This window comes from Carcharodon carcharias, chromosome 20 (assembly GCF_017639515.1).
Source record: "Carcharodon carcharias isolate sCarCar2 chromosome 20, sCarCar2.pri, whole genome shotgun sequence".
Lineage (NCBI taxonomy): Eukaryota > Metazoa > Chordata > Chondrichthyes > Lamniformes > Lamnidae > Carcharodon > Carcharodon carcharias.
This window is the reverse complement of record NC_054486.1, coordinates 41,997,496-42,141,674: the sequence shown is the minus strand read 5'-3', so window position 1 is coordinate 42,141,674 and position 144,179 is coordinate 41,997,496. Positions and strand designations below refer to the sequence as shown.

At 42.9% G+C, this 144,179-nt stretch overlaps 1 protein-coding gene across 2 annotated transcripts; it reads right to left on the bottom strand.

Moving 5' to 3' along the window:
- Window positions 1–62,305: 62,305 nt before the first annotated feature.
- On the bottom strand, window positions 62,306–143,236 carry arhgap5 (Rho GTPase activating protein 5). Of its 2 annotated transcripts, XM_041214422.1 has the most exons (8): window positions 143,139–143,236; window positions 142,809–142,964; window positions 137,457–141,358; window positions 136,501–136,636; window positions 106,080–106,157; window positions 90,117–90,248; window positions 75,192–75,297; window positions 62,306–64,359 (listed from the first exon to the last, which is right to left on the bottom strand). In XM_041214422.1, the coding sequence occupies exons 3-8, from the start codon at window positions 141,180–141,182 to the stop codon at window positions 64,044–64,046; spliced, it is 4,494 nt and encodes a 1,497-aa protein (XP_041070356.1). In that variant the 5' UTR covers window positions 141,183–141,358; window positions 142,809–142,964; window positions 143,139–143,236; the 3' UTR covers window positions 62,306–64,043. The 2 variants fall into 2 exon arrangements, with proteins under 2 accessions (XP_041070356.1, XP_041070355.1); XM_041214421.1 differs by having other exon boundaries at window positions 142,809–143,217.
- Window positions 143,237–144,179: the final 943 nt, after the last annotated feature.

Below are 144,179 nucleotides of genomic sequence, written 5' to 3'. Positions count from 1 at the left end.
CAGGTCTGCGCATGGCTCCCACAACGCCTTCAATCTCAGTAGGTCTCAGATCCCTAACGTCTTTCAGGGTCCTGAGAGGCTGCAGGGCTGCCGGGTGAGGGACAAGGGCAACCTGCAGAGGATATGGTTGATGACACTTGTGCAGTGGCCTCATAGAGCAGCAGAGGAAAGGTGGAGCGAGGCTCATGTTGCAACTCCCACCTTGGTGGATCAAACCATCGGAATGTTGAAAATGAGGTTCTGGTGCCTGGACTGGTCTGGTCAACCCCTGCAATATAGTCCACAGTGGGTGTCACGCATTGTCATCACCTGCTGCACCCTTCACAACCTGACGCTACAATGAGGAGATGAACTGGCTGAGGAGAAAATGGAGGAGCTGCACATCTCCTCTGTTGACCTGGATGTCGATGAGAATAAGAGTGAGGAGATCCTCGAAGACGAGGATGACGGCGATGAGGCCATCACACTGGCCAGACAAGGCAAGCATGCACAGGGGGGCCCTCACAACTGCTAGATTCATGGAGAATGATGACATCATTTAGTGAGGAGACGCCATAGATCCTCACATAGCTTATGTGAATGTCTGACTCCTGCCTGGCTGATGGCACCTCACTTGCGCTCTATGAACAGGGTCATATCATGGAGATGCAGCGGGGAAACTTTAACATCTCTTGATCCTATGGCATCCTTCATGAGCTGAACCTTTCAGGACCGCACTGTTACTGCACAAAGATGCTGATGAGATGGGGGCCCAGCTGCATCTCAGAGGTGTTGGGAGCACACAGGGAAAATGAGGGAAATCTGTGCAGCTGGCCCAGGAAGTCCTGGCAGAAATGATAAGCCCCATCAAGGTGCAGGCATGACAGAAGTGACCAGTGACAATGAAGGGAAGTGCTAGGACCAAGACACCTGCCTTTATCTTGTGCAGGAACCAAGGTTTCACATCTGAGTGACATGAACACTGCTTATCAGAACAAGGAGCCATAGACAAGGAGACATTCTTGGGAGTTTATTAACAAAATGAACATTATGTACAAGTGATTAACACCCATGCTCAGGCTTTGCAACTTGAAATGGATTTGTACTCGAAAGAGTTACATCTTCTTAACGCTTGGCCTAAATAGCCAAGTGGTTATGGTACTGGGCTTGTAACCCCAAGATCAAGAGTTCTCGTGGAGGCAATTGTGGATTCAGTTGGTTCCCTGATACTGAGGAGAGAAGGTGTGTGGTGTTGGTGTTGCTGCTCCTCAGTGTTTCAACTGTTTCTGCTGCTGCCTTTGGGGTTGCTTCTGCTGTGTGCTGCTGCTGCCCCTGCACTTGAGGGTGTTTGCTCCTGCTGCTGCTCCTGCACTCGAGGGTGTTTACTGCTGCTGCTGCTGCCAATGCACTCGAGGGTGTTTGCTGCTGCTGCTCCTGCACTCGAGGGTGTTTGCTGCTGCTGCTGCTCCTGCACTCGAGGGTGTTTGCTGCTGCTGCTGCTGCTGCTCCTGCACTTGAGGGTGTTTGCTGCTGCTGCTCCTGGACTCGAGGGTGTTTGCTGCTGCTGCTGCTGGACCTGCACTCGAGGGTGTTTGCTGCTGCTGCTGCTGCTCCTGCACTCGAGGGTGGTTGCTGCTGCTGGACCTGCACTCGAGGGTGTTTGCTGCTGCTGCTGCTCCTGGACTCGAGGGTGTTTGTTGCTGCTGCTGCTGGACCTGCACTCGAGGGTGTTTGCTGCTGCTGGACCTGCACTCGAGGGTGTTTGCTGCTGCTGCTGCTCCTGGACTCGAGGGTGTTTGCTGCTGCTGCTGCTGGACCTGCACTCGAGGGTGTTTGCTGCTGCTGCTGCTGGACCTGCACTCGAGGATGTTTGCTGCTGCTGCAGCTGCTGGACCTGCACTCGAGGGTGTTTGCTGCAGCTGCTGCTGGACCTGCCCCTGTGGAGCAAAAGGAGAGAGAGGGAGAGAAGAAGAACAGCTTCTGTTGCTACAGGACAGGAAGGCCAGGACTGTGTCTAAAAACAACATCCTAGGTGGGTGTCCAACATTATTGTTTGTGTAAGGTGGGGGCAATAAAGGACTGTGTTTTGTAGGGGGAGGAAAGAAGACTGCAGGAAGGTTTGGGGAAGGAAGAGAGGGGGGTGTGTGGTTAAAACCACCTTTCTGCCACCCCGCCCCCCCCCCTGTCCCCCCCAGCCCTTTCCCATTAAGGCCAGCGGTGGCTGGTGAAGACATCGCCTCCCCCTGCAAAAAGATCATCAGGCCCCCACCCAACGTCCACCTTTCACTGGAGACACCCACCTGGACTCTTCCCTTTTCCCTCCTGTGCCTCCCTGTCCTTCACTCCTCTCCCTCCTCTCCTCTCCTGTACAAAAGGGGCAGGTTATTACTACCTCTCTCCCTAGGGAGGAACATTGTATATTTAAAAAAGTATATATATATATATATTAAAAAATATATATAATTTTCAAAAAAAATGGCCAATCCTTCCCAGGGTGGGCGTGATTCTGGACCTAAGGCCAGTTCAACATCTCCTGTGGCTGGGCCCTCGAGGGCTAATGTGGAGGCGGCTTTGTCACCGGTGGCAGGGCCTACAAAAAAGACCTATGCGGGGGTGGTTGCTTCTGCAGCTCCTGCTGCTCCCGCTGCCCTGTCGCCTTTCCGTCTCCTCACCAAGGCCCTCGGGGTAAAATGCTACGCTCACCCTGAGATGACTATTGAGGCCTGCGTAAAGGCTATGGCTGGGGTTGTCGGCCACTCAGCCATTGTCGCGGCCTCAAAGATGTATGGGAGGGCAATCTTTTTCTTGAGGTCCGAGCGGGCGGTGTAACTCACCCTGCAGAAGGGGCTCACAGTGGACGGGACTTTTCTGGCGGTGGACCCCCTTGAGGCCACCGCCCAGAAGATTGTTATTTCAAATGTCCTGCCATTTATACCATGTGAGCTCTTCCTCCCCCACCTTAATGGGCTGGGGGAGGTCAGGTCAGGGGTTGCGCCAGTCCCGCTCGGCCTCAAAGACTCGGCCCTCCGCCACGTGTACACCTTCCGGCGCCAAGTTTTCGTCCGCTTGGCCCGGGAGGAGTGCCTGGAGGGGGCCTTCTCAGTTAATTTTGAGGGGACCGCCTATCGGGTCTTCTGGACTGCGGAGAGCTTGCGGTGCCATGCCTGTAAGGAGGTGGGGCACGTAAGAAAGAACTGCCCCACCTCCAAGGCCACGAGCCCCACCCAAGCGGCCGCGGCTGGCACCGCCCCTCCTCCCCCCGCCAGCACTCCAACTCCCTCCCCGCAAGGGGAAGCGACCCCGGCAGCAGCTGCCATCTCGGCTGCCGGTGAGGCGGGGGGAGAACCCCCGCGCCGTAAGAAGGCGCTGAGGAAGGCCCGAAATTTGGAGGCGGCCTGTGAAACGCCCCAAACACCTGGAAAAAGCGGCTCGGGGGAAAAAACATCATCCGGCCCCGGCGTTGTGTCCGCGTGTGCTCCCGGGTCTGTAGGCGCTAAGGCGCCAAGAGCTGGGCCCGGCGTCGTCCCTGCGCATGCTCCCGGGGCCGGCGGGGAAAAGGCGTGGGACCCCGAGCCGGGGAAACAAACATTGAAAACCCAGAGGGTGGAGTGTCCGGGAGGGCTAGACAAGGAGGAGGGACCCTCGGAAATGGAGGTCGCCCCAGCCACCAGCCTGACCCGGAAGAGACGTCACGCTTCGGAGGAGGAAGTTGGCGACGCCCAAACTGAAGAAGTTGGGCGTGTGCCTTCCCCTGAAGAGGTGGTGGCGTCTCCACCCAGTAAAACCTCGCCCTGCCCTCTGGGGGAACCCGAAACCCCTACCCCTACCACTGTTCCCCCTACCAATCTGCTGCAGTCCCCTGAACAGGGCCCCTCGGGGGTCTCTGAGGGCACCTCCCTTGTGGTGGTGTCTGACTCCAGGGCACTTAATACCCCCGAGGTACCTTCTGGCTCGTTGGGGGACTGCAGATTTGAAATTTTTAAAAATGTTAATGGGTCATTGGGTGGCGGCGAAAAGGAGGGCCTTCCCGCTCCCTCCCAAACCTTGACACCGAGCGTCCTATGTTTAGGTCAGGAGCTTGACCTGAGCTCCCCGGATGACCCGGTGCCGGGAGGAGAGCGGGCATCAGAACTGCCGCTGCCCTCTGGCCCAAAAAGTTTAGAGGAGACCAGAGAGGACTCCTCTGGCCTTGATCCTGGGGGTGAGATCGAGGTACAGATAGAGCCAGCTGGCAGCTCTGAATCAGCCCCCGTACTCAATGCGGGGGAGGGGTCGGAAGCTGGAGGCGACGACCTGGAGGAGGACGGGGTGTCGGTGGTGAGCGTTGGGGATTACGCGGAGTCGCTCTCAAGCGAGGCGGTGGATCCCCGGTGCCCTCCACAGACTCCCCCCTCATCCCCCCAAGGGAACTCCGGGACTTTTTGTCGGGGCACCGCGGTCGCCGAGACAGGGTTCAGTTGGCCTTGGACCGGTGGCATTCGTTTCCGCTGGTGTTCTGGTCCACTCGCGAGGCTCTCAAGTCTCCCGAGTTGGATAGGAACGCGCGGCGGAGGGTCCAAACGTTTCTCGCTGGGCTCCTGAAGGAGAGGAAGGACTAAAAAATCCTCTTCTTCTTTTTAATGACTTAAGGTGAAGGTTTGATGTACCTTTGACAATGAAGACGACTATAGCCAGCCTCAACATCCACGGCAGCAGGGGCGCACAGCACAGGTTCCAGAACTTCTCGGTCCTCAGGGACGGGAAGTATGCATTGTGCTTCCTGCAAGAAACCCATACCGTTCCGGGAGACGAAGCCACGTGGCTCCTGGAGTGGCGAGGGGGGGTCTACATGAGTCACTTAGCCTCCAATTCGGGCAGGGTGGCTATCTTGTTGGCCCCGCATTTTCAGCCGGAGATCTTGGGGGTCCAGGAGCCGGTGCCAGGCCGGTTGCTGCACCTGACTGTGCGTCTGGTGGAGAAAGTGCTTCACTTTGTGAATGTGTACGCTCCCCTGGGCACGCAGCAGCAAGCGAGCTTCTTTGAAGAAGTGTCCACTCATCTCGGCTCCATCGACGCTGGCGAGTGCATCGTCCTCGGGGGGGATTTCAATTGCACCCTCGGGGTCCGGGACCATCACGGTACCCCGCACTGCACGTGAGGTGTGAGTAAGTTGCGGGACCTGGTCAGGTCCTTCGACTTAGTGGACGTCTGGAGAAATCTCCATCCTGACTCCAGCGTGTTCACCTTTGTGTCACCTGGAGTCGGAGCGTCCAGACTCGACCGCCTTTACGTTTCAAAGGCGTACGTGTCCTGCGTTCTATACAGCAGGTTCCGTGCACGGACCACCGTCTGGTGTGGGCGGAGCTCACTTCGTTCTGCGCTCGGACGGGGAACGCGCACTGGCATTTTAATAACCTGTTGTTGGAAGACCAGTGGTTCCTGGACTCGTTCCGTCGCTTCTGGGCCGGCTGGAGAAGGAAGCGGGGAGGCTTCCCCTCCTTGAGGCTATGGTGGGACGTGGGCAAGACTCACGTCCGAGTTTTCTGTCAAGAGTACGCGAAGGGGTCGACAAAGAGACGCAAATCCAGGGTCGAGGAGTTGGAGAAGGAGGTGCTCGACCTGGAGGCACGTCTCCGTCAGCCCGACGCGGACCCGGCCCTGCGGTCGGTGTACGATGAGAAGAAGGGCGCGCTGCGGGACCTGCAACTGGTCGGGTCTCGGGGCGCGTTCGTGAGGTCGCGGATCTGTTTCCTTAAGGAGATGGACTGCGGCTCCCCCTTCTTCTACTCGCTGGAAAAAAGGCACGGGGTCCGTAAGCAGCTCTTTACGCTGCTGGCTGACGACGGATCCCTTGTCTCAGACCCGGAGGGCATCAGGGCCATCGCCCGAGATTACTACACTGCCCTGTTCTCTCCGGATCCGTCCAGTGAGGAAGCTTGCAGAGTTCTGTGGGAGGACCTGCCGCAGGTCGACCCGGAGTGCGCCGGAAAGCTCGACTCCCCTATAAGTCTGGGAGAGCTGACCGGCGCACTCGACGGTCTTTCTAGGGGCAAAACCCCGGGACTAGACGGGCTGACCGTGGAGTTCTTCAGGGCGTTCTGGGACGTCTTGGGGAGCCACTTCGCGGGGGTCCTGGGAGAGAGCATTGCTACCGGGGAGATGCCCCTCTCGTGGCGCAGGACCGTGATTGCCCTGCTGCCGAAGGGGGATCTCCGCCTTCTTAAAAACTGGCGCCCGGTCTCCCTCCTCAGCACGGACTACAAAATCTTTGCCCGAGCCATGTCTTCTCGGCTTGGCACCGTGCTGGACCACATGATCCACCCTGACCAGTCCTACATCGTCCCGGACCGAACTATTTATGATAACATCCATCTGGTCCGGGACATCATCCACCATTCCCAGAGGGCTGGTCTGTCGAGCGCCTTCCTGTCCATCAGGAGAAGGGGTTCGACAGAGTGGATCATGAATACTTACTCGGAACTCTGCGAGCGTTCGGGTTCGGGACGCATTTTGTCGCCCGGATCCGACTTCTGTACACTGCCGCGGAGTGTCTAGTGAAAGTTAACGGGTCCCTGACGGCGCACTTTAGCTTTGGGAGAGGGGTACGACAGGGCTGCCCCGTCTGGCCAGTTGTATTCTATTTGCGTGGAGCCTTTCCTGCGCCTCTTGCGGAGGAGGTTGTCGGGATTGGTTCTGCACGGGCCGGGCATCGGGGTGGTCCTTTCAGCTTACGCCGATGACGTGCTCCTTATGTTTAGTTACTCGGCTGACCTGCGGAGGATGCGCGAGTGCCAGGAGGTCTACTCTGCCGCTTCTTCTGCCAGGATCAACTGGGATAAATGTTCTGGACTCCTGGTCGGTCAGTGGCAAATGGATCCCCTACCCGAGGAGCTCAGGCCTTTCACCTGGAGCAGGAGCAGCCTCCTCTACCTGGGGGTCCATCTCTGCCCCGCTGAGGAATCCTGGCCGGCAAACTGGCAGGAACTGGAGATGAAAGTCACCGCTCGCCTGTGGCGCTGGACAGGACTGCTCCGAGTGCTATCTTACCAGGGTCGAGTTCTGGTCATAAACCAGCTGATTGCCGCCATGTTGTGGTATCGACTGGTTACTTTGACCCCTCCCCCGGACTTTGGCACAAGAATCCAAAAATTGTTAGTCCACTTCTTCTGGGACAAAAGATTGCACTGGGTCGCTGCTGAGGTTCTGAGTCTCCCGATTAGGGAGGGTGGTCAGGCGCTAGTGTGCCTATGCACACAGGTGGCGACTTTCCGCCTTCAGACCCTGCAGCGATACCTCTACGTCGTGCCTCCTCCTAGATGGTGTGCCCTGACAATGTATTTCTTCCGTCAGGTGCACAGCCTGAATTATGACGTGCAGCTCCTGTTTATAGAACAGATGGGCCTCGGTGGCTCCATGCAGGCGTTGCCCGTCTTTTACCAGGACCTGATCAAAGTCTGGAAAGTGGTCACCTCGCGACGCAGCTCTCCCCCGTCAGGAGTAGCGGCTATCGTCAGAGAGCCGCTGCTCAGGAATCCGCCCCTCCGTCCTTTTCAGTGGTTGGCGGAGAGGAGGGCTGTGGCCGCAGGGGTGACCAGGATCGGGGACGTGCTGGGTGGCGGAGGACTGGGCTGGATGCTCCCGCAGGAGTTGGCGCGTCGCGCGTCTGTGAGTGTCCAGGTTGCAGCCGATGCCATCCAAGACCTGAGAACGGTCGTGCTCGGACCCGACGTTATTTTGGGTCTTGAGGTGGCCCAGGTGCGCGGTGGTCTTCCGTCTGAACGTTTCCCTGTTCAGAAAGAATTCCACATTGGCCCCAAGCCCCGAACCCTCCCTCGGGTGTTGGTGCCCCGCAATATGAGCCGCCTCGGTGACATGCCCTCTGTGCCTTTTGGCATGGCAAAGAGGGGCTTTTTGTACAGACTGCTGCTGCACACCTTCCATTTTCTCGTCCTTGTCCGTCGCCCAGACACGCCCTGGCGTGCCTTGTTGCCGTCCGGCGGCGGAGGCCCCCGATGGTAGGCCCTCTACGGAGGTGTCGTCCCCCTTTCTATCGGGGACCTGGGTTGGAGGGTGTTGCAAGCAGCAATCCCTTATAAGAGGATACATAGGTTCACGGACTCTCAGGACATGTGCCCTTTTTGCGGTCTTCTGGAGTCCGTGGACCATGTATACATAGGGTGTTGTAGGCTGCACTCCCTTTTTAGTTATTTGAAAAACCTTTCATTGATGTTTTGTTTGCACTTCAGCCCCACGCTCCTGATCTATGGTCACCCGGTGCGGAAAGGGGTCGGGAAGGAGGAGGACCTCCTCGTGAACCTGGGCCTGGCCAAGTTGGCCATTAACAGGTCCAGGCAGCGGGCGATCAACGGGGAAGCCCCGCCTGATTGTTTGTCCCTCTTCCTCGGCTACGTTCGCTGCCGGATGTGCCTGGAGAGGGAGCACGCGGTGTCTGCTGACACGCTCGAGGCCTTCCGTGCTCGGTGGGCACCACGGGGACTGGGGTGTTTTGTTGACCCCTTTAATCACATTTTGATTTAAAGTTTGTAAGGTTCCTTTAAATTTTGTCCTTGGTTTTACAGCTGACCTGAATTAGGGGCTGTGCCTGATTTATCCCAATTTTGTTAATTGTTTAATTGTTTTGACTCAAAGAGTTACATCATCTTAATTTTCTTCTGTCAGGTGCACGGCCTGAACTATGAAGTGCAGCACCTGTTTATAGAGCAGATGGGCCTCGGTGGCTCCTTGCAGGCATTGCCCGTCTTTTACCAGGACCTGATCAAAGTCTGGAACATGGTCGCCTCACGACGCAGCTCTCCCCCGTCCTTTTCAATGGTTGGCGGAGAGGAGGGCTGGGGCTGCAGGGGTGACCAGAATCGGGGATGTGCTGGGTGGCGGAGGACTGGGCTGGATGCTCCCGCAGGAGTTGGCGCGTCGCGCTTCTGTGAGTGTCCAGGTCGCAGCCGATGCCATCCAAGACCTGAGAACGGTCGTGCTCGGACCCGATGTTATTTTGGGTCTTGAGGTGGCCCTGGTGCGCGGTGGTCTTCCGTCTGAATGTTCCCCTGTTCGGACAGAATTCCACATTGGCCCCAAGCCCCGAACCCTCCTTCGGTTGCTGGTGCCCTGCAATATGAGCCGCCTCGGGGACATGCCCTCTGAGCCATTTGGCCCGGCACGGAGGAGCTTTTTATACGGACTGCTACTGCACACTTTCCATTTTCTTGCCCTTGTCCGCCGCCCGGACACGCCTTGGCGTGCCTTGTTGATGTCCGGCGGCGGAGGACCCGATGGGAGGCCCTCTACGGAGGTGTCCTCCCCCTTTCCATCGGGGACCTGGGTTGGAGGGTGTTGCATGCAGCAGTCCCCTATAATCGTAGAATGTATAGGTTCACGGACTCCCAGGACACATGCCATTTTTGCGGTCTTGTGGAGTCGGTGGACCATGCATATATAGGGTGTGGTAGGCTGCACTCACTTTTTAGTTATTTGAGAAACCTTTTATTGATGTTTTGTTTGCACTTCAGCCCCACGCTCCTGATCTATGGACACCCGGTGCGGAGGGGGGTCGGGAAGGAGGAGGACCTCCTCGTGAACCTGCTCCTGGGCCTGGCCAAGTTGGCTATTAACAGGTCCAGGCAGCGGGCGATCGATGGGGGAGTCCCGCCCGATTGTTTGTCCCTCTTCCGCAGCTACTTTCGCTCCCTGGAGAGGGAGCACATGGTGTCTGCTGGCACTCTCGAGGCCTTCCGTGCTCGGTGGGCACCGCGGGTACTGGAGTGTTTTATCGACCCCTTTAATCACATTTTGGTTTGAAGTTTGTAAGTTTCCTTTAAACTTTGTTCTTGGTTTTACAGCTGACCTGAATTAGGGGCTGTGCCTGATTTATCCCAATTTTGTTAATTTGGTTTAATTGGTTTTAACTCGAAAGAGTTACATCTTCGAAACCTTCCTAACCCTGCCGCCACGTGTTGGTGCTTTCCCTACATCCACAGCAGAATGGGGGCAGCATGCTGACTGCCATGCCCTGTTTGTGATGACCTTGATGGGCATTTCTGGAAGTTTGAGACCTGGAGGGCCCCGGCCTGCTTTCGGGTTCCTGCTGTGTGGCAACAGCACCCTCCTTGGTCTGTGGAGCTTGATTTGCGGGGGTCACAGGAAGATGGGTTTTCGATGGGATAGACTCTCCTGGAGTCACCTGGGTGGATGGTCCTGGGTTGTGCACCTGCTAATCTCCTCCTTATGGGCGCCCAAGATCTCCTGGCTGACTCCTTGAGGAGAAGGGGAAACTGAAATGAGATTGAGCTGCTCTGCACCCCTCTTGTGTTGACACGTTGAGGGAAGTGGTGGCATAGTGATATTGTCATTGGACTGGTAATCCAGAGAGTCAGGGTAATGCTCTGGGGACCCAAGTTCATATCCCACCATGGCAGATGGCGGAATTTGAATTCAATAAATCTGGAATTAATGATGACCATGAAACCATTGTCAGTTGTTGTAAAAACCCATCTGGTTTACTAATGTCCTTTAAGGAAGGAAATCTGCTGTCCTTACCTGGTCTGACCTACATGTGACTCCAGACCAACAGCAATATGGTTGACTCTTAAATGGCTTTTGAACATGGGCAATTAGGGACAGGAAATAAATGTTGGCCTAGCCAGTGATGCCGACACCCATGAATGAATAATAAAAAGCTGTTGGAGTCCAACTATGGTGTTAGTGATGGGGTTCAGCTTGCGCAGCAGTGCAGGACCTATGTCTTGGACCAAGGTCTCCACGGCAGCCAGCAACCTGCCAATGTTGACTTTGGTGCATTGGTATGCTGCTGCTATCACCTCAGACTGAAAGTGGGCAAACTCCTCCATTGTGCCTTACAATCTGAGGAATTCCCGAGCTTGTCTTTGCAGCTCCAGCATCTGAGGTATGATCAAGTCCAGAGGCTCATCATATGACTTGGCCTCAGCAGATTCCTGGTCTCCAGCAGTCCTCCAGGTGCCGGAAGCCTGTAAAGTCCCTGCTGCCTCCTGCTATGGATCAGACAGCGCAATGTGCTCACCAGATTGTAATCCTGAGGCTAGTCTAAAGCTAGGTCCCACCGAAGTGTGTGCCACTGCACTGATGGAGGGTGTGGGTGAGCACTGTGATGGGCCTTCAATGAGGGTTTCAGTGATTCCTCTTCTGAGGTGTCTTCAGGGCTTGAGTCGAGAACTTGGCTTGTGGACTCCCTTGGCTGTTTCCCTGATGTGCCTGCAAAATCAAGGTGATAATTAGAGCATAGCAGTGGCCTGTGAAAAAATACACATCACTCACAGGATGGCTGTCTAATGGAAGTTTTATTGCTGGATCCTCAATTGGTTGAGCACCACTGACCTCAACGTCAGCACAGGAATGATACAGATCTGCTACAGCCAGCTAGCTGTATTTTCAAAGTTCATGAGGACCTTGATTTCAGGCATTCCTCCACCAGTCTGCGACTTCTCCCCCTTGTTGTGTACCAGCTTATCCTGCATGAATGCGGATGGTGAGCATGTAAACAGGACTCCTGCCAAGCCAGATGATAAGTATGCCTGGCATGTGTGGGTGGTGAGTGGTACCATGGATGGGATGAGGACAATGGAGGTGTGTGTGAGAGTGAATGGTGATTTCCCTTGAACTGGCAGTGAGTGTGATCCCTGTAAATGTGTGATGGGTTTGTAAGTGTGAGAGTTGAGTGATGAGAAGAGTGACTTACGCTGACAGAATGGAGGAGATCATTCATCCTTTTTTGACACTGGGTGGCTGCCATCTTTTGCAGGCCATTGGCGCTGACCACCACTGCCACCACCTCCCATGCTGGATTTGTCACTTTGTTTTTCTGGGGCCACTTTACCCAGAGTGGGATAGAGGACATCGTTGCGGGCCTCCACTGCATCCAATAGGCACTTTGGCAGCCATGACTTTGCAACAACTTTCCTATCCCTTGAACAGTGCTAGCTCTTTGCAGGGGTGACCTTTAAATACAGTGCCCAGTTTAATGAAGGCCTGATGTGATGGTGGTATGCGCAAATGAGAGACCAGCAACCTGGCATGTTTCACGGGAATGCATGATTAATGAGGGGGGATTGGGATGACAGTGCGTGAAAAGCCATCATTGTGGCCAGTGGGTAAAGCATCCTTCTTCCTGCCTGCTATTGCACTTGGTGCAAATCTGGGATGATTCCGCCCAGAGGTAAAGGCTCTATATCTGAATGTGCACAGCATTCATAACAAAATGGACAAATTGTTAGCACAGATAGAAATAAATATGTATGACCAGATAGAACATACGAGCATAAGAAATAGGAGCAGAAGTAGGCCGTTAGGCCCCTTGAGCCTGCTCTGCCATTCAATAAGATCATAGCTGATCTGACTGGGGCCTCAACTCCACATTTCACCTATCCCCAATAATCTTTGACTCCCTTGTTAGTCAAGAACCTATCCACCTCTGCCTTAAAATATCCATTGACCATGCCTCCATTGCTTTCTGGGAAAGAGTGCCAAAGACTAATCACCCTCTGAGAGAAAAAAATTCCCTCATCTCCATCTTAAATGGGAGACCCCTTATTTTTAAACTGTGTCCCCTGGTTTTAGTCTCTGCCACAGGGGAACCATCCTCTCAGCATACACTCTGTCAAGTCCCCTCAGTATCTTATATGCTTTGATAAGATCACCTCTCATTCTTGTAAACTCCAAGGGGTACAAGTCCTGACTGTCCAACCTTTCCTCATAAGATCACTCCCTTGCACACCCTCATGCCAGGTGTCAGTCGAATGAACTTCTCTGAACTGTTTCTAATGCAATTATATCCTTTCTTAAATCAGGAAACAAAAATTGTACCCAGTGTTCCAGATGTGGTCTCACCAACACCCTCTACAACTGTAGCAAAACAACCCTACTTTTATATTCCATTCCCCTTGCAATAAACAACATTTCCCTTTCACAAAACCATGTTGACCAGTCTGATTGCATTGAGATTTTTTAAGTGCCCTGCTACAATCACCTTTCTTGAATGGAGAAGTCACATTCACTATTTTGCAATCTGATGGGACCTTTCCAGAATCTAAGGAATTTTGGTAAATTAAAACCAATGTATCGATTATCTCAGCAGCCAATTCTTTTAAGACCATGAGATGAAGTCCATCAGGACCTGGGAACTTGTCATCTTTTAGTTCTAATAATTTTTAAAAATTCATTCACGGGATGCGGGCGTTGCTGCCCATCCCTAATTACCCTGGAGAAGGTGGTGGTAAGCTGCCTTCTGGGACTGATGCAATCCATGTGGTGTAGTCACACCCACAGTACTGTTTTGGGGGGAGTTCCAAGGTTTTGACCCAGTGACAGTGAAGGAACAGCGATATAGTTCAAAGTCAGGATGGTGAGTGGCTTGGAGGGAAACTTCCAGGTGGTGGTGTTCCTATCTATTTGCTAGCTTTGTCCTTCTAGATGGTAGTGATCATGGGTTTGGAAGGTGGCATCTAAGGAGCCTTAGTGGTTCCTGCGGTGCATCTTGCAGATGATGCACGCTGCTATCATAGTGTGTCGGTGGTGAAGGGAGTGAATGTTTGTGGATGGGGTGCCAGTCAAATGGGCTGTTTTGTCCTGGGTATTGTCAAGCCTCTTGAGTGTTGGAGCTGCACTCATCCAGGCAAGTGGGGAGTATTCCATCACACTCTTTACTTGTGCCTTGTAGATGGTAGACAGACTTTTGTGAGTCAGGGGGTGAGTTACTTGTCGTCGGTTCCGAGCCTCTGAATGGCTCTTGTAGCCACAGTATTTATGTGGCTGGTCCAGTTCAGCTTCTGGCCAATGGTAACCCCCAGGATGTTGATGGTGGGGGATTCAGCAATGGTAATGCCGTTCAATGTCAAGGGACAAGAGTTAGATTCTCTTTTGTTGGGTATAGTCATTGCCTGACACTTGTGGGGCGCGAATGTTACTTGCTATTTGTCAGTCCAAGCCTGGATATTGTCCAGGGCTTGCTGCATTTGGACATGGTCTACCTCAGTATCTGGGGAGTCATGAACGGTGCTGAACATTGTGCAATCATCAGCGAACATCCCCACTTCTGACCTCATGATGGAAGGAAAGTCATTGATGAAGCAGCTGAAGATAGTTGGGCCGAGGATTCTACCCTGAGGAACTCCTGCAGTGATGTCCTGGAACTGCAATGATTGACTCCAACAACCACAACCATCTTCCTTTGTGCTAGGTATGACTCCAATTGGTGGAGAGTTTCCCCCGATTCTCTTTGACTCCAGTTTTTCGAGGACTCACTGATGCCACACTCAGTCAAATGTTGCCTTGATGTCAAGGGCAGTCACTCTCACCTCACCTCTGGAGTTCAGCTCGCTTGTCCATGTTTGAACCAAGGCTGTAATGAGGTCAGGAGCTGAGTCACCTTGGCAGAACCCAAACTGAGCATCAGTGAGCAGATTATTGCTAAGCAAATGCCGCTTTAAAGCACTGTTGATGACCCCCTCCATCACTTTATCGATGATCGAGAGTATACTGATGGAGTGGTAATTGGCCAGATTGGATTGTCCTGCTTTTTATGTACAGGACATGCCTGGACATTTTTCCACATTCCTGGGTAAATGCCAGTGTTATAGCTGTGCTGGAACAGCCTGCAAGTTCTGGAGCACAAGTCTTCAGTACTACTGGCAGAATATTGGCCTGGCCCACAGCTCTTGCAGTATCTAGTGCCTTCAGCCATTTCTTGATATCACATGGAGTGAATTGCATTGGCTGAAGACTGGCATCTGTGATGCTGGGGTCCTCCAGAGGAGTACCCTTCCTCAGTGCCCTTTCCCTGGTCATTGCAATTCTTTTAAGTTCCTCCCTCCCTTTCACCTCCTGATTCAGACTTAGTTCTGGGATGTCATTTGTACCTTCTACAGTGAAGACACAAAATATTTGTTCAGTTAATCCACCATTTTCTTATTTTCCATTATTAATTCCCCAGACTCGCACTCCAGTGGAACAACACTCACTTTACTTGTTCTTCCTTTTTAAATACCTTTAGAGTCTCTTAATATCTGTTTTTATAATTCTAGCTAGCTTTCCCTCCTACTCTAATTTCTCCCTCTTTAATCTTAGTCGTTCCTTGCTGTTTTTTATATTCTGTCCAATCATCTGACCTACCACTAATCTTTGCTGATTAATATGCTTTTTCTTTCAATTTGGTACTATCTTTCACTTCCTTAGTTAGCCACAGATGGTACATCCTTCTGTCCATCTTTCTTTCTCGCTGTAATTTATGTTTCCTGAGTATTCTGAAATATCTCCTTAAATATCTACCACTGCATCTCTACTGAACTATCCCTTTACTAATTTCCTAGTTCACATTAGCCAGCTCTGTCTTCATGCCCTCATAATTGCCTTATTTAAGTTTAAAACACTAATCTTAGATCCCCTTCTCTCTCCCTAAAACTGAATGTGAAATTCAATCATATTCTGATCACTGCTACCTAGGGGTGCTTTCACCATGAGGTCATTAATCCCGTCTCATTGCAAATTACCAGATCTAGTATAGCCTGCTCTCTGGGTGGCTCTAGAACATGCTAATCTAAGAAACTGTCTAAAAAACACTATGAACTCATCATCCAGGCTACCTTTTCCAACTTGATTTGCCCAATCTATATGTAGATTAAAATCACCCATGATTATCACTGTGCCTCTCTCACAAACCCACATTATTTCTTCCAGTACATTCCGTCCTACAGGGGGCCTATAAATCACTCCCACAAATTACTTCTTACCTGTACTATTTCGCATCTCTACCAAAACTGATTCTACATTTTGACCTCCAGAGCTAAAATCATCTCTCTCTCTATTGTACCAATGCCTTCGTTGATTAAGAGAGCTACCCCACTACCTTTTCCTAGCTTCCTGCCCTTCCTAAATGTCATGTACCCCAGAATATTCAGATCCCAGTCTTTATCATACTGCAGCCATGTCTTTGTAATGGCTATCAAATCATACATATTTATTTCTATTTGTGCCGTCAATTCATCTGTTTTGTTAGGAATGCTATGTGCATTCAGATATAAAGCCTTTAGTTCTTTCTTTTTACTATTTTTGTAACCTCTAGCCTTATCTGATTGATTTGTACTCTCTGCCCCCTCCTGCCACACTCTGATCATCACTTCCCTTATTCGTACCTTGCTCTCTTGCCTTGACTTCGCTATGTAATTTATCACATCTTCCCAAATGTATTTAAAAAGGAAAAGCAAGTAAAGTAAGTGTTGTTCCAATAGAGAGCGAGGGAATTAATAATGGAAAATAAGGAAATGGTGAATTAACTGAACAGATATTTGTGTCTGTCTTCACTGTAGAGGATACAAATAACATCCCATAAATAATAGCTCCACTATTTAGTTTAAATCTTCTCTACTGCTGTAGTTATATGACTCACAAGAACACGCATCTCATCACAGTTCAGATCAAGACCATCACAACGGAACAGCTCCCACTTTCCCCAATACTGGTGCCATTGACACATGAATCAAAACCCGTTTCTCCCACAACGATCTTTGAGCCACAGATTTAACTCCCTAATCTGATTTAGCCTACATAACTTTGCTCGTAGCTCAGGTATTAATCCAGAGATTATTACCTTTGATATTCTGCTTTTTAATTTAGATCCTAGCCTCTCATGCTCCCGCAGCAAAACCGCTTTCCTAGTTCTACCTACGTCATTGATACCTACATGGACCACGGCCATTAGATGCTCCCCCTCTCACTGCAAGTTGTTACAGAGAAATAGTTGCAAGGTGACCAAGACTAGGGCTTTAATATTGAAGGACATTTGATGTTTCAGAAAGAAAATAAGCTAGGAAAAGATAGTGGGGTAGCTCTGTTATTTAAGGATGACATTAGTACAGAAGTGAGAGATGAACTTAGCTTGAAAGAACAAGATGTAGAATTAGTTTGGGTAGAGATAAGCAATAGGAAGAATAAAAGATGACTTGAGGGAATAGTTTATAGCCCCCCTAAAAGTAGTTACACTGTAGGGCAGAAAATACAGGAAGAAATAAATGGGGTTTGTAAGAAAGATACTGCAATAAACATGAGTGACTTTAACCTACATGTAGATTGGCAAATGTAGCCTGGAAAGTGAATTCATAGAGTACATTTGAGGCAAATTCTTAGAGCAGCACGTTCTAGTGCCAAACAGGAAGCAGGCTATTCTAGACCTGGTAATGAGCAATGAGACTGGATTAATCAATAACCTCATTGTAAAGAAGCCTTGAGGCGAAAGTAATCATTGCATTATAGAATTTCACATTCAGCTTGAGGGTAAGAAGTGCATATCTAAGACTTGTGTTTTAAACCTAAATAAAGATAAATAAGGGCATGAAGGCAGAATTCTCTAAAGTGAACTGAAAAACTAGGTTAACAGGTAAGACAGTGGTGATGCAATGGCAGACTTTTAAGGAGATTTATAATAACTCTCCACAAAGATTTACCCCAGTGAGAAAGAAAGACTCTTTAGAAGGATGAATGATTCATGGCTTAAAAAAGTATGTTAAGGATAGAATCAAATTTAAAGAAACACTCTACAATCCTGCGAAGATTACTGCAGGTCAGAAAATTGGACAGATTTTAAGAACCAGGAAAGACTGAATAAAAAAATAAAGAGGGAGAAATTAGAGTATGAGAAAAATCCAGCTAGTAATTTAAAAACAGATAGTAAGAGTTTCTACAAGCATTTAAAAAGGAAAAGAGTAACTAAAACGAGTATTGGTCCTCTAGAGAGTCAGCCTGGGGAATTAATAATGGAAAACAAGGAAATGATGGAAGTGTTGAACAGGCATTTTGTGCCTGTCTTCACTGCAGAAGACTTAGAAAACTTCCCAAAGATGCTTGAAAATCAACAAGTGAAAGGGAAGGATGATCTTAAAACAATCACCCAGGGAAAAGGTACTGGGAAAATTATTGGACCTAAGGGCTGACAAGTCACCAGGACCTGATGGTCTGCAACCTAGGATCTTAAAATAAGTGGCTGCAGAGATGGTAGAATCATTGAGCGGGAGGCCACTCTCCAAATTTTCCCGTCTGGCCTGCAATGATGACCATTGCTGGCGAGACTGGAGAATCTCGGCTATTCTTTATAACCTTCCAAAATTCCTTAGATCCTGGAAGTGTCTCAGTGGATTGGAAAATTGCAAATGTTTCACCTTTATTCAGGAAAGTTGGGAGACAGAAATTAGGAAACTATAGGTCAGTTAGCATAACATCTGCTGGTGGGAAAATGGTAGAATCATTATTAAGGAGGTTATAACAGGATACTTAGAAAATCATAATGGAATCAGGCAAACTCAACATGTTTGTGTGAAAGGGAACTTGTGTTTAACTAATTTATTAGAGTTCTTTGAGGAAATAATAAACAACGAGGATAAAGGGGAACCTGTAGGTGTGGTGTACTTGGATTTCCAAAAGACATTTGATAAGGTGCCACATCAAAGGTCACTATACAAAATAAGAGATCATGGTGTCGGGAGTAACATTAGCATGGATAAAGAATTAGTTAGCTTACAAGAAGCAGAAAATAGGGATAAATGGTTTTTTTGGGTTGGCAAGCTATAACTAGTGGAGTGCCACAGTGCTGAGGCCTCAACTGCTTACAATTTATATCAATGGCTTGTATGAAGGGACCAAATAAATGGCAGCTAAATTTGCCAATGACACCAAGGTAGATGGGGAAGTAAGCTGCTAAAGACGAGGTAAAGGGCGGGACTTTTCAAACCTGCCTGTTGCCTAGATCACTCGATCCCACCGAAAGTCAAGGGACTTTTGGCTGAGCTGCCGTATCCCACTTGGCGGGCCCCACCACGGCAGAGCTAGAAAATCCCACCCAAAGAATTCTACAAAGAGATATAGATAGGTTAAGTGAGTGGGCAAAAAATTGGTGGATCGAGTGGGAAAATGTGAACTTGTCCACGCTGGCAGGAACAATAGTAATTCAAAATAAATGGCACTGATGATTGGGATAAAGGGGTGATTCAACCCTAAACAAAGAAGATCAGTGTAATTACAAACAAAGGCTATACATTGGTTGAAAGTAAATAAAATGGAAGATGAGGATAAAGTAAATGTTTCACTATGATGGGGCCAGATGTGGTTTTTAAACCGCGTTGTCCACAAGACAGCAATATTATGGGCTATTCTGAAATCAGTGAGATTCTGGATTCATGTTATGGCATGACTAACAAAATTGCATTCTGTGAAAGGAAGCAGTTGCCAGTGAGACTGCTGCAGATTATCTTTTCAAATCAAAGAAATTCTTTTGTCACTGTAGTATGGTGTGAACTTAGAAATCGACCTTAGAGACATGTTTTCTAGGTGGCCTAAAGAACAATAAAATCCAGGCCAACTTTTGAGCAAAGGCATTAAGCTGACATGAAAGGAGGCCTGTGATGAGGTCACAGCCATGGAAATGGGAGAAAAAGATAGGTGCAAATTCCAAAAGAGTTCTTTTCCTGAGCTGGCAGGGAGGTCCACTGAATTTCAGTGAGATGCAGTCAACAAATTTCACAGTCTCAGAGTCAGAAAGTTAGATGTTACAATGGTAGCCACCAATCATTTAAATGCCCCCATTTCCAGTCACAGTACTATGCCTGTGGGAAAGTCAGTCTTATCCAGATGGCATGCAGGAGTATGGGAAACACTTCAAGTCATGATAAAGCTCCAGATTCCAGCCATGCATCAGGTCGAAGTTATGTTAGATCTAAAGCTAGTTCAGGAGTTTGGAAATCCTCGAATACATATATGATAGATGTGAAAACAGAAGTTAATGCTATCGAGCAGAAAGATCAAGAGTTTTACTCAGTTGGAGAGCAAGAAAAACATTACGTAGAAGATAAGACGAGTAAAGCTGAAGATAAAATTGCAGGACCCAAAGTAGAGTGTTATGAAAACTATACTTTGCCTTGTTAAGCTTGGAGATTGTGAACTTCAATGCCTGATGGGCTTTGGAACTTCTGCGCATGTGCAGTCCGCAGGGAGCAGGCTGCACATGTGCAGATTGGCACTTTTATGTTCTTTGGGGCCCAGTGCGCTTATGTCTAGAATAACAGCATGAAAGCCTGGGTCAGGTGACTGGGAGCAGAGTGCCATAGCCAGCAAGTGTCCCAGGCAGGAGACAAGGGAGAGGGGACGGGCAGAGGTCCCAAAAGGAAGCCTCTGGTAAGGGACAAAGACAGTGGACAGAAACAGGTCCTAGTTAAGTTAAGAAAAAAAGAAAGGAGCAGAGAAACAGGCTCCAAATAAAGAAAGGGCTGCAGGAAGCAGACTTTAAGTGAAGTGGGCTTGAGAGAAGCCCTGGTAATCGAAGAGGGCTCAGAAGAAGCCCTGAAGATCCAAGAAGATAGCCGAAGTTTGGTGACTCTGTGCCACGGGCAATTGGGGCAAAGGTATCTCTTTGAAGCAGTAGTGTTCTGCTTGGTGTGAGTTGATGCTTGAGTGAATACTCAAGAATGCAGGGGAACAGAATCTCAGAGGACAATTGAAACCCAGTGAGGTGGGCTGCTGTTGAAGCCATCCGAGTTGGAGCAACTTCAGAAGAGAATTCCAAGGCGAGATCTTCAAAAGTGAAGATTGGAATCCCTCATGAGAGAGATCAAATTTCAGTAAGATTGTTTGATTCACAGTGTTATTGAGGTCTGGATGGGTTGTTGAGAAATCCGTGGAATCTATTTTGGTTGTAACTGTCGGTTATTGTGCAGTGCAGTGTGTTTGATCACAGTTTGCTTGTTAATTCACATGTACCTCATATTAACCCTGCTTGTTAGAGTATAAGATAGATAATGTAAATTGTTTTATCTTTCTGACCTTGTATAGTAAAGTTTATATTTGTTTGTTCAAAACCCATGGAATCTGGTGGCTTTATTCACTGGGCAGGTGTCTTAAATTTCAAACTTTGTCTTCTTTAAACAAAAAGCTATTGATCTCGAACCAGATCGTATTAACAACTTGGGGGACTGGCCTAACAAGGGGTGAAAGTCAGAGATTCACTATTTACTCAAGTTTAATACAGATGCAGCTGTATCTGTTATCTTGGAAAGAAAAATCAAGGATTTGAAGTTACCTTCCCTTATGCAAATTGGTCTGAATCTAACTAGTTATTCCATTAATAGATTCCAGTGTCAGGTGAAGTTAGTGTTGAGAGGTACACCCTATTACTTGCCATTAGGAGGAGGGAACAAAGTCTCCCTGACGGGAAGAAATTGGCTTATGAAAACATGGTTAAACTGGCCTGAGTTATTTACAGCAGGGATCAGTAAGAGTATGTCTGACATTGAGAAAGTGTTAAGAAAGGAGCAAAGAGGACCAAATGATAAAATTAGTCATCACAAGGCCCAAATCAAGAAAAAGGACAATGCACAGCTCACATTTTGCAAGGCTAGACCAATGCCTTAGGCGCAGTTAGAAGCAAAGAGATGGCAAGTTTAGAAAGAATATGGTTAAGCACAAGCGAACCATGGGAACAAGTACATTAATTTTTTGATCTTTTTGAAGTGGTGCTTTGTTTTGGTCAATAGCAATAGCAAGTGGATAAATGTTGAGTCTGTGCCCAGTACTACATGTGACAAAACTACTGAGGTTTTGAGAAATTGATTTGCAATTTATGGGTTGGCAGAGGTCTTGGTGTCAGATAATGGTCCATGTCAGAAGGGTTTGAAATATTTCTGAGTAAGAATGGAATCAAACTTACTCTAATAACACCATATCACCCAGCATCAAATGGTGCTACTGATAGAATACTTCTTTGCAGAAGTATTTGCTTGGTGACAAACTAGGCAGTAATCTCCATGTTTCACTTAGTCACAGCCTAGACAATTTTCTCATCTCTTACAGAATAGTCTACACAGTCTACAATACAAATGATTGTTTAAGTACCATCCTAGGACAAGGTTTTGGTTGCTTAAACCTGACATCAGTAGCAAATTAAGAGACAAGCAAGACAAATGAAAATGAGTCATGCTATATGTTGCATGAAACTTGAGGATTCAGTGCTGGTCATAAGGTCATGGTGAAAAACTACTGAGCTGATAAGGGTAAGTGTGTGATTGGAGTTATATTAAGGACATGGTGCATTCAAATGTCTAGTGAAGTTTGGAGAGAGACTCTGCTAATGTCAAGTAGATCATTTGCTTGAAAGAAGAAATCTGACAAGGGGAGAGCATGAGAAACCTCCTATAGTCCAAAATACCTCTTCAGCCCTAAGTGAAAGTCAGAAAGAAAGTGAAAGTCAAAAAGAAACTGAAAGTTTACCAGTAGAGTAAAATGAGTCACACCTTCACTTGTTGGTTGGCATTGTGACATTGATTTATTAATCCTAATCAAAGTTTAGGTTTGACACAGTCAGAGATGTTGAGAAAGCAGAGTGAAGCTAATGGAACTGGAAGAAGATACCTAGACAAAAAGGGAAAGAAGATAGGTTAATTGAAAGTGTGTAGAAAGGCAGAAGAAATATGTTATTTTTTTCATTGTTTCTTATCAATTGATGATATTTTGTTAAACACATATTTGTGTTAAGGAAAAACAATTTTCTTACATGTAAATTAGTCTGACGTTATCAGTCACATATGTTTCAGTTGTGATTACAGTAAAAACAAATATGCAATCTAGCCTGTTAAATTTCAGTATTTTTCATATTGGTCTAGTCATATTGTATCAGGGAAATTATGTACATGTACCATTTTACATTTTAAAATATAAATACTTTTTCAAGTGGGTAGTGTAGAATATTGCAAATCTGAGCATTTTGTTATATTGCCCTTCCTGCTGCCCTTCCTATTGGGAAAATTGTTCAATAATGGCTGCCAGCTGTGAGTCCATATGTTAATCTTATCTCAGTGCAACACACAACATTGGAAATGCACAATAATTGTCTGTGGGGAGGCATGGAAAAAACAGACAAGGTGTTGATCATTCCCCAGTGACATGGTGAAGCATGGTCAGTAGTTCCCTTAGTACCCTATGACTTGGAAATGCTGAAGCCAGAATCCCAAAAAGATATCTTTCAGTAGTGGAAAAACATAGGGAAGCGTTCTCTGCCCACAAACATGATTGTGGAAAGTTAACTGGGATGGAGGTTAGGATAGGCAGAGATCCCATGTCCGAACGCATTGGAATATAATTTTCCTAAAGAAACAGAAAGATATTTAGTAACTTCACTTGGCGAGCCTCTGGCCACGTATGTGAATTCATTCATTTGACCAGTAAAAAAGCTGGACTGCTCCTGGTGAATGCTTATTGAGGAATGGGTATTAAATTAAAACATCCCAGCATGTCCTCCTACTGTGACTGCAATGGTAAGTTTAAATACAACATTCCAGATGTGTGACAGTATTCACTACCTTGGATATCTCAAACAGGTTTTGGTTGGTTTTCTTCTTTTCAGACGATCAGTATAAGTTTCCCTTTACCTTTAAGGGGCAACAATATACATTAACCTATCTTCCACAAGGATTCCACAGCAGCCCCACGATTTTCCATCAGAGTATGGTAGAATGCCTGGCTGAGTGTTATCAGAGACTCGTTAATACTGCAAATTACTGGCCCATCTCCAACCTCTCTTCCTGTGTGCCAGTTTGTCATGCATGAATAGAGATGGAGAGAGTATGCCTGCCAGGCCAGATGATAAGTATACCTGCTATGTGTGGGTGGTGAATGGTCCCATGGATGGGATGAGGACAATGACGGTGAGTGTGAGAAAGTGAATTGTGATGTCCCTTGAACTGGCAGTGAGTGAGATCCCTCTGGATTTGTGATGGGTTTGTGATTGTGTGAATTAAGAGTAATGAGAAAAGTGACTTACCCTGGCGGAATGGAAGAGATCATTCACCCTCTTACGACACTGGGTGGCTATCCTCTTTTGAACGGCGTTTACAATGACCACTGCTAGCACTGCCTCCCAAGCTTGGTTGGTCACGCCGCTGCCCATCCTGTGGCCAGAGCTGGGATAGAGGACATCCTGGCGGGCCTCCACGACATCCAAGAGGCACTCCAGCGACGTGTCACTAAACCTGGGGGCTGCAGTCTCCTTGCCTTTCGTGGACAGCTTCCCTGCAGCAGTCGCAGTCTGGAAGCACTGAGATGTGTGCATGTGGCTGGACTTTAAATATGGTGCCAATAGCGATGAAGCGACGGGGTGATGGTACTGCAGCCGAATGAGAGCCTGCCCGCCACGGAAATGGTGCGTTTCCTGGGAATGCATAAATAATGTGGAAGGTTTGGGACGATGCTGCGTGAAAACCCTTGATCATGGCCAACAGGTAATACATCATTTACCCACCTGCTCCCACACACAGTGCAAATCTGGGATGATTCCGCCCCACATTTCGAATATTGCGTGCAATTTTGGTCCCCTTATTTAGGGAAGGATGTAAATGCATTGGAGGCGGTTCAGAGGAGGTTTACTAGATTGATACCTGGAATGAGCAGATTGTCTAATGAGGAAAGGTTAGTCAGATTGGGCTTGTTTCCATTGGAGTTTAGAAGAGTGAGGGGTGACTTCATTAAAGTATATAAAATCCTGAATGGTATTGCCATGGGGGGACATAGAAAGGATGTTTCCTCTTGTGGGTGAGTCCAGAACTAGGTGGCACTGTTTTAAAATTAGGGGTCACCCTTTTAGGACAGAGATGAGGAGAAATTTTTTCTCTCAGTGTTGTGTGACTTTGGAAATCTCTGCCTCTGAAGCCAGTGGAGGCAGGTCACTGAATATTTTTAAGGCAGAGGTAGATAGTTTCTTGTTAGGCAAGGGAATCAAAGGTTATTGGGGGTAGATGGGAATGTGGAATTCAAAACACACACAGATCAGCCATGATCTTATTGGTGGAGCAGGCTCAAGGGGCCAAATGGCCTACTTCTGCTCCTATTTAATTCCTCATTTGAGCAATAAACACTCTCTCCACCTTTCGTCAAAGAAAACAGAATTTGTGGCAATGGGAAGCAAATGGCTGTTTTATTATGGGCCATAAAATCTGAGCTCCACCATTCTTGTGCCTACACTGACCCATGATCCCCAGTCTTGGGCAAACACCCAACCTCGCCCCCAGTGTCAGGCCGACAACCAAATCCCTCCCCCAGATCTGGGCATATAACCCAAACCCTCCCACTCCTCCCTCCTAGGCCTACTCGCTACTGCACTTCGGACCACACCCCAATCACCACTGAACCAGCAACATCACCCCCACCCCTTCGATGAAGTTGGGGGCAGAGTCAGAGTCTGATTCTTTCCCCCCTACCGACTGAGTTGGACTCCTCCCTCCCTTGATGAAGTCAGATTCTTTCCTCACTCTGCCCCCCGAGTTCCCCAATCCCAGCAGTAACCTGTTTCTGCCACCGTTGCTGGTCCCATGTTGGTTCCTCGACCATTGAAAAGCTGTACCCGGCAATCCACTGTCACTTCCTCTTCCGACTGCTTACGGCTGGCTTACCTGTGTGGGTGTGTAGGAAGAAAATTGCTCTGGGGGGTGGGGGATTTAGAAAATCACTCTGGGAGGGGGTGGAGGGAAGAAAATTGCTCCGGAGTGTTGGGGTGGAAGTAAATCGCTGTGGGGTGGGTGTGAGGGGAGAAAACTGCTGCAGTACTGGTGGAATGACTGGGGGGGGGGGTGGGGGGCGCAGATGCTGCAATCTGCGGGGTGGGGGCTGGTGGGAGCAGGGAGGAGGGAGTTGGTACATCTGATTGGCCGGGTTGTACAGCCCAGAGAAATTACAAAATTCCCGGAGGCAAAATGCAATCATAATGAATAATAATGGAATAAAAAATATCAAATTCCATGATTGAGATCATGAAATAATCTGTTTGTTGTTTTTGTGATATGGAATATTACAAATATATTAGTTCGCATAAATCCCAATTTTATTCTCAAGGCTGTGTTAAAATATGTATACATTGCAACACATGTGAACCTCCATTAAAAATGTCGCTTTTGTAATCCTTGCAATTGTCCTGCACCAAAAAAAATATAAAATGGGACAATGAACATGTACCTCAAATGGATTTTCATTAAGAGAGCAGCTAATGCATCCAATCACAAGAAGAGAGAGTATAAAATAAAATTTAGGCAGTGCAAGAGTGGGGAGGGTGGAGACTGGGGATGAAAGCTGGTCATGAATACGTTAAATGACCACCTGAAATTGTGTTCTGAAAATTTGCCCAACTTTTTCTTTAAATCCTTTCACTTCCACTATAATAATCAATATAGTGATTTGTGCATTGATCCTATGTTAAGCAATCTACAGGCTGCATGCATAAAATGCATCAGCTGGGACTTAGAAAAATCCGCTGAAACATCAATTTTGGCATGATCACCAAAACTTAGTTTTTCCTTACGAACAAGATCCTTGATCGCTTTGATATCAGTTGAATGACTTCTATGCACCTAAATGATGCTAGATGCTTATGAATTAAGTTGTTTGAACTTTGCGTAATTTCATTTCATGTCAGTTAATCGCCAATGATGTCATTTGATTGCTATTGGATGTCAAATGATGACTAAAAGATCGTTTCGGAATGCTGCTCACCTCAAATGTTGAATGCAGAGTTATGTCCAAATTTTACGGGAGGGAAATTTATCCTCTTTGTTGATGGAATTTCTGACAACTGAAAGAAGAAAACCCTTCCGTTTTGGAGCCAATGGACCAGCCTTTAAGTATGTCTAGTGCAATGACAACTTGGTCCCATAAACAGTGAACTATTTTAATTAAAACTTTTGGAAAAAAATTTAACAACATTCTGTAGATTCTTAAAATCCCAAAAGCTATGTGAATTTTAAAAAATGCTTTGATTTGCCATTCCAAGAATCCACATATTTGAAGTGCAATTTAGTTAATAAAAAGGCAGTACTTCTCACACCTTCTATCACTGTGGTGAGGATATCGCTCCATTAAATTATTTACATAGACTATAAATTAATTGTACTCCCACCGTTTTTGCATGAAACTGCATTTATTGCTTCTCTAATCTCTAAGTTTCCCTTAATGCTAATTATCTAAATCCAAGGAGGCATTCATTTAAATAGTTATTTGGTAGTACAGGACTTGAGTATTGCTGAAAAAAAGAGATGATTTTTGTCAAAGCTTTTCGTCTTGCACTCATCAGTACAATTTGCTAGAAAATGCCAATATCAGGGAAACAAGAAATTTTTATTGTATGAGAAGAGATTGGTTGGCAAGTGGACTCTGATTGGTAGAGGCGTTGTCATGGAGAATACTCCATCAAAGACATGTTCCTCATGGAACCCATGGAATGATACCTAACCTCCTATGCCTTGCATATTTCTGATATGTGGATGATATGCTTGCTATATTTAAATTTGCAGCTGCATGTAATAATTTCATTGCATGTCTTAATGGGCTCCACCCTGTGCTCAAATTCATCTTTGAAATTGAGCAGCCAAATTAACTCCCTTTTCTTGACATGCTAGTTGAGAAATCTGACAGGGGGTTCTGGACCACGGTCTCCTTTTCAGCAATACTTGAGACTTTCATTAATAACAAAATATCCTTTTCTTGTAGTCACTGAATCACTGCATTTTACAAGTTCACACAATGGAATTGACACTAAAAATAAGATCACTTTTTTGCAGTAAAATAAATCAGAGATATTAAATATCCTTTAGTCTTTTTACTGAAACTGGACCAACTTCCAAAAGACAAATTGATTCTGTCATTTGACAACCACCTCACCATAAAATCATTGAATATTTCAAATTATTTCATACACATTGGCAAACGCAATGAACATATAACTGATTGGCTGATACCTCCCTACATCAATTCCTGGCTCTGAACTACAGTAGAGTTGTGGATTATCTAAAAGACACTCAACACAAAGTCGACGAGATAGATTCAGCAGCAGTTTTTTATTTAGTACAAGTGTGCACACATGGGAAATGCTCTTTCAGAATGCAACTTGAAGTTTCTGTTGGTTATAGATGTCATCTTTGGGATAACTCATTAGCTCACAATGTTCTTAACTTGTATGTCTGATTGTTATATCCTTCATTACAAATGAGCTTACAACATAAACGGGGAATGACCTGTTCATCACGCCTATAGTTCCGGAGGGATTTGTAAAACATTCACGAAATGAATTGATCTTTAGCACAGCTGATGTTCACAGTTCATTCCAAACCATAAACTTTGCTTATCTATCCTGATATTTTGTTGCTGTGCCTAGCCATCTGCATATCTTGATCTTGAGGGCAAGCTATCAGTTTATTACAGTATAACTCATAGACTATTCATCAACTTCCTGGCCTGGCCAGAAAGCCATATTCATTCAAGTTTTTTTTTCACTGCAAACACTTTTAAAACTTGTATCTGCAACTTAGCCAAACTTGAGTAATCCCATGATGCATCCTGATATGTCTCTTCAGTTCCTCCTTTTGGTCCTTGGCTACAAACCCCCAAGATAGCCATTTAACGCTAAACTATCCCCATCACTGCTGCCCAGGCAGGTGGTTAGATTCACACGGTCATACTTTCTAAACTACATCTAGTATACTTTGTTTCTCCCCAAGCTTGTGCAGTGCTTTATTTCCTACTTTAGCAATGGCTTGATTCTGGCATCACCACCACATTCGATCATAAGTCTGATAGCAAATAGCAGTTGTACCACCACCAGCATATGAGATTCTGATCCAAGGATGAATGCCTACCCTAATACCCGAGTCCCAAATCGCCTGCCACCACGCTTCATCCTCCAGTTCGGTTTTCACATCCTTTTCCAGTTGCTTGACTTCCTATTGGATCCTGTGCTGTTTCATTCTGCAACTCTAGTAGATGTTCCGGCAGCTTCGGATTTGCTTCCCCTCAGGAAGCATGTAACTCAGTAATTTCCTCCTTTATATCGTGGGCTATATTCACCCCATCTTTTCGAGGAGGCTGGATATGGGTTATTGCCGAATGTCCGATTGTTGTTGGAGCCCGGGGTGGAAGCAGAAACTTGAGTTGATCACTGGGCAGTGGATGTTATCGTAATTGGTATGGAGGCTCGTTGGTGGTCACGCAGTATTCCCCTTCTTCATGGTATGCCACCTGCGTTGGTTTATGGCAGACCCTAGAAATTTCAAGGGTACAGTTCAGTGTGGTGTTAAAACTGCTTGTAGCCCTTGTCCCCATCCCTACAGGATGTGGGCAGACAACATTATTCCCTACTCCCAACCAGCAACATTCCTGCAAAGAGGGCTGTCCTCTGGGTTGCATATTTGGTTACAAAGTAGTACTTTAACTAATTGCCATTTCTTATGATCTCGATATTTCCTACCTCAGAGAGGGTTTTGGATCTGCCTTCCTGTAAATTAGGTATGGCCAGGACTATTCCTACTCATTGCACATGTGTTGACTGTCAGGTACACTCACATCAGTCCTCTCAGGGTGCATAATTTCCACCTTTTGGTGCCAAGGTCTGTAAGATGTCATCTGTGATACAGTCTGGCACATTGTGCCAAAGTTCGCCCACCAACCATGTGCCAGGGATGCTGACACCTGATTAATGGTGTGGTCATGGTTATGGGAGGATCCCTCGGGCATACCCTCCACCTGCCATGTTCCTTCCAAAACTCCCTCGTACCACTCCCGGGACACATGCCCCATCCCTTTAGGTTGGTGCTCAGGAAATCTGAGGTGGTGCTGTCAGTTATTACACTTGGTACACAAATAATATCAAAACGTTTATCCCCAACACTTGATGCATCATCAGGGAGGATCAGGCATGTCTCTTTTTCTTTGTCCCCTTCACTCAGGAGATTCCAAGGGTACTTCTCATGGTGCAGTTATTCCACTCCCAAGTGTCCAGGGATACATCTTAGGCATACCCATTTGTTAACAGTAATATTTAAGTGCTCCTGATCCCAACTGGCATTGCGCAATCTCTTGTAGAACAGGCCTGGCTGGGTCCCTTGGTCAACTGTCTTGGTTCCTTCTATGATGAGGCTGATCATGGTTATCAAACGTTTCAGCAATATCTCGGTCTTCATGTCCCTGTGAAGAGAGAGCATAACAGACACTGGTCATCACCTGCTAGTCCTTATTATTCTTTGCGCTTCCATACTTCTTAATCTTTGTCTGGTGTTTCCACCAGCCTCTCCCTTTCATTCCTACACATGTACGTGTATCACTGGTCATCAGGTCCTTGCCAGCGGGCTGCTAAGCCTGGTTTTGCGGGCGGGGCCTCACCATCACTTGATCCCCTACTTCTGGCAATCTTTCCTTTTCTCCTCCATATCCTTGATAATTTGCTGGTCCCTAACCATGACAGGAATCTCAGGTCATGCATTTTTTAAAAATTCATTCACAGGGTGTGGGCTTCGCTGGCTGGGCCAGCATTTATTACCCATCCCTAGTTGCCCTTGAGAAGTGGTGATGAGCTACCTTCTTGAACTGCTGCAGTCCATGTGGTGTAGGTACACCCACAGAGCTGTGAGGAAGGGAGTTCCAGAATTTTGACCCAGCGATGGGGAGATGATGGCACAGTGGATTGTTGCTGGACGAGTAATCCAGAGACCCAGGGACCCAGGTTTGTAACCTGCTATGGCAATAAAAATCTGAAATTAAGTCTAATGATGATCATGGAACCATTGTCAATTGCTGTAAAAACCCATTTGGTTCACTAATGTCCTTTAGGGAAGGAAATCTGTTGCCCTTGCCTGGTCTGGCCGACACGTAGCTCCAGACTAACAGCAATGTGGTTGACTCTTAAATAGCCTCTGAAGTGGTGCAGCAAGCCAATCAGTTGTAACAAACTGCTACAAAGTCATAAGCAATTGCTTACACAACTCGTGAATGAATCAAAAACAAAAATAGCTGGAAAAACTCAACAGGTTTGACAGCATCTTTTATCTTTTTTCTTTGATGAATCGTTTAACCCTTCCCTGAGCTGGTCCTTTGTCGTCATTGCCTGTACAAGTGCCCTCGGGAAGCGTCATGGCTCATCCTATCATTAGTTCAAATAGGGCTAGTCTGGTCGCTCGGTTAGGAGTCACCCGCAGTCTCATCAGGATACTGGGTAGCAGATCAGCCCAAACCTTGCCGCTTTCATCAATGGCCTTGGAGACTGATGCTTTGAGGGTCCTATTCATTCTTCCATACCCTACTCTGCGGGTGGAATGGTATGGTATATGGAACCTTTGCTTAACTCCCAACAGCCTGTTTAATTATTTTACCTGCAAAATGTGTTCCCTGATCTGCGTCTATCTGCAGGAGTATTCCCCATTGGGATATAATTTCTTCAGTGAAAGTTCTCGCTACAGTATTAGTGGAACAATCTCTTGCCACAAATGCTTTGACCCATTGGGTGAACTGGCCTATTACAACTAAACATTTGTCTTGCCTCGGCTGGGGCCACGATGGTTCAGTAAAGTCTATCTGGATGTGTTCCCAAGGACCCTTGGGTCTGCGCTGATGGCCATTTTGATTTTTACACCTTTACCACCATTAAACTGGGTGCAGGTGATGCATTGTTGACAATGTTTTGCTACATCCCTGCTCATTCCCAGCCACTGTCAACACTGCTGCAGACACCAAGCATGGTGTTCATCCCAGAATGTTGGTTTCCTTGATGGATCTTGAGCAGCTTTCTGTCTCATACATTCTGGGCTCACTATTTGCTCATCCTTCGTACAGATTCTATACTCATCTTTACTCACTCCCCTTCTTTCCCACTCTTCCTTTTCCATTTTGGGCATCTCGTCATGTATTTTCTGCATATCTATCTCCTCTGGGTCAGTAGTGCAGGCTGCTACTGGCTCCAGGGTCCCTGCTTCAGCTGCTCGCTTTGCTGCCTCATCTGCCCAGCGATTCCCCTTCGGGATAGGGTCCTGATCTTTCTGATGTGCCTTAATTTTTATCACAGCAGCTTGTCAAGGTAATTGTGCCATTTCTACCAATACTTCTACTACTTTATCATGCTGTATGTGTCCCCACTTGATGTCACATACACTCGTCTACTTCAAGCAGTCATGTAGTCATGGATGAAGCCGAAAGTGTACCTGCTGTTGGTATAGATATTTGCAGTGTGGTCTTTGGCTAGCTTGAGGGCTTCAGTGAGGGCTGTAAGTTCAGCAACCTGTGCAGAGAAGTCTCCTAGGAGACTTCTCTTTGCAACAATGTCACCCTCACTGCTTGCTACTGCCCACACTGTCCTAGGGTTCACATATGTTGGTGATCCATCCACAAACAGGGTGCAGTCTGCATCTTCCAGGGACTCCTCGCGGTTCCTGCTGGGGTCCTCTGAGGCAATAGTTTCCTTGTACTCATGTGTCTCCCCTATGTCCATAATACCTTCCTTGGGATTGGGACCCATATCTCTAACTGTCTGTACTGACTTATTTCTTGGCAGCAATACAGCTTCCCATGTAGCTCTCCTGCTGACTGAGACTGTCTTTAATGTACCAGTGTTTAACAGTTCCACTAACATATGTCTGGTATGTAAGCTGATCTTCCCAGTCATCACTACGGTTTCGCTAATCTTTATAGACTAGATAGCACAACTGATTGTGGCTATGCAACAGGGAATTCCAGTGTCAACAGGGGATTACTTTGTGAAGATTTTATTTTAAATCTTTGGTGCTTGCGAAAAGCAGCCTGCTTTAACAATGACTTGACATGAATGCAATTTGAATTTTAGCATCTCCTCTTAACTCATGTCTTGAAAAGTTCAAATTGGATTCCTGCCAAACTTCAAAAGTTCAGGTTTATCCTTATATTTTGGGAACAAACTTTATTAAATTCTTTTTCTCAGCAAGAAACTCACAGTATTTTAAATCAATGTCATTTGTTTCTAAAAGCTTTAGCAACACCTATCATGGAAACCAACATTCTGGGAGGAACGCCATTCTTGGGTGTCAGCAGCGGTGCATTTCCTTTGAGCATATTCATAGGCAGCTTTGCCTTATGTCACACCTACGACTGACCAATTGGACCTGGCATTTTCCAATCCTTCCTTGACCAGCCTCTTGAATCGGTTGTATCTACCTACTCAGGATAAACCCTGGGTGTTCATCCACCTCTCATTAGTAACTAACTTATTCATATGTAGCCAAATCTGGCGGGGCACTTCAGGTCTCACTAGGACTTGTGTGTTCTTGGGGTGGAGTGAGTGGATGTCAATTATTTCCTCCAGTTTGTTCCAGAAATCAGTATTTGCATGGTTTTGTCTTGGAGTAAGTAGGTCCCTAGTCAGCATTTGTCTCTCGGCTGGGGTAAAAATGATATACAGCATGGATTTACGAAAGGGAAGTCATGCTTGACAAATTTACTGGAATTTTTTGAAGATGTAACTAGTAGAGTTGATGAGGGAGAGCAAGTGGATGGGGTTTATTTGGACTTTCAGAAGGCTTTTGACAAAGTCCCACATAAGAGATTGGTGTGTAAAATTAAAGCACATGAGGTTGGTGGTTATGTATTGAGATGGATAGAAAACTGGTTCACAGACAGGAAACAAAGAGTAGGAATAAACGCGTCTTTTTCCGAATGGCAGGCAGTAACTAGTGGGGTACCGCAGGGATCGGTGCTGGGACTCCAATTATTCACAATATATATTAATGACTTAGATGCGGGAACTAAATGTAATATCTCCAGATTTGTAAATGACACAAAGCTGGGTGGGAGGGTGAGCTGTGAGGAGGATGCAGAGATGCTTCAGTGTAATTTGAACAAGCTGAGTGAGTGGGCAAATGCATGGCAGTTTCAGTATAATGTGGATAAATGTGAGGTTATCCACTTTGGTAGCAAAAACAGGAAGGCAGATTATTATCTGAATGGCTATAAATTGAGAGAGGGGAATGTGCAACGAGACCTGGGTGTCCTTGTACAGTCACTGAAGGTAAGCATGCAGGTGCAGCAGGTGGTAAAGAAGGCAAATGGTATGTTGACCTTCATAGCCAGAGGATTCGAGTACAGGAACAGAGATGTCTTGCTGCAATTGTACAGGGCCTTGGTGAGACCATACCTGGAAAATTGTGTGTAGATTTGGTCACCTTATCTGAGGAAGGATGTTCCTGCTATTGAGGGAGTGCAGCAAAGGTTTGCCAGACTGATTCCTGGGATGGTGGCACTGACATATGAGGAGAGTTTGAGTCAGTTAGGATTATATTCGCTGGAATTCAGAAGAATGAGGGGGGATCTCATAGAAACCTATAAAATTCTAACAGGACTAGACAGGGTAGATGCAGGAAGGATGTTCCCGATGGTGGGGAGTCCAGAACCAGGGATCACAGTCTGAGGATACGGGGTAGATCATTTAGAAGTGAGACGAGGAGAAATTTCTTCACCCAGAGAATGGTCAGCCTGTGGAATTCGCTACCACAGAAAGTAATTGAGGCAAAAACATTGTGTGTTTTCAAGAATGAGTAAGATATGGCTCTTGGAGTGAAAGGGATCAAAGGATATGGGGAGAAAGCGGGAGCAGGCTAGTGAGTTGAATGATCAGCCATGATCATAATGAATGGTGGAGCAGGATCGAAGGACAGAATGGCCTACTCCTGCTCCTATTTTCTGTGTTTCTATGTTTACTGTCATTTAGCTGTACCCCTGACCATCCCGCCATTGTTCGTATACAATGGGGGTCATGGCTACTGGCCCTTTTGTCTCTGTATCAGGTGGCGCTGAGGGAGCCATGGCATTATATTCCAGTGACTGCTCCCAGTCCCAGTCATCATCCTGGCAGTCACATTCTGTGGCCACTTTTCTCAGTCCTCCCCAGTCAATATCACCTGTAATGTCTGGGAATGTAAGTCTCGGTCCTGGTGCCTGTATCACAGTTATTTTATTTTGTTTTTTCTCAATCTGATTTTTTTTGCGTGTTTCCTGAGTCCTAAGTAGCTACTGATAATGATAATCATACCTTTCTCTTCCTTATCCTTGTTCTAAGCACCCCACCACCCCTTCAGTTTAGCCGGGGATGGGGGTGTGGTTTCCTCAGGATCCCATCCTTTCTTTCTCATTTTCTCTATTAGTTTCTTATTTTTATGTTAATAATTTAGTTATTGACCATTCTGGACCCCACTCATTCTCATCTAGTCCGGACATTTTATACAGTACCTTGCCTCTGGACTGCACTTCAGCGGCTCTGAATTGCCTGTCTCCTGGTGCGGCTGTACCTGGCCTGTCACCTAGGGATGGTTCTGACCTATCAACTGGTAGCTCACAGCTAATAATACCTTGTCTCTGGCCTGCATTCCAGTGGTTCTGACCTGCCTGTCTCCTGGTGCGTCTCTACCTGGTCTGTCACCTAAGGATGGTTCTGACCTGCCTACTGGCGGATTGTGACTAACTGCGTAGCTCCTGTTTCCTCACCTTCAGCCAACTCTCAGGTTCAGGTCTCTGTGAACCTTGTCACACAATCGCTGGGTTTACACCCTGAGGATGGGTGGTAAAATAAAAGTACTCACCCACCTGGTGCATCCAACCAGTTAGTTCCTCAGCTGCTGGTGGAGACCTTGCTCGTATTGCCAATTGTTGTGGAGTATCTAAAAGATACTCAACATAGAGTCGATTGTAGATAGTTTCAGCAGCAGTTCTTTATTTAGTACAAGTGTGCACATTTGTGAAATGCTCTTTCAGAATGCTTTAAAAGGCAATTCGATGTTCATGTTCTTTATATATATACCATCTTTTGGATAACTCATCATTAACTCACAATGTTCTTATCTTGTATGTCTAATTGTTACATCCTTAATTACAAAGGAATTTACAACATAAACAAGGAATGACCTGTGCATCACCTCTGCAATTCTGGAGGAATTTGTAAAACAATCACGAAATGACCTGACCTTTAGCACAAACGATGCTCACAGTTCATGCCAAAACATAAACTTTGCTTATCTATCCTGATGTTTTGCTGCTGTGCCTAGTCATTTGCATATCTTGACCCTGAGGACAAGCAATCAGTTTATTACAGTATAACTCATAGACCATTCATCAACTTCTTGGCCTGGCCAGAAAGTCATATTCATTCAATTTTTTTTCACTGCAAACACTTTTAAAACTTACATCTGCAATTTGCCAAGCCTGGGTAATCCCATGATGCATCCTGATATGCCCCTTCACAGGTAACAAACAAATCAGCTTTCAATAGAGGGTTCTGAAAAAGAGTCATATTGGACTCAAAACATTATCTCTGTTTCTCTCTCCACAGATGCTGCCAGACTATTGCATTTTTACAGTACTTTTTATTTTAAATCATCTTTCAATTTTAATTCAATCTTTATTCTGTACGGACTAATGTAGGGTTTGCCTAGGTCTGTTCTCCTCTATTAGTAATATTAAACTGAAACTGACTGAAATTAAGAGAATAAAAATTGCTATGAAGTCAGCTTGAAGAAATCTCCCTTTGTGCTAGGATGAATTCCTGATTCCCATTGACTCCCGTTTTACTAGTAGTCCTTGATACAACACTCAATCAAATGCTGCCTGGATGTCAAGGGCAGTCACTCTCACCTCACCTCATGAGCTTAGCTCTTTTGTCCATGTTTAGCCTAAGGTTTCAATGAGGTCAGGAGCAGAATGACCCTGGCGGAACCCAAACTCAGCATCAGTGAGCAGGTTATTGCTGAGTAAGTGCCCCTTGATAGCACTGTCAAAGACCTCTTCCATCACTTTGCTGATGATTGAGAGCAGACTGGTAAATGCCTGGGTTGGATTTGTTTTGCTTCTTTTGTGGACAGGACATACCTAGGCAATTTTCCACGTTGCCACATAGATGCCAGTGTTGTAGCTGTACTGGAACAGCTTGGCTAAGGGCGCTGCTTGTTCTGGATCACAGGTCTTCAGTAATATTGTTGGAATGTTGTCAAGGCCATAGTTTTTGCAGTATCTCTTGCCTCCAGCCATTTCTTGATATCACGTGGAGTGAATTAGTTTGGCTGAAGACTGGCATCTGTGATGCTAGGAACCCCAGGAGGAGGCCAAGGTGGATCATCCACTTGGCACTTTTGGCTAAAGATTGTTGCAAATGCTGCAGCCTTGTCTTTTGCACTGATGTGCTGGGCTCCCCCATCACTGAGGATGGGGATATTTGTGGAGCTTCCGCCTGCTGTTAGTCATTTAATTGTCCACCACCATTCAGAACTGGATGTGGCACCACTGCAGAGCTTAGATCTAATCCATTGGTTGTGGAATCGCTTAGCTCTGTCTACTGCTTACTGATTTTGCTGTTTAGCACGCAAGTTGCGTGTGTTGTATCTTCACCAGGTTTAGGTATGCCTGGTACTGCTCCTGGCATGCTCTCCTGCGCTCTTCATTGAACCAGGGTTGATCTCGTGGCTTGGTGGCAATGATAGAGTAGGGGATATGCCAGGCTATGACGTTACTTATTGTGATTGTGTACAATTCTGCTGCTGATGATGGCTACAGTGCCTCATGGATGCTGAGTTTGAGTTGTCCACAGAGCATGGGCTGTAAAGACACACAAAAGTGATGCCCATTCACGCCCTATTTTATCAATGACCAGTTCTCCACAGCATGAATCAGCCAACTTTTGAGTGATTTGCTACAGCCAGTTCTTAATGAGTATTCTGCATACATAGTGAAGGATTCTATCACCATCGCAAAGACTATGGGCGGAATAGTCAAGGCACAACACCACTAACTCTCACATACACCCTCAAATCTCCATCAGGCTAATATCCTCTCAAGCTCACGTCTTCATCCCGCCATGGCCCCGCTCATCACACAAATGTTCCATGCATTGCAATGTGTCCTGCTCACACTCTCTCCAACTGTTTTCATGCAAGAGAAGCTAGCTCAAAGCAGCAGGGGGAGGTCCCAGGCCAGGGTGGAGTGGCCCACATTAGGCCCCTCCCTCACTTTGAGGAGCATGCCATCATGCTGACTGGTGAGTACATGGACTGTGCCTGTGGCGATGCTGAGGTTGGTGGCAAGCACCCAAGTGAGGATCCATCTTCCCCCTCTTGACACAACTGTGAGTGCTTTCTCTCCTGCTTTTGACTCTGCTGACATGCACTAATTATTTCTACTTTGGTTCACAGGGAGCTCTGCCAAGCAACCGACATCCTCAGTCAACCAGTCCCTCAGCTCCATCCAGGTCCTCACCTCCAGCCAAGAGGACACCACCTCCATTGAGGAGCTGGAACTCAGCAGCCTGGCAGATCCATCACAGCGCTTACCCACACACTCCACCAGCGCAGAGACACACACCTTGGTAGGACCAGCAGGCCAAAGCAAGCTTCAAAACTTCGGCTTTCCAAAGGATGCATGCCGAAGTCGTCATGGGCAACAGGGCCAACCATTGCACAGGCTGTCTCCACCCCTGCTGTAGATGTCAGGGCTGCACCTAGAAGTGTTAGGCCTAGAAAAATTAAGAAATTCTAATCACAAGTGGTTGCATGGGTGAACACATTTTGTCACTTAATAATCTGACAATATATTCACATGCACTGAACAATATGTAATTGGTGTCTATCAGCTTCATTGACAAACTTTGCGTGTCCTCCCACTGCATCCACCCCGACTAGCAGTTCAGCTGCATACAGCCAGCCCATGATTGATTCTGGAGGGAGAAGTGTGTGTGTGCGGCAGGGCCTTTTGAAGCCCTGTGCAAGCAGTCTCCCGTGCACACAGATTCTTTCTCCGTCAAACTCATCTCAATGTCCTGAGCATTTTCAGTACTGCCTGCTGGGATTCTCTTTCAGTTGTCCATCTGAGCTGACCTGAATCTCCGCCCACCCATTGATCACACACTCATGCAGCACCTGTTTCCACCCAACATGAGGTTCCTCTCACTTTCGGTTTTAGAAGCAAGGTGCTAGCAAAATTTGTCTTCAGCTCCCCTGCCCTTTCCCCTCCCCAAGGCACACATATCCTTTCCCCTATCACTGTCGACCCCCCAGGCATCACCTTTCACCTCCCCACCATCACCTACCAGCCACAGCCCTTTTCTTTCAGGGATGTCCAGGTGAAAGTGCACGTTCCCTACCTTCCTGGAATCCCACCCACATCCACATTGACCTCCCCGACCTCCTCCTTCCCACCTCCAAAGTCCGTGTCTGCTTCCAAGTTCCCACCGACCACCCTCGCCATCCCTTCTACCGTTACCATCGCACCCTCACCCTCCCACCATATCATCTCACTCTGCTCTCTCTCATTCTCAGCATTCCATCCTACCACACCCAACCTCATTTCACTCTCCAAGAGGCAGTCATTGATCCCACAGACCCCTCCCTTGTACATTCACCTGGACATCCCCTCACCTTACTCCTTCCTCTACCCTTACTGCTTCCTCCACCCTTACTTCTTCCTCCCCCCGGATTCCTTCCTCACCCCAGACTGCCTCCTTCCCTGTAGACTCCTTCCCCCCCTGTAGACTCCTTCCCCCCTCCATGCTCCTTCCCCCCCTGGGCTCCTTCCACCCTGAGACTCCTTTGCCGCTGTGGACTCCTTCCCCTCTCCAGACACCCACCTCCCCTTGGACTCCTTCCCCCTTCCAAACTCCTTCCTCCCCCAGAAGTCATGTCCCCCTCCGAACTCCTTCCTCCACTCATCATCTTTGTCCCCTCCAACATCCTTCCACCCCGAAATCCTTCCCTTACACCTTCCACCCCCGATACCTACCTCCTCAGTTGCTGTATTCACTCCCATTACACCCTTCTCCCCATATACACACCCTCCCAACCTCACCTCCCTGACACCCTTGTTCCCCCCTCCCAACCTCATCCCTCAACACTATCATTCCCCCTCCCAAATTCGACCCCCCAACATCATCAATCCTCCACTCCCAATCTCACCCTGCTGACACCATTGTTTTCCCTACTCCCAGCCTCACCCCCACGCACCTCCCCCCACCCCCCAACACACTTTCCTCTCTGAATCAAACCTAGAAATTCCTCTCCCACCCCTCTCCAGGGTCCTATTGTTGTAGGGCTCCCAGCATCTTCTGTTACTCAGTTGTCTGTGATGTTAACAAGGCCCTGATGGTAAGTCCTGGCTTTTGCATGTCACACTTGTCAGGGCATTCTGTACCGGTGTGTTTTCCCGCCGACATGGACGGTAAATTTGACTTGAGGCGATGATTCCAGTGAGCTGGGCTTATAATGATATGCAGATGTATTAAAATGAAGTTCCCAACATGAGGCGTTGGGAAATGCCGCCCAGCATTGACAGGCGGACAATTGCAAACATGCTTCACGACGTCATGAAAACAATTTTTGGCCTTCCTGCCATATTGTCCACTCAAGCTTGCCATAACGCCTGACACCACGAGACACAGAAAATTCTGCCCTATGTGCGACCTACAGGTTGATAGCAACACATGATCACCAGACATTGTACTAAAGCAAGTATCAACGTTTGCACACTGTTGCTATATAACAGCAAAATAGTTGAGCAGCCATTTTCTGAATCTGTATTCAATGAATTTACGAACTTAGAAACTTGCACAGTTGTGTTCAGTTTTAATGACACCATGTATGCCCAAATAGTCATGAGTGTGATGGAATTCTCTTTCGCTTGCCTGGATGAGTGCAGCTCCATCAATAGTCAAGAAGCTCATTGCCATCCAGGACAAAGCAGCCCGCTTGATTGGCACCCCGTTCACCACATTCAACTACACTCCTTCCACCCCCAAAGCACAGTGGCAGCAGCGTACAAGAAACTCACCAAGGCTTCTTCGACAGCAGCTTCCAAACAGCTAGGAGGACAAGGACAGTAGATGCATGGGAACATCACCACCTGCAAGTCCCCCTCCAAGCCACACAACATCCTGATTTGGAACTATACCACTGTACCTTCACTGTCACTGGATCAAAATCCTGGAACTCCCTTCCTAACAGCACTGTGGGTGTACCTACTCCACATAGACTCTAGCTGTTTAAGAAGGCAGCTTACCACCTGTTATGATCCCAGCTGAGGCTACCCCTGGACAAGCCCAGTCCCAGGGTGGAACCCAATTTGATAGATCCTAACTTTTATTTGTTTGTTTAGATATGTGGAGAGTGGCCACTGAACAGTTCACAGGAGTCAGCTAATTAACTTTTAACAAAAGAATAGAACATTTATTCAACAAGAAAAAATGGACTTTATTACAATACTCCCTCATCCACAACTATACCTTTACAGATATACACAGATTTGTAAGAATAACAAGTTACAAAAGCAATCTTATCCTTTAATGTCCACAATAAATACACAGTCTATGTAAAGCAATAAGTGGCCTGTGGCAGACATGCCACACTCTGGAACTAAGTGACAAATGCCACCTCAACCAGGCGCTATGGATCTCTCATCAACTCCCCCCAGACACTTGTCACAGTATGAACCTGTCTCATTGAACTCCATCTTTCACACAAGAGTTTCCAAGCTCCACTCTCCAAGGCCTTGCCTTGTAATCTTCTCCCAAACCGACACCTTCAGATGCCTTCTGCAAGGGTTCACCTCCCGGGTTTCAAACTCTCCTTCCGATGTTCCTCTCCCCTGGGCCTTGGAAGGCATTCAAGCTGTCTTCCAAGCATTCTCTTTCACCAACACAGCTATCAACAGTACACCACTGTTTCACATGCCCATAGCAAAAAGTTACAGACCTTCAGCCATCTCTTTGGACTTTCTTGCCTCTTGCAAACTGTGCTCACTTTAAATCTGCTTTCTGCAGCTTTTGTACCTTTAAATTTGAAGCTTGGAGCCTTTCTCTCTGCCCCTCACTCTTAACTTCACTTAATAGGACCTTTCCCAGGTTCCTGTCCTTTCTTGGACTAGAAGATCTTCTTAGGACTTTCCCCCTCTTCTATTCCCCTGGATTTTGGTGTTTTCCTTAGCTTGGGACTGCCTATACAGCTCTTCTAGGCTGTTCCTGCCTGGCAGATGTCTTCCAAAGCTGCTGAACTCTAACAGCTCCAAAACAAACTGATGTTTCTCTTCTATGTGTGTGTGTGTGTGTCTGTGGGAGGGACCTGCCTCTCTTGCTAGGCAACAGTCCAATTTTTCTACCCTTGTTTGTTTACCTTCTCCTTAGGAGTCATGAAACTTCTCATTAGAAATGCAAGCACCTTTTTAAAGTGAAATCAAAATTCCATTTGACCTTTCTTAACACAGATAAAGAAATACAAATCAAACTTAAACGTTAAAGCTAAAACTCATCCCTAACACCTACAAATACCAATATAACCTACTTAAACTATCTATATTTCCTAACACCACCGCCTTCTCAAGGGCAAGTGGGAATGGGCAACAAAAATGCTGGCCTAGGCAGAAACACCCACATCCTGTGAATGAATAAAAAAAAGATTGTGCAGCTAGAGACCCCTCTAGGTCCAGTGCTCATTAACATTTTTGTCAGTTTAGATGAGAAACATGATTTCGATGGAACGAGCCCTAACTTTCTACACCTTGCATATTTCTAAAATGTAGATGTTCACTATCTTTGATTCGACAGCTGCATGTAAGGATTTTCTTGCACAACTTAATACGTTCCATTTCATGCTCAAATTAACTTTCGAGATGGGGCAGTCTAAAGCGCTCCCTTTCCTCGACATGCCTGTTGAGAAATCTGTGAAAGGGTTCTCCACTACTGTCTGCTGCAAGCCTACTTTCACTGGTCAATAAGCAAGTTGGGATTCATATAGCTATAATAAGGTTGACTTTATCGGCAATCTTTCAAAAAGTACTCTAGCCATTTGCTCACCTTGTAAGCTTGATGCAAAAATAGGGCGCATCAAAGCTATCCTAAATCATTGTAAGCTGTGTATTGCGTAAACTCTCCAATGGGCCAATGGCTGCCATTTTCAGACCTGAAAAGTGGCTGGTCTACCTCAAATTACCCTGGAAAGCAAAGTCTCTCAAAAATTTGAAGAACAAGTTAAGCAAGCCATTTCATGCTGTTACAATGCAATTGCTATGTGAGTGGTATTTTCCACTAACAGCCTAGCACGCAATTAAACAACGTTGTGTATGAATTTCAGTGCTGGTGCGATGTCAGGTATGTAGGCTGTACGTCCCAACAATGTGCTGACCAAATCAAATAACATGTTCCTCCAGCTACTTGTAATAGCCATAGCCAAACAGCCCACACTCAAAAAACCCAAAACAAAATATCTGCTGCTAGATGTGATTCCATGAATGGGTAGCACTTGCTGAAGAATCCTAAGTGTGCTAATAACTAGACTAACAACAAATTAAAGATAATCAGTTGGCTTAGAAGCTACATACATTCATACGCAGGGACCCATTCTCTGCAAGTGAAAGGAATACATTCCAGCCTTGCGCCTTAATTGAATTCCAGGGAGTTTGGGAGCCTTTAGTTCCCCGTTGCTTTCTCCATTGCAATGCCTTGGCCAATCAGAGTCGGCTTGCCAACCAATCAGCATGTTTTTCTTCTGTAGTACACATTTCTGGCATTGTTTGAAATTTGGCAATCTTGTATTTGTCCTGATGAGTATGAGACAAAAAGCTTCAGCAATATGTCTCTCCTTTCAGCAATATTCAAGCTCTGTGCTATCAAGTGACTGTTTGATCATAACTTTAATCCCTTTCATACTACCTCTGAAACCTTTCATGATCAGTATCAGAGCACTGTAAGCATTTGATTGGCAGAGATTTCCAAGTGCTCCTTAAATATAGACAATTTTCTCCTGTATCCAATTTAACAAGGCAGGTCCTTGTGCCAGTTTAGCTTGTTACTGTTAGTCTTGCAAGTTGTCAAGATGAAAAAAAATTAAACAAGTCAGATTTATTTCCATGCTCATATTGTGCTACTTCCTTTCCAGATGGTCCTTAAACTTCAGGATCATAGAAAGTATGAACCAGGCAAGAGCAAACTAGACCTTTCCTTGGCATAACATTTATACAATCACAGAATTGATCCTGAGTTAACTGTCAATTAATATTTGTAGTCTTTTTTATCCATTACATTTGATGAATATAATTGAATGTGTAGCACAAAGTTTCAAAATTTTCAGATGTCATGAAATTTGGAATTATTATGAACTGTAAGTAGGGCACTGATAGACTTCAAGAGGACATGGGCAAGAGTGGAATGGGCATACATTTGGCAGATGAAATTTAATGAATAGAAGTGTGAAGTGCCACATTGAGGAGGAAGAATGAGGAAAGGCAATATAAAAAAGGACACAATTCTAAAGGGGTGCAGTAGCAGAGGAATCTGGGATATTTGTGCACAAATCATTGAAGGTGGCAGGCAGGTCGAGAAAGTGGTCAATGAGATCCTGGGCCTTATAATTAGAAGCATAGAGTACACAAGCAAGAAAGCTATGATAAACTTTTATAAAATACTGCTAGAGCCTCAACAGGACAATTGTGTCCAATTCTGGGCACCAGACTTTAGGAAAGATGTGAAGATATTAAGAGAAGGTGCAGAAAAGATTTCCAGGATGACAGACTTAAGTTATGAGGATAGTTTCGAGAAACTGGGGCTGTTCTTCTAAGAGAAGAGAAGAGTAGAGAAAAATTGAGAGGAGATTTGATAGAGGTATTCAAAATCATGAGAGGCCGGGACAGAATAGATATGAAGAAACTGTTTGCTTTGGCAGAGGATCTGAGAACCAGGGCAAGCTGGTACATGGTGAATGGCAAAAGAACCAAAGGTGACATGAGGAAAATCTTTCTTACTCAGCAGGTGGTTAGGATCTAGGATGCACTGCCTGAAAATGTGATGGAGGCAGATTCAGTTGTGGGTTTCAAAAGAGAAATAATTTGCAAGGTTAAGGGGAAAACTGTGAGGAAGCGGGTTGAGCTGAGTTGCTCTTGCAGGGAGCTGACACTTGTGGTGAGTCGCCTTCCTGAACAGCTGCAGTCCATGTGGTGCAGGAACACCCACAGTGCTGTTCGGGAGTTCCAGGATTTTGACCAAGTGACAGTGAAGGAACAGTGATATAGTTCCAAGCCAGGATGGTGAGTGGCTTGGTGGGGAACTTGCAAGAGTTCCCATGTATCTACTGCCCATTTTCTTCTAGGTGATAGAGGTCATGGATTTGGAAGGTGCTGTGGAAGGAGGCTTGGTGAGTTCCTGCAGTGCATCTTATAGATGGTACACACTGCTGCTATTGTGTGTCAGTGGTGGAAGGAGAGAATGCTTCAGGTGGTGATGGGGTGTCAATCAAGCGGGCTGCTTTGCCCTGAATAGTGTCAAGTTCTTGAGTGTTGTTGGAGGTCATCCAGGCATGTGGAGGGTATTCCATCACACTCCTGAACTGTAACTTGTAGATGGTAGACAGGCTTTGGGGAGTCAGGAGCTGAATTATTCGCTGCAGAGTTCCAGCCTCTGACATGCTCTTGTAGCCATGGTGTTTATATGGCTGGTCCAGTTCGGTTTCTGGTCAACGGTAACCCCCAGGGTGTTGATAGTGGGAGATTCAGCACTGATAATGCCATTGAATATCAATGGGAGATGGTTACATTCTCTCTTGCTGGAGATGGTCATTGCCTGGCACTTGTGTGGCGTGAATGTTACTTGCCACTTACCAGCCCAAGCCTGAATGTTGTTCAGGTCTTGCTGCATGCGGGCGCGGAGTACTTCAATAACTCAGGAGTCATAAATGGTGCTGAACATTGTGTGTTCATCAGTGAAAGTCTCACCTCTGACCTTAGAATGGAGGGAAGGTCGTTGATGAAGCAGTTGAAGATGGTTGGCTCTAGGACACTACCATAAGTAACTCCTGAAGTGATGTCCTGGGGCTGACATGATTGACCTCCAACAATCACAACTATTTTCCTTTGTGCTAGGTATGATTCCAACCAATGGAGGTTTTTCTTCCTGATTCCCATTAACTTCAGTTTTGCTAGGGCTCAGTCAAATGCTGCCTTGATGTCAAGGGCAGTCATTCTCACCTCACCTCTTGAGTTCAGCACTACTGTCCATGTTTGGACCAAGGCTGTAATGAGATCAGGAGCTGAGTGGCCCTGGCAGAATCCAAATCTTCATTAGAACTGAGAATTGTTTGAAATATAATAGATTTTGAGCAATTGACAGGAGGGAGTGTTGGAAGAACAAAAGTGAAGGTATATGATAGATTTGAGGGCAGGAGAGATTAAAGGACAAAAGGTTTCATGGTGCAAGACCAAAGTAAGTGGTAATGAGACAAGTAAAGAATCAAGCAATATGCCTAGAGGAGGTGTAAATAGTAGGATAGCAGCCATTCAAATGCATAGTAAAAAATTAAGAATTAAGAAAGAAATTAAGGATACCAAATGATCCAGCAAAAAAATAAACAAAATGGAGGCAGAGGCTATGATGTAAAATTTTTGAATTCATTGTGGAGTCCAAAAGGTTATAAAGTACCCAGCTGAAAGATGAGGTGTTGTTCTTCAAGATTGCGTTGAGCTTTATTGAAACACTGTAGCAGGCCAAGGTCTGAGAATTCAGAATGGGAACAAGGTGGAAAATTGAAATGACAAGCAACAGGAAGCTCAGGGTTCCAACTGTGGGCTTAATGGAGGTGTTCAACAAAGCATTCACCCTATCTTTATTTGGTATCCCCAGTATAGAGGAAGACCACATTGTGAGTAGCAAATACTGTATACTAAATTGAAAGAAGTACAAGTAAATCACTATTTCATTTGGAAGGAGTGTTTAGAGCCAATCTCCCCATAGCCCTGCACATTCCTCCTTTTCAGTCTAATTACCTTTTGAATGCTTCAGTTGAACCTGATTCTACCACACTCAAGCAGGGCATTCCAAACCCTAACCACTTGCTGCTTGAAGAAAATTTTTCTCATATCGTTTTTGCTTCTTTAGTCAATTACTTTAAATCTGTGCCCCTCTGTTCTCAATCCTTTCATGAGTGAGAATAGTTTCTCCCTATCTACTCTTCCCAGGGCCCTCATGAGTTTGAATACCTCTATCAAATCTCCTCTGAGCTTTCTCGTCTTCAAGGAAAACAGTCCTAACTTCTCCAATCTAGCTTCATAACTGAAGTTCCTCATCCCTGGAACTATTCTCGTGAATGTTTTCTGCATTCTCTCCAAGGTTTTCACTTCCTTCCTAAAGTGCGGCACATAGAATTGGACACATTACTCCAGCTGAGGCTGAACTGGTGCCTTATATAAGTTCAACATAACCTCCTTGCTCTTGTATTCTATGCACCTATTAATAAAACCTAGGATACCCTTTACCTGAAATCTATGTCCCCTGGTTATTGATCCCTCCACCAAGGGGAAAAGTTCCTTCCTGTCTACCCTATCTATGCCCCTCATAATTTTATACATCTCAATCATGTTCCCCCTCAATCTCCTCTGCTCCAGGGAAAATAACCCCAGTCTATCCAATCTCTGATCATAACTGAAACTCTCCAGCCCAAGCAACATCCTAGTAAATCTCCTCTGCACTCTATCAGGTGCAATTATATCCCTCCTATAATGCGGATTCCAGAACTGCATGCAATGCTCTAGCTGTGGCCTAACCTGCGTTTTATACAGTTCCAGCATAACCTCCCTGCTCTTATATTCTATGCCACGGCTAATAAAGGCAAGTATCCCATGTTCCTTCATAACCACCTTATCTACTTGTCCTGCTGCCTTAAGGGACCGGTGGACATGCACACCAAGGTCCCTCTGATCCTCAGTACTTCCCAGGGTCGTACCATTCCTGTGTGTTCCTGTGTCCTACTCAAGTACATCACCTCACACTTATCTGACAGGCTGTCAACCTGTCCTGCCACATTCAAAGGCTTATGCACATAATACATTCAAGTCCCTCTATTCCTGCACCCCCTTTAGATTTGTACCCTTTATTTTATATTCTCTCAGTGTTCTTCCAACCAAAATGAATGACTTTACATTTCTCTGCATTGAACTTCATCTGCCACCTGTCCACCCATTCCACCAACTCCTTTTGAAGTTCTACGATATATACTCCTCACAGTTCACAATGCTTCCAAGTTTTGTATCAACTGCAAATTTTAAAATTGTGCCCTGTATACCAAGGTCTAGGTCATTAATATATATCAAGAAAAGCAAAGGTCGCATAACTGACCCCTGGGGAACTCCACTACAAACCTTCCCCCCAGCCTGAAAAACATCCATTAACAACAGAATTAATCTACACTTGGAGAGAGCGGGATTAATCAAGGATAGTCAGCGTGGTTTTGTTAAGGGGAGGTCATGTCTGACCAATTTGATTGAATCTTTCGAAGAAGTGACCAGGTGTGTGGATGAGGGAAATGCATTTGAAGTAGTCTACTTGGACTTTCAGCAAGGCTTTTGATATGTTCCCGCATGGGAGACTGATAACGAAGGTAAGAGCCCATGGGATCCAAGGCAATTTGGCAAATTGGATCCAGAATTGGCTGAGTGGCAGGAAGCAGATGGTGATGGTTAAGGGGTGTTTTTGTGACTGGATGACTGTGTCCAGTGGGGTTCCACCGGGATCGGTGTTGGGTCCCTTGCTGTTTGTGGTATATATAAACGATTTAGACTTGAATGTAGGAGGGTTGATCAGTAAGTTCATGGATGACACAATAATTGGTGGAGTGGTAAATAGTGAGGAGGATAGCCTTAGATTACAGGGAGATATAGACAGGCTGGTCAGATGGGCTGATCAGTGGCAAATGGAATTTAATCCAGATAAGTGTGAGGTGATACACTTAGGCAGGACAAACAAGGCACGGGAATACGCGATAAATGGTAGGACCCTGGGAAGTACTAAGGATCAGAGGGACCTTGGTGTGCATGTCCACCTCAAGGTAGCGGGACAGGTAGATTAGATGGTTAAAAAGGTAAATGGGATTCCTTTATTAGCCAAGGCATAGAATATAAGAGCAGGGAGGTTATGCTGGAACTGTATAAAACGAAGATTCGACCACAGCATGAGCATTGCGTGCAGTTCTGGAATCTGCATTTTGGAAGGATGTGATTGCACTAGAGAGAGTGTAGAGGAGATTTACCAGGATGGGCTGGAGAGTTTTAGTTATGAGGAGAGATTGGATAGACTGGGGTTATTTTCCCTGGAAGAGAGGAGATTGAGGGGGAACATGATTGAAATATATAAAATTATGAGGGGCATAGATAGGGTAGACAGGAAGGAACTTTTCCCCTTGGTGGAGGGATCAATAACCAGGGGCATGGATTTAAGGTAAGGGGCAAGAGATTTAGAGGGGATGTGAAGAAGAATTTTTTCACCCAGAGGGTGGTGGGAATCTGGAACTCACTGCCTGAAAGGGTGGTAGAGGCAGAAACCCTCATAACATTTAAGAATTATTTGGATGTGCACTTGCGATACCATGGCATCAAGGCTATGGGCCTAGTGCTGGAAAATGGGATTAGAATAGTTAGGTACTTGTTTGACCGGCGCAGACTCGATGGGCCGAAGGGCCTTTTTCTGTGCTGTAGACCTCAATGACTCTAGAACTCTTCTCTATTTCCGATCACTCAGTCAATTTTGTATCCATATTGCTAATGCTCCTTTTATTCCATGAGCTATAAATTTGCTCACAGGTCTGCTGTGAGATATTGCATCAAATGCCTTTTGGAAGTCCATGTACACCATATCAACAATATTTCCCTGATTAGCCCTCTCTGTTACCTCTTCAAAAAAACTCCAGCAAGTTAGTTAAGCACACTTTTCCCTGAAGAAACATATAATGGCTTTTCTTAATTAACCTGCATTTGTCCATGCAACTATTAATTTTGTCCAAAATTATTGTTTCTAAAAGTTTCTCCATTATCGAAGTTAAACTGACTAGTCTGTAGATGATGGACTTATCTTTACACCATTTTTTGAACAAAAATGTAATGTTTGCAATTCTCCAGTCCTCTGGCACCACTCCTGAGTCTAAGGAAAACTGGAAAATTATGACCAGTGCCTCCACAATTTCCATTCTCACTTCCTCAGTATCCCTGAATGCAGCTGGTGCCTTACCAACTTTAAGTACAGACAACCAAGCCAATAACTCCTCCTTAACTACTTTAAACCATTCTAGCGTCTGAATTACATCCTATTTCACCATGGCATGGGTAGCATCTTCTTCCTTAGTAAAGACAGATACAAAGTATTAATTTAATACCTAAGCTATGCCTGCTTCCTCCATGTGTAAGTCCCCTTTTTGGTCCCTAATTGGCCCCACTCCTCCTTTTACCACCCTTTTATTATTTATATGTGTATAGAAGACTTTGGGATTCCCTTTTCTGTTAGCTGCCAGTGTCCTTTCATATTCTGTCTTTGCTTCTTTTATTTGACTTCTTCTGAACCTGCTAGATTCAGCTTGGTTTTTAATTGTATTTTCCACCTGACAGAATCACAGAATCAACATCACAGAATCACTGTGCAGATGAGGCCCTTCGACCCATCGAGTCTGCACCGACAGTGAGAAACACCTGACGTACCTACCTAATCTCATTTACCAGCACTTGGCCCATAGCCTTGAATGTTATGATGTGCCAAGTGCTCATCCAGGTACTTTTTAAAGGATGTGAGGCAACCTGCCTCCACCACCCTCCCAGGCAGCGCATTCCAGACTGTCATCACCATCTGGATAAAAAAGTTTTTCCTCACATTCACCCCAAACCTCCTGCCCCTCATCTTGAACTTATGTCCCCTTGTGATTGACCCTTCAATGAAAGGGAACAGCTGCTTCCTATCCATCCCGTCCATGCCCCTCATAATCTTGTATACCTCGATCAGGTCACCCCTCAGTCTTCTCTGCTTCAACGAAAACAACCCAAGTCTATCCAACCTCTCATCATAACTTAAATGTTTCATCCCAGGCAACATCCAGGTGAATCTTCTCTGCACCCTCTCCAGTGCAATCACATCCTTCCTATAATGTGATGACCCAGAACTTCACACAGTACTCCAGCTGTGGCCTCACCAAGGTTCTATACAACTCCAACATGATCTCCCTACTTTTGTAATCTATGCCTCAATTGATAAAGGCAAGCATCCCATATGCCTTTTTCACCACCCTACTAACATGCCCCTCTGCCTTCAGAGATCTATGAACACACACGCCAAGGTCCCTTTGCTCCTCAGAGCTTCCTAGTGTCATACCATTCAGAGAATACTTCCTTGTCAAGTTACTCCTACCAAAGTAAAGCACTTTTCAGGGTTAAATTCCATCTGCTACTTATCTGCCCATTTGACCATCCCATCTATATCTTCCTGTAGCCCAAGACACTCAACCTCACTGTTAACCACCTGTCCAATCTTTGTGTCATCCGCAAACTTACTAATCCTACCCCCCACATAGTTATCTATGTCGTTTATATAAATGACAAATAATAGGTTACCCAGCACACATCCTTATGGTACACCACTGGACGCTGGCTTCCTGTCACTAAAGCATCCTTCTGTCATCACCCTCTGTCTCCTACAACTAAGACAATTTTGAATCCACCTTATCAAATTACCCAATATTCCAAGTGCATTTGTCGTCTTTATAAGCCTCCCATGTGGGACCTTGTCAAAGGCTTTGCTGAAATCCATATAAACTACATTCAACTGCATTACCCTAATCTACACACCTGGTATCTCCTCAAAAAATTCAATCAAATTTGTTAAGCATGACCTCCTTCTGACAAAGCCATGCTGACTATCCCTGATCAAACCTTGCCTCTCCAAGTAGAAATAGATTCTCTCCTTCAGAATTTTCTCCAATAGTTTCCGTACCACTGATGTGAGACTCATTGGCCTGTAGTTCCCTGGCTTATCTCTACCAACCTTCTTAAATAGCGGAAGCACGTTAGTTGTTCTCCAGTCCTCTGGCAATTGCCCCGTGGCCAGAGAGGAATTAAAAATTTGGGTCAGAGCCCCTGCGATCTCCTCCCTTGCCTCCCTCAGCAGTCTGGGACACAAATCATCCAGACCTGGAGATTTGTGCACTTTTAAGCCTACTAACACCTCCAATACTTTGAGATAGCTGAAGAGATAGTGGAGGCATTAGTGGTGATCTTTCAGGAATCACTGGAGTCAGGGACGGTCCCAGAGGACTGGAAAATCGCTAATGTAACCTCCCTGTTTAAGAAGGGAGTGAGGCAAAAGAAGGGAAATTACAGGCCGATTAGCCTGACCTTGGTCGTTGGTAAGATTTTAGAATCCATTATTAAGGATGAGATTTCAGAATACTTGGAAGTGCATGGTAAAATCGGGCAAAGTCAGCATGGTTTCATCACGGGGAGGTCATGCCTGACAAATCTGTTAGAATTCTTTGAGGAGGTAACGAGTAGGTTAGACAAAGGAGAGCCAATGGATGTTATCTACTTGGACTTCCAGAAGGTCTTTGACAAGGTGCTGCACAGGAGGCTGCTCAGTAAGATAAGAGCCCATGGTGTTAGAGGCAAGGTACTAACATGGATAGAAGATTGGCTGTCTGGCAGGAGGCAGAGAGTGGGGATAAGGGGGTCCTTCTCAGAATGGCAGCCGGTGACTAGTGGAGTTCCGCATGGGTCAGTTTTGGGACCACAACTTCTCACTTTATACATTAATGATCTAGATGAAGGAACTGAGGGCATCCTTGCTAAGTTTGCAGATGATACAAAGATAGGTGGAGGGACAGGTAGTAATGAGGAGGCAGGGAGGCTGCAGAAGGATTTGGACAGGTTAGGCGAATGGGCAAAGAATTGGCAGATGGAATACAATGTGGGGAAGTGTGAGGTCATGCACTTTGGTAGGAAGAATAGAGGCATAGACTATTTTCTAAATGGGGAAAGAATTCAGAAATCTGGAGTGCAAAGGACTTGGGAGTCCTAGTCCAGGATTCTCTTAAGGTTAACTTGCAGGTTGACTCGGTAGTTAGGAAGGCAAATGCAATGTTGGCATTTATTTTGAGAGGAATAGAATATAAAAGCAGGGATGTGCTGCTGAGGCTTTATAAGGCTCTAGTCAGACCACATTTAGAATATAATGAGCAAATTTGGGCCCCGTATCTCAGGAAGGATTGTTGGTCCTGAAGAGGGTCCAGAGGAGGTTCACAAGAATGATCCCAGGAATGAAAGGCTTAACATATGAGGAATGTTTGAGGACTCTGGGTCTATACTCGATGGAGTTTAGAAGAATGAGGGAGGATCTGATTGAAACTTACAGATTACTGAAAGGCCTGGATAGAGTGGACGTGGGGAAGATGTTTCCATTAGTAGGAGAGACTAGGACCCGAGGGCACAGCCTCAGAGTAAAGGAAAGACCTTTTAGAACAGAGATGAGGAGAAATTTCTTTAGCCAGAGAGTGGTGAATTCATTGCCACAGAAGGCTGTGGCGGCCATGTCATTGAGTGAATTTAAGACCGAGATAGATAGGTTCTTGATTGGTAAAGGGATCAAAGATTACAGGGAGAAGGCGGGAGAATGGGGTTGAGAAACTTATCAGCCATGATTGAATGGCGGAGCAGACTCGATGGGCCGAATGGCCTAATTTCTGCTCCTATGTCTTATGGTTTTATGGTCTTACTCCCTATGTCAATTTGCTCAAGAAACTGGCAGTGTCTCTCTCCAAGTTCCATACCTTTATCCTCATTCTCTTGGGTGAAGATGGATGTGAGGTATTCGTTCAACACTCTACCGATGTCCTCTGGCTCCACCCATAGATTGCCCCCTTGGTCCCGAACGGGCCCTACTCTTCCCTTGGTTATCCTCTTCCTATTGATATACTTATAGCGTACCTTGGGATTTTCCCTGCTTTTACCATCCAGAGCTTTCTCATATATCTTCTTTGCTCTCCTGATTGCTTTCTTAAGCTCCACCCTGCACTTGCTGTACTCCACTAATGCCTCCGCTGATTTGTTTCCTTTGTACCTGCTAAAAGCCTCTCTTTTCCTTCTCATCATATCCTGAATATCTCTGGTCATCCATGGTTCTCTGGGCTTTTTATTTCTTTTGTCATTGAAGGAGCTGTGGATTTGTTTGCCCTACCATTCCCCTTTGAGGGAATATACCTTGACTGTGCCTGAACTATCTTTTCTTTGTAGGTAGCTGTAATGACTTGATGGACCGGACAGGTTTCAACAAGAAATAGATCAACTTTATTACAGAGAGCTCTTCAGATGCTGCGTGCTCGATCAGGACCCTCGTCAGGGAGCTCCACTATCCCTGGATTACCTGCACTTGGGGCTTATTCATTGGAGCCTCCAAGAATATCATGGGACTCCTGATACTACTTCATTTACTACATTTCCTCCCCTTTTAGTTTTTTACAGTTTCTATTGATGGAGAACATTTGAATATCCAACAATATATACAACTTCAGGTGATTAAAGATTATGCATCTGAGGTACTTTCCTTATTCGGTTAGAGCGGTGCCTCACATCCATCTAACCGCACTACCGCTTGAGGTTCCTCCACAGGGTTGACATGATCAGGAACTGCAGCACGAGATACCTCATTAGTAAGTGGCAGTTCAGGGTTAGGCAACTCTGCAGAGACATCAGGCATGTCTATTCTAGGTCGATCTGTCACCTCAGGAATTGATGGTTTGACGATAATCACATGTGGAATAGTTGGCTATTGGAATGTCTCTCTATCACAAATATGATCCATGTGTTTTCAAACAATTCGGTCTTCCACTTCTGCTTGGAAAGATAAGGGACCAGTCTCTGAGACAATGGTTCCAGGAACTCAACAAGGTCCACTTCTGAAATTCCATATGAATTCTGTGTCTCCTATAATGAATGTGCGAGCTTTGCTATGAATATCGTGATTCAATTTTTGATTACTCTGATTCCTTTCTACCTTCCCCTCTAAGTTTGGAAATGCCAGGTTTAATCTTGTACATAGGCATCAATAATTCAGACAGTGTTGAACCCGTAGTTAAATGAGATGTTGTACCAATAACGGAGAAGAAAGCGAGAAAGTCGAGTTTCTGGAGAACATTCTGATAACCTCTTCATTCCAGATTTGAAAGTTTGCGCAGGTCTCTCAGCTAAACCATTTGATGAAGGATGGTATGGGGCTGTTTTAATATGTCTGATTCCATTTAAATTCATGAATCTCTGAAACTATGGATTGGTAAAGGCTGTACTGTTATCAGAAACGATGATTTCTGGTAGGTCATGTATGCTAAAACAATGACACTGCCTTTTGATTGTTGCATTTGGTGTTGCTAATCTGACTTCGTATACATCCATCCACTTCGAATGTGCATCTACAGTCAACAAAAACATGGTGCCTAAGGGTGGTCCTACATAATTAAATGTAGTCTAACCCAGGGTTGACCAGGCCAATCCCATGGTTGCAGTGGAGCTGAAACAGGCAACTTCTGTTGTTGCTGACAATGAAGGCAGTGCTTGACTATGCTTTCAATGTCACTGTCTATGTCTGGCCACTGGACATAGCTTTGCACAAGCGCTTTCATCTTTGATATGCCTGGATGTGGACTGTGAAGCTCTCTCAGGAGTGGTTCTCTTCCTTGCGAAGGGACAACTCTTGTTCCCCACAGCAAAATTCCATCTTGACAACTTAAGTCTGTTTTTCGGGAATGGCACGTCTCATCTCTTCAGATACTGGTGAATTTGACCACCCTTGCAAATCAAGGTCTCTGACTTGCGACAAAATTGGATCTCTGTTGGTCCAATTTCTACTTTGCTATACACACAGGCGAAGAATCCAAGAAATTCAGTCGAATCACAACTTCTTGTGGCACTGGAGCATGTACAATGACACCTGGTAACAGGAGACAACTGAGTGCCTCCGCATTTGCAATATGTAAGCCAGGCAGTGCATAAAGGTATACTCATATGCAGATAATATCAAAGTCCAATGTTGTATTCTTGCTGATGTTATTGGCAGAATGGCCTTATCCCCACTGAATAAACCCTTTAATGGTTTATGGTCCGACACAATGGTGAAATGTCGTCCATGCAAGTACTGGTAGAATTTCTTCACTCCAAATACCACCAATTAACCTTCCTTTTCTAGTTGGGAATAACCCTTCTCAACTATGGAGAGGGTTCTCGATACATAACCTTTTCCATATAACCATATCCATCTTCCATTCTATGTGATAACACAACTCCTACACCATAAGGAGAAACATCACATGTTAATACCAATGGGTCATAATGCACCAATAAACTCGACAAATTCAATAGTTTCTTCACTTTCCCAAAGGCTTCTTCCTTATGTGAATTCCACAACCAACAGTGATTCTTTTTTAAAAAGTGTAATGATGTGAACATTGTTGATAAGTTTGACAAGGAGCAACTATAATAGTTGATCATACCCGGGAAAGACAAGTTCGGTTACATTGGACAGTGAGTGCATATTTTGATTGCCATAACTTTCTCTTCTTCCCAATGCAAACTCATGGTGTCCACCCTGTGACCCAGGTAAGTAACATCTGCTGCTTGGAATTTTTCTTTCTTTAATCGTACGCAGGCTTCCATGAATCATCTTAGCACCTCGTCCAGGTTGGCCAAGAGTTTGGTTTCAGTTCACGCTGTGATCAAAACATCCTCTCGGTACACTACCTCTTGGGGAAATCCTTGCATTGTCCTTTGGAAGATTGCACATGCAGACGATACTCCAAAGGGTAGGCGAAAATACTGATAAAGACCCTTGTGTGTGTTGATAAGTCACATATCCTCTAGATGTGCTATCCAGCTCTAATTGTTGGCAAGCACGGGTCATGTCCAATTTTGTATAGGATTTGCCTCCAGCTAGTTTTGCATACAAGTTGTCTATCCTTGGAATGGGACACATCTAGTTTGGCTGTCATGTTTACATATGTTTATTTATAGTCCCCACAAATGCGTATGGTTTGATCAGGCTTAACCACTGGAATTATGGGTGCTGACCATTCTGAGAATTGGGCAGGTTGGATGATGCCCAGCTTTTCTACCGGCTCAGTTCTGCATCCACCTTCTCCTTCAATGCATAAGACACAGATCTGGCCTTAAGAAATGTGGTGTCGCCTGAGGGTCCACAGATATTTTTGCTTGCAAGCCTTTTAACTTCCCTATTTTGTCCCAAAATACACTGTTGTATTTCCTTAGCAGTTCAGGAACTCCTCCTATTCTCAGGTGAAATATTTCAGACCACTCAAGCTTAATTTTCTGTAACCAGTCTTGGCCCAGAAGACTAAGTCCTTCTCCTGTCACTATTATCACTGGAAGCTGAGTTGTCTGTTGCCTATAAGACATTGGTACTGCGGCTTTTACCTGTACAGATTCTCCAGTGTATATATTCAATTTAGCGATTGTCTGCTCCATTCAGTGCCTGAGTACCTTCATTTAGATATTTAAAACGTGTGGTCTCCACTACTGTGGTTGAGGCTCCAGTATCCACCTATATTAGTGGCTTTCCATTAACTTGGGTTGTGACAGTGATAGGTTTGGTTTTTACAGTGGTGATGTTATACAGGGAATAAATGTCAGTATCGGCAGCTTCAGGTTCTGCTGTATTTTTCATTTTAATTATGTTGGTTTGCTGCTTTATGGGCTGTTTCAACTTTGCCTTGTGTTGCCTTACTACGTGACATTTCTTCTGGCAGTAATGACATTCTGCCTCCTTGAATCTGCAGGTGTCTGGTCTGTGACCACCCTCACATGTATAACAAATTAACCTTGGAGTCGCTGAAGTGTTTCTTCTAGGCCTTTTCATGTTTCTAACAGTGGACATTGCCTCTCACTTTGCTGCGGTCTCTCTGGTTTTCACATCACCTGGTGGTAGATTCCCGCCCCATGTGAAGAACAGCGCCATGTTGTATGTGTTGCAAAGCCTGTGAGTCTCTTGCAGCACTTTACATGGCAAGTGATATTTCCAGGGCATGCTTCAAATTGATGTCGACCTCTGCGAGTAAGTGGCGCTGAATGGTGTCATCATGAGCTCCACAAACTAATTGGTCCTGCAGCATACCATTTAGTGTTTCCCTGAAGTCGCAGTGTTCTGTCAACTGTTTCAGCTTCGCTACGTAGGTTGCAATGGACTCTCCCAGGACCCTAAATTTGGAATTAAACTTAAACCTCTGCATTATTACGGATGGCTTCAGCTAGAAATGTGTATTCGTTAAATTCATTAAAGGACTTAGAATTGGACGTGTTTGGGGCTGTCAGACTGTGGATGAGATTGCATGCCTTGCTACTACATGCATTCAAAAGCATTGCTTTTAGCTTTTCCTCCGCGGTAATTTCATTCACTATGAAATAAAAACCATTGCGCTCAACATACTGGTTCCAGTCTTCCATTGTTACATCGTAAGGATCGATTCTGCCAAAGAGTGGCATAACTGGTGAGTAGTATTTTCTTTATTTCTTAAGATTTGATGTACTCACAATAACAAGGTGAGGTGCAGCATTGGAGCTATCCCACCCTCGTAGCCAAATGTAATGACTTGATGGACTGGACAGGTTTCAACAAGAAGCATATGAACTTTATTACAGTGAGCTTTTCAGGTGTTACATGCTCAATCAGGACCCTTGTGAGGGAGTCCCGACCCCCCGGATTACTTGCACTTAGGGCTCATTGATCAGGGCCTCCAAGAACATCACATGACCCTGATACACAGCAGAAGAGGCTATGCTTTCAGTTACTATAGAATTCCACATACTGAAACAAAAAAATTCTCATTGCCATCTTAACTGTGCGCCCTAGTTCTAGTCTCTGCTACATCCTCCTGGTACCTACCCTATCAAGTCCCCTCAGTATTTTATGTTATGATCACCTCTTTTTTTTTACAAACTCCAACTGGTATCGGCTTAACCTGTTTAACCTTTCCTTATAAGAAAAGCCCTTCACCCCAGGAATGAGTCCAGTGAACATTCTCTGCACTGCTTCTAACACAGCTATATCTTTTTTTCCAAATAAGGAGTTCTAAAACTGTACACAGTATTCCAGATGTGGTTTCACCAAGGCCCTGTAAAGGTGCAGCAATATTACCCTACTTTTATATTCCATTCCCCTTGCAATAAATTCCAATTGTCTTCCTAATCACTTGCTGCACCTGCATACTGATCTTGTGTGATTCATGCACCAGGACATCCAGATCCCTTTGTACCAAGTTCTGCAATCTCTCCCCATTTAAATGGTACACTGCTTTTCTATTCTTCCTACCAAAGTGGACAAGTTCACATTTTCCCACATTATACACAATCTGCCAATTTTTTTGCCTACTCACTTAACCCATCTATATCTATTGCACTCTCTACTTCTTGACAACTTACTTTCCTGCCTATCTTGGGTAACATCAGCAAATTTGGCTACCATACATTTGGTCCCTTCATCCAAATCATTGATGTTGATTGCAAATAGTTGAGGCACTAGCACTGATCCCTGTGGCACTGCATTTGCCAAGACCGATCCATTTATCCCTACCCTCTGCTTCCTGTTAACTAACCAATGCTTTATCATGCTAATATGGAAGCAAGGGGAGAGAACAGAAGTTTGTAAAATGGGATGGATACAGTCAAGGGTCCTGTCAATTAACTGTGTGGGGGTCAGGGCAGAACCCTCAGTTGAAGAAAGGGGAAGCCATAACAGAAACACTGGTATGGAAGGTTGCATCAAGAGACATAGAAAAATTAGGAGAATGGAAAGGAGTCCATATGGGAAGCTGGATGTGAGGAAGTGTAGTCGAGGTAGCTGGGAGTCAATGGGCTTATGGTGAATATTGGTTGATAACTTACTCCCAGAAATGGAAGCAGGGAAATGGAGAAGGGAAGATAGAAAATGCTGGAAATACTCAGCAGGTCAAGCAAAATCTATGGAGAGAGAAACAGTTAACATTTCAGGCCCATGAGCTTTCACCAGACTTGAAACAATAACACTATTTCTCGATCCACAAACGCTGCCAGGCTGGAGTATTCTAGCATTTTCTGTTTTTATTTCAGATTACCAGCATTCATACTATTTTGCCCTTGTATAAGGGTAAGGAAGACTTGGAAAGGGACCATGTGAAGGTCAGAGAAGGGTAGAAATTGGAAGCAAAATTAGGTTAAATTTTCCGCTTCAGGGTGAATGTAATAAACAGCACCAATATGGTCATCAATGTACTGGAAAAAGAGTTAGGGCAGTAGCTCTGAGTAGGACAGGAAACAAGGAATGTTTCTCATACCCTGCAAAAAGGCAGACAAACCTAGGACCCATGCAGGTACCCATCAGAACATCTTTTATTTGGAGGGAGTGAGTTGAGTTAAAGGTGAACTGAGAACAGGTCCAGCCAGATGAAGGATGGTTGTGCTGGATGGAGACTGCTGGGGCCTCCACTGAAGGGAGAAACCAAGAGTGCTCTAACAGTCTTGGTGGGAGTGGAGAAGAGATTGGACATCCATGGTGAACAGGATACAGAGCCAGGAAATTGGAAACTGTTAAAGTAATGGAGGACATTTGAAGGGTCATGGATGTAGATGGGAAGAGACTGGACAAAGTGAGAAATAAAGTCAATAGAAATCAGTCCAATGAGGTAGAAACAGGCTAAAATGACAGGTTTACCAAAATAGTCCTGTTTGTGGATCTTAGGAAGAATGTAGAAGTGGGCTGTTTAGGGTTGGGGCTATGATGTTGGATGCAATGGTAAGATTTCCAGAAGTGCTGAGGTCAGTGACAGACCTAGAGATTTTGGCTGATGTTCAGTAGTGGGTCATGGTCTAGGGGAGGTAAGAGGAAGTATCAGAGTTGGGATTTGGCTTCTGCAAGATAGAGTTCAGTTCGCCAGGCAACAGCACCACACCCTTGTCACCTTAAACCTTTTGCAGTGTACTCATTGCTGTAATGTAACAGCATATCAAATATTTCAATTCCATTTTTCTTAAGCATAATCCCAGTTTCTGCATATGCAGCAGCCTCAAAAACTAAGCAGCTATTTTGAAATATGTAGTTATGCTTGGTTCAGAACATAACTGGTTCAACTGAATAAATCTTGTCTAAATGAAAGATTCTTCACCACCAAGATTCTTCTATGCTTGCCCATGAATGTGTTATCAGAAATTTATCATACTCTTGCACAATGGCACTACCAATTTATTGCATAGGCAGTGAGCTGTGGTTGAATGTTATACTGTTAAATCTGTTACCTATTACTACTGTCCATTGTTTCAGCAAATATTTTGTATACAACGCTACAGTAAAACATGCCTAGGCATTTCAAAGAAGAGTTAGTAAACAAAATTTGCCACTAAGCCAGATGACCAAAAGCTTGATCACAGGTAGTTTTTAAAGAAGTGTCTTAAATGAGGTAGCAAGGGGGAGAGGTTTGAAAGGGAATTCCAGGGCTTAGAGTTTTGACAGCTTAAGGCATGGCTATCAATGATGGCGCTATTAAAATCAGGAGTACTCAAAAGGCCAGAATTGAAGGCACACAGGTATCTGAGGACTTTGCCATCTGACAGCAGCATTCGGACAGGACACTCTGGTCAACTCCTTGATCACTTCCTCTTTCCACAGCACCTTCCCACTGCAAACACAGATGTCCTTTTGCTTCCTCACTTCCCACTGTTCGTGGCCCCAAATACTAATTCCAGGTGAAACAGCTATTTATTTATACCAGCTATTTTTGTCTTGCACCATCACCCCTTTTGCCATTTAATTTCTCCTACCTTCACTCTACCACAGAGCTTGCTTTTGTTCTTTCCTATCCTTCCCTCACCCCTTTCCCTGCCTCTGTACATTATTAAAACCTGTTGCATCCCTTTCCTCATATCTAATGAAAGGTCACAGATCCGAAACACTAAGTATTTCCAGCATTTACTGTTTGAAATCAGATTTCCAACATCCACAGCATTTTGTTTTTTGGAGGTTAGTGAGGCTGGAGGAATTTTGAGATAGGAAATGGTGAGGCAATGGTGGGAGTTGAAAACAAGGTTGAGAACTTAACCAGCATGTGATCAACAATCACAAGGGTGATCAGTGAATGGAACTTTGCTGTGTCCTACATTGCATTGAATTTTGGGTGACCTCAAATTTACGGAGGGTAGAACTTGCAAGGCCAGCCAGGAGTGTGCTGGAATAGTCACGTCTAGAACAATGGCATGGATTTCACAGTTAACATATTCTCTAGGTACTCAAATTACCAGTCATACTCAATAAAAAGGAATGGTTCCTTGTACTACTTGATAGTCCATCTTTTAAAATCCTAAAATGAGCATTTAAAAATGAAATTAAACTTCATTTTTTTGTAGCAGTCAACAGTAGACAACCCTTGTTCTAAAAACTGCATGTAGATCGTTACAATAATGGTCAGCAATGAGCGCAGAGGCTCAAAACAGGATTCAAAATTCTTCTAAATTAGTGAGTTGAAACAGCTCCAAGTTTCACAAAGAAGATATCTTTTCTAGTAATAGACCTACCAATCTAGAGAAAAACAAAAGGAAATGATTTTTGAGGAAGCAATTAAAACAGTCACCTGCACTATACAAATCTCTTTGGCATTACTTCAATATTTTATAAAGAATGTTGAAGAGTGTGCAAAAAATGTTCTTTTCAGCAATGCTGCAGTTCATAGAAAAAGGATTTTATTAAGGAAAGTGGAGTACAAACTCTTAAGATTTGCTTCTCAAATGATTTATTTACTATAATACATTGTGGATATGTCAAAATCTTAAGAGTTTTCATATCAGTCCCACTGAGGCAAATGACAACACTGAGCAAAATGAGTTGTTTTCATAGTTAACTAGCACCCAAACCTACACAAACATATACTAGCTGCGGAATGTGTACCAAATGATTAACAATTCTCTGAAAATAGTATTCTTACAATATCTTCAAATAGCTGCAAATTTTTAACTGCTTAGGAACTAAAGTAGAATTGATACCATTCATAAAGCCAGCTTCCCCACCAAGTACTGACTACATCCCACTCAGCTCACCAATTTATTTTACATTAACTTTAAGGAAAACTTACAGCACTTAACTCAAATGAACAAAACTTCTACTTAAAGCAGAATTATTTTACAGCAAAATGGGTACCGATTTAAAAAGAAAGTCTTTTTTTAAAAAAACAGGATGTTACATACATGTAATTTGAACAATATAAGGTAAAATAATCTAAATAAATTTTAGTACAAAATGCCACAGAAAGTAACAGGAATACAAGCTTTACAAAATTATACATAAACTGTTGTGTGTAATTGCCAATACCCAAAATATTTATTGCTGTGTTAGCAATGTTTAATTCATAACAGTTTACTTGTTGGGGTCACATTAAAATGAGTTAACAAAAACAAGGAACACTTATAGCTATTTAATACACCATCTTTATTGCAAACACAACATGTGAAAGCCATATAATTGAAGATTATGGAAAGATTTACAATCTCATATGAAAAATGACTTTCCTATACACCCAATATTTTCCCAATTCTTCCCAAAGAGGAAAATTATCTTTAAAAATGCATTAGGATAAGGTACAAGACCAATCAGGAGTTAAACACATGCATTATTTTTCCAACGATTAAGGATGCTATAAAAGTCTACATTTTATCCTTTAAATGAAACAAATGCAGTAAGACATAGAGGATAAAATGGCGGTAATTTTAAGCTCAGTCTTCTCCTGAACTGATCCTTATTGTGCTGTTGGTCATTAAAATAAGTGGATTCTTCCCATAACAAAAAGAATCATCACAATTCTATTACCAGTAAACAGAAGGTGCAGTAGACATCAAGTCTTTTACAGTAGACCTGGCAATTTTTCTTAAAACTATATTTTCAGAAGCAGTGCAAATGTTGGGAGGCTGCTAATGACAGCATGTCCATCTACCCACCCACACATATATGTAAGGACACAAACACCATGACTCCCAAAACAGCACAAATAAAAGGTCAAATCCAGTCAAACAGTTGGATTTTTTCTATTATATTGTTGGTTGAGAAATATATTTGACTTCATTTTGTACAATTTAGTGTTATTCAGAACTGTCGAAAAGTTTGTGAAGAAAACAACCACAAAAAAAAATCCACAGAAACTGTCAAGATTGCTTTTCTTTCATGCAGCAAGTGGAATGTATTTATTGCAGCAAGTTTGTTTTGTACACAGTAATTTCAGAAATTCCATTAATATCCACAGTTAGAACTGTCTCCTTTGGAAAGTGATGAAAGGTATTATGATTGATCTTAAAGCAATGACGTTATTATAGTTTGCAAATGCATAACCTTTTTAGGTCTTCCAAACTTCAGCAATTGGGTTGTCAGACATCCAACTTAGTGCTTCTAGTAATGACATCTGTTCCTATTTTCCTCATATGATATCAAGTTGATCTGTCTGTATCTGTGTTTGGAACTGTTGAGATGGTGGTGGTGGCGGTGGCGGTGGCAACGATGGCAGTGGTAATAATGGTTCTACCAACTGACCAGTACAAGGCTCCTCAGGAGGGGTGAACGTTTCTACAATTTCCCCATTGTAAAAGAGGAACTGGTATTGCTGAATAAATGTCTCAATTGCAGATTGATTCACTGCAGCATTGGTAAGGCCATCTGGTCTCAGGAAGGTAGGCCAAAAACAAATGGCAAGATTATCTGCTATCATACGATTTGTTTTGCTCTGCTGACTAACCCTGCAACAAAACAGAACACAAGAAAAATATCAGATCTGTTTTTAATTACAAATTCATCACCATTATTAACTTTAAACATTAATTATGGAAGTCCGCCTCAGATCTCCTGTTCTAGCTGGTTTCTAGTTCAGATGACTAAATACTTTTTAATAGCCACCACTTTGTAAAACACAGCAGTTACAGAATTGAAGGTTTGCAACCTTCTGGCAAAGAAATGTCAAGGACAGAATTAATTAGTTTTGATGAGTAAATTATAGATTTGATATCTATTCATCCTGAAAATGTATCACTTCAAATTCTCCCAAATTATTAACCATACATTCAAGGCAGTCAGTTAATACCGTTTATCTTAACGTTTTGGAAAAAGACAATCTGGACAAAAGTATAGCTTAACGAGGATAAAATATTATTCAGTAATTTCCCCAGCTTCTTCCTATAGTGCACAAACATAATGTCTATTATTTATTTCCATATATCTTTTCTGGTATTTATTTTTAGGCAAGCATTTGATAAAGTGCCACATAACAGTCCTACTAGCAAAATTAAAGCCCGTGGGATAAAAGGGAAAGTGAGAGATGGAAAACAGAGTAGTAGTGAACAGTTCAGACTAGAGGAGGGTATACACCAAGATTTGCCAGGTGTCGTTACTAGGACCACTGCTGAGTTGGGTGTGCAAGGCACAACTTCAAAATTTGTGGATGACAAAACTTGGAGATTTGGTGAACTGTGAGGAAAATAGTGATAAGACAGGCTGATGGAATGAGTGGACACTGGCAGTTAAAACTTAATGCAGGGAAGTGCAAAGTGATACATTTTGGTAGGAAGAACTAAGAGATACAATACAAAATAAAGGGTACAATTCTAAAGAGGAGGCAAGAACAGAGGGGTCTGGGTGTAAATGTGCTCAGATCACTGAAGGTGGCAGGACAGGTTGAGAATGCAATTAATAAGCTTTACAGGAAGGCTTTATAAATAGAGGCAAGTACAAAAGCAAGAGAGTTCAGATTCTTTATAAAATACTGGATTGGTCTCAGTTGGAGTATCATGGCCAATTCTGGGCACCATACTTTAGGAAGGATCTGAAGGCTTTAGAGAGATTACAGAAAAATTTACAACAATGGTTTGAGGGATTAGGGGAATTCAGTTATGAGGTCAAATTAGAGAAGCTGAGCTGTTCACCTTAGAGAAAAAGTTGAGAAGAGTCATGAGGGGTCTAGACAGAATAGTTAAGAGAGAAAGAAATCCCATTGGCAGAAGGGCCGAGAACCAGAGGATCCTGATTTAAGGTGAATGGCAAAAGAACCAACACTGACATGAAGAACTTTACACAGCAAGTGGTTAAGAGCATAAGAAATAGGAGCAGGAGTAGGCCATTCAGTCCTTTTGAGCCCACTCCACCATTCAATGAGATCATGGCTGCTCTGTTACTTCAACACAATTTACTTGCACTATCCCCTTATCCCTTGATGTTTTTAATATGTGGAAATCTATCAATCAAGCTCAGTCTTGAACATACTCAGCGACAGAGCCTCCACGGCCTTCCGGGGCAGAGAATTCAAAAGATTCACCAGCTTCTGAGCGAAGAAATTCCTCCTCATCTCAGTCTTAAAAGGTCTGGTTCTAGGCACCCCAGCCAAGGGAAACATCCTTCCTGCATCCACACTATCAAGCCCTGTAATAATTTTGTATATTTGAATGAGATCATCTCTCATTCTTCTAAACCCTAGAGAATAAAGGCCCAGTCTATTTAATCATTCCTGATAGAACAATCCCTCCATCCCAGGAATTAACTTAGTGAACCTTTGTTGTATTCCCTTTATGACAAATATATATTTCCTTAGGTAAGGAGGCCAAAACTGAACACAATACTCTAGGTGAGGTTTCACCAAGGCGTTACGTAATTGCAGCAAGACATCTTTATTCCTGTACTCAAATCCTTTTGCAATGAAGGCCAACATACCATTTGCCTTCTTAATTGCTTGTTGTACCTGCATGTTAGCTTTCAGTGACTCGTGAACAAGGGCACCCAAGTCCCTTTGAAGCTCTAATAAAAACAGAAAATGCTGGAAAAACTCAGCAATTCTGGCAGCATCTGTGGAGACAGAAACAAGAGTTAACGTTTTGAGTCTGTATGACTATCCTTCAGAGTTGAAGAGTAGAAATGCAATGGAATTTATACTGCTTAAGAGAGGGTGGAGCAGGTGGAACAAGATAGAAAGTCAGGGATAGGTGACAGCTAAGGAGAGATTGACAAAGATGGCATGGACACAAGACAAAGGGAGTGTTAATGGTAGTGGTAAAGAGTAAAGAAGGCGCTGATAGTGGCATAAAGGTAAGATAGTAGAAGGTATTAAGAGGAGAACAAGGGTTACCACTCTGTGAAAGCAAAACATAAAAACAAGGTACAGGTGGCCCTGTAAGGGGGGAGGCTGGGGATAAAAGGATAAGAAAATGAACAAATAAAATAAAATGAAATTTAAAAAATATAAATTTCAATTAATAAATAAAAATTGGATTAAAAAAAGGGGTGAAGATGGAGGAGAGATTTCATGGTCTCAAGTGGTTGAACTCGATGAAGGCTGTAAGGTGCCTAATCGAAAGATGAGGTGCTGTTCCTCCAGTTCGTGCTGGACTTAACAGGGACTTTGCAACTGCCAAGGACAGACATGTGGGCATGAGAGCAGGATGCTGTGTTGAAATGGCAAGTGACAGGAAGGGGTCATGCTTGCGGACTGAGCGAAAGGCAGTTGAAAGGAGTGCTTGGGGCCTTGGATGGTGAGGAGGGAGGAGGTAAAGGGGTAGGTGCTGCACCTTCTGATTTAAATCCATCACATTTCTACTTCTCTTTAGCTCTGAAGAAGAATTGTACGGACTCAAAATGTTAACTCTGTTCCTCTCTCCACAGATGCTGCCAGGCCTGCTGAGTTTTTTCAGCATTTTCTGTTTTTTTTCAAATTTCCAACATTCTCAGTATTTTGCTTTTATCCCTTTGAAGTTCAACACTTACCAGCCCCACTAAGAAATACTCTGCCTTTTTGTTCTTCCTACCAAAATGGTGACCTCACATTTCTCCACCTTGTATTCCATCTGTTGAATATTTGCCCATTCACTTAGCCTCTCCAAATCCCCTTCAAACGTCTTTGCATCCTCCTCACAACTCACTTCCACCTATTTTTGTGTCATCTGCAAATTTGGAAATATTACCTTTAATCCCCAAATCCAAATCATTGATATAGATTGAGACTTACTGGGGCCCAAGCACTGATCCTCTCAGTATCCCACTAGTCACAGCCTGCCAACCTGAAAATGACCCATTTATTCCTACTCTTTTTTCTGTTGATTAACCAGTTCTCAATCCATGCCAGTACATTACCCCGAATCCCACGTGCTCTAATTTTATCAACTTCTTGTCTGGGACCTTACCAAAAGCTTTCTGAAAATCTAAATATGCCACATTTCCTGGTCTATTCTGCTAGTTACATCATCAAAATACTCCAAAAAGGTTTGTTAAATATGATTTCCCTTTTATATATCCATGTGGACTCTGCCCAATCATAACATTATTTTCTAAGCGTCTTATGACACTTAAGACTCTAGTCTCTGATTGAACTACATCACTTTCAAAATTCATGTAAAATTCTATCATTGTCATGAAAATATAATAATTTTCATATCATTTGAGATTTATTGTAAAGATAGGTTAATAATGGGGTTTGGATCAGAGTGTGTCTGTATGTCTGTGTGTGCGTGCGAGTTTTAATTGAATTGCAGACAGCTAGTCTGGGTGCTTTGATGTATCAGAACAGAAGCTAGGTTTGAAATGCTAAATACGTCAACATGGCTGAAGTTTTAGAATGCGAGGTGTGAAGAACATTTGCATTTCTCGATAAACCAGAGTTATGAATTTCAAAGGGATGGTAAGGTGTTACACCTAGTCAAAAGAGGCTAAGCCAAACAGTGTTTATTTTTCCCAGAGATTATTGATAATCTGAGTGCTATGAAAGATTTATATTATGGAAAAAGTTGCAAAGGCATTTCTGAACACTGGGGTTTACATTAAAAAGGAAGAAACCTGTATGAAGGAGATGAGGTTATGTGTAAGAAGAAGGAATTCTAAGATCTAACAAGTGTGAAAAGCCTCCAACCTCTATGTACCAAGCTGCTGTCTCCAGGAACCGAAGCTAAGAGAATTCACTTTGAATATTACTGTCCAGAGTATTGTGTGCTTTGCCTGGGTCTGTTGAAATCTATGTTGTTTTACTGTTGCCTTAACGGAAGTGTAACGGAGAGCTAGATTAATTAGGGGATTTAGGAGTTATCATTGTAGTAATTTGTAGACCTATGTATGTGCTTAAAATAATTTTATTAGTAAATGTTTAATTTAGTTTTGTAAAAAACCTCAGACTCGGTGGACTTATTACTACTGAATTCAAGGTACGCATCTCAAAACAAAAATACAAATTACAAAACAGTTGTGGCAGCTGTTTCAAGTTTCCCTCTGGGGTTTGAGCAACTCAGCATTTACCATCTGCTGTGTCATAACATCATACTATGGTCACTCTTTCCTAAAGGTTCCTTTACAACAAGATTATTAGCCCTTTTTCATTACACCATACTAAATCTAAAATAGCCCACTCCCTAGTTGGTTCTTCAATGTACTACTCTGAAAAATCATTGTGCATACATCCCAAGAATTCGTCCTCCATTAGTACTAATTAGGTTTACCCAGTCTATATATAAATTGAAATCCCCTAATGACTACTGTATTACACTTGTTATATGCACCTCTAATTTCCTGATTTATACTGAGATTCACATTATCACTGCAATTTGTGGCCTATAAGCAACTCCCACCAATGCTTTCTGAACCTGTTTCTTAGCTCCACCCAAACGGATTCCATGTCTTGATCAATAGAACTAAAGTAATCTCTCACTATGCTACTAATGTCCTCTTTAATTAACGGAGCTACCCCACCACCTTTTCCAAGCTTCCTGAATGTTGGATATTCAGCTCCCAGCTTTGGTTTCCTTGTAGCCACATCTCTGTAATCAGGTCATACATATGAATTTCTACTCGAGCTGACAATTCAACTGTTTTATTGTGACTGCTACAGGCATTTAGATACAGAGCCCTTAATTCAGTTCTTTTACGGTTTTTGTAAACTCTGGCCCTATTCGCTGGCATACTTTTAAGTTTGCAATTACTGTCCCTTCCTGCCCATACTCTGATTATTACCTTTATAGCTATCTTGATCCATTGCCTGGTCATTTCCCCTTAATTTACTCAATCTTCTCCTACATGATCACTTCCCCCCACTTCCTTTAGTTTAATTAAGTTAGGATCTGGAATGCACTACTGAGAATGTTGGAGGCAGCTTCAATCATGGCTTTCAAAAGGGAATTGGATAAACGCCTGAAGACAAAAGATTTGCAGAATTAATGGAAAAGGGCAGAGAAGTGGGATTAGCTGAGTTGCTCTTTCAGAGAGCCAGCACGCACATGACAGACCAAATGGTCTCCTTCTGTGCTGTAACCTATGATTCTATGAAAAGCCCAAACTGAAATAGAACTGTACAGTGAATCACAAAAGCGTTGCAGCATCAAGCAAAACAGGCATCAAAATCAGCTCTGGTTAATGTAAAATGCACCAGAAAGACCACCCCAGTGCTTTCCCCATTGTTTATTTTTGGATTGCACAACAATAACTATCATATGACAGTGGCTATAGCTCAATGTCTGCCATTTGTACTTGGTGTTAAAGACCAACTCCCCTCGAGGTGGAACAGTAGCATGGATTTCAAATACCTGGGGAAAAATGACTGACCTAACAGGTTCAATTCCTTTTCCAAAAATATGTAAAATGATTTAACCTGTTGGGTTGCACTGTCACTTTTATTGTTCAGAGTTCAGTGTGCTTAACTTCCAATGTTTTCCCCCCTTTTCTTCCGCATATTTCAAATGCTCCTGGTTCTTTATCCTGCAGATTATCAGATTTGCTATTTCCATGAAATGGATATGTCCACGAATCATCTTGAATATCTGCACTCTTCTCCATGCCCAATCTCTAAGTAAGAAAGGAATGCATTGCCTTATTGCGTATGAACTATGCACAAACTGATCAGAGGGTAGTCAATCCATCAGGGTGAACAGGGGTATTATTCATCCTTTCCCATCTTGGATGTTGCTTCTCTTTCCAAAGGCATGAATGGTGGTGAACAATTAAACAACATCTCAAAGATGGCAGAGCCCAGCTATTAAAAGACAAGGCTGGAGTGATTGCAACCAGCTTCTGCCAATACCAACAGGCCTCCATTATCACCAAAACCAGCCTTCAGGCAATATGATTCCATCTATGTGACATCAAGAAGTGGCTGAGCACACTGAACACAGCAGAAGACTATGGGCCCTAACAATACACCAGCTGTAATGCTGAAGACTTGTGGTCCAGAACTTTCCATGCCTCCAGCCAACCTGTTCTACAACATTTACAATACCAGTATCTAAAATGAAAATTGTCCAGGGATGTCCTGTCCACAAAAAGGACAAATTCAATTACTGCCACATCAGCATACTCTCAATCATCAAAGTGATCGAAGGAGTCGCAACAGCACTAACCGAACGGCACTTACTCACCAATAATCTGCTCACCAATGCTCAGATTGGGTTCCGCAAGACCACTTAGCTCCTGACCCTCATTACAGCCAAAAATGGACAAAAGAGCCGCGTTCCAGCAGTTAGGCAAGTGACTGCCCTTGGCATCGAGGCAACATTGGCTGACGTCAAGGAACTCGAGTAATATTGAAACTAATCAGGGGAAAATGTTCACCGGCTGCATTAATGCCCAGCAAAGGAAGATGGCTGCAATCGTTGGAGACTAATCACCTCAGCTCCGAGGCATCACTGCAGGGATTCATTAGGCCCAGACATTTTCAAATATTTTATCAATAACCTTCCCTCTATCATAAGGTCTGAAGTGGGAATGCTCACTGATGATTGCGCAGTTTCACTTCCACTCGCAACTCCTCAGGTACCGAAGCAATTCATGCCCACATCTAGCAAGACCCAGACAACATTCAGTCTTGACAAGTAGTGTTCATGCCACAAATCTGCTTCATCACCTTCCAAAAGTTAACAGGGCATGGGCAATAAATGCTGGCCTTGCCAAGTGATGCCAACATCCCATGAATTAATAAATAAAAGCAACGTATCTCAAGTGGTTTGTGAACCCATTGTTGTGCACTTAGAAGCAGCTGTGGTGCTTCTACCATGATAGCTGTTAGCTAACTTATTACGATGGTCAACCAGATGTCACATTTAAGAATGGTTTCTGGTTAGGCATGGCACTATATAAGGACTAGTTACTTCCTGCTGCACAAGTCATTCATCATTATGAAGGGGGCTTTCTTATCAGCCTGTTTTACTATCAATTAGATTGATGGCTTTGAAAATGTTTTTTCTATGAAAATGCGGTCTAAATGTATACACGTATGTATAATTAACAACGGGAAAATGTATATGGGGTTTAAGCATAAAGGACAGGACGTTCAGGTCGGCGTGCACCCAACCTGCTTGAGTGTAAAATAGCGTGTGATGATGTTGGGCGATATTTTGGTTGGCGGACACGTGTAAAAGTTGGAAGTGCGTCCGCCGACAGTTAAGAGGGTAATTAAGCTCATTAAAGTTGTAATTGTCCCCGATTTTACACAGTCCATCCAACCTTACGGTTGGCGGACGGGCGAATCGGCCAGGCGGCCTTCTCATTTTCCATGAAACCTCACCTAAGGGCAGGATCAGGTTTCTGTTATTAAATTTTTAAAAATCTATGGACAGAATTTTTATAATGTATATGTTCAGGTGACTGTTTGTGATGCTTGGACATTTTTGTTCTGATTTTAAAATCTTTAATAAATACTTTTGATGTCCTCAGCTCCCTGAGGCAGCTCTCTGCCTTCAGGGAGCTTTCATTCCACACTCATGTCAGCGCCTGCCCTCCTCCTGCTCCTACCCCAGCAAGCACTGAGCATTTCAGCGAGCGCTTCATGCTGACTGGCTGTTAATTGGCCAGTTGACATGAAATTGCGGTCAGGGGCTGATAGCAGTCGGCGGTCTATTGCCCGGCCACTCCTGGGCCTGCTGATCGTGTCTGCATGCCGACCTAAAAATCCTGCCCAAAGAGATTTACTATGTGGAGGTAAGTGCTTGGAAGTTCCTTTACCAGTTATTTGATGAGGAAAAGCTCTGATCATATTATGCCTGAAAAGCCACTTTCATTTTGAAGATGGTAGTTTGTACAGCTACAACTGAAAGTATTACTTTTTTTTTACCAGAGATCAGGACTCATGGTATTAGCCTTTGATGACATCAAGGGATTTCTTTGCTTTCAGTTTAAGATAGGAAATCAAAATCTTTATTTTACTCGTCTTATTTCAATTAATTTAATCAGCTCTGATTATTTGAGGAATGTTTGTTCCTATTCTCCTACGATTTTAACTGCAGGTGGGAATGCAGCCTGTTGAATGGCTGGCTCATCTGGGAGTAGTGGCAGGGATGCTTGGTCAGCTTTAAGGGTCAAACCTCATTAGCAAGCTGCTCGTCAACTAAAATGGAAGTTACAATAGGGTGGCTTGGAGGTTGCTGCCAGAGTCCTGGAAGAATGATCCCTGGCACAAACCAAGTGAATTGGTTCAGCACTGGAAAAGAATTGCAGTTAGGAGAGATGAAAGGTGTGGCTCAAGCAGTCCAAGGTTTATTTGTGGGGCCCGGAGCACCATTCCTGCTTGATATGGCCCATAAAGACTGTAATAATTAATATCTGACCTTCTTCCGACTCTTGATCTCAACAGATTTGGCTGGGCAAAAAGTCATTCCTACTGTCTCATTCAGAGCTCAGTTAAAATCAGCAGTCTGTCTCAATTGTCCCATCAAAGCCCCATATTTGTATGTAAAGCTTTAAGTGGGTGTGCAACTGCAGTCAGCCCTATTGGGATAGGACAGAGTAGCCACTCTATTTTAATGGCACCTCCTCACTCACCCACCCACCCCCAGCCCAGTTTGTGTCAGACAGGGGAAGTTACCGATCAGCTACCAAGGAAGGACAACGAGAAGCAATATAATTGCCTCTTTAGGTCAAAACTGCCAGTAAATACCTGCTCAGAAATCATATCGGGATTTGATGCTCTATTTGCCAATACTCAAGCTTTTCAATTTAAAAAAATTACTGCATTTTTATGGGATTAGAAAGGATTCATAGATGCATGCAGTAGCGTGCAGGTTATATAATGTTCGATCATCTGAATTGTGATTACAGTGCCAGGCTTGGCTCAATAATAGCACCTTCACTTCTAAGGTGTCCCATTTCAGAGACTCAAGCATATAATCTAGGCTGACACTTCAGTGCTGTACTGAGGGAATGCAACACTGTCAGATGTCCTGTATTTCAGGTGAGATGTAAAATCAAAGCCCCGTCGCCCTTCTCAGTTGGATGTAAAGGTCCCATGGAACTATTTCAAAAGCAGGGGAGTTCTCCCTGTGCCAGATCCATATTTATCCCTCAGCCAATAACACAAACAGATTATCAGGACATTTCCATTCTGCTATGTGTGGGACATTGCTCAGTGCACATTGGCTGCCATGTTTCTTTCAACAGTGGCTACACTTAAAAAAAAAAAGCTACTTCACTGTAAAGTGCTTGTTCAGGAGTAATAAAAGGTGCTCTAATCAAGTTCTTTCTTTTATTCTGGTGGAATTTCTCATTACCTACTGAATGCTAGAGGGGTTGCAAACCTCTATTTTCTGCTCCCCACCCTCTTTCACAATTCAACCTTACTGGGCAATTATACCTAAGCAAATCAGAAAAAGCAGGGCTAGAACTGAATCCAGAACATTGCAATGTCTTCTAGGGCTGCAACTGAATGTATTTCTGGATCCTTATCAAAATGACCCAGATTTTAGCTGTTGTAATGATAGCAAAACGGTCAGCATTCACTGTCATTACAACAATGAAGCCAACAGCAATTCTGGCATCCGTACATGTACAGTTAAATGCGGAAACATAGGTGGTTCCAAGCTCTTCCACTGGGTGGGTTGTTAAGTCCCTGCAGGTGGAAATCTTTAGAAATTATGTGAATTGATGTGAACTTTCACTTTTTATACTTTCAATTTCACTGTAAAAAAAACCCTGTTGAATGAGGTGCAGTTGAGTTTTTAAAGGTGTACAAGTCTCTCTGGCCCTGGAAACTAATTTTGTATTTGTGGAATGTCAAATTTCTCCATTATGATAGAAGTTTCACTGGTTTTTAAATATGAAAGTTATTTTTAGTTTATGATCCTTCAACTTCTGCCTTAATCTCCAAGCCCCAATTTTTATTTCGCTCTTTGCAAATGATTAAAAACTCAAGGATAATCAGTGTATTTTGCTTTCTGATTTGCTTGATGTGAGAACTCTTCAATGTGGTTGGCTTCTTAGCCTAGTTGACACCACTGTTTCTGGACATTGGAGGTCCCATTTTGTTGGCACCAGAATCAAATTAATGCCAGCAAAGGTTAAATACACACCATAGAGACTAGGAGATCTTTGTGGCCAGCAGCAAGCAGTGTCACTTCTGACAGCAAAATCCAATACAATGTGTTGTACATGGTACGCCAGGCATATACTCAGATCGCTAACAAACCCTTGCCAACTGGGAAAAGGCAGTCAAATGAACAAGTTTCAACTCAATCTGAAAAAATGGGTATTCAATGTAGCCTTGTGATGACAAGTTCCTCCAGACTTGAATCTTTCTTGAAACACTATGATCTTATTCTTTCAGTGACCAGATTAAGTTCTGACCTACCTGTTTAAATGGGTAATAATGTATTTGAAAACTTCATAGTTTACTGTAGGAAATTTCTTCAACAATTCCTTAAGAGCGTTCAGTTTTTCTGTCCTATCCGTCAGTCCTGCAAGATAAAAATAATCTATTTTATTGCTTTGTCCTTTGATGTCAATTTCTTCTGGCAAACACTTTGACTAAATAACTGGTTCCAAGATAAAACATATTACCAGTAGAGTCACTGTATAAACCTATGGCTGTATAGGTGAAATAAACATAACCAACCAGCTCTGAAGTTGTGCGCCTTGTAAGATGCCTTTGATGCTCTAGCGATTCATCTTTCAAGTACCTAAAGAATTTTCACACTGAACGCGAGGAAGAGAAAAGTCACAGGGACATTGTCAGGACACTGACATCAGCGGCATGTCAATTCGCTGATTGTTGTTACTTAGTAAGGTTTCTCTCCATAGTCTTCCACCAGGGGCAGGATTTTCAGGTTATCAGACAGGTGGAGCGGCCAGGAAATGGCCCACAGCCTCCAATTGGCCCTTAATGCAATTTCACACTGGCTGGCTAACTAATGGCCTGCCAGCATGAAAGACACAGAGATGCTCAGCACTGCCGGGGTGGGGGCAGGAGGATGGCGAGTGCAAGTCTGCTCATGCGCGGGGGAGCGTGCACTGAAAGCTCCCTGAAGGCAGGGAGCTGCCTCAAGAAGCTGAAGAATTTTCAAATCAAAAATAAAGAAAAAATGTGAAATAAGGAAAAAATGTCCCCACATAGGACTCACTCACATGAACAGAAACATAAAAAATGTCAGATCTTTTTTTTAAGTTAATATCGGAAACCTCATTCCCAACCGTGGATGAGGTTTCCTCAAAAATCCAAAGGCCGTCTGACTGAGTCACCCATCCACCAACCACAAGGTTGGATGGGCAGCGAAAAATAGCGTTAATACTTTAATGGCCATAATAGGCCTCTTAATTGTTGGCGGGCGCGCTGCTGACTCACGCGCACCCACCGACTGAAATATCATGCAAGTGCGCGATGACATCGGGATGCTCGCCCCGCATCATCACACAGTATTTCACGCTCAGGCCGCCCCAGGAAATTTTTAAAAAAAAACACAGGAGGTGCACATTGAGTTCAGTCGATGGTCACGTTAACTGAAAAAGTTCAACAGATATTCCTTAAATGAATCTTAGAGGGCATGGAGATTAAGGTTTGTGGACGATTGTTCCAGTCTTTAATTGTTCTTGGGAAAAAGAGGTTAGCAAAAGGAAGTATGTTTGGGAGTATACAGTTGGCGCTTTTGGTTATGAACTCTTCAAGCTCGGGTCACTTGTAGGCTTAATGTACTGCTTAGAAATATTTAATTGTTCATTCAAAATTTTATAAAGGCACATCAACCTATGGGGTTTCCTTCAGTTCTGGAGCTGTGCCAGCCTAGCAATATGACTAACCAGGAGACACTAGAATCTAGCGAATAATTGTTTGTAATGAAATAAAGCTTCATAAGTTGAACATTCACAAGGGGGGCAATGTTTGTGGCAGCATATGGGTCCCAAGCGGCTACACCATGCTCTAACCAATATCTGGTACAGCATCTCCTTTGGTGCAGTTTAAATGCAAGTTTCATTTCACAAACCCAAGCATTTTGAAAGCTTTGAAAGCTGCACATTGACTTTGTACATTTCACATTAAAGTGTTTTGGATGTGGATTCCCAAGTAACAGCATTCTTTGATAACTCCAAAAGGAGGAATCATGCATTGTGTAGTTGGGTACCGATGGACATCAAGTATTGCTGACTCGCATGATGTTACATTTCTCTACATTGAATTTCATTCTCCATATGTTGGTACATTTAATGAGATTTTTTTCTTGAAGGTTAACCTAATCTGTTGCTCCAGTAATGCCTCTGCAGACTAGGCAGTCACCTGTAAAGATTCTGATCTAGCTTGATATTCCTTCCTGGACGTCATTTATAAAGAGGAGAAACAAATGGAGGCCAAAGATAGTACTTTGGGGCATGCCACTTAAGACTGGTTCTCAGTTTGAAGCTTCCCCATCACTGTGACTCTTTGGAAATAAATGTTCTTAACTATTGCTTGGTATTTCCTTGGATCCCAAAATGACCTAGCTGGTCAGTAGCTTTCTTCCTCTCCCACATCCTTTAGGTGCACTCCTTTAGATCTATTCTCAGTTCATTTTCTGCCCAGAGAAGCAAACATTAAAGGTGATATTACTGAAATTTGAACTAACCCAATTTACAGGTCAGAAAAGGATACCTGGATGTGCTTGGGACATGAAGGAGGATTTGTTCAAGAAACAGGGAAGACCATAGACTAAAAAAAATACACATACATGCATATTTCAATAAAAAAATTGAGACCTAATTGGGAGATTGGAAAATTTCAATCGAGCCGTGAGTAGAATTTTAAAAATACTTATAGATTCATTGCGATTTATTCTTCAAAAAAAGGTACCTTGGTTTGTAAGACATAAAAAATGAATATTAAAAGATAAACATATTGGTAACTGTACACAGTAGGCCAAGGGTGCAGTTGCTCTGTTTAATAACTTATTAACTCTTAATGACTCACTAACTCTATCTACTTACCTCCCACTTGCCGCTTTCCAGCCTGACCCTCCTGCTCGCCATTCTTCTCTTGCTATCTGCTTCCCTCCCAACAATCCCACTTGCTGCCTCCCTCCCGTTTGTGCATCCCTCCTGCTTGCTGGCCACTTCCCTCTCCCCAACCCTTGCTGTGTGAGGACTCAGGGGAGGATAAGCAAGGTTGGGGAAGCGAGCAAGGGAGTGGGAAGGGTTGCGACTGGGAAGGAGGCCATGAGCAGGAGAGAGGCAGTGAGCAAGGTTGAGGCAGTGAGCAGGCCACAGGAGGGACAAGTGCAGGCCACACAGAAAATACAGGGTGGATAAAACTTGATTTCTATCTGAAAGATTATTCTCTGCATACCATGGGATTAAAACCAGATACTACATTAGGAAAGCTAGAAACTTTTGAGTACTTAATGCCAAACTCAAAATCTCTTCTGCTACACTCTATTTGAGTTGCTACACTCTAATTCTGTTTGAATTACTTAGAAATATTTAGCTGAAATAAATCCAGTGATCAACCAGAACATCAACCAGGATATTTTCTAGGATCATTCCTTGTAGTTTACTCCAGCATGTATCGAATTGGCCCAAAAGTTTCTAATACTGCGTTACCTTGATAAGTGACAACAGTGGACAATCTTAATTTTAATCAGGTACCATCCATCTAGAGATTGGTTTTCCCATCATTTACATTCCACAAACAATGGAAGAGATCTGGTCATATTCACATAGAAGAATAATACCTTCATCATCCATAGAATCAAAATGCCACTTAAATTTCAAATCAGGCAGAGAAGAAAAAGAAAAAAAGTGAGACTTTGCAAGAACTGGAATAAGGACTTAGCTTAGCATTGAATAAAAGACCGATGGACCTAAAAAAGTCACCTTCCTTTACTGAAATTAAGGGAGGTAGCTTTCCCTGCAACAAACTTCAAATCGAGATGTGATGTTCAAGAGGGATAATACAGGTGTTTATGCAGCAACAACTTCAAGGCATATGGCGGAACTAAACATTTTCTTGGAGAACAGGGTTTCCAAAGTCCAGACTCAAACCTCAAAATAAGCAAAGGTTTGAGAACTGAAGTATCTTGACTAAGCTTTGTTTCAAACACTGATAAGCTTGTCCCATTTAGTATCACAAACTTTGCTACTGCCCAGAATCTACTTCAAAAGCTTTTACAGAAATTATGACTACTTTTACCACATAATTTTGAGGGGGCTGGGGTTCATATTATATGTCAAATCTGCTCTTCCAACAAAAACAGCCCTTGCCTCTAGAAGTGCAACTGGGAGGTCTTAATTAAGTCATAGAATGTCAGAGTACCATGACTTGCAATTCTACCAGAAGTCTATTTATATTATTTTTAATATGTTAAAATTTTTTGTACATTCCAAGCCCTATAATTTCTATTGCTGGGACAAATTTTAGTTTGTGCTTTTTTAAATGTTCATTTCAGAAAACCCCACTTGTTACATTGGAAATCGGACATTTTATATGTTAGAACTGAATCTGATGAAAACCCACTGGCCTGAGACATTAACTTTATTTCTCACTGCAGATGTTGCACTGTCTGCTGAGATATCCAACATCTGTAGTATTTTACCTTTCCAATAATTTACCATCTACCTTGGGTCCAATTGTCCTAATCATACTACCTCAGATCTAGAAATGCATGGTTTGCAAAGAATAAGAATGTAAATAGTGGCCATAAAGTCAAAATCTGCAGAAAATTGTTTTCTTGAACCCAGAAAAGAGACAAAGAATTGATATATCCTTGGGTGATTATTAAATGCCAAAAAGTATTACCACAAAGCTAAAAGATTAGGTTGCTGAAGCTGGAGCTGTTCTCCTTACAGCAAAGGAGATTGAGAGGAAATTTGATAGAGGTGAACAAAATCATGAGAGGCTTAGATATAGTAGACAAAGGAAAGCTGTTGCCATTAGCTGGTGATGCAAAGATGAGGGGCACAGGTTTAAAGTTTGAGGCAACAGATACAAAGGTGAATGTGAGGAAGAATTTTTTTAAGCAGTGAAATTTAACGGCCTGGAACTTGGTTGCCTACAAGAATGATGGAAGTGGAGATAATGAATGATTTAAAAGTAAATTGGATGGGCACTTGCAGGGCTATCAGGTAGAGCAGGGGGAAAAAGGGCTGATTGGATTGCTCTACAGGAAACCGAAATGGACCCATGAGTTGAATGGCCTCATTCTATGCCGTAATAATTCTGGGGCTCAATTAATTATAATTCTTGGAACATCTGGTAGGAACTTCACCTTCTCAATAAATTACTGTTTATCAAAGGTTGGAAAAACATCCTAGAAGGTCTCTTTTGCATCATCTTGAGGAGCAACAATACACTTATCTACTAAACAAGGCTAAACACCCAAGTATTTGCAATTATTCTGGACCAATACAGGAGATCCTTTGTACATCTAACTCTCCTTTTGTACAAACAATCTCAGATATTTTTCACATTGTGGCAGGCAGGTACAGGAACATATGTTCTTTGCTAAAAATATGAAACCTCTCCCATACTTATGTCTTAAGAAAATGTCTCTGAAGAGCAAAGTCCCTGAACTAGAAGAACAATGAATTTCCTTATGTCACCCTTTATCCTCTCCATTCATTTGCACATCATCTATGTTTAATGCCATGAAAATCATTGATCATCATTTCACAATTTCAGTACATAATGGCCACTTTGTTAGGTGTTAACGTACATATTATCAAGTTCATTTCCTCAAAACTGAAATGGCTTTAAAATATATTTCACTTCTGGCTCAAGCACAGGAGGGAAAACATGGGCTCTATTTGCAAACCAAATGGAGGGATCTATTTATAGATATATTTTCAGGCCTGTCTAAAGTGAACCTCAACAATGCATCAAACAGTAAGTGTATACTATGATGAAAACAGAAAATGCTGGAAATATTCAGGTTATATAGCAACTGTATAAAGTGAAACAGATGCATACCACTGTACACAATGCAAAGCTAACTTGTATGAAGGCCAAAACAAATGTGCTTACGAATTTAATTACTGAAAACGTAGCAACATTCATTTTCGTTCAGAAAATGGATTAAGACATTTAAATGAAATTAATTTACCCATTAAAAAAAAAAGCAGCATAAACCTGAATATATAGAAACAGACTATTTGACCCAACTGGTCCATACTGTTGTTTATGATCCACACAATCCTCTTCCCATCCCGCTTCATAAGACCATAAGACATAGGAGCAGAAATTAGGGCATTTGGCCCATTGAGTCTGCTCCGTCATTCAAGCATAGCTGATAAGTTTTTCAACCCCATTCTCCCGCCTTCTCCCTGTAACCTTTGATCCCCTAACCAATCAAGAACCTATCTATCTCGGTCTTAAGTACACTCAATGACCTGGCCTCCACAGCCTTCTGTGGCAATGAATTCCATAGACTCTCTGGCTAAAGAAGTTTCTCCTCATCTCTGTTCTAAAAGGTCTTCCCTTTACTCTGAGGCTGTGCCCTCGGGTCCTAGTCTCTCCTACTAATGGAAACATTTTCTCACCCTGTCAACATAATCTTTTATTCCTTTCTCTCTCATTTGTGCATCTAGCTTCCCTAAATGTATCCATAGTATTTGTCTCAATTACTCCAGTAGTAGCATATTCCACATTGAGCAAAGAAGTTTCTCCTGAATTCCTTAATTAGATTTAATAGTGACCATCATACATGTATGGCCTCTAATTTTGAACATCATCACCAGTGCAAGTGTCTTCTCCACATCCACCCTATTGAACACTGTCATAGCCTTAAAGGCCTCTATCAGGTTATCCCTCAGGCACTTCTTTTCTACAGGAAAAAACCTCAAGCCTCTTGAAACTTGTAAATCTTTGTGCCTTCAGTATCTCCATATCCTTTTCATAACACGTCGACCAGAACATGGGCACACTGCTCCAAGTGTGATCTAACCAAGGTTCTGTACAAGTTTAGCATAATTTCTGTTTTTCAATTACTGCAACTTTATTAGTTATATAACAAACCGCATTCACCATTAAAATGTGTTTAAGACTCTCTTACTGAAGAGCCATTTTTTGTGCCTTTTTTTCTATCATTTCAATATCAGACTCTATTGTACTATCCACAGTTCATTGTTTCTTTACTCCATTATCTATTTCCATTAATTACTGTCATAAAAATCACAATATTAAATGTTTCATTGCAAGACCAGTGGGAGAGGTGAGAGCATAGTGGGAATAAAAGGAGCAGCGGAGAAAGGAAGAAAGTCACAGAGGCCAGTGGGAGGAACCCGAAGAAAATTAAAATGCGATGTCACAGGAAACCAGGCCAGTGATTGAATTGTTGAGTATTTTTCTCTTTTCTATCGAAGCTCAGGTATTTATTTCAAATTAGCTGAAAATGAAGAATTTAAATTGGGTTACTACAGTGGTGAGTGAATTTATTAATTATTAATTATAGTAAGGTGTATTAGCAGAAAAGTTTATTAGCAGTAGTAACTTTTATTAGTAGTAGCAGCAGCAAGGTTTACTATCCAATAATAATGGCAGGGTTCTCTGACCTCTATGTGGGAACTCTAGGGCACTTGCTGTGTCCTGGATAACCATTTGCGCAGGAAGTGTCATCAATTGCTGCAGCTTAATCTCCAGGTTTAGGAGCTTGAGCTGACATCGTGGAAGTGCATCCAGAGGTTCAGAGCTTCATACATTGCATGTTTATAGATGTGGTCACCCCACAACTTAAGAATACACTGGGAGAGAAGGAACAGATGACCACCAGACAGTCAAGAAGAAACAGGGAGGTAGTACAATAACTCCCCCAAGTGCATCCCACTCTCTAACCAGTATTTAGTTTTGAATAATGAAGAAATGATGGTTCATTTAGGGAATGCAGCCAGAGCCAGGTGACTCAGCTGTGCAGGAGAGCACAAAGACAACTAAAAGAACAATAGTGATAGATGGTTCGATAGTTAGGAGAATAGACGGGTGGTTTTGCGACTGCCGACCTGAATCCAGGATGGTGCCATGGTCAAGGCTGAATGGCTGCACAGCATCAAGGGAGGAGGGTGATGAGTCAGCGGTCACAATCCACACAGTGGTATGAAGGGCAAAGAAAGAGGGATATGGTCCTGCAGTCAGAATTTAGAAGGCTAGGTAGAAAATAAGCAAGCAGGACCTCAAAAGTAGTCATCTCCAGCTTACTCCCAGTACCAAGCACAAGTAAGTATAGAGTACAGGAGAATAAAGCAGATGAAAGCATGGCTAGAAAGATGGTGCAGGAGCGAGGGCTTTAAATTACTTCAGGGCAAGCTCTGAGAGAAATGGGATCTGTACAAGCCAGACAGTTTACACTTAAAAAGTAGGGACTGGGCTCCTTGCAAAGCAATTTACTAGTGTTTTTGGGGTTTAAACTAACTTGGTAGAGGTGTAGAAAGCAGGAGGTAATAAATGCTTACACCACATGGACTACCACGGTTCAAGGCGACAGCTCACCACCACCTTCTCAAAGGCAACTAGGGATGGGTAATAAATGCTGGTCCAGCCAGCGAAGCCCACATCCCATGAATGAATTAAATAAAACCAGTGAGGAATACCAAGGTGCACAGAATATTGGGAAAGATAGCTAGTACTAGAGTAGGAAATATAAAGTTATTAGGTAGGTTGAGAGGGAGGGAGAAATAAATTAAGTCTAAATCAGGGTTACTGGGCCTGTATGTGAATACATGGAGTGTGATATATAAGGCTGCTGAGTTACAGGCACATATTGCCATATGATGCTGTGGCTTTAGCAGCAACCTGGCTCAAAGGGCACGACTGGTGTTAAATATTCCTGGATACAAGGTGCTCAGGAAATATAGGGGAGGAAACAGGGAGGAGTAGTGGTATTAAGTAAGGACGACATTGCAGTGCTGGAGAGAGAGGATGTCTCAAGTGGACCAAGTGTCAGTAATGGAACATTTAGGGGACAATGATCATTGCATCATGAGGTTTAGGTTGGATAGAGAAAATGACAAGGAACAATCCAGATTATGAATAATAAATTGGGGATAAGAATGGATCTGCACCAAATCATAGACTGGCATGAAAACAGTAACTGAACAATGGGCGACCTTTAAAGAGAGAGTTCAGGCAGTCAAGGTATATTTCCACAAAGGGCAAACAAATCCAGAGCCCCCTGGATGATGAAAGAGATAGAGATTAAGATGAAGGAGAAAAATGTGTGCTTATGACAATGTGAGGCAGATACTACACCAGGACCCAGTCTGAACGCAGAGGGGAGGTGAAAAAGCAAATATGAGAAGCTAATAGAGATTATGAAAGAGAGACTGGCAGCTAACAGAAAAGGGAATCTTCTGTAGTAAAAGGGTGGTAAATGGAGTGGAGCAGATTAGGGACCAAAGAGAGAATTTATGTATGGAAGCAGGTGGCATGGTAAAAAAGGAGGTTATTCAGAGCTTGAAGGATTTAAAATCAATAAGGAAGAAACATTGCATAGGCTATCTGCACTTGTAAGTTGATAAGGCACCAGGACCAGATGAGATACATCCAAAGATACTGAGGAAGTGAGAGTGGAAATTGTGGAAGCACTGGCGGTAACTATCCAATCTCCCTTTGACTCAGTGGTGATGTCAGAGGACTGGAGAATTGCAATTGTTACACCCTTTTGAGCCCAGCAACTAGAGGCCAGTCAGTTTAACTTCGGTGCTGGGGAAGGTTCTAGAAACCATAAAGAGACACAAAATTAGTGGTCACTTAGGCAAATACAGGTTAAGGAAAATTAGCATGGATTTGTTAAAGGCAAATTGTGTTTAACTAACTTGAAGATTTTGATGAAGTAACATAGAGGGTAATGCTGTTGATATAGTGTACATGGGCTCCCAAAAGGCATTTGGTGTTAAATGGATCCAAGCCAGATGCTGAATTTCAAAACAAAACAGATCTTTTCCTTGTTAGTAGGTTTAATCACAGGATGTCATATTAAAGATCACTGTCCCCTAACTATTAACCCAGTGTCCCAGTAGTCTCTGTATGTGATCTCATTCTTTAATCAAACAATGCCCAAAACCTGTGTGTATTTAACAACATAAATCAACCAACAATTAACATTTGATAGTGTCACACAACAGACTTGAGAGCAAAGTTAGAACTTTTGGAACAAAAGAGATAATCACAACATGGGTATAAAATTGGCGCAGTGATAGGAAAGAGTAGTAGGTAATGGATGTTTTTCGAACTGGACAAAGGTTTGTATTGGAGCTCCCCAAGGGTTGGTGTTGAGGCCTTTATTTTTCCTGATATATATTAATGACCTAGAACTTGAAGTACAGGACACAATTTCAAAATTTGCGGATGATATGAAACTTGGAAACATTATGAACTGCGGGGAGGAGGAGTGTAGAAATTCAAAAGGACACAGACAGGTTGGTAGAATGCTTGGACAAGTGGCAAATGGAATTCAATGCTGAAAAGTGGGAAATGATTCATTTTGGTAAGATGATGATGGAGACACAATATAAAATAAGGGTATAATACTAAAGTGAGTGGATGAGCAAGGGTACCCAAGTGTATATATGTGCATAAGTCACTGAATGTAGCAGGACAGGTTGAGAGCAGTTAATAAAGCATCCTAGGCTTTATTAATAGGGGCATAGAGTACAAGAGCAAAGAGGATATGTTAAACTTGTATAAAACACTAGGTTGGCCTCAAATGGAGAATTGCATCCAATTCTGGATGCCACACTTTAACCTAATGCCTTCACATCTTTCCTAGAGAGATTGTGCAGAAGATTCACAAGAATATTTCCAGGGATGAAGAACTTCAGTTACGTAGATAGAATGGGGAAGTTGGAGCTGTTTTCTTGGTTAAGAGAAGAATTGATAGAGGTATTCAAAATCATGACAAAACTGAACAGAGTAGATAGGGAAAAACTGTTCCTATTGGTGGAACAAGAGGGCACAGACTTAAGGTAATTGGCAAAAGAAGCAATGGGGATATGAGGAGAAATCTTTTCACGCTACAAGTGGTTAAGATCTGGAACGCATTGCCTGAGGGTATGGTGGAGGCAGGTTCAATTAAGGCATTCAAGATTACTATCTGAAAAGGAAAAATGTGGAGTTACAGGGGGAAGCTTTGTGACTTTCTGGTTTGCATTTTCACTTACCTGAGCTTTGCATACAGCATCGCGCATTGCATGAGCAATGTTCGCTCATCCATGGTTTCTTCCCCTCTCTCTTCTTTCCCCAGGAAGACAACACAATGAAGTAGAGACCGGAATGGTTGCAACTGAAGTGCAGCCCAAATGAAGGGATTAACACGGAAATGTCAGAGTCTCGCTGCAATAATGGCTGTGTTCATTTTGAAATCTTCACTGATGTATTGCTCGGAGATTCCCCTGTCTGTCGGATACAGGTACTGCACCACAGTTTAGAGTAGAGTAACTGCCCAAACCAATGCTGCCCTCGCATGGCTGGAAGTTATTTAATTCAGCCCCATGGTAAAGAATATTTATTGTTCATGATTTTGCTGTTCATGAGGTATCGCGGTAACGTAACCCCACGAATGGCGGGGCTTTAGTGTATGTTGAAAAATAGACCTGTTATTACATATTAATAAAGCACATAATCCAAAATTGTCAGTTTAATTCTTTAAGCTCGGTTTTTGAGAGAATTGATATAAGAGCACAGAAGTTCCTAATTCCTTTTTCTTGTCCCCTGTCCTCAATTTGTCCTTCATTTACTGCCCTACCATTTCCACAGCGAAGTGGGTCCAACGTAAGAACTTTAAAAAATGCACTGCAAACAAAAAGGACTAAGTTTTCTCACAATTTACATTAACGTTGAAACTGATATCAAGGTCATGATCAGGTCCTGCCACGTTAAAGTTAGAAGTGTTTGGTATTCTATCTAAATAACTGTTCACCCATACCTGTGCAATTGAAATTGGTTTACTTTCCTGGCTGGCATATTTTCTAGCATTCTTAACCCACCACTATAAGCTAAGATTCTCATTATTCAAACATTCACAGTGGTGGAAGGAGGAAAAGAGCAATCTCAAATTCTTCCCACACAGGAAGAGGCAGATAGTAAATAAAAAATTATAGGTGGTGCACGTAGTGGTATTGTCACTGGACTTGTAATTCAGAGATCTCGGGTAATGCTCTGGGGACTGAGGTCTGAATCCCACCACGGCATGCTGACCATGAAATCACTGTTGATTGTCGTAAAAACCCATCTGGTTCACTCTGGAAATCTATTATCCTTACCTAGCCTGGCCTACATGCAACTCTTTAATGGCCTAAGCAAGTCGATAAGGAATGAAACCAGATGGGGCTAGCCAGCATCGACATAGGCACCGGAAACAACAATGGCAAACTCATGAGCATGGGGGCTTGTGCCAAAATTGGGACAGCTGTCTCACAGACTAGTCAAGTTGAGTCATACTCATGGAATCATGCCTTACAGATAATGTCCCAGACACCACCACCACCACCATCTCATGTTTCCTCAACATCAACTCTGGACCCCATGATGTCTCATGACACCAGGTCAAATCTGGGCAAGAAAACCTCCTGCTGATTATCATGTAGCGTATGTATGTACCATAGAGTACTCCTCCATGTTGAACATCACTTGGAGGAAGCACTGAGGGTAGCAAGGGTGCAGAACATAATCTGGATGGGGGAATCAATGTCCATCACCAAGAGTGGCTCAGTACAGATCGAGCTGGCCAAGTCCTAAAGGACTACTAAACTGGGTTGTGGTAGCTGGTATGGGGACCAACCAGGGGGAAAAACATACTTCTTCCTCGCAACTTGCCTGCCGTTGGATGACCACCACAGTCACTGTGGAGACAAAATTCTGTCTTCACATCAATGATATCCTCCATTGTATTGTGTGGCACTACCACCATGCTAAATGCAATAGATTTCAAACAGAAATGATAACTCAAGACTGGGCAAACAGCAGAACTGTATTCAACCAGAGTCTGTAGCCTCATGGCCCAGTATATCCCCCACTCTCCCATTACCTTATCAAGCCAGGGATTAACGCTGGTTCAATGAGGAGTGAAGGAGGGAGGAGGAAAGGAGGACATGCCATGAGCAGCACGAGGCATACCTAAAAATGAGGTGTCAGCCTGGTGAAGTTACAACACAGGACTACCTTGCGTGCCAGACAACATAAGCAGCAAGTGACAGACAGAGCTAAGTGATTCCACAACCAATGGATCAGATCTAAGCTCTGCAGTCCTGCCACATCTAGTTGTGAATAGTGGTGGACAATTAAACAACTCGCTGGAGGAGGAAGCTCCACAAATATCCCCAACCTCAATGATGGGGGGGGCCAAGCACAGTGCAAAAGGTAAGGCTGAAGCATTTGCAACAATCTTCAGCCAGAAGTGCCAAGTGGATGATCCATCTCAGCCTCTCCGAGCCCCCCCAGCATCACATGCCAGATACTAGTCTTCAGCTAATCCAATTCACTCCAAGGGCCTTGACAATATTCCAGCTATACTACTAAAGACTCATGCTGCAGAACTTGCTGCGCCCCTAGCCAAGTTGTTCCAGTACACCTACAATACTGGCATCTACCCAGCAATATGGAAAATTGCCCACGTATGTCCTGAACAAAAAGCAGGACAAATCCAAACCAGCCAATTACCAGCCCATCATTTTACCCTCGATCATCAGTGAAGTGATGGAAGGGGTCTTCAACAGTGCTATCAAGCGCCACTTGCTTAGCAATAACCTGCTCACTGACACACAGTTTGGGTTGCGTCAGGATCACTCAGCTCCTGCCCTCATTGGTTCAAACATAGACAAAAGGGCTGAACTCGAGATGAGAGTGACTGCCCTTAACATCAAGGCAGCATTTGACTGAGTATGGTCCTGGCAGAACTGGAGTCAATGGGAATCAGAGGGAAAACTCTCCACTGGCTGGAGTCATACCTAGCACAAAGGAAGATGGCTGTGGTTGTTGGAGGTCAATCCTCTCACTTCCAGGATATCACTGCAGGAGTTCATCAGGGTAGTGCTCCAGGCCCAACCATCCTCAGCTGCTTCATCAATGACCTTCCTTCCAGCATAAGGTCAGAAGTGGGGATGCTCCCTGACGATTGCACAATGTTCAGCTCCATTTGTGATCTTCAGCTACTGAAGTAGTCCATGTCCAAATGCAGCAAGACTTGGACAATATCCAGGATTGAACTGACAAGTGGCAAGTAACGGTCGTGCCACTCAAGTGCCAGGCGATGACCATCTCCAACAAGAGAGAATCTCATCATTGTCCCATGACATTCAATAGCATTACCCTTGCTGAATCTGCCACTATCAACATCCTAGTGGGGGGCGGGTTACCATTGACCAGAAACTGAACTAGACTAGCCATGTAAATACTGTGGCTACAAGAGCAGGTCAGAGGCTAAGAATCCTGCAGCGATTAATTCACTTCCTGACACCCCAAAACCTGTCCAACATCTACAAGGCACAGGTCAGGAATGTGAAACATCCACTTGCCTGGATGAGTGCAGCTCCAAGAACACTCAAGAAGCTTGACACAATCTAGGACAAAGCAGCCATGTTGATTGGCACCCCATCCACAACCATTCGCTCCCTCCACCAAGGACGCACTATGGCAGCAGTGTGTATCATCTATAAAATGTACTGCAAGCCCATGACCTCTACCACTTAGAAGGACAAGGGCAACAGACACATAGGAACATCACCACCTGGAAGGTCCCCTCCAAGCCACTCACCACCCTGACTTCAAACTAAAGCACTATTCCTTCGCTGCAGCTGGGTCAAAAATCCTGGAACTCCCTCCTAACAGCACTGTGGGTGTACCTACATCACAGCGTTTCAAGGCAGCAGCTCACCACCACCTTCTCAAGGGCAATTAGGGATGGGCAATAAACCCTGGCCTAGCCAACGACGCCCACATCCCATGAATGAATAAAAGAAAGTCAATTCTTGTATTTCCTCAGGTGTTACAAAGTACTAATAAAGGATAGAAAACATTAGATTCATGCCATCTGGGCCTACCGACAGCAGGCATATTTCTAAAGGTGGGCAGAGGAGACGAATTAACCTATGAGAAGGGTTTGAACAGATACTCAGCAACAGTATTCAATAACACCAATGATCAATGTTCAAAATTAGCTTTGATTACATTTTATTAAATATAAAATTTACCTTCAAAATCATTGTTTGAAATATCATGCATCATAAATATAATCAATACTGAACAAGGAACTTCTCAGTAACCAACAGCTGAATTTCCTTAATGTCTTAGCAGCATATACTTAAAAGAATAATCAAATCTCATGTTACTTACTAGCTGCTTCCAATAGCTCTGAATGTAGATTGTAGGGAATAAGTGGATCAGGTAGATCAGAAAAGAAAGCCTTAAGAGCTCCTGCCACTGCATTGACAGTCACATCCATTGCCACGAGATCAATGTTGTGATCTAAAAGATAGAATGAAGTAACATAAATAGATAGAAATTATCACTTTCATTATACAGAGGTGCCTTCTATGGGGGAAACAAATGCAAACAGCTATCTGCAAAGTTTCCCTTTAGTTCCATAAATGCTATATCAGCCAAATTCTTTGTAGCTCTACAAAATCTGAAGTACAATGAAAAGCATTTAAATAAATTGGCCTGTTGGTAAACAAAGTTTCTGTTGTCTCATCATTTTTCCTGAGAAACCACCATTTAAGGAAGATCTATGATTTACAGGCTAGTTTGAACAAAATACACAGAAACTCTAATGAAGGCAGAGGGGCAAATGACAATGCTCTAAGGTTCTCACACCCAACTGTGTTTTTCAACAACAAATGTATCCAAGTTAATGAACAAAAGCATATGAAAGCTGTTATTATTTACTTAGCCATACAGTTTTTTAAATTTAAAAATATTTATCACCATCCCAATAAAGTCACCAGGTCACCAATTTAATTATCATGGCTAAGAACGTAACTATAAACTTTGGGTGTGAATCATATGGCATTTCTTACTATAAAATCTAAGTCTTGAATTCTGCATAAAACTTTGAATGCAGACATTCTGTATTTATAGATTTTTCCTGATATTGCTGTTTAAAACTAAATCTCTGCATTTCTAAATCTCTGTATATAATGTCTAACTGAAAGCAAGCCAAAACAAACCTAAATTAATCAGATCCCCTTGTATCACTATGTTTAGTATAAATTTAAAGGAATCATGAAAAACATAACCTATTTCTTTTCTAGTTTGCATTTGTGCTGATATTTCCGAAGATAAGAGGGGCCCCCCCAAAAAATGTGGCAGTTGAAAATTAACACACTTTGCCAGCCTACCTTCTGCACTGCAAGTAATTTTTTTTTGAAAATGAAACACTTGTATTAACATTTTTTGCCCCATCTCAAAACATAGCTAGATCCTTTTTTCCCCTCAGGTGGAGGCTGAGATTGAAGTGAGAGGCAGAAGCTTTCGTAACAACCATGCTTTTTCCTACCATGTCAATCTTTTTCTCACACTGGCAGAGCCACCTATAGCATAACTTGGCTTCAACCGACATGAAGGAGAAATTTCATAAAAATGATTCTGGGGGGATTTCCATTTGGTTATTGATGCTCTTATAATAATAAAGACAAACTCCCACAAAAATACCATCTTTCAAATGATACATTAGAACTTGGCTCCATTGGTGCTATCAGGTTGATGTAGACGATCCCAAGATATTATTAGAAGAGGAGCAGGCAAGTTATTCCATAATACCCTAAATAACATCTATCATCCCTCAACCAACAACACAAACAGAACACATGGCCATTATCTCATTGCTATTTGTGGGACCTTACTATGCGCAAATTGGCTGTTGCGCTTTTTATATGACAACAATCATTACATTTTTTTTAAAAAGGTACTTAATTGGTTGTGAAACAACTTGGGACATCATGAGGATGTGAAAGAGGCTTTATAAATCCAAAAAACTTTTAGTGTGTAGAATTTTAGCTATGAGGAAGGATTGGATAGGCTGGAATTGGAACAGAATAGCCAACAGATTTAACTGAGGTGCAAAAAATTACAAGGGTCCCAGATAGAATGGATAGGAAGGATCTATTCACCTTAGCGAAGAAGTCAATAACCAGGGAACGTGGATTTACAGTAATTGGTGGAAGGATTAGAAGGAAATTGAGGACAAACTTTGGTCACCATAGGGTGCTGCAGGTGTGGAACTCTTTGCTTCAAAAGATGCTAGAAACAGAAACCCTCATTGCATTTAAATAACATTTGTATATGTACTTGAAGTGTGATAAGACTAAGGCCAAAATTTTCCGCTCCCGTTGGCAGCGAGGGTCATGGCGGGCGTGACAATAAGGCCAAAAATCAGTTTCACGATGTGGTGAAGACAGTTTGCAATCATCCGCTTTGCCCGTCACTGGCGGGCCGCGCTTGCATCTCATTATCCCACCACGTCGGCGTGATTTCAGAACGGCATGATTTATGACTGCCTTTAAAAGGCATGCATCTTACGGGCTGAACTTCGAGGGAACTCAGAAGTGAGCACACACAGCCTTGCGCAGTGCTCGTGAGGATCACACGTAGGACATCAAGGAAGAGGGGAGGGTTGTGGGGGGTGGGTACAGACAAGTCACTTTTTCCCTGGCTGACTTTCAGTGCAGTGCCAGGGCAAGAGCTCCAGTGCAGGTGGGGCCGGAAGGGGGCAAGGCAGCACAGACTGAAGGAAGGACACAAGCACATACCCAGGGGGCGTGGTGTGGAGTTGGTGGGTGAGTTGAGGTAAGTGGCCACGGCACAGTCACTGGTAGACGTGATCACAGCCCCTTGCAATGTCTTTATTAAGGTGTGAATCAGCATCCCTCATGGGTCAATCTAACAATGCAGCCTTGCAGTGCCTGGTTCACCAATGGGAGGAGCAACACCCTCAAGATGGTGTGGCAGAGCCCACTGCTCACACAGCTGAAGATCCACAAGTCGTTGCTCAACCCAGGGTCTATGGACGGTGCTTGTCATTCCTGCAGATGACGGAGAACCAGTGTCGCCAAAACTGCGCATATCTAGAAACTGATTGATGCCACCTACTGCCGGATTTGGTGCCACGAGGACATGGAGTGCATCCACTGCTAGTGGCCATAAAAGTGACCATGGGCTCAATTTTTACACCAGTGGCTCCTTCCTGTGAGAGATTTCGCAAGCCTCCACCCTCAAGTACATCCAGGTCACAGGCACCAACTTCTCCAAGGCACAGGTCTTTGTGCGTTGTGACGGGGTCAGGCAAGCCAGGAAGCAAGAACGCAGGGATTTGCAGCGATCTCGGGGTTTTCTACAGGTGCAGGGTGCCATTGGCTGCACTCACATGGCGCTTACATCTCATGGCAATATGCAGTCAATTACTTTAACCGCAAGGACTTCCACTTGCTGAGTGTCCAGCTGGTCTGCGGCCACCACAAAGGCATCTTATAGGTCTGCACATGAGTCCCAATGAGCGTCTATGACTCTTACATACTAAGCAGGTCTCAGACTCCTGACATCTTCCAGAGTCCACAGAGGCTGCAGGGTCGACTCCTCAGGGACAAGGGCTACCCACAGAGGATGAGGCTTATGACACGCATGCAGCTGCCTCAAACTTCCAACATGAGGCTCATGCCGCAGCCCAGACTTTGGTGGAGCAAATGATAGGTATATTGAAAACAAGGTTCTGGTGCCTCAACAGGTCTGATGGAGCACTGCAAAACAGTCCCCAGAGGGTGTTGCGCATCATCATAGCTTGCTGCATGTAACACAACCTGGCGGTGCAAGATGGGGGAGGACTTGAGATGGAAGAGCGGCACGTCTCCTCCGACGAGGATGATGTTGAAGGGATGAGGGAGATGAGGTTCTCAAAGGCAAGGTGACAGCGATGAGGCCATAACACTGGCCAGGCGAGGCAGGCACGCTAGTGAGGCCCTAATAGCCGCACAATTTGTGGACCATGGTGACAAGATGCAGCGAGGTCAGTCCTGCCATTCTCACTTTGCAGCTGTGAATGTTTGACTCCTGTGTGGCTGATGGCAGTGCACATACTCTGCAGGATTTGGCACCATGAGGACATGGAGCACATCTACTGCCCAGTTTCTCAGGCTCATGTCACGGAGGTGCAGCAAACACCCTAATAAATCACAAGATTCCAGGAGGATGATGATGATATGCAGTCAGGACACTCCATAGATCTTCACATTACCTCTGTGAATGTCTGACTCTTGTCTGGCTGAGGGCAGCTCGCTTGCACTCTGTGATCAGGGTCATATCATGACCCTGTGACTGTCCAACTTTAAATGCACCTGATCCTTTGTCAGCCTTCAGCATCTGTCCCATCAGGACCATACCGCCACTGGGCACAGATGCTGATGGGCCAGCCCCACCTCAAAGGTGCTGAGAGCACACAGAAAGACGCCTGCCCAAGATATTGCGGCAGCAATGACGAGCACCATCAAGATGCTGGCATCACTACTGTGTCCAGTGAGTGCGAAGCCAAACCATCACTTTGCTCTGAAGGTTACACACTTCACAGGAAAGAGGCCCTGGACTGAGACACTTGCCTTTATCTTGTGTAGGAACCAAGGTTTCACATGTGAATGAATAAACACTGCTCATCATAACAAGGAGCCATTCTTGGGAGTTTATTTACAATAGTCAACATTACGATTAACACCTGTGCCCACGTTGTGGTTATGGTACTGGGTTTGTAACCCCAAGATCAAGAGTTCAAATCTCACGATGGCAAACTATGAAACAATGTAACTTCATCTGAAACAGATGGAAACGGGTTTGTACTCAAAAGAGTTACAGCAAGCATGGTATCATGGAATTACCCTTCATTCTGAAGAAATTTTAAGAGCTTGGCCTAAATAGCCAAGTGGTTATGGTACTGGGTTTGTAACCCCAAGATCAAGAGTTCAAATCTCACAATGGCAAACTATGAAACAATGTAACTTCATCTGAAACAGATGGAAACAGGTTTACTCAAAAAGAGTATCAAGAGTTCAAATCTCACAATGGCAAACTATGAAACAATGTAACTTCATCTGAAAACAGATGGAAACGTGTTTGCAATCGAAAGAGTTACATCTTAAACTTATTTTGTTAATTTAGTTTAATTGTTTTAACTCTAAAAGAGTTACATCTTAAATTTCCTAACCTGGCCGCTACCTCTTGGTGCTCCCCTGGCATCCATAGTGGAGGTGGAGGCAGCCTGCTGACTGGTATGCCTTGTTGTCTGTGATGACTTTGGCAGGCGTCCTCTGGAGGGCCAAGATCTGGTGGGCCCTGGCCTGCTTTTGGTATCCGCTGTCAGCCAGGTGCACTCTCCTCGGCTTGTGGAGGTGATGGGGTCACAGGAAGGGAGGGATTTGGATTGGCCAGACGTCCCCGGGTCACCTGGGTGATGGCCCCAGGGTGTCAAACTGCTGGTTGGTCCTCCTCCCTATGGGTGGCTGATGGCCCCAGGCTGACTCCATGAGAAGGGGAAGCTGGAGAGAGTTTGAACTGCCCCACACACCTCTCGTATTGACACTGTTGGAGGCCAACTATGGATCAGCAATGGAGTTCAGCCCCCACAGCAGTACAGGACCAATGTCCTGGACCAAGGTCCCCATGGTGGCCACCATCCTATCAATGTTGGCCTTGGTGCGTTGGTATGCCGGCGCTTCCAACTCAGACTGAAGGCGGACAGACTCCTCCAACATCCCTTGCAATCTGAGGAGTGCACCTCTTCCTGACGTTCCAGTGATAGTCTTTGCAGCTCCAACAACTGATTGAGGACCGGAGTCCAGAGGCTCATCATCTGACTCAGACTCAGAAGATTCCTTGCCTCCAGCAGTCCTCCGAGTGCCAGTGACCTTGGATAGCCTGCCTCTGCCTGCTGTGGAACAGAACGCTTGCTGCGCTCACCAGGTTGCAATCCTGTGGCTGCTCTACATGTAGGTCCCACCGTGGTGTGTTTCGCTGTGCTGGAGGAGGGTGTGCATGGGTGCCTTGACAGGTCTTCCAATGATGCTGCCCTCAGGGTCCTCATCCGAGGTGCACCTCATCCGAGGTGCTTTTGGCGCTGGGGTTAGGGTCAAGGTTGTCCGAGGGTGACATGGCGGGTGTACCTAGGAGAGAAAGTGGAGATTATTAGTGCTTGGCAGCCACGTTACACACAGAACAGTACACTCAATAGTGTTGAGAGGGGGATAATCTGGTGCAGCATTCTCACATGGATGCTTGCTGCCAACCGCACCTTCGCCACAGGAACAGTCCACATCCTCTCCGGCCAGCTCCAACTCACAACTCTTAAACGGAGTGAGGACCTTGATGTCCAGCACTCCATCCCAGGTTTGGGACCTCTCGCATTGATTGAGCGCTATCTTGCCCTGCATAAAGACAGGTGGGGAGAGAGCGAGCAAGGTGCAAGCCAGGCCAAATGAAAAGGATGCCAGGCGTGTGCTTGTGCTGAGTGGAGCCACAGATGGGATGAGGAGGTGATCGCCAGAGGAGATGAGGCCTGATGGAGGTGCGAGAGTGAATGGTGATGCCCCTTGAGCTGACAGTGAGTGTGAGATGCCAGTGAATGTATGATGGGCTTGTGAGTGGTTAAGTTGAGATTGATGAGATGGTTGACTTGGCCTGGTGGCACAGATGAGACATGCATCCTTTTCAGCACTGAATGGTCTACCTCTTGTGTGCAGCGTTGGCACTGACCACCTCTGCCACCACCTCCCAAGCCGGAGTGGTGAGCTTGATGGGCCTCCTGTGGCTACAGTGGGGGTTGAGAACATCACGGTGGGCCTCCATTGCAATCAAAAGGCGCCCCAGGGATGAATCACTGAATCGGGGGCTGCACTCTTCTTGGCTTTTGGGGCCATGTGTACACCGGAGCAATCTTGGTGTATTGAGAATTGTGCACGCGGCTGCAGTTTAAATATGGCACCCAGAGTGAAGAAACAGTTAGGTAACAGTGCGGCGGACAAATCAGAGGCTGACTGCCAGCGATCCGGCGTATTTCCCGTGACTGCATAATTTATGAGGCTGGAAAATCTGCCATTGCGACTGGCAGGTAGAACATCTTTCTTCACACTCGCTACTGAACTTAGAACAAATCAGGCACGATTCTATCCTAAGAGCTGAAAAGTGAGATTAAGCCAGATAATTCTTTCCCTGGCACAGACATAGGCTGAATGGCCTCCTTCTATGCTATGGGTTTCTATGATTTTACTTTCAGTATACAATCACTGAATTCGGTGTTGCAGAATTGGGTTACATCCATTAAGAACCTCTAGAAAGAAAAATCGTTTTCATGTAGCACCTTTCAAACCCTCAAATGCTCAAAAGTGCATCAGAGGCAAGGGAATAATTTTGAAACATGGCTATCGTTGCCAAGAAGGTCATGTTTGAAAACTATTCTTATCTCGTTGAGGAGCAGAGGTCAGCAACTTCACCTCCCGAAAGACCTCAGGCTTTCTGGGCAGGTCGGGAGTGGGCTGCACATGAGCCATTTGCATCTCTAAGTTCTTTGGGCCCAGGACAGATCCAGTGTGCCTGCGCTTAAAGGAATAAAAGGAAAACGGCACGAAAACCCGGGTCAGGTGACTGGGTGCAAAGCGCCATGAAAGACAGGGGGCAGGGAGAGGCCCCACAAAGGGGAGAAGGGACCGGAAGATGTCCCAAAAGGAATTCCCAGGTAAGGTACAGAGACAGGCAACAGAAACAGGTCTCGGTTAAGTGAAGGAGAAAGAGAGGAGCCTAAAGAGAGGCTCCAAACAGGAAAAGAACTACGGAGAGCAGATTTCTAAGTGAAGAAGGCAGCTGAAGGTGCTATGGGCTGATACTCCTTTGAAGTAGTAGTGCTTTGCTCGGCATGACCGATGATCTGAAGTTGTCCCTGCACTGCAATTTGCTGTTCCTGAGTGCATATTCGGGAATCCAGGGGAACGGAATCGTGGATGGCGAGATTGAAACCCTGTGAGGTGGGCCATTGTTGATGCCATTTGAGTTTGGTAATTGAAGAGAGCTCAAGCGAAGCCCTGAAGATCCCGAGAAGGCAGCCAAAGGTTGGTGACTCCATGTCGAGGCAAAGGGAGCCTTTTGGAGCAATGGTGTTTTGCTTGACACAGCCAAAGAGCTGAAGTTGTGCTTGTGAGTTGGTGCTTGAGTGAGTATTCAGGAATCCAAGGGAACTGAATCTCAGGAGACAAGACCAAAACCCTGCGAGGTGGCCTGTTGTTGAAGCCGGCCAAGTTGGAGTGACCTTTGGAGAGATTTCCAAGGTGAGATCTTCGAAGGTGAAGACTGGAATCCCTCATGAGAGAGACAGTTTCAGTGAGATTGGCTGACTGAGTGTTACTGACATCTGGGTGAGTTGTTGAGAAATGTGGAATCTGATTTGGTCGCATGTCATTTATTGTGCAGTGTGGTGTGTTCGACCGCAGTTTGCCTGTTGATTCATATGTACCTCATACTAACCCTGGATGATAGAATATAAGATATATATTGTAACTTGTTTTATCTTTCTGACCTTGTATAGTAAAGTTTATTTTTGTTTGTTGAAAACCCATTACATCTTGTGGCTTTACTTTATTAGCAAAAGTCTCAAATCTCAAGGTTTTTCTACTTTAAACAAAATGTTATTGGTCCCTAGTCGAATCCTACCAAAGACTTGGGGGTCAGGTCAAAGATCATTATAGCCATTTGCACAGAGAAATAGCACAATGAGCAATGTGATCATAGGCCACTTAATCTATTTTGGAGATGTCAGCTGAGGAATAAATCCTGAACAGGAATTCTCCTGCTCTTAGTGGTCCACAGTGTTAGTTCCAGCAATACAATGTCCAAAATCAAACTGATTCTTTGCTTACATTACAGTTCTGCCATCAGGTTGAAACCCTTGCCTTGTTTTAATGTGCTATGTTTTAAGTTTACAATCAGGTGTAACATTTACAACTAACATTTAATGTTAACCTACTCATGGTGAAACAATTATCTGCAGCGCCTAAAAACTATTTTACAGCTATCCTTCGTTTAGCACTCCTAGCATGTCTCCGAAAAATGGCATGCTGAATGACAATCACTTGCCTGTAAGAAAGCATGTAATAAAGGTTGGGTTAAGTTTCCAGGCCTGTGATTTTTAAAATTAATACAAAAAAAGGGTTTCAATCTATGTTAGTTAAACACAAACAGATAAAGAATAAATGGGGATGGACATTAAATGGCAATAAAAACAAAGTACTGCATGGAGGAGACTGAAGATTAGTTGAGTGAGTCTGTAAAAGACTTGTTGCTATCTGACCCAGTAGCGGTAACCGGAAATGCTGATAGGGTAGAGCTGATGGAAAGTCAGCTCAAGACTTTACTTGAAAAACTAGTCCATCTTGGTCTCCAAGACAAACTTCTGCCTTTCACTGTAGATTGCTTTGTAACATTGAATGTATTTATCCAAGTCACTGGAACTGTGATTTACCATGAGGTCCATATCTTGAATGATAGGCTTCATTTCTTAAGCTAAACGGAATAACTTCCTTAATTTCTTCTGTAATTTCACAAGTTACTTCTGTTTCTTTATTATCTTTATCATCATCCTCCCCCAAACTTGCTTTCATCTTCTCCAACTCCATTAGATCGTCATTGTGAGATTCCAACAGCTCCTCCATATCACCTGCATCAACTGAGGGAGGCAATGGCATAGTATTTCAGAGATCCAGGGTAATGCTCTGGGGACCTAGTTCAAATCCCACCATGGCAGGTGGTGAAATTTGAATTCAATAAAAATCTGGAATTAAAAGTCTGATGATGCCCATGAAGTCATTGCCGATTGTCGTAAAAGCCCACTCCGTTCACTAATGTCCTTTAAGGGAAGGAAATCTGCCTTCCTTACCTGGTCTGGTTGACATGTAATTCCAGAGCCACAGCAATGTGGCCAACTCTTAAAATGCCCTATGGACAAGGGCAATTAGGGATGGACAATAAATACTCCCGCATCCCATGAACGAATAGAAAAAACTTCATCAAAACTCATGTCATGTGAAAGGTCAGCAATCTCATTTATATTAACTGCACTTTCACTCAGGATAAACCCATGAAAATCATGAAGACATTCTGGCTAAATCTTGTGCCAAACTGCATTTAATTGTTGATGGTTGGACTTCATCCCAATGAACTTAATGGCATGCATAAAGTCAAACTGTTAGATTATTCTCTCCATCAATTTCACAAATCAGTTGAGCTTATGCCTTTCTTTAAATAATAAGCCTCAAATATAGAAATGGTATCTTAATCCTGTAGACTGGATTAAATCCATAGCATTCTTTGGGAGATATTCAACCCTAATGTTATCAGACAAATCAATGAAATTTACAGGATGATCAGGGCATTGTCTAGAAGTGGGAATGCTTTAGGGGCAATGTTCTTAGATTTGCAATAATTTTCAACAGCATGGCAGAAGCAAGCAAACCAATCTTCAAAAATCTTTCTGCTTGCCTTCTTGTTAGAATACCATATAATAGGATTTTCACTGTACCACACAAGCACAGGTTTCAAGCTAATATCTCCCTCAGCAATGGGCCTGAGAAGAATTGTTAGCCTATTTTTCACAGGAGCATGTGCTTCTTCTGCAGAAAAGCAAGCTCTCTTCAGGAATATTTTTTTAAAGAACTGTCTAATCAACATTGAAAAGTTGACAGGATTAACATCCTCTCTCCTCCCGTAATAGCCTTTAAAGTTGCAGGTATACATCCACGATACTTGAGTCAGCACTTGCTCCCTCACCAGTAGACTTCAGGTTATTTAAATTTGCCCTCTTCTTGAAACACTCAAAGCAGGCTTAACTTGCTTTAAAAGATTCATTTGAGGCTGCTTCACCCTTTTTTAATTTCAACTTCTCAAAGAGACTCTTTGCTTTCTCCCGAATTATAGCTGTGCTCAAAGGAATTTGCCACTGGGATTGATCTTCAACTCAAGTGCTTCATTCTCTCCATCAAATGACTGTACAGATATTATAACCTTGAGGCAAGTGAAGGAATTACATTTTGACCACTGATCTTTATCTTATCTTTGTTTTTCCTAATAGAATGCACAGTAGATTCAGCCAAGTTCATGGAATTAGTAATATCAACCACACGATCACCTTTCAAGACAACTAAGCACATTAAGCTTAACCTCTAAATTAATGGGTTTCCTCTTAGCGACCAAGGGAGTTCAAGTAGACTGTTGCTTAGACACCATTAACATTAATTTTATTTAGAGCATTTACACTTCAGCAGAGTGAGATGCACAATTTTCTATGAATGTTAAATAAAATGTTAAATGAATGAAAATAATTGCACAATCTTCCTTCGAACTAGTGTCTTCGCTGAACACAGTATTGGCATTCTTTTTGACTGATGCCTAGCAATGACTGACCAGTTCTATATGCATGAGTGGTAACAGTGCTAAAAAGTAAAAATGAAGGTCATGGCTGCCAGTGCTAGTCAGGAAAGCTCTCTACTTTTAGAACTGCTGTAAAACAAAAACACGTTCTTAGAATGCACTCTAAAGGGGGAATGTCTGTAATTTTTTTCTTGTTCCCTTGAGCTTCAATGACTGAACTGAAAACAAACAAATTGATCCAACGCTGTAAACGCTCAGTGAAACTGAAGGTGGCAATATTAATTAGTTATGGTTAGAAATCCAGGAACAAGGGGAGGCCATTTAGCCCCTCCAGCAAGCTCCGCCATCAATGAGATGATGCTGATCTGCAGTCTAACTCCACTGCCCCATGTCCTTTAAAACTTTTGGTTAATAAAATCAATCTCAGATTTAAAATTAATAATTTATCCAGCATCAATTGCCATTTACAGAAGAGATTTCCAAACTTCTAATCAGTGTATGAAAAGTAATTTTCTAACTTCACTCCTGAAAAGCCTAGCTCTAATCTTTTGACTACGATCAGAGCCCTGAATTCCTGAACCAGCAGAAAGAGTTTATTTTTGTCTACCTTAACTTGTTCCTATTAATATCTTGTAAACTTCAATCAAATCATCCCTTAATCTTCTAAATTCAATGGAATAAATCCTTGTATGATTAAACCTTTAGGAGTCCAGGTATCATTCTGGTAAATCCATGCTACATTTCTTCCAAGGCCGATTTGCCATTCCTACGGTGTGGTGCCCAGAACTGATCACAGTATCTTGATGTGGCCTAGCCAGAGTTTTGTACAGTTGAAGTATGACTTCTATCCCTTGTATTCCAGTTCTCTAGATGTAAAGGCCAAAATTCCATTAGCTTTTTTGCTTATTTTCTGTATCTATTCATGACATTTTAATGATCCATGTACCTGGACCCCAAATCTCCACAGGCCTCCACTGTTTCTAGCTTTTCACCATTTAGAAAATATCTTGTTCTATGCTTTCTAAGGCTGCTTGATAGCCTCAAACCTTCCACGGGCTCGTGGTGTCACAGCTAATGCATTTTCACTGCATGGGCACAAAATTGGAAGATTTTAAACCGGGCAGCTATTGTCCTTTTTACTGTATCTCAGTGCTCAATCTCAGATTTAAATTTAACAATTGATATAGCATTGATACTGATCTAGCATCAATTACTGTTTGCGGAAGTGTTCCAAACTTCTATCACTCTTTGTGTGGAGAACTGATTGCTAATTTCATTCTTGACAGATATGGTCTTAATTTTTAAATTATGCTCCCTAGTCCTAAACTCCCCTAAATTAATTGATCATTTACTTCTTCACATCAATGACTACATATCCAAAGTATTTCATTGACTGTAAAGCATTTTGACATTTCCTAGAGTCATAAAAAGGATTATAAAAAAAACGCAAGTCATTCATTACTGTTTGGGATCTTACTATATGCAAAATGGTTGCATGGTTGTCTCTAACAGTTACTGCACTCAAATAATTTACAGTATATGAAGTGCTTTGAGACATGATAGACAAATACAAATATTTCTTCTTCAGAAGATCAAGATGTAGAATCAGTTTAGGTGGAGCTAAGAAGCAACAAGGGCAACAAACACTGATGAGTTTTTCATAGGCCAAAGAATAGTAGTAGGCATTGTCTAAATCAGGAAATTAGAGGTGCACATAATAAGGTTAATGCAGTAATCATGGGGGACTTCAATCCACATAAGATTGGGAAAACCTATTTAGCACTAATGCTGTAGAGGATGAATTCCTGGAATGTATACAAGATGGTTTTCTAAAACAGTATGTTGAGGAATCAACCAGAGAATGGGCTACTTTAGATCTAGTATTATTCAATGAGAAAAGGCTAATTAATAATTTCTTTGTAAAGGAACCTCCAAGGAAAAGTGATCGTAACATGATGGAATTTTACATTAAGTTTGAAAGTGATGAAGTTCAATCCCAGATTAGGGTCTTAATTTTTTAAAAAAAATGTTATTCATTCGTAGGACGTGGACGTCGCTGGCTAGCCCAGCATTTATTGCCATCCCTAATTGGCTTTGTTCAGAGGGCATTTTAGAGTCAACCACATTGTTGTGGGTCTGGAGTCACAATCTAAACAAAGGAAACTACAATGGTATGAGGGGCAAATTGGCTGTGGTAGACTAAGAAGCTACATTAAAAGGTCCAACAGTAGACAAGTAATACACTGCTTACAACAAATTTACATTCCTTTGAGCCACAAAATCCTACCAGACAAGGTGATCCAACCATGGATAACAAGTTAGAGATTGTATTAGATCAAAGGAAGAGGCTTAGAAAGTTGCCAAAAAAGTAGTAAGCCTCAGGATTGAAAGCATTTTTAAAATCAGCAAAGCAGTACCAAGAAACTGAAAGAGAGAACAGAATATGAAAGTAAACTAGCAAGAAACTTAAAAATGGACTGTAAAGACTTTTGTCGTTATGTAAAAAGGAAAAGATTAGCAAAGGCAAATGTGGGCGGGCGACAGACAAATGCAGGAGAATTTATAATGGGGAAGATGAAAACAGTAGAGAAGTTAAACAAATATTGTGTGTCTGTCTTCATGGCGGAAGATACAAAAATCCTCCCAGGAATACTTTTGAACCAAGGGGCTAATGAGAATGAGGAACTGAAAGAAATTAATAGTAAAAAAGTGTACTGGAGAAACTAATGGGACTGAAGGTTGATAAATTAGCTGGACCTGATTATCTACATCCCAGAATGTTGAAAGATGGCTGTAGAGGTAGTTGTGTTGGCAATCATCTTCCAAAATTCTACAGATTCTGGAATGGTTCCTGCAGATTGGAAGGTAGCAAATATAATCCCACCATTTAAGGAAGGAGAGAGAGAGAAAACAGGGAACTGCAGACCTGTTAGCCTGAGAGTAGGAGGGAAATGCTATAATCTATTATAAAGAATGTGATAACCAGACACTTGAAAATAATGGTGGGTTCTAAAGAAAAGTCATACGGACTCAAAACGTTAACTATCTTTCTCTCTACAGATGCTGCCAGACCTACTGAGTTTTTCCAGCAATTTTTGTTTTTGTTTCAGATTTCCAGCATCCGCAGTATTTTGCTTTTAAATAATGGTGGGATTGGGCAGAATCAACATGGATTTATAAAAAGGAAAGATGTTTGAGAAACCGTTGGAGTTTTTAAAGGATTTAACTAGCAGAATAGATAAATGTAGGGAGGAGGAGGGTTGGCGGTGGTGGTGGTGTGTTGGGGGGGGGGGGGGGTGCGTAAAAGCAGGTCTGGTGTATCTGGATTTTCAGAAGGCTTTTGATACGGTCCCACACAGGTTCGAAAGCTAAATTAGAAAACATGGTACTGGGAGTAATATCCTGCCATTGATTGAGAATACGTTAAAGGACAGGAAAAAAAAGAGGGTTCATTCATAAATGATTCATTCTCAGTTTGGCAAGCTGTGATTTATGGGGTACTGTAAGGATCAGTACTTGGGTTCACAATCTCTCTTCAAGAATTTGCATCTGGGGACCAAATGTAATATTTGCTGATGACACAAAACTAGGTAAGTGCGAGTTGTGAGGTGGATACAAAGAGGTTTCAAAGGAATTCAGACAGGCTAAGTGAGTGGGCAAGAACATGGCAGATGGGGACCTGGTTGTCCTTCTTCATAAGTCACTGAAAGCTAACATGCAGGTGCAGCAAGCAATTAGGAAGACAAATGGTATGTTGGCCTTTATTGCAAAAGAATTTGAGTACAGGACTAAAGGAGTCTTGCTGCAACTGTTAGAGCCTTGGTGAAACCATAGCTGGAGTAGTGTGCACAGTTTTGGTCTCCTTACTCAAAGAAGGATATATTTGCCAGAGAGAGAGTGCAACAAACATTCACTAAACCAATCCTTGGGATGGCAGGATTGTTGTTTGGGGAAACTGGGCCCAAATTCTCTAGATTTTAGAAGAATGAGGGGTGATCTCATTCAAGCATATAAAATTCTTACAGGGCTCAACAGGGTAGACACAGGAAGGATATTTCGCCTGGGGGGGTGGGTGGGGGAGTGGGGTCTAGAACCCACTAGAATAAGAGATAGGCCATTGAGAACTGAGATGAAGAGGAACTTCTTCACTCAGGGGATGGTGAATCTTTGGAATTCTCTACTCAGAGGGCTGTGTAAGCTCCATGATTGAGTATGTTCAAGATAAAGATTGATAGACTTCTAGATACTAAAGATGTCAAGGGATATGAGGATAGTACAGCAAAATGGAATTGAGATGGAAGATCAGCCGTGATCTAGTTGAATGGCAGGACAGGCTCGAAAGGCCAAATGGCCTACTCCAGCTCCTATTTCCTATGTTCTGTATTAAATTACCCATTTAACAGAGTAATCCTTGTAATAGCATCTGCTACATTTTTCCTCCTACAGTGGCTTTTGAACATATGCAGCCTTAAGCTAAAGACTCCATATTCATTTGCAAGAAAGTCATTACCTCAGTGACTTGACACTTTCCTGGCTCCCAAGTTAGCTGAGTATTCCTTTAAACCAGCCTAACCCATTTTAAAATAGCTCTTACCCTCGCAGCCCCTCCCACTGCCTCTGCTCAGGCTGATGAGCTGCAACTTAGCCTGTCAGCAGGCAAGCATGGGAGAGAAACAGCCCGTCATTGGAACAACTCCTCACAGATTCTGTCACTTCCACATATGAAGGTGACTTTTCTCTCATTGGTCATCCTGTGATTGAATTTTCCCAGCATTTTTGGGGGCTTTCAAGAGAGAATTCGCCCGCCACCCCAATGTATTTTGAACCCTGGTAGTTGCAAAATAATGTCAATACTATTGGAGGAAAAATGTTTCATCTTTATAATTTGGAAACAATGATACTAAATGTTACCTTGATCAAACTGTCTTTGAATATTATCTTGATCAGTCCTGTTTCCACTTACACGATACAGTCCTTCAGTGTTCAAACCTAAGAAAATAAGAGCTTGTTACCAAACTACACAAACAATGGGTTGAAAAAATTAAAATATTCTGAATTATTTGCACTGAATGAAAAATCTGTTGGAAGATTGGGAGGGGGGGAGGAGGGAAAAGCCATTTCAAATGGATGAGGGCATGGCAGATTGGCATGGCATGTAATGGAACCTCCAGGAATATGTCCAGAGTTGGCAACTCTAGTCACATAAAACAGAACTGCTGCAAAGGGCGGTCATGAAGTTGATGTTGACTGACAGTTGTACGTGTGAAATCAGTCAAAGACTTAAGAATAAGGCAATGTGTTCTGGATAATAAATGTGCATCTGTTCTACTTCCTACTAGATAAATAAATTTAGCCATTAAGTGGCAGAGCCACGGTGACTAGGAATGTCCTGTGCTCATTCCACAATGTGTGCTGAGTTAGCTGATGGAAACCAGGGCAAGAGTAAGGGTATTGCTGTTACATTCCTAATACATGTTCAGAATGCCTAGGCCCCAAGCTCTAGAATTTCCTCACTAGATATTTGCCTCTCTCCTCCTTGAAGAGGTTTCTTAAAACCTACCCTCTTTGATCAAGCTTTTGGTCACCTCTCCTAATATTAATAATTTGCACTTGGGAACAAGTAACTCAGCATCAAACTTTGCAGTGATACCAAACTGCGGATATAGCTAACAGTGAGCAAGAATGCAACATAATATAAACAGCATTATAAAACTTACAGACTGGACAGTGAAGTGGTAAACGAGCTTGAACACAAATTCAAAGTGATGTATTTTGACTGGAAAATAGAAATATGACCTAAACTTTAGAAAAGTAAGAAACTGACTTGGGTAGAAGAGCAAAGGTTTCTAGGAACACAGGTGGGCAAATCTTCAAAAGCATCATAGATCAACAAAGTAATTAAAAATGTTAATGCGCTGGGATTTATTTCTAGGGAAACAGAAGTCAAAAGTAATGAAGTTACGTTATACTTGTATAGGAATCTGGTCAGGCCACACATGAGTATTGTGCACAGTGCTGGTCACTATACAACATAGAGAATTAGATGCACTGAAGAAAGACAAAAAAGATTTACAAGGATGGCACCAGAAGTGAGATTACAGCTTTCAGAAAGATCGAACAAGTTAGGTTTTATTTTCTTTACTAGAAGGAAGACCGAGAGCCGGCCTGATTGAGATCTTTAAAATTATAAATGGGTTGGATAGAACAGGTATGGAGGAAATGTTTTCTCTTGTGGGAAAATCTAAAACTAGGGACCACAAACACAAGATAACTATTAATAAATCCAATAGAGAAATAAGGATAAATTCATTTACTCAAGAGCAGTCAGAATGTTGAGCTTGCTACCACAAGTAGTTGAGGCAAATAGCCTGGATGCTTTCAAAAGGAAACTGGATGAGCACGAGAGAAAATGGATTAGATCGATATGCTGAAAGGTTAATTTGAGAGAGATGGGATCAGGGGAGAGTCATAGTATAAACACCAGCACAGACTAGTTTGTCTGAATGGCCTCTTCCTGAACTCTATATTTTATGTAATATAAAAGTTGAAATCAATTCCATGTAAACTGCTCGAGAGAGAATCTGCAAATCATCTTGAAAAAAAAAACTTAAAAAGTACAACACATATCCACGAAATTTGGACTTTTTTTAAAATGAAATCTCTCTCTCAGTTGCACCTCGCACCTACCCATTAATACCTACACAGTGGGACAAATATTCTTCCAGTACTTAAATGTTTCTTCAGTTTGTTCACATGGCTGATACAATTATTACATTTATGTTCATGTAAAGTGACATACAAATAAAGCATAGCCCTCTGACAGAGCTGTGTCTCCAAGCAAGCAATAAAGCTGAGTAACTCAGCCCTGAAGATTATGACCATGATAATGTGACTATGTAGCTGAATAGTGCGCAAGGTTGCTACTGGGAAAATGCTTCTAGTTCAGTCATAACTTAAATTTATATTAGCAGAAATACATTCAAAAATTAATTTGTCACAATCTCTAGACATTTTACATGGAAGTCTTTTTGGATAGCTAATGTTCAAAAATAAATATTTTATAGACAGAATGGTAAATTAAAACAAGTGTATTTCATGGTACACTGCAAATTCACTATTACATTAATGGGACTGACCCTTTGGCATGTCGCCTTTTGTTGTCTGTCAACATCTTCATCAGTAAACCAATCCTACAATACACTAAGCTATTTGCTATTGTTGTACGATGTCACATGATTTTTCTACTAAAAATACTTAAAATTCTACTGTCAATTCAAATTTACCTACATAGACTTTTCATTTTTGTACTATTTGCTTTCTATTTCAGGGCAACTGAACATTAATCCTGTTTTATTTTATGAGTCTCTCATCATCAATTAAATAAAAAGGAATCAGTTCAAGCAGATAAAGGGAAATAAAAAAGGCAGTACTTTATGTATTGCACATATCAAAAGTAATATTTTTTGGGGTGTTATCATGTTGGATCCAAACATATTGAAAAAAATTACCCTCCATTTGGCACCACGAGCTGACTTTAGTGACCAGCATCAGATTTTTTTTTCTTTATTCATTCATGGGCTGTGGGCATCACTGGTAAGGCCAGCATTTATTGCCCATCCTTAATTGCCCTTGAATTCAGTGGCTTGCTAGGCTATTTCAGAGGGCTGTTAAGAGTTGCTGTGGGTCTAGAGTCACATGTAGTCCAGATTTGGAAAGGGTGGAAGATTTCCTTCCCGAAAGGACATTAGTAAACCACATGGGTTTTCACAACAATGGACGATAGTTGTCTTGGTTACCATTCCTATGACTGCCTTTATATTCCCAATTTATTGAATTTAAATTCCACCAGCTGCCACGGTGGAATTTGACCCAAGTCCCTAGAAAATTAGCCTCGGCCTATGGATTACTAGTCCAGTGACGTTACCACCACCCCACCGTCTCTCCCCACCCCACCCCCATTTGATGCTGTTGAGCATTTGTTTGCCAAGAAGAAAGCCAAGGGGTCAATAGCTAGCTATCACTTAGAGCAGCTTGCTTCCATTGACTGTGATGTCAATCAAACTGGCAAAATGCCACATAAGTGGGGTGTCATGCCTTTTATTTTGGTGTTGGGGGTTATTAAACAGGGGGCAGGTGTGGAAGAACAGAGATAGATGAGAGCTTACAAAGTAGGACCCTTTTCAGTTCTAACAAAGAATAATCCAGTTAATGTAGTTTCTATTATGAGTCACTGATTCTGTGATCTGACAATCTCACACAATCAAAATGGAAAGCAACTGAGGCACGAATATTCAGGTTTTTAAATCGGGGGGTTGGGGAGGAGGAGGGAGAGGGAAATTCAATGGCAAAACATTTTTCTTTTACAACTGATTGAGAGTCATGTGTGTTCAGTATAAACAAGAACTCAAGCAAACACAAACACAAATTAATATTCGGATTATCTCCGAATATGGCTTGACAGGTAGACACGGTGGTCAAGAAGGCATATGGGATACTTTCCTTTATTAACCTTGTCATAGTACGCAAGAGCAGAGAAGTTCTGCTAAGACTGTGTAAAACACTAGTTAAGCCACAGCGAGATTATGACGTTTATGACATACAGTGCTGGTCACTGCATTACAGGCAGGATATGATTACACTAGATAGGGTATATCAGAGATTTATGAGGATGCTGCCAGGAATGGAAAATTTAGCTATGAGGAAAGATTAGATAGGCTGGGGTTGTTTTCTTTGCAAGGGAAGGCTGATCTAATTGTGGTGTGCAAATTATGAGGGGCCCAGGTAGGGAGGAGAGGAATGACCTATTTCCCTGTGCAGAAAGGTCAATAACCAGAGGGAATAGTTTAAAGTAATTGACAAAAGGATTAGAGGCAAGTTGAGGCTAATTTTTTTCCAGCCAGAGGGAGTCTGGAACACAGTCTGAAAGAATGGTAGGGGCACAAATCCTAGTTGGATTCAAAAAATATTTGGAGATGCACTAATAGTGCCATAACCTACAATGTTACAGACCAAGAGCTGGAAAATGTGATTTTTTTCCCCCAAGCTGGCACAATGATGGACTGAATGACCCGTGTTGCAAATTTTTTGTGACTCTAGCTCTATTTTTTCCCCTCCGATTTTTCCAGCAACTTCTCCTTTCTACAATCTTCAGCTAGCCAACAAAAAAAAGAAACTGAAATTGATCAAGGTTGTTGGAATAAATTGGACCAAATATTTACAACTGTAGAGAGGAAACAGACTTGGAGACCATTAATGAAGTGAAATGAAGACAACTTGTATTTACACAGCCTCTTTGACAGCGTAAAATCACCCAAGGCATGACAACACAAGGAGGAGGGGAAAACAGTTTTCAAGGTAGTGAGGAAAGATGAAACCACGTGGTGGTTCAGGAGAGAGTTCAATAAAGTCGTTTCGTAATGGCTGCAGGTTGTGTCGTCGATGGAAAAGCACAGAGGGGAAATGCACAAAAGATCAGAGTTGAATGAGCGAAAGTTAAAAGCAAGGTTGTAGGTCTAGAAGAGATTTCTAAGTTACAAAAATTGTGGAGGGACTTATAGTCAATGATAAGGATTTGGAGTAGAATGAACATCAATATTTGTATCAATAATGTCTGCATTGAAAAGGACACTTGCTGCCATAATTCAATTTAGCATGGATGGATGATGTACATAATACCAAGCAATATAATTCCTTAAATCTTACTAATTCAAAAGATTGTTACCTAGTTACACAAAATGTGTGTCCCTGAATACGGTTAATGATTGCTTGAGTTGTGGAAACTGCATTCCATATCAACAAGCATTTTCTATGTGTTCCAGTAAGCCGTGCACCTACTTAATGCATAGTTATAGGTAGTTCGTGTGTCAGAAACTAACACTGCCAACTCAACAATTTGGTAGAGCAGGATGAATAGAGGCAATCAAACCAAGAAAGATTTCATATGAATGACTAATTTAATCAACAATTATTTAATGACTAATTCCATTTTTGAAATGGCCATATAACATGTACTTAATAGTTTTTCCATTCCAAAGCCAATTAATCCAGAAAGCTTCATAGCGTTTATGCACGAATCAATGCAAAACACTGTGGACGAGTATTCCAGAGACCCAGGGTAATGGTCTGGGCACCCGGGTTTGAATCCCACTACGGCAGATGATGAAATTTGAATTCAGTAAAAATCTGGAGCTAAAAGTCTGATGATGACCACAAAACCATTGGCGACTTAATGTCCTTTAGGGAAATCTGCAGTCTGGCCTACACCAGGCCCACAGCAATGCCGTTGATTCTTAAATACCCTCTGAACAAGATGAGCAATAAATACTGGCCCAACCAGCGACACCCACATCCCATGAACGAATTTTTAAAAATCTGGGAAGAGGGGCGCTTCCTGGGTTATAAGCTCCAAGAAGTGACCACCCACAGGCAGTAAGAGTTCAGGATAGTAGATGGGTGGCTACCTGAAAGAGTAGGAAGAGGCAGGAAGTACAAGAGTCTTCGGAACGTGTGCCACTTTTAAACAGGTACTCAGCATTGAAAACTGCTAGGATGACCCCTTGAAGGAGTGCAGTTCAGACCATGACACTAACAGGCAAAGGGTTGCACAGGAGGGAACAGTAAAGAGTAGAAACACAGTCAATACAGGAGGTTCCATAGTCTGGGGGACAGACAGACATTTCTGCAACCATCAATGTGAGTCCTGAGTACGTTGCCTCCCTGGTGTCAGGGTAAAGGACATCAGAATACTCTGCAGGCAGAAGGGACTGAGCCTGAATTTGTGGTATACATCACTCCATTGGTAATGACGTCCCTTAAACAGAATTTCAGGAGCCAGGGAGAAATTAAAATGTAGGACCTTGAAGGCAGTAATCTCTGGAACTCATGAGTAGAAATAAGAAGCTAGGAAGAATCAACGTGTAACTTGAAGCATGAAGCAGGAAGGAGGGCTTCAGATTCTTGGGCTAAAGGGACAGGTTGTGTCTCTAAACTAAATTGGCAGGGGATGGGCACCAGCGCATATAAGTAAAAAAGAGGTTTAAGTTGAAAAAAGTGAGTGTTGGACAGGACGAGAGAAGGTAGTACTACATTAGGTGGTTGACAGGGCCCTCAACCGTGTCCGGCCCATCTCCCGCGCATCCACCCTCACACCCTGCTCTCCCTCCCAGAAACATGATAGGGTCCCCCCCCCGCTGTCCTCACTTATCACCCCACCAGCCTCCGCGTTCAAAGGATCATCCTCCGCCATTTCCGCCAACTCCAGCATGATGCCACCAGCAAACACATCTTCCCTTCACCCCCCCGGCAGCATTCCGCAGGGATCGTTCCCTCCAGGCAGCATTCTGCAGGAATCGTTCCCTCCGGGACACCCTGATCCACTCCTCCATCACCCCCTACACCTCAACCCCTTCCCACGGCACCTTCCCATGCAACCGCAGAAGGGGTAACACGAGCCCCTTTACTTCCCCTCTCCTCACCGTCCAAGGGCCTAAACACTCCTTTCAAGTGAAGCGGCATTTCACTTGCACTTCCCTCAATTTAGAAGACTACATTCGTTGCTCCCAAAGTGGTTTCCTCTACATTGGAGAGACCAAACGCAGACTGGGTGACCGCTTTGCAGAACACCTTCGGTCTGTCCGCAAGCATTACCCAGACCTCCCTGTCGCTTGCCATTTCAACACTCCACCCTGCTCTCTTGCCCACATGTCCGTCCTTGGCCTGTTGCATTGTTCCAGTGAAGCTCAACGCAAACTGGAGGAACAGCACCTCATCTTCTGACTAGGCACTTTACAGCCTTCCGGTCTGAATATCGAGTTCAACAATTTCAGATCATGAACTCTCTCCTCCATCCCCACCCCCTTTCCGATTCCCCCCCCTCCTTTTCCCCCCCAAAATTTATATATATTTTTCTTTTCCCACCTATTTCCGTTATTTTTAAATGTATTTCCATCCATTGTTTTATCTCTACCTTTTAGCCTTTTTCGATTCCTTCACTCCACCCCACCCCCACCAGGACTTTCTGTAACTTGCTTGTCCTGCTTTCTACCCTTAATTTGCACATTCCTTAGATAATATCACCACCTTCAACACCTCTTTGTCCTTTTGTCTGTGACTTCTTTTGGTTATCTCCACCTATCACTGGCCCTTTATCCAGCTCTACTTGTCCCACCTCCCCCCCTTAAACCAGCTTATATTTCACCTCTCTTCTATCTTTACTTAGTTCTGTTGAAGGGTCATTCGGACTCGAAACATTAACTGTGCTCCTCTCTGCAGATGCTGCCAGACCTGCTGAGTTTTTCCAGGTATTTTTGTTTTGGATTTCCAGCATCCGCAATTTTTTGCTTTTTTCTTCTAAATTAGGTAGGAATGGGCTAAGAACGATTACAAGGAATACAAGGAAAGATTCACAATGCATGCATGTAAACTCTCAAAAGAATAAGGCTGATGAGCTACAAGCACAAATAACGATACAGAAATAGGATTATTGGAATAAGTTGGGCCAAATATTTACAACTGGAGGGAGGAAACGGACTTGGTTGAACATAAATTATGTAACAGGAATAACAGAGACATGATTTAAAAATGGTGAGACTGGGCACTTAATATTCAAGAATATAGTGTTCAGAAAAGGTAGGGAAGGAAAACATTGTAGTGCTGGAAAAAGACGTCCAAATAGTGAGAGAGCTAAAGAGGAGCAAATCTGTAGGGAAATCACAGATGTGCAAGGACTACATAAAGGTGATATTGGGAGGCTCCAACAGGTATAGGGTAAAGGGTAAGGAGGAGGAGGAATTTCTGAAATGTATTCAGGAGAACTTCCTTGACTAGTAAACATTCTCAGTCCAACTAGAAAGGAGGCATTGCTGAATCTGGTGCTGGGGAGTGAGGTGGGCCAAGTGGACCGAGTGTCTGTGGGAGAATGCTTGGATAGGAATCTAAAATAGAACAATCAAAACTAAAACTTCTAAATTGGAAGAGGACCAATTTCAATGCAATGAGAAGGGATATAGCTAGGATAAAATGGAACCAAAGACTGACAAGAAGAACTGTAACAGAACAATGGGCGATCTTTAAGGAGGAAATTCTTCAGGGGCAGACTAGGTATTCTAAGAAGGGCGAAAGGTAGGGCAACTAAAGCCAAGACTCACTGGATGTTAAGGGAGAAAGAGAATATGATAAAATGATGATTATCAGCTGAATTTTTCAAGCGAGCACCAGGTCAATTACAATAGGTTGAGGGGGAAAGTGAAGGAGGAATTAATACTGGCAAGGGGACTCAACATAAAAGGGAACACAAAAATCTTCTACTGGCATGTAAACAGTAAGCTGATAGTAAAAGGTGGAGTGGGTTCAATTAGGGACAAAGAGAGTGACTTATGCATAGAGGCACAGGGCAAGGCTAGAATACTTAATATTTTGTATCAGTGTTTAGTAAAGAAGAGGATGATGACAAACGATATGGTAAAGGTAATGGGTGGTGTGAAAATTGAGAGGTTGAAGGTACTGGAAAGGCTGGCTATCTTCAATGTGGATAAGTTGCCTGGACGCAAGGGTGGCTTGCGTCCCAGGTTGCTGAAGGAAGGACTTGTCATAATCTTCCAGTCTTTCCTAAATCAGGAGTGTCAAATGTGACACCCTTAATCAAGAAAGGGTGTAAGGACTGTCCTGGTAATTACAGGTCAATTGGTTAGACATGAGTGATTTTAATCAGGGGAAAAAAATCAACAGGCATTTGGAGAAGTCTGAGTTCATTAAGGATAGCCAACAGAGATTTGCAAATGGCAAATAGTGCTTGACTAACCTAATTGAATTTTTTGATGAAGTAACAGAGAATGTTAATGGAAGGAATGCAATGTGTGTTATATATATGCCTTATGAATTTTAAGAAAGCTTTTGACAAAGTATAACATAAAAGGATGGTTAAGAAAATAGTGGCTCAGGGAGAATGAGCAAACTGATCATAGCACCGTGGTATAGGGAGTCAAGTGGGGGGAGAAAAGAGGAATGTAAAACAAAAACAGAATTACCTGGAAAAACTCAGCAGGTCTGGCAGCAACGGCGGAGAAGAAAAGAGTTGACGTTTTGAGTCCTCATGACGCTTCGACAGAACTGAGAAATGTAGTTGTAATTGAGGATAGTATAGTTAGGGGAATAGATACTGTTCTCTGTAACCAGGATCGAGAGTCCTGAAGGCTGTGTTGCCTACCTGGTGCCAGGGTTAAGGATATCTCATCTGGGCTGCAGAGGAACTTGGCATTGGAGAGGAAAGATCCAGTTGCCATGGTCAACTTCTATAGGTAGAACGAGGAAAGAGGTTCTGCTGAGGGAATACGAGCAGCTAGGGGTTAAACTAAAAAGCAGAACCAAGGAGGTAATAATCTCCAGATTATTACCTGAGCCACGAGCTAATTGGCACAGGGTCAATAAGGTTAAAGAGGTAAATGCGTGGCTCAAAGATTGGTCTGGAAGAAATGGGTTCGAATTCATGGGACCATTGGCACCAGTACTGGGGAAAGAGGGAACTATCCCGTGTGGACAGGCTCCACTTGAATCATGCTGGAACCAGTATCCTGTTGAATCGCATAACTAGGGTTGTAGATAGGGCTTTAAACTAAATGGGGGGTGGGGGGGGGCTTCAGTTGCATGGAAATATAAAAAATCAAAGTTCAAGGAGAGGGTTAGAGTGCAGGTTAGTGACAAGGCTGATTGTTACCAAAAAATGAAAGGAAGGGACGTTGTGTGAACGCCATACTGCACCAAAGAATCACATAAGAGTGGGGAAAATTGACACTAGGGCAAACTTAAAGGCTTTGTATCTGAATGCACATAGACCTGACGGCCTACATCCCAGGTCTTAAAGAGGTGGCAGCGGAGATAGTGGATGCATTGGCTATAATATTCCAAAACTTCCTGGATTCTGGGAAGGTTCCAGTGGATTGGAAAAATGCTAATGTAACGTCCTTATTGGGGGGGAGCAGAAAGTACAAAGCTGGTTGAATATCCAAGGGTATTCAGTGTTTCGGAAGGATAGGCAGGAAGGAAAAGGAGGTGGTGTAGCTTTGTTAGTAAAGGAAGAGATCAATTCTATAGTGAGGAATGATATAGGCACTGAAGAGCAAGATGTAGAGTCAGTCTGGGTTAAAATAAGAAATAGCAAGGGAAAGAAGTCCCTGGTGGGAGTAATCTATTCATCCCCAAACAGTAGTTCAGCAGTAGGGCACAGTATAAACCAGGAAATACTGGGAGCATGTAAGATAGGCATGGCAATAATCATGGGTGATTTTAATATGCATATAGACTGGACTAATCAAATTGACCAGGGTAGCTTCGAGGGAGAGTTCATAGAGTGTATTAGAGATTGTTTCTTGGAGCAATATGTTGTGGAACCAACCAAGGAGCAGGCTTTTCTGGATTTGGTTTTGTGTAATGAGATGGGATTAATTAATGATCTCATAGTAAAGGATCCTCTTGGGAAGAGTGATCATAGTATGCTAGAATTTCAAGTTCAGTTTGAGAGTGAGAAACTTGAGTCCCACACTAGTGTTCTGGAGTTAAACAAAGGTAACTACATAGGCATGAGGACAGATTTGACCTCAGTCGACAGGGCAGGAAGACCACATGGTAGGACAGTTGATAAACAGTGGCAGATATTTAAGGAGATAGTCAACTCCTCCCAAGTAAAATATATTCCAAGGAGGAAGAACGATGGTAAGAGGGGGGAAAAGCACCCATGGCTAAGCAAGGAAGTTAAAGATAAAATAAAGGCAAAAACTAAGGCATATCAAATTGCAAAGGTCAGTGGCAGGCTGGAAGATTGGGAAACTTTTGAAGATTAACAAAGTGTTACTAAAAGAAATATTAAAAAGAGCAAAGGTAAATTATGAAAGAAAACTAGCGCAAAATGTGAAAACTGATAGCAAAAGCTTCTACAAGTATATAAAAGGAAAGAGAGTAGCTAAAGTGAATGTTGGTCCCTTGGAGGATGAGACTGGGGAGTTAATAGTGGGGAACGCAGAAATAGCAGAGATGCTTACTCAATATTTTGCCTCAGTTTTCAGTGGAGTACACTAGTACCACCCCAATAGTAACAGGTAGTGCAGAGGGTATAGAGAAGGAGGAACTTAGAGCAATCAGCATCATTAGAGAAAAAGTACTGAGCAAGCTATTGTGGATTAAAGGGTGACAGGCCCCCAGGGCTTGATGGCCTATATCCTAGGGTCTTAAATGAAGTGGCAGTGGAGATAGTGAATGCATTAGCTATAATATTCCAAAATTCCCTGGATTCTGGAAAGGCTCCAGTGGATTGGAAAAATGCTAATATAACGCCCTTATTCAAAAAAAAAAGGGGAGGGGGGGCAGAGGCAGAAAGTAGGAAACTATAGACCAGTTAGTTTAACGTCTGTCTTTGGGAAATTGTTGGAATCCATTATTAAGGAAGTAGTAATGGGGCTTTTGGAAAGTCAAAATGCAATCCATCACAGTCAGCATGGTTTTATGAAGAGTAAATAGTGTTTGACTAATTTGCTAGTGTTCTTTGAAGATGTGACAAGCAAAGTGGATAATGGGGATCCAGTAGATGTATTATATCTGGACTTCCAGAAAGCCTTTGATAAGATTAATACAGAAGATAAGATCACACAGAGTTAGGGGTAATATTTTAGCTTGGATAGAGGATTGGCTAACTAACAAAAAGCAGAAAGTTGGCATAAATGGGTTTTTTTCTGGATGACAAACTATAACTAATGGGGTGCCACAGGGTTCAGTCCCTGGGCTCCAACAATTTACAATCTATATTAATGACTTGGATTCAGGGAGAGAAGGTACTGTAGCTAAATTTGCAGATGACACCAAAATAGGAGGGAAAGTAAGTTGCAATGAAGAAATAAGAAATTAACAAATGGATATAGACAAGTTAGGTGAATGGGCCAAAATTTGGCAGATAGAGTTTAACGTGGATAAGTGTGAGGTTATCCATTTTGGTCGGAAGAATAAAAAGGCGACTTATTATTTAAATGGAGAGAAACTTCAGAATGCTTCAGTGGCAGAGGGATCTGGGTGTCCTCGTGCATGAACCGCTGAAAGCTAGTGTGCAGGTACAGCAGGCAATGAGGAAGGCAAATGGAATTTTGGCATTTATTGCTAAAGGAATAGAGTATAAAAATAGGGAAGTGTTGTTGCAACTGTACAAGGCATTGGTGAGACTGCACCTGGAGTACTATGCACAGTTTTGGTCACTTACTTGAAGGAGGATGTAGTTGCATTGGAGGTGGTTGAGAGGAGGTTCACTAGATTGATTCCAGAGATGCGGGGCTTGTCATTTGAGGAGAGGTTGAGCAGTTTAGGCCTATACTCACTAGAGTTTAGAAGGATGAGAGGTCTAATTGAGATGCTAAAGGGAATAGACAAAGTAGGCGTGGAGCGATGTTTCCCCTGGTGGGGCATTCTAGAATGAGAGGCCATTGTTTTAGGCTAAGGGGTGGTAGGTTTAAATCAGAGGTGAGGAGGAATTACTTTTCTCAAAGGGTCGTAAATCTGTGGAATTCAGTGGGCAGTGGATGCTATGGCCCACTGAGAGAGTGGTTAGCAAAACATACGGAATCTTGGGCTTCATAAATAGAGATATTGAGTACAACAGTAGAGAAGTTGTGCTGAACCTTTGTAAAGGTCTGGTTAAGCCAAAGCTGGAACTTTGCACCAGTTCTGGTCACCACACTTTAGAAAGGATGTCAGGATCCTTATGAAGGTGCAGAGGAGATTTACCAGAATGCTTCCAGGGTGGGGGATTTTAGCTACAAGGTTAGGTTGAAGAATTTGTGGTTATCCTTCTTGTACCAGTGCAGATTGGAGGGGTGATTTGACAACAGAAGCGTACAAGATTATGATAGGTTTGGATAAGCTAGACAAGGAAAAACTGTTCCTAATAGCTGATGGTCTAAGATCTAGGGGGGTACAGGTTTAAGGTTTAAGTAAGTGATGCAGAGGGGACATGAGGAAAATAAAAGCAAATAACTGCAGATGCTGGAAATCAGAAATGAAAACAGAAAATGCTGGAAAAATTCAGGTCTGGCATCAAATTTGGAGAGAGAGAAACAGAGTTAACATTTTGAGTCCACATGACTCTACTTCAGAGCTAGAAAGAACCTTTTTGTGCAGTGAGCAGTAATAGCCCGCTGTCCATAAGGATGGTGGAAGCAGAGATGATACATGATTTCAAAAGAAAATTGGATAGACACTTGAGAGAAATAAACTTGCAGGCTATGGGGACGAAGCAGGCTGAATGGGTCTGACTGGATTACTATATGGAGAGCCAGCATAGGCTTAGTGGACTGTATGGCCTCCTTGTATGCCTTAATGGCTCTTAATTCTGTAATCATAATGAAATGTACAAAGTTTTACCGTTAACAGGCAATTCTTCATTCTGCACTAAATGGAATAACTTTTTGTATCCACAGCACAGAAAATAGATTTAACTGTTCAACTGAGCCAGAAAACAATCAATAAAATCATTTCATTATGAGTTTGTTTGAGCTTTGCAATGAAAACCTGAAGAACACAAAAAAGATAAATTGTGTTTGATTACCTTGATTGAGTTCTTTGATGAAGTAACAGGAAGGTTAATGATGCTTGTGTGACTGATGTGCATATGGACTTTGCATGGCATTTGACAAAGTACAACATAATAGACTTATGTGCACATGGGATTAAAGGAAAGTGGCAGCACAGATACTAAGTTAGCTAAGGACAGGAAGCAGACAGTGGTGGTGAACTGTTTTTTTCAAACTGGAGTATGTACTGATGTCCCCAGGGGTTGGCATTTGGACCACTGCTCTCTTCGATATATATATTAAAAATCAGGCTTGGATATACAGGGCATAATTTCCAAAGTTTGCAAATTACTAAAAATCTTCAAACACAGCATCAATGAGGAGGACTGTAGTGAACAAGAAGGATTGTGACAGAGTGGGGTTAATTGAATAGCTCTACCAAAGGGTTGACATAGGCATCATGAGCCGAATGAGCTCCTCCTATGTCGCACCATTTTAAGATTCCATTGATAAGTGCAAACAATTAAGTTTTTATTTGTGCCAAACTACTGCAATATGGGTTTTACTACTCTGCAGCTTGTAACTTCTATCCTTGCCTAAAACTCTTGGCTCAATTACTTATCAGGCTGACGAAATGATCACAACAATTTTGGTCACTGCAGAGACAGTCTTCTCTTCCCTAAACCTGATGCATTTCAAGCAGGCTTTCAAACCCACATTTTACCATCAGTATATGTTGGTATCCATCTTGTTAGAAGATGTTAAGTATTTCGTAATATAGCTAGGCAGAGAGTTTGCATAAAATTCAGCACAAACCTTTTGTCTTGCCTACAAGTTGCATTTCTCCATTTAATAGAATTCAAGGTTGTATTTAGTATTGCCTACCACCAACTTATGGACATGTCAAAAGCAAATAACCACCATTAGGCAAATTAGTTTGGTTCAATTTTACAGTTCCACTGAAAAATTAAGTTGAATTTTTGAAGAACAGTGTTAAAGGGCTTAAAGATTTCCACAAAATGTCAAATAGAAGTTCTAAACTGCAAATGATGTTTGAGTCTGATTATTTAAATTCCAGCAGTCAACTTCAATTTGTTGGCACATTACCCTTGTTAAACCTGACAAAAATTGTCCAGCTTAAGGTCCATAGATTGTACATAAGACATGAAAATCTTAAAATTAAAATGTTTGACAAACATTTATATATTTTAGAAGATCTGGCTTTTCAAACTACTTAGTAAGCATCATGTTGTTGAAATTATAACAGCAGAAAAGTACAATTACAATCCAAACCCTCAAAAAAAAATAAAGCTGCCAGGTCAATCTCCAGTCCATACCTGGAGTACCAGTATTGTGCTCCATTGGTTTCAGTGAGTTACGGAGTGGCAAATGAACAACCCAAACTAGAAGTGGGCATGTGTGAGTGTCAGGTGGCACATCCTCAAGCTTAGCTGCAATATGTTCAGGCAGCTGAATAGCTTGCTTATACTTTCTCTCAAAACTCTCATATAAAAAATGAAGGCACTAGAAGGCTGACTGCTTCAGTGGGATATACTCCAGTTAAAAATTGGCAAGAGAAATATTTACACAGGTACAAACAGGCAACTTGAAAGAAACATCTACACACTGAAAATGAATCTATGTTTGTAATTCTCTTTAACTGTCTAAGTTTTTAGCAGGAGTTTGAAATTCTACCAGTAGTGTTTTTGATCCCAGGGTGCCTGGGAGGTGGATAAGAGGGATGAGGAGAGATAAAAGTCCTCTGTTTAAAGCATGCCAGCCTGGAAAATAATTGGTAAAGCATTGTGTTACTAAAACAGATTAAAGAGCAACCACACAACTTGCCAATTACATGTCATGGCAGAAATAGTATCCCAGTGAAGAGCAAACTAGAGACCATTAATACAAGCAAGCAAGAGATCAAGTAGGGAATTAAGAAGAAACTTTTTTACTCAAGAGGCTGGTGTTACAGACAGGAGGGGGTGTAACTTAAACAGTCCTGATTTCTCCTCTCACCACCCGCCTGCAAACAGAAAGGTGTTTTGATTTGAATATTATAAGTGGTGGCATAATTCCCAACCCCTCAGTTTTGGTATTATCCAGTTCTATTAATAATCCCACAGCAAGCTCGTGATAGGATGGACTGAGAGTTTACTTACATACACTGAAACGCGGGAGGAGGGTCGCAACGTAGCCTCCTGTGTATTCATACAATAAAAGATAGAGAAAGAAAGATTTACGGGGAAAAAGACCACAGAGGAAAGAATTATTCTTTCACATGAGTCCAGAATCAAAAGTCCAATGGAGAATTCCTTCAGGGGTTGGCAGGTTGAACAGATGCTGGATAATTCACTATTCCAGTAGTGTTGGTTTCCACAATGTGATAAGCACACAGAGATTAATTAGACTTGTAGGCGATGGTATAGAAGTTCAGAAGTTCCAGTACAAAGTGTACATTGGGGCTAGGCATTCAAAACCGGGCAGAGCCCATTTTCTGTGCTGCAGTTTGGTAGATGGTAGTCTGATTTGCAGCTCCACAAGGCAATACTGGAGGTTCCACCAACTGTAGTGGGGGGTCATGTCACATGACTCCCACCTCACCACTTTGGCTTTGACAAAGGGCGTATAATCCCTTTGGCTGGGTTCCTGAAATTGTTCATGTTCCAACCATTAAGAATTTGAAAGGAAGATTGCAGGGTTCTTTGTCCTAGCAGACTAGTAGTCTCCGATTGGCCAGGCCTGGCATATGAAATGTAGATGGCCTATGTATAAATTTCTTCAATACTGATTAATTCCTATTGTTCAAAGGTCACAGCCAGAGATAGCTTCAGTCATTTTAAAAGGTCATTTTCTAATTTTAAAATTTTCAGAATTAGTCATGATGATATATATATTGCATAAAAATATAGTGTAAGGTTTTAGCCCCATTGCATTGGTGAGAATGTGGAACTCACTATCACAGGAAGTAATGAGGCGAATACAATAGATGCATTTAAAGGGAAGTTGGATAAGCATGTGAGGGACAAGGAAATAGAGGATTATGCTGGTAGATGGATGAGAAAGGGGGAGAGGTTGGGTCTGGTTGGGCTGAATAGCTTACTTCCGTGCTGTATATTCTACGTAAAGTCTGTTACTGTCCACCTAATTGTTCACTCTATTTCAGAGTTCTGTATCATCTATAAACTTTTAAATTATAACCTATAAGAGGGGACAGTGCCTTAGTGGTAACCGGACTAGTAATCCAGAGACCCAAGCTACTGCTGGAATTTGAATTCAGTTAATAAATCTGGAGGTGAAAGCTAATCTCAGTAATGGTCACCATAGAACTATCAATTGTCATATAAACCCATCTGGTTCACTAATGTCCTTTAGGAAGTAAATCTGCCACCCTTACCTGGTTTGGCCTACATGTGACCCCAGACTCTCAGTAACCTGATTGACTTTTAACTGCCCTCTGAAGTGGCCTAGGAAGCCAGAGTTCAAACACAATTAGGGATGGGCAACGTATGCTGGCCTTGCCAGTGACACCCTCAACCCATGAAAGAATAAAGTGCAACCCAGGTCCAAAATAAAAACAACAGTGGGCCTGTTACCAACCTCCTAGGGAACACTAGTGCATATGTCCCTCCAGTTTGAAAAAAAGAGAATATTTACCACTACACACTGTTTTCTGTTCCTTTGCCAATTTTGTACCATGCTGATAACCTTGTCCCTTTAATTCCATGGAATTTAATTTTATTAACATGTCTGTTATATTAAATGGTAATGTATTGAGAACAGGCTGTAAGGCCATAGGCAGGTAGGAATTACAGATATGCTTTGATCTCTTTGGAGGCATCTTTGGTATCCCTCTGGTGTTAATGATCTAGATGTAAGTGCTGAGAATACAATTTGCAAATTTGCAGTTGATGAAAGTTTTGTGCAAGTGTCAAGATGGTGCTTGACTGCTTCAGGAAGATCTTAAAGATCGGGGGCTTGGTTTGTGTCTGACAAATTATGCTTAACTTGGAAAAGTGCAGCGTTACGCATGTGAAAGGGTGAATTTTGAACACATATACACCCTTCAGGGAAAAACATTAAAGCAAGCAGAGAAAGAGATATGAGTGCTCCAAGCACATAGATCTCTAAAGATTCACGAACAATGCCATGAAGCAATTGTTAGCACAAATAGGGTGTTATGGGTACATTGATTGGACACTTGGTTACGAGGCTAAACATAGTACTTCTCCCTTCACAAGATCTTGGTCATGCAACAGTTAGATCATTGTGTCCAGTTCTGGTCTCCTCACATGGTGGGTGATATTGAGGCATTGAAAAGGGCACAGAGGAACGTCATGAGATTAATTAAAGCATCTTAAATTATCAAGATAGAATAAAAGAGCTGGGATTCTGCATTTTACAGAAGTGTAGACTTAGGCATGATCTAATCAAGGTTTAGAAGATGATGAGGGAAACAAATGTGTATCTCAGTTGACGGTTTGTTCCAATTAAATATGATTGGAAGGATTAGGGGCAACAGTTTTAAGCTCCACAAGGCCGATTTAAGTTGGATGACAGGAAGTGGTTCGACTCCTGGAGAATAATGGATAGCTGGAACAGAATGCCTGCTCGTGAGCTTGGACACCAATTTGCCAAATTCTTTCAATTGAGAGCTGGACCAGTTTCTGGCTGGGGTATCATATAAAAGGTAGGTACATCATAAAATCATCAGGGCAGGAATAATCTAGGTGGTTAGGTGTCATTCCACCTAGCACTTGCGTATTGCGGGATTCCGAACGACCTGTCCAATTTTCACATGCAACACTAATGTCTTACAGCATTGCGAGGCCTTAAGACTAACCTGGATATACACATCAGTAAACCTGACAAAGGGACAGGAATAGTCATCCTTAACAAGTGTGACTATATCAACAAAACATACGCCATTCTTAATAACGGGCCCAAATTCGTATTCATTGGACCTGCTGCTCAACATGACCGGATAGCCTTGTTCAAAAGTAAGCTTAAAAAAAGGCTTGCTGAATTTGTGTAAGAGCAATGAGCTGCCGCATGATATATATGACAGGGTTCGTCCTCACAGCTCACTGTGTCCACATATGTACGGGATGCCCAAGACACACAAAAGCGATGTCCTTTTTCGCCCTAACTTATCTATGATCTCTGCACAACATGAATTGGCCAAGTGGTTGGGCGAGTTGTTACAGCCAGTTTTGAACAGGTTTTCCAAATACATGGTGAAGGACTCCTTCACAGTTGCATAGAGGATACAGGACTTGCAATATGATAGCAATGCTGTGTCCATGTGCTCATTTGACATTGTCAGCCTATTCACAAATGTTCCATTTAAGGAAGCCATAGATATTTGTGTTGCAGCACTATATCATGGTGATCTAGACCTGCCACCATTGCGTGAATCAGTATTCATTGAGCTTATGAACTCAGCAACTCGTGCAGTTGAGTTCAGCTTTAACGACACCACGTATGCCCAAATACATGATGTTGCCATAGAATCCCAATGAGGCCCAGCTCTTGCAAACATCTTTGTTGGGTTCCATGAGAAATGTGTCTTTTATGGAATGACACCTAACCTATCACTTGCATACTTCCGATATGCGGATGATACATTTGCCATATTTAAATCCATACCAGCATGTAATATTTTCCTTGCATGTCTTAATGGGCTCCATCCTGCACTCAAATTCACCTTTGAAATGGAGCAGTCAAATGAACTCCCCTTCTTTGACATACCAGTTGAGAAATCTGCCCGGGGGATCTCTACCACGGTCTACCACAAGCCTAACTTCATTGGTCAATATACGCATTGGGATTCTTGCAGTTCCATGCGCTATAAGATTGGCCTTATCGGCAACTTCGTAAATTGGGCCAAAACCATTTGCCTGCCATGCAAGCTTGATGCTGAAATAGGGTGCATCAAAGACATCCTGCGGAATAATGGCTACCCGGAACAGTTCATTTCACGCTGTATATTGTGCGGAGGGATCTGGCAAAAGGCTAGTATGCAGGTGCAGCAAGTAATTAGGAAAGCTAATAGAATGTTATAATTTATTGCAAGGGGAATTGAACACAAAAGTAGCAAGGTTATACAGAGCACTAGTGAGGCCACATCTGGAGTTCTTTGTACAGTATTGGTTACCTTTTTAAAGGAAGGATACAAGTCCTTTGGAAGCAGTTCAGAGAAAGTTTACCAGACTAATACCTGGAATGGGCAGGTTGTCTTATGAGGAAAGGTTGGACAGACTAGGCTTGTACCTGCTGGAATTTAGAAGAGTAAGTGGCGATTTGATTGAAATATAAAATCCTGAAGGGTCTTGACAGGGTGGATGTGGAGATGATGATTCCTCTTGTGGGAGAATCTAGAACTAGAATCTGAATCTAGAACTGTTTTAAAATAAGGGTCACGCATTTAAAACAGAGATGAGGCAATTTTTTTTTCTCTGAGGATCATGAGTCTTTGGAACACTCTTCCTGAAAAGGTGGTGGAAGCAGAGTCTTTGAATATTTTTAAGACAGAGGTGGATAGATTCTTGGTAAGCAAGGGGGATGATAGGCTATCAGGGGTAGGCGGGATGCAAATTTGAGATTACTATTATATCAGTCATGATCTTATTAAATGGTGGAGAAGGCTTGAGGGGCCAAATAGCCGACTCCTGCTCCTTGTTCGTATGTTCGCAAACTCATGAACAGGTTTAAGGCCGTCACTTTCAGTCTCGAAAAGTGCCCAATCTAGCTCAGATTACCCTGGAAGGGCAAGGTATCTCAAAAAATTTGAGCAACAGATGAAGTTAGCTATTTCACACTGCTACTATGCAGCAGCAACAAGAGTGGTATTCCCCACTAACTCTATGCTGCCATCAAATCAAAAAGACTATAACACAAATGAATAACGTGGTATATGAATTTCAGTGCCAGTGTGATTCTAGGTATGTAGGCCATACGTCCCAAAGACTGGCAGAGTGTAACAGAATGTCCCTTCTGCTGTTCGCAATGGGCAAGGAATAGACCATATCCAACCAGCCCAGGCTTGCAAAACTCAAAACAGTGTATAACATTGGATGTGATTCCGCGATTAGACAACATTTGTTAAATAATTCTGTGTGCTAAAAATTATGCTAACAACCAATTTAAGATGGTTGGTTTGGCTCACAGTGTGGCGCATTTGCATGTACTGGAAGCCACATACATTAATACACAGGACCCTGTTCTTTGCAAACAGGAGAGAACACGTACACACATTGCACTTGTTTCAGCTAAACAAAATAAGTGAAAGTCATTTGTTGGTTCACTCCTCAGGGCAATGCCTTGACCAGAGTCAAGCTGCCTAGTTTAAAATTTCAAACAATGTTTGGCAGTCAGTCACCATTAATTGGTACCTTCTCCATGGCACTGCCTCTACCAAACTGAGTCCACTTGCCAACCAATCAACACTCTCTCCTCTTACGATATATGCTTCCCCCGATATTGGTATTCTTGCGATTGACCTGATGAGTGCAAGGCAAAAAGCTCTGACAAAATGTCTTTTTCCAGCAACTTTTAACTTCCTTACCCTTTTTGGGATGATGTTAAAAATCATCTAAAATTGGCTTAAGCATTACTGTGCATGCACTATCATGTCATGGCATCACCACTCAAATCCAAAAGGTCTCAGATTAAATTTTGGAGGTTCCAGTATGAATGGGTTCGCCAAACCTGCCTGAAGTGAACATGGGAACTCCAAATTCAATTGCTGGCATTTACATAAGCTGTCCATTTCACGTATTCTCTACCAGAGAAGTAGAGTCTACTCTTGTTAATTCTTTGTCATTTTTTAATTACAAAAGTAAGTCAAATTATTCAGTCATTTAAACTATATACAAGCCATTTTAAAATCACAATTTGATTAAGCAATTTCAAAATGAGGAGACTGAAGCATTTTACAGTAACTTTCCAAAGAATAAAGGAAAAACAAAAAAGACCATGCCCACCCTACAAGACAATTCCATGTTAGTTGATCACAACATATCAAGAAAGGCATTTGCACAGAAGGTAGAAGCCCAGACCATCCAATCTGATTACTCTGCCTGAAAATATTATATCCTTGATATTCGATTGCACTGTGAAAAGCCAAGTGCAGTAAATTTCCCACCACTTAAATGATGACACTGTAGATATGCCGGACTCAGGCATAACTCCCCTGGCTACTGAGTTTCCACTTTCAGCCATGATGAACAGAGATCAGGCTGGTTCAATGAAGAGTGCAGGAGGGCATGCCAGTAGAAGCACCAGTCATTCCTAGAAATGAGGTGTCAACCTGGTGAAGCTACAACACAGGAACACTTGCGTGCCAAACAGCATAAGCAGCAAGTGATAAACAGGGCTAAGCGACCCCACAGCCAACAGATCAGATATAAGCTCTGCAGTCCTGCCACATCCAGTCATGAATGGTGGACGACAAACAACTCACTGGAGGAAGAGGCTCCAAATACATCCCCATCCTCAATGATGGAGGAGCCCAGCTCATCAGTGCAAAAGGTAACATAAGAAATAGGAGTAGGCCATTCAGCTCCTCAAGCCTGCCCTGATAAGGTCATAGATGATTGGCCTCAACTCCTTGTGTGTCAGCTCCTCATAGCCCTCAACTCCCCGATTTTACAAAAATACATTTACAATCTTCAGCCAAAAGTGCTAAGAGGATGATCCATCTCGGCCTCCTCCGGTGGTCCCCAACATTACATATGCCAGTCTTCAGCTAATTTGATTCACTCCCATGTGCTATCAAGAAATGGCTAGAGGCATAGGATAGTGCAAAGGCTATGGGGGCTATGGGCCCTGACAATATTCCAGCAAAAGTACTGAAGACTTGTGCTCCAGAACTTGCCATGCCCCTAGCCAAGCTGTTCCAGTGCAGCTACAACACTGTCATCTTCCCAGCTATGTGGAAAATTGCCCAGGTATGTCCTGTATACAAAAAGCAGGACAAATCCAACCTGGCCAATTACTGCCCCATCAGTCTACTTTCAATTATCAGTAAAGAAATGGAAAGGGTCATCAAAAATGCTATCAAGCAGCACTTGCTTAACAATAACCTGCTAATAACTGACGCTCGGTTTGGGTTCCACCAGGGCCTCATTACAGCCTTGGTTCAAACATGGATTCATCAAGGAGCCCTAGTAAAACTGGAGTCAATGGAAATCAGGGGAAAAGCTCTCTGCTGGTTGGAATCATATCTAGCACAAAGGAAGATGGTTGTAGTTGATGGAGGTCAGTCATCTCAGCAGTAGTTTCTCAGGGTAGTGTCCTTGGCCCAACAATCTTCAGTTGCTTCATCAATGACCTCTCTTCCATCATAAGGTCATAAAGTCAGAAGCAGTCCATGTCCAAATGCAGCAGGACCTGGACAATATCCAGGCTTGGGCTGACAAGTGGCAAGTAACATTCATGCCACAAAGTGTCATGCAATGACCATCTCCAAAAGGAGAGAATCCAATCATCACCCCTTCTTGTTCAATGGCATTACCATCACACGTATACAAACACACACTCGTGCACACACGCTCATACACCCATTAGGCCAAAGCAGTTTAAGGCACGGGCACAATTAAAATCAGGGACGCTCAATAGGTCAGAATTAGCCAGAAGTGGACGAGGGCAGCTATCTGAGGGTTGTGGGGCTGGAAGACACAGCAGACTTCCAGCTTGTAGGGGAGGTCCAGGCCATGGAGGTACTTAAAAATGAGTAGAATTTTAAAATTGAGTTGTTGCTTGACACAGGCAGGATGGGTGAATGGGGTTTGATGCAATAAGTACAATAGTAGAAGAGCTTTGGATAACCTCAAGTTTACGGAGAATGAGAATGTGACCGGCTGACCAGGAGTGCATTGAAATAGTAAAGTCCAGAAATAACAAAAGTAAGAGTTTTATCAGGTGAGCTGAGGCAGGGGTGGAGTCTGATGATATTATGGAGGTGGAAGTAGCCATCTTAGTGATGACACAGATGTGTGGTCAGAAGCTCATCTCAGCGTTGTGAACAGGCTCAAGACAGTTGGCAGGTAGAGTGATGGATGCAGCAGACAGCAAACAGAGTTTGTGGCGGGAACCAAAGGCAATGACTCTGGTTTTCCCAATGTTGAGTTGGAGGAAATTGCTGATCATCCAATACAGAGGGCAATGGACAACAGTCTAATGATTTAGCAACTGTTCATACTCGGGATTTATATACTCTGTTGTCAGATAATCAGCCTTGCCCATGATGCTCCTCTATTTTCAGATGTGGAATGACCAAGAAAATATTGTGACAGCCATACATCCTTGTCATCATTGCCACAATGCCTTCGGATTTAGTTGCAACATGGCATTTCATGTAGTGATACAAGAAATAGTAGTAGTGAATCCACTCGCCCGTCTTACAGGCTTTATAGGCACCTCCTGCCACCCAGAAACTGCCCTTTTGCTCTCAGCTGACAGTCCTTCTGATATGCTTTATATTGACATATTTGAAATACATTCAAATAGCAATATATTTTCACAGCAAAAACAAGTCTTTGAACTGATAATAACAGTGCAGTTACAAATTGCTGCAATGATGGAAATGAATGAACGCAGTATACCTGGCATAATTTCCCCTTCTTCCATAAAAGCAGGCACCATCACACTTTCATAAATACAGAAACATGTAAAGCTAGATTGATCAAAATAAAAGCAACGACATTTATTTTTTTGACATCTAAGACCAGCTACAGTTTTGAGCGGCTAGTCCTTTCAGTCTTTGCTGGAGTGGATCCAAATTTTAGCTGAGTCACTGCGAGGCCAGCAAGAGATGTGAGAAATAAAAGGAATGGCGGACAGTGTGTGTGAGAGAGAGAGACTGCAGGAGAGGCACACTGGGGATAAAAGGAACAGCGAGAGAAAGTCACTACAAGGCCAGCAGAAGACTCCTAAGAAAATCAAGAGTGACATCACAGGAAACTTGGCATGTGATTAGTTGGTGAGTATTTTTCTATGTATTTGTTTCAAATTTGGAACTAAGAAATAAAGAACTTAAATCGGCCTACTATAGTGGTGAGTGAATTTATTAATAGGAGTAAGGTTTATGAGCAGCAGTAAAGTTTATTAATAGTAGCAAGGTTTATTATCTAACAGTAATGGCAGGGCTGCTCCAACCTCAAAGATGCACATTCTACGCTATGCTCTAGGATGCTTCCCATGTCCTGGATAACTATTTGTGTGGTATGTGTCATCAGTTGTAGCATCTCAAGCTCTGGGTTTCGGAACTTCAGCAGCAGCTGGTGTCACTGCGGTGCATCCATGAGGTTCAGTGCTTCACGGATGACATGCTTATAGATGTGGTCATCCCACCGCTTAAGAACATGCAAGGAGAGAGAGAATTGTTGAAGAAACAGGCAGGTAGTGCAGGAGTCTCCCAAGTGCATGCAATCTCCGCCCAGTAATGGTGATTCATCTGGGAACGCAGCCAGAGCCAAGTTCATGGCACCATAGGTAGCTTAGCTCTACAGGGAGGCACAAAGATGGCTAGAAGAATAATAGTGATAGGAGATTCAATAATTTGGTGAACAGACAGGCATTTCTGCACTCATAGGAAGTGAATCCAGGATGATGTGATGCCTCCCTGATGCCAGGGTCAAGGATGTCACTGAAGTGCTGCACAGCACCCTTGTGGGGTGGGGAGGAAGGGAGCAGGGGGCATGAACAGCCTGCAGTCATGGTCCACATTGTTACAAATGGCATAAGCAGAAAGAGGGATGTGGTCCTGCAGTCAGAATTTAGGGAGCTAGAGAGGAAATTAGCAAGCAGAACTCAAAAGTAGTACTCTCTGGATTACTTCCAGTACCATGTGCAATTGAGTCTAGAAGTAAGAGGATACAGCATTTGAATGTGTGGCTGGAAAGATGGTGGAGGGAGGGAGGTTCCTGGGCCATTGGGACCGGCTCTCGAGAAAATTGGACCTGTACAGAGCTGGGACTGAGTTCCTTACGGCACAGGGGAGGATTTAAACTATATTGGCAAGGGTGTGGGAACCAGGAAGCAATATCAGATAGGAATACCAAGGTGCACAGAATGCTAGGGGAAATAGATAGCACTGGAATAGGGAATCCTAAGTTATTAAATGGATTCAGATGAAGGGTGAAAGTAATAAAGTCTAAATCAGGGTTACTTGTGCATGCACGGAAATGCACAGAGTAAATAAGACTAGTGATTTATCGATGCAGACTACCACTTGGAAATACGATGTGGTGGCTATAACAGAGACCTGGCAATAAGGGCAGGATTGGTATTAAATATTCCTGGATACAAGATGTTCAGGAAATATAGGAAAGAAAAACAGATGGGGAGGGGTGTTGGTATTGATTGAGAAGACCATTTCAGTGCTGGAAGGAGGGTGTTCCAGATGGGTCAAGGACAGAATCTATTTGTCTGGAGCTAAGGACCAAGAAAGATACAATTGCATTGCTTGGTGTAGTTTGTAGGCCACCAACTAGTGGCAAGTTGAAGAACAACAAATTTGCAAGGAATTTACAGAGAGGTGCAAGACTTATAGAGTAGTTATAATGGGGGACTTTAATTATTTTGACATAGACTGGGATAGTAGTATAGAGCAAAAGAGGCAAGTGTTCCTATAGCACATTCTGCAAAATTTTCTATAGCAGTATGTTTCCAGCTCAATAAGAAAGGAGGCACTACTAGACTTGATTCTTGGGAATAAGGTGGGCCACATGGATCAGGTTTCAGTAGGAGAACATTTTGGTGATCGTTGCATCTTAAGATTTAGAAAAAGGGCAAAGAACAATCCAGAGTAAGAACAATTATCTGGAGGAAAGCAATCTTCAATGTGATAAGAACGATTCCAACTTATCTGGAGTAGACTGAAAGGTTGGCAGGAAAAATGGTAATGGAACAATGGGCTGCCTTCAAAGAAGCGATAGATCAGGCACACTCAAGGTGTATTCCCACAAAGGGGAAAGATGTAGTAAAACAAATCCAGAGCTCCCTGGATGGCAAAAGAGATAGAGATTAAAATGAAGGAGGGAAAAAAAATGTGCTTATGGCAGATGTCAGCTGGATAATAGAACTGAGTACCAGTCTGAATACAGAAGGTACAGAGGGGAGTTGAAAAAGCAAAGAAGAGAAGCTGAGAGAGAATGAAAGGAAATTGGCAGCCAACATAAAAGGGAATCCAAAAGGCTTCAAAGGCATATAAATAGCAAAAGGGTGATAAAAGGAGAAGTAAGGCCAATTAGGAACCAAAAAGGAAATTTACCATGGCAAGAGCATAACAGTTATTCAATGAATACCTTATCAAGTAAGATGCTACCCAGGTCATAGTGAAAGAGGAGGTAATTCAGATACTTGGAAGAGTTTAAAATTGATAAGGAAATGGTACTGGATAGACTTGCTGTGCTTGTAAGTTGAAAATGACTCCAGAGCCAGTGAAGATGTATCCAAGGATATCGAAGGAAGTGAAAGAGGCACTGGCATAATTTTCCAGTCTTCCTTAGACTCGGGGTGGTGCCAGAGGGCTGGATAATTGCACATTACAGAATCTTTACACTGCAGAGGTCCATTTGAATCTGTACTGGTTCTCTGAAAAGAGCTTTCTACATTGTCCCACACCCGTCTTATCACCATAACACTGCACATTTTTTTTTTGGATAGCAATCCAATTCCCTTTCGAATACCTCAATCAAACCTGCCTCTACCACCCTCTCAGGAAATTCGTTCCAGACTTCAATCACCTTCTGGGTGAAAAATTTTCCTCACATCATTATTATTCCTTTTGCCAATTATTTTGAATTTGTGCCCTGCTATATGCTCTATTATAATGCTTTATAGAAACTTTATGCTTTATTAACTGCTCTATCAACATACCCTGCTATCTTCAATGTCATTGAGGTCCCTCTGTTCCTGCACCTCCTTTAGAGTTTCGCTCTTTATTTTATAGTCTGTCCATACTCTTCTGCCAAAATGAATCACCTCACACTTAGCTGCACTGAACTTTACCTGCCACTTGTCTGCCCAATCCACCAACATGTCTATGTCCTTTTGAAGTTAAAAGACTATGCTCATCACAATTGACAATGTTTCCAATCTTCGTAACATCTGCAAATTTTGAAATCATGTCTTGAACACCACAGTCTAGCTCATTAATATACATTAGGAAGAGCAAGGGTTCCAACACTGATCCCTGGGGAACTCCACTACAAACCTTCCTCCAATCTGAAAAACAACCATTTATCACTATTCATGTTGCACTGTGGTTCAATATAGGATGTAAAGATAAGCCCAGCCAGTTTAACTTCAGTCATGGGGATAATTCTGGAAACATTAATTCAGGACAAAATTAATAGTCATTTGGACAAATGCAGGTTAATAAAGCACAGATTTATTAAGGGAAAATCAAATTTAACTTGCTGGAGCTTTTTGAAGAGGTAACAGGAAGGGTTAATGAGGGTAATGCTGTTGGTATGGTGTACATGGACTTATAAAAGACATTTGATACACTGCCACACAACACTCACGAACAATGTTATAGCTCATGAAATAAAAGGGACATGGAAGCTAAATTGGCTGAGTGACAGGAAACAGAGGTCAAAGGATGTTTTTCAGACTGAAGGAAGGTTTGTTCCCCAGGGATCAGTATTGGACCCCCGCTTTTCCTGATATATATGACATAGACCTTAATGTACAGGGCACAATTTTAAAATTTGCAAATGATACAAAACTTGGGAATGTTGTAAACCCATGAAGTAGAAGCTGAAATTCAATGCAGGGAAGTGTGCAGTGATTCACTTTGGTAGGAAAAACACAGGGGGGCAATATAAAATAAAGAGTACAATTCTAAAAGGGGTGCAGGAGCAGAGGGACTTAGATGTATACATCATGCATTAAGTCCTTGAAGGAGGCAGGACAGATTGAGGGCGCAGTTAAAAAAGCACACAGCATCCTAGGCTTTATTAATACATGCACAGTGGACAAGAGCAAGGAAGTTATAGTGAACTGGTACAAAACGCTCATTTGTCCTCTGTTCTGGGCATTATGCTTTTGGAAGGATGTGAAGCCATCAAAAAGGGTGCAGAAAAGATTCACGAGAATGGCTCTAGTGATGAGGAACTTCAGTTACTTTGAAAAATTGGAGGTCGAGATTGTTCTCCTTAGAGAAGAGAAGGTTGAGAGAGAACTCAATCAAGATATTCAAAATCATGAAGGATCTGAACAGAATAGATGGGAAAAAACTGCTCCCATTGGTGGAAGAATCGAGAAAGAGAAGGCACAGATTTAAGGTAACTGGTAAAAGAAGCAACGGAGGCAGGAGGAGAAACTTTTTCATGCAGCAAGTGATTAAGATCTGGACTGTGCTGCCTAAGAATATAGTGGAGGCAGATTCAATCAAGGATTTTTACCTGCAAAGGCAGAATGTGGATGGTCACAGGGAGAAGGCAGGGGAATGGTACTAACTGCATTGCTCAGAGAGCCAGCACAGAGATGACAGGCTGAATGGCTTCCCTCTGTGCTGTAACAAGCATGGAATTCCGTGATTTCCAAGAATCCTCAAAAAAGCTCCAAAGACAGAATTTTTATTTACACATTACTTAACCAGTTTACGTTCTTTTTGCACAAAGCAGTTAGAATGGTCATAGTTCTTTAACCAGAGATCAAGTAACTGGAAATCTGCTATGCTCTGCATCAAATTAACTTTAATTTTAAGCAAACTTGTGCTGGCATAACATAATTATAATTTTTGACAATTATTAACTGAAAAATTATAGTATTGCAGAATTGGCATCATGACAATAAACAGATTCATAATGAACTCCACCATCACACCTCAACAGCAAAAAACAAGTTTCCATCCATCCTTAAGCAGGATTCTCACAGTATGCCAAAATGTCCTGAACATCACTACTTCTACTGAAATTTTCCAACTAGGAAAATACACAAGGAGTAATTTTGTTCCACATTATCTTTATCCTATACTGTATCACAACGTAACTTAAAACTTGAGTACCCAAGTTTTGTGTACACCTAAAATAAACAATTAAAAACAATGTTTCCTGAAGTCACAATAGCACCTTTTACTGCAAGTGTTGTATATATGGACTTTTGAAAAGGTGTTGGATAGGGTGCCACATAGTAAATGTCTTAGCAAAGTTGAAGCCCATGTGATTAAAAGGGCAATGGTAGCACAGAAACAAAGTTGGCTAAGGGACAGTAAACTGACAATAGTGGCATTTGGTTGTTTTTTCAGGTTAGAGAGAAGCATATAGAGGAGATTTACCACAATGGTACCAAGATTCAATCATATGGAGAGACTAGAGAAACTGGGATTGTTATACTTTGCGCAGCAGTTATGGAGATCAAATGCAGGTACCCAAAATTATGGGGGATTATAATGAGTGAATAAGGAGAAACCATTTCCACTGGTGAGCAAGTCAATAACTTGAGGACACAAACTTAAGATTATTAGACAAAAGAGAACCAGTGGGTAGATGAGTTTGTTTTTAAATGCAGCAAGTTATCATGATCTGGAACTAATAGGTTAGTGGAAATTGATTCAATAGTAACTTTAAAAAAGAAATTGGATATATACTCAAAAAGAAAAAATTTGCAAGGGCTATACTGGAAAGAGTAGGGCAGTACGATTAATTGGAGAGCGCTTTCAATGATTCGGCACAGGCACAGCAGTCAGAATAGCCTCCTTCTGTGCTCCAACAATGATTTTATTAAATATTTTGTAGATGCTGTTAGATCTCATTTCCAGTATAATACACAGGTCCTACCTGTAGATTCAATGTACTCCACACATCTTTCAATAAAATATGGTACAGGGTGATCAGGAGTAACCACGTCTTCAAGGGGCACTCCAAAGTAATTGCTGTCCCAATTTCTTCTTGATGGTAATGTAGGTTTCTGTCCCTTTGAAGGGTAACAATTATAAAAAGGCAAAATTGTCAATCCAATTAGTTTGGTATGTAATAATAAGACTAAAGTGTTAATTCAATTAGCTTTCCACACGTAGAGCTCATGTGGAGTCGAAATTGAGGGTCTATCGGGTAACTAAAATGATTTCAAAAGCCTTTCACATTTGGTGCATTCTGTAAAAGAGGCATCGCTTGTAAATTTGCTACTTTTCGCCCCCCAGAAATGACAGTAAATTTCCACAAATTTAATGCTCTTTACCTTTCATCAAATCTGGAGAATATTGTACATGCTGGAATACAAGAGTCAGGTCAGACTGATATCAACTGTTGTTTTCTAGTAGAAATAATCTCTATGATCCAAAAATGTATGTACTTAAGAGTCCATTCATTTCTCTAAAATACTGCCTTTAAATATTAATAGATATTCTAAATTAGAAACATGATAGAGAGATAACTAATTTGTTCATTCTAATAATAGTATAACAAACTCAAATTGAAAAGGAGATATTTGGAAAACTGATACATCTACAATTGGGTGGAGGACCAGATTTGAGGTTGGGTGGAAGAGAGAATGGGAACAGCTGCATCTTAAAAAATGAAACTCTGATAAAATAATCCACCACCCAACTTGGGCAAGCTACAGTCCAGGTTTATTTTATAATTTAAATTACTTTCTGAATATTCAGCTTTCCTTAATAAAAACAATCTAAGCAGCATATAATGTTAAAGTATCTGAATAATTTTAAATCATTCAGGCCATTATTTGAAATGCACAACTATGTGCAAGCAATACAAATTTCAATGATAAAACTTGCCTTTTTGTTTGGCTTTTGTGACTTTGGTTTTGCTGGTTTCTTATCTTTTCTGTGCCGCCTTACGTCATCAACTTCTGGATCAGATGCAATAGCAGGGTTATCAATTCCCGCTTTCCCACAATTTTCTGGGGACAGTAAAGGATCTTCCTCACTCCCACGATGAGTTTTTCCCTTCTTTGGCTTACGTGAGGAAGGCGGCACAGTTTCATCGTCACTAACATCAAAGCGCTCTCTCCTTCTATAGTACAATCTGGCCTTTCTAAAAAGAGTCTGTGATTTGTACTTGTACTTTGAAGGTTTCCGTGTTATCGGTGGCTTTGATAATCTATCAATTAAGCCATTTTCTTCCTCACCTTGAGAATTATTTCCCCCAATCAAATTTGGCTTTCGCATGATTTTAGTCTTTGAATCCTGGGGGGTCGAATATATTTCATCGTCCACTTTGGGTTTTAACACAGCATCTCTTGGGACAGAGTAATTGTCAGATGGATCTAGATCATCCAGATAGCCAAAAGGTCCTCGATTGTGTCTCTTTGGATTTTTACCAATAACCTGTTCAATGGTTTTCACAAGATTTGGATCAAGTTTTCTCACATCGTGCCTCGAAATAGCAGGTTTAGGTTTAATGGGTGGAGGCACTTTATGGTTATCATGATTAACAACTGGACTGCTATGAACTGGATATTCAGTTCCTTCAAAATCTGGTCGATGTTTGGAACGATCATTGGATGATGGAAGCAATTGTACCTCATCTCCAATAGGACTGTATGGTGGGGGTGCTTCATTGTCATCTTCTGAATCTGGGTAATAATTGTAAGTTGGAGAACTTGCCCGAGGTGATAAGGAGAAGTCTTCGCTAACATTTGTGGATTCTCTGTTGCTATCGTACATATATGAATTTTCAATACTATTTTTCTTCTCCAGAACTTCACTGAAGAATGGTGTGAAGACTTCTGTCTGCCGGTGATATTGTGATAAAGAATATATAGCAGTGAACTTTGCAGATATCTCAGTTGCTATATGCTCGCCCTCAGTCATCAACTCTTTAATTGCTTCATTTTCAAAAAAGTCAGCCTGACTGTCAGTAACTGCCACAAGCTGAACCGGAATGACGTCTTGTACTTCTGCCAAAAACGCACGGAGCATTGCCATGGATGCTTTTCGTTTTGCTGAATAAACTAGGATATACCCATGGACTAACTCATCTTTCCTTACACAAATGGATGAGTGGTATGAAAGTATTGTAATCTGGATTCGTTTACGCTTTTCACCAATAATCTTTTCAAGCAGAAGTGAATTATTGTGACCAGGTTGAGCAGCACTACAAAACTGGGATTCCAGAAATGGTGAAAGAATTAGGTCAACATTGAACGGATCCCCACACATGGCACACATTACGATTCTCAAGTCAGCTTCTGATAGATCTTTAATACTGGGCAAGGAACTAACAACATTCAAATCGTGTTTCAATGCTTCAAGAAGTCCTCTAAGAGCTTGTTTTATTTGGAATTCATGAAATTTGCGAGTATAGGTTCCAGAGGGTACATCAACAAATGGACATTGCAACTTATTAGCAAGTTGCTGCCCTTGTAGTCTTAAAATAGGCAAGTTCTTGCAACCAATGTCTCTCTGGTTTGCTAATATCAGTGTAAATGGAAGATTGGCTATAAACCTGCCTTTCCTGCTTGGAGTATTTTCACTTCTTATTCGTTCTATGCAATCTGCCATACAACTAAATGACTCCGTAGAGTTATAAACACAAAAGTATCCATGAGGTTGATAGGTCGACGTCAAACCGGACATTACAAACGTGTTTAGATCAAGCGGCTGAAGATCCAGTTCATAAATCTTACCATCCAAAGTGTACTCATCATCAGTGCATTGAGCTCGAATCTCATTGGCTAGTTCTTGTGCAAGCCCATCCCGACCCAAGAGAACAAGGTTAAGTTTATCAATATTGGCACTATCCTGATAAATGTTTGGCCGGTTGTTATCAAACTCTATAAGGTTGGTAGAAAGCAGCTGTTCTACTTTAATGTCCATGCAATTCTGGCTACTTAGACAAGTTTCTTTAGTTGGATGATACACAAATCCTATGTGCTTTAACAAAAGAGATTCTCGATCTGGTGCAAGTTTTTGTAAAGCTCTGTATCTTGGTTCTTCACTGAGGACAGTATTGATTTCACTCATTTTGGGTGTTGCATTAAGGTCCAGGTCATAAAAAAGTTCAGAGTGTTCAAAAAGCATTTCTTGAAATTCCTCTTTTGCTTTTTCAACTATTTCTTGCTGATGTTTACTATAAACCTCTCTACGATCAGCATCAGTTATAAACTTGCAGGCTTCATTGTCCATGACAAAGCATAAAACCTCCTCCCAGGGCTTACCAGGTGTTATGAATTGTACTTTTTCAAGGTGTTTCTTAAACTTTTCCTTCATTTCAAGCCTTCTCCTCTCAGAAATTAAATGTTGCACATGATTGTGATAAACCTTTTCTCCTTCTGATGTATTCAGCAAATCAAAGGGAAGTCTTTTATCATTCATATTATCTATGTGGTCAGTTTCATCCCAGGGTGTTTTTTCTAGCACAACAAACCAGAGGGGAAAGTCAGGCTTTTGCTCCAAAACACTTTGAGCTTCCAGCCAGTTCAGGTGCTCAATTTCTTCAAGCTCAGGAAGCAGTGTATTAAGGGCTTTTGGCAACAAAGCGATATATTCTTCCCGTCGTTTTTTAATATGTTCTTGTTTGAGCTGCTCCGTGTGCTTCGAAAAAGTGTTTTTTGCCTTCTTTGTCCCCTCCAAAGTTATGTACTCTTCATAATCAGGGTGGTTTTTCAATTTATTACTCACAGTTTTCCACTCTGAATGATAATCTTTCACTGCCTGGACAATCAACTTTTCAAACTTGTCTGTTGATGAAGCAACAAGTTGTCGCTGCTGCTTATACGCGTCCAGATATGGAATAATCTTCGGTTTACCCCGTGTTTTATCCAACAGCTGGATTAAAGTAGCAAAACACAAGTCTACATTCACATGGAAACGTGCTGAAGTTTCCACCACAGGCATATTCTTTTTATTTGTTGCAAAAGCCTGCACCTCTCGCAGGTAATGATCAACACATTCATCACATTTTGTTGCTGCTATAACAACAGGTTTTTTTGTTTTAGCCAACTGAGCAACCAGGTTATTTACAAACTTAAGCTGATCATCAAATTTCCTATTGCACCCTTTACTTACATCAATACATAAGAGGAAGCCGTCAACAGTTAATTTTCCATCTGGCATCTGCTTCTGCTCGAAATCTTGCTCTAAACCTAGCTGATCAGTACAAATGTACATCAATTTCTCAGCTGACTGCAGTTTTGATGCAGCTGCTCGTTTTATATATAGTTGTAAGTTTGTGCTTCGATGAGGCAGAAAAGTTTGGTCATCAATAAACTCAGTCTGTTCAATGACTTGTACTTTATATTCAGTTCCTTCCTCACTTGTGTGGTTTACGTCACCCCAGAACAGAAAATGATCATTGTTGACAACACGGCCTCCAAAGTCAATTGTGCTGAGTACAGAGGTATGCTCTGGATAATAATCATCAGCTTTTGGGTGCACATATCGATTGCACAAACAAGATTTTCCAACACCACTTGTACCTTTCTCCTTCTCGGTCCCTGATAATCCCACCACACTAATACTGTATGTTGGGGGACGCAGTTCTTTGTTTTTCGCCATCATGTCTCTCCACTCATCCCATTACATTTAAAGACAGCATTGGAAAGTGCTTCTTATTTTGTAGTGAGCCCGTGCACAGTGCATCTGTTCAGGACCAGTCAACTTGAATTCCATTTCACTGAAAAAGCACTTTTCCTCCTCAACTTTACTTCTATCCACAGCTTCTCAAAACTTAATTTCTGTTTAAAACAAACAGATAGTTAGCTGAATTGATCACTTCCAAAAAAACTGCCTCAAACAAACTTGTGATTAATTACTTATTTCCATTTAACTTGCACAGGATAAATAAAATGACATATCTTATCAATGTGATATGAAGATGAGATAGTCTATGATGGGTTTTCGATCAGCCCCATACTTGAACAAAGTTACCAGCTGACTACTGGCTGTGCATTATGTTGTATTGCATTGTTTCATGCAATCAGATTGTGGCAGTGACATAAGTGAATATATGATCTCATATTTAACTTTCAGAAGCAAAGCAGTCGAAAAAAATGAATTTAAAACTTGAAACACTCAAATAATTATAAGTATGACAAAGCCTTTCACTGGAATTTGTTATCCACCAAAAGCAATATCACCCTTTGCAGTTCTCAATCATATAATCACTCATTAGTGAAATTTTAAAATTCACTGAATAACATTGTTGCAGGTATGTTTTATGGGAATGTTCAAGTTCTTTTGGCTTGACCTATACTGAAAAACTCCTAATGGTTATCGACTTAAAGGAATATAAATATAATCAACAATTATTTGAGCTACCTATCATTGGTTTTAGCAATATTTTTCAGGACTGAAACTGCGAATTTCCCTTGTAGATTTACATAGATCAAATTTACAGGTATATGTAAATTCATCGCTTAATTTTTTTTCATTTGATAGATCCAGATTACGGAACAAACTACCAGAAAAAACTACAGCACCGTATAACTAAACGAGCCTGAGGTTAAAAATTACACAGGTAGCTGCGGCAAATTCACCGCAAACAAAATGTAAAATTCCCCGGGCTTCACATAGTGCATTACGGCAGGTTTATAAAACACAACCTGGGGTATAACAATTCATAAAAATACGTTGCATCATTTCACCCGACTTACGATGACTGTAACTCGATCCACAGAATGAGAGATGAAATAAAATGATAGTGTATAAATTACCATTGATAATTTTCATAGTTTCCCTTTTCCAACCATCTTAAGTGCTGTACTGGGCATTCCAATGTCATCTCCTACAGACATCTTCCTGCAGGCCTAGTACCCTCCCCCACCATAAGCAGAAACCCAGAATCCTTATTTTTATCGAGACACATTTTTGAGCATCAAATAAGCGCGAATTCCAATTCAGTTACATCATCATTTTGCTATTATTTTATTTTTAAGGATTCTTTAAACTGTTTCAAAACATATTAACAGGTCAATGAAGGATCATACCGCCCCAGTCCCCCAGAAAATACATGCAAAAATAGGAGGGAAAAAAGCTAAGAACCAACAAAACAAAACCAATCGTATAAAACAATCGTGACACTGGTAGAGTTGTGATGAAGGAGGCCGGTTACCAAGTGCTCCATGATAACCCCCCCCCCCCATCCCGGCTGTCGATCCCTCCATTGTATCCGGAATTTCCCCTTACCCAACATGGTCGCTGCCAGGTTCTCGGCGGTCCGGCCCGGCTCACTCCTCCGTCTCGTCACACCGGGATTAGCAAGACAGCGCTTCAATCATAAGATACAGACTAGGGCGACCGCAGCTGCTGTTCGTCCTTCTCATTGTAATTTTTCAATAATTTCTATTAAAATAATAAACACACAAGTCTGCGACAGCTCAACGAACCAAGTTTTTTTTCTCCTCCCCTCCTGCTCCTCTTAACTAAGCGGGATAAATCAAAGCCTCCGATGGACTGAAATGGCGGCTACCAACGGCACAACTTTTACTGCTATTTGGGCCCCTAAAGCAAACTCACCCACCCCCGCAAACAACGACACGACAGGGAAGCCGGGGCCCGGTGGCAGCGTCCCTTCCAACGACGACCTGGATCAACGTCTCCACGTCAGCACGCAGAGAGCGCGTGGGGTCCGGGCGGGGATCGCTGACATCACAATAATAAGGGGGTGGGGAAGCGCGAGCAGGAATATCTACCATCCCTTTAAGGCCGCGCTTAGGGAAGCCAAACACACTGGAGATAGGCTAATTCCAGCTGCTGGTGTTAGTTCGGAGAAAATGCGAAGAATGTCTGTTCTCCGTGGAGGAGGGGCTCTAAGAAGAAGACAATATCACATGGGAACCACAGGGGAAAGGAAATCCAACTACACAGGGTCCCATTATTGTCCAAGCCAGTGTCAGGGCCAGTAGAGGACATAGAATGGGAGCTGCGCTCCTCTTCGGTACAAAGTGCTACGTGGCAGGCACTGAAGGTTAGGTTCAACAGATCCATAGCAGAATATTGATAACAGAGGTTAACCCCATCTTCTCACAACAGATAATACCTGTACAATTGCGTGTTCCCATGAATTTTCTGATTTTATTTCGGAATGGTGGCTTATTGCGAGCAGTAATTGATTATATCGAAATTTAAAGCCAAAACTTGCCAGTGGTTATTTGCTTTTCTGTTTTTTTCTCACCTAAATGTTATTGCGGCTTGGAACTTTATCACCTGTTTATCACCTTTATCACCTAAGCGACTTGATATTGAAAGTTAGTGTGTTCTTATGAATACTGATTTCACAAGCTTATGGTTGAAATATGTATCCTGTTTATTCTCAGGCAGTCTTGCGAGATCAAGGATGTCTTACTCTGGTTCTGAGAAGTCCAATGAACGATCTGAAAACTACCACATGCAGGGCAGGTGGTGCTTGAAGGGTTGGGTAGATGGGTTGTTTAGCCGTTTCTGCGCATTCTGACACCTCAACTTTGCCTTTGCACATTCCTGACGAAGTCTGCCTGTGTTCACTGCCTTCTCAGATTAACCTTCTCTGTTTTGGTTGGTTACAAGTCAAGGACTTGA

What these genes read in the sequence shown, in the direction of transcription:
- arhgap5 (XM_041214422.1), bottom strand. Translation starts at nt 141,182, where the DNA reads ATGATGGCGAAAAACAAAGAACTGCGTCCCCCAACATACAGTATTAGT. An exon ending in CACAAAAGCCAAACAAAAAG is followed by an intron (nt 136,637 to 137,456) that starts GCAAGTTTTATC and finishes TACCCTTCAAAG; the next exon opens with GGACAGAAACCTACATTACC. An exon ending in ATTATTACCCATTTAAACAG is followed by an intron (nt 64,360 to 75,191) that starts GTAGGTCAGAAC and finishes GTTTTGTTGCAG; the next exon opens with GGTTAGTCAGCAGAGCAAAA.